The sequence below is a fragment of the Melanostigma gelatinosum genome (genome assembly GCF_949748355.1).
Source record: "Melanostigma gelatinosum genome assembly, chromosome: 15".
NCBI lineage: Eukaryota > Metazoa > Chordata > Actinopteri > Perciformes > Zoarcidae > Melanostigma > Melanostigma gelatinosum.
In genome coordinates, this window is record NC_136648.1 from 10,169,921 (window position 1) to 10,275,761 (window position 105,841).

Below are 105,841 nucleotides of genomic sequence, written 5' to 3' on the forward strand. Positions count from 1 at the left end.
ATTCAAACATCAAAACTGAAGTGACAACGGGACTATCTTTGGCATGTGTGGTATGATATTAAGTAAGCACTGGTATGCGCCAGTAAACACACATCGCAATCCAAAACAAAGTTGCGCTGTGTGCAGGCTGGTCTAGGCCTCGGGTCAACACCATCTCAGCCATCTCGTATGAAGCATAATCATGTATAATATGACAAAAAAACACAAATAGTGCATGATATTTTGAATGTTAGAAGACCTAAATAAACACATCCATAACAGGCGTTTTCTCTTTGAACGTGGGGATACAAATGAGCTTTTCCATCGATATTTTTTTCATGTTTTCTCAAAGATTGTTTTTTTTTTTTTTTTGGAGAAGCAAAATGCTTCAAGGGAAATATATTTTTTTGGGTGAGAGTACAATTATTTAAGAGCAGCAGATTACAGTCCAAACGTGTTATGACGAACGCACGGCATAAAAAAGAGCTAAATCTCAGCGCGTCAGTGAAGATTAATGACTAACACGAGCCAGACTTAATGTAAAATAGCACTAGCCTGTAAGTCTGTAAGAAACGAGGCGCAACTTTAACTCACATGAAATGAAAATTTATTAAACAAACAAACAAATCCTTCAGAATACTTTCCAACAAATGAAGAATCTTTAAAATAGTATACGGCGATATACACGTTCCATTTTCTTACGTTTTATATTGGAACAATGGTTTGGACAATTAAGGCAATTCAATTTCGAAACACTTCTTTGGTGTTTGGTCCATAATATCCGGCTACATTTTTAGAAATAAATTACTATATGCAATTTACACGTCCATGAAAACTGACATATCCTTAACATATGACAGAAAGCCACAAAAGCAAAGAGAGACTTACGTGTTATTTGCAGTAACACTGTTCTTTAGAAAAACCAAGATAGTCTTTTCTGTTTGTTTTCTGTCTCACATTAGTCCATATGGTGTGGGCAGGTGAGAGGGGGGGAGGGGGCACGTTGGATTTTACTGGAAGAGTCCACACACCGTGAGGAAAAATTCGAGCCTATTTTTGGGGGGGGTCAGAACTTGCTGCAGTCATATACGAAAGCTCCCGATGTGCGATAGATGGGTTGGCTCGGTGGGAACGACATCTGACAGCTGTTATTCCCATTCACCGGTGAATTATTCAAGCCAATTCTTTGGGATTCAAACATCTCTCGGACTGAATGAAAGTTCTGCTGCTGCGTTGGGTACGCTGCGCCCAAGTGTCCCAGGTCTCCGGCCTGATTGAGGTACCATGAGGTCAGCCTCCCTTGGTGGGGGTGGTGGCCCTCCTGCACTGAGTTCAGATTACCGTGGGCCATGGAAGATGAGGTGGTAGTGACCGAGTAATCTGGCAACGTTTCGTCCACGGTGGTGCTCGGCGCCAAGTGGCTAGATCTGTCCCCGGCGTACAAACTCATGGCCTGCATGTTACAATGATAGGTTGCGTTGGAGGTAGTGGACATGGAGTTTTGGTTACACGGTGAACTATAGACGGATGTCTGATTTGGAGAATAGTTTAAGGACAAAGACGGTGCTATACCCGTCCTGGTGGACGCGGTCAGGCTGGGGGCGAGCTCAGTGGCACCTTGTGGAGACCCCCGGAGGGACGTCATGATGTTGTCTACGCTGAAGCCCTGCGTCGAGGCCTGGCCGTGGTGCTGGTGGTGCTCGGAGCTGTCCATGCCGATGGACCTATTGGAGGGGATGCTGTGAGGGCTCCCGCTGGACATGCTGCTGCTGTCCGGACTCTCGATTTTGGGCACGGTGCTCAAAGAGGGCGAGTCGGACTGCGGCGGCGTGACAGTCCCGTTCTCAGTCTTAATATCCTGGATCCTCACAGGGTTGGAGCCCTGCACCGGCTGCTCCTGCTCGCGGCCTTGCTGCCTCGGCGGCACGTCCTTCTGCAGCCGATCTTCTTTATCTTTCATCACGTCCTTCTTTTTGAACCGTCGCCTCCGTCTCAAGAAGCTCCCGTTTTCAAACATGTTGTACGAGTCCGGGTCCAGGGTCCAGTAGCTGCCCTTCCCGGGCTTTTTGTCATCACGGGGCACCTTGACGAAGCACTCGTTCAGCGACAGATTGTGCCTGATGCTGTTCTGCCAGCCCTGCTTGTTGTCTCTGTAAAATGGAAACCTCTCCATGATAAACTGGTAAATCCCATTCAGGGTCACCTTCTTGTCAGGCGAGTTTTGAATAGCCATGGTGATGAGCGCGATGTAGCTATAGGGGGGTTTGACCATATCCTTGGGCTGAGGCTGGGGGGTGTACGGTCCATACGCCCGGGCCATGCTGGCAGGGTATTGGTCATGGGCCGCATGAGAGTACATGTTCATAGGCGCTGGCATCCCCGTGTATCCCCCGCCGGCAGCGGCCCGGTAGTAGCTCGGGTCGCTGCTGATGTACGGCACGACGCCCAGGGAGTTGGGACTGGATACGGAGTAGCGAGCCTGCATGTCTTCACTTTGATCCGGCGAAAATAAAGCTCCAAAAATACACAGACGGAGAAGCTCCACTTCTCCCTCCTCTGAATGCTGAAGCGCTCAAATCACAGTTCCGCGCTGCTCACTTGAAAAAGCGCAACAAAAAAAAAAAAAGAGAGGAAAGTCTTCAATGCAACGTGCTGGATCTCAGCCGCGTCTAAGCCGTCCCCATCCCCGTGTCTCTACGAAACTCAAATTGAAAAAGTTCTGAACTTTGCACATCCGTCACCGCACAGGACTTTTTGCGCAGTTTCTTTCCTGCCAGTGGAGCTCCTCCCAGAAGACTGCGCGAGTCGTCCAATGGCAAGCGAGGCCGTGCAGGGAGCGCGAGGAAGCTCCTGGTCACACTCGGGGCTTTTAGAAGGAGAGGAGGTGTCGGTAACTCCCCAGCCCATCTGAATGCAGCCAAGACTTTCAGACGTACTGATGTACACGATCAGATCATGGAGTGCATATTCCCTCACACTTTGTTACAGAAAGACGTCCTCTATCAGACCTCTCGCGGTATTAAGAAAACATAAATCGACGAGTTGTCTTTCATATTAGAAATGTAAGATCTCATGAATCTAAATGTCATAGCATTACATTCATTTATATTTCTCCTCACAAAAAAAAAACACAATATGAAAGGCATGCAGATCATGTATGCTCTCTGATGGCGGTCCTCCCATGACATTACTCATGATTTCCTTTTTTTAAAGAAAATATAGTGACACCAGTAAACCAAATGGCGTCGTTTACGTCCAGTTGTGACGTCTTTAAAAATGCATTGAATTCGTTAAAAGACTCGACACCAGCAGCAGATCACTGGGAGATCAAAGCAGGTCAGAGCCTCGCATCGGTGGCAATGTGCGCTTGAGTGAGATCTCATTACAACGGGAATTAAAGGACGGTTTGGGCTAGAGGTGTGAGAGTTTATTCAAGACAAAAAGAGCAGCAAACCAAATGGGAAGAGCATGACACCTCGCGCGTGGGGCTTTTCATCAAAATGTTTGAATATGTGTTGGGATGTCGCAGGCCTACTGAGAATGTCACCAAATAAACAAAATACCTCTTCATTCTTCACACACATGTAACTCCATTCATTTTCAAAATTCCCTGGAGATTTATTGACGGAATGCTGCGTAATTAATAATAAAGCTGAGGTGTGAAATAAAAGAAGATTGCGATCAAAGATCGACACAAGCCGACCCACGAGGCCTCTGTATCGCCTGCTGTAAAGGCGACTGTGCATGAACTTGTTAATGGTCATTGTGAGGCAAAGTTACGGTCCTAATATCCACGTAATCCTCTGCAGGTCGTCTTAATTAAATGTCCGTGCAGTGGCCTGCTGCTCCGCCGGTTTCTCCTTACATGGACCCGGGCATGAACTTTTTCCACCGCCTCGAGCTGTTGACACAATTCACGACGGGCTTTTTATTTAATACCACGGCCTGCCCACCCAGTCCTCCTGAACGCTTTTTTTATTTCAGGTATCCACGACTGAAGCAGCGAAAAACACGATGGATGTCAGAATAATAAACAAAACAGGCAAAACATTTGATGGGATTTTGTAGCCGAACTGCAATATAACGCCATTATTTTCACAATACATGCTTTGATTTTAAAGTGACTAACGAGCTTGTTTTAATATCATGTGTTCTACAATTGAATTGGATCTAACGCCGTTTTATGTTTTTGTTTTGTTTTGGTGCATTTGTTCCTCTTAATCTTCGCCCATTGTAAAGTGTTTCTCTTCCTAAAACAAACGACAAGATCATAACAAATATCGAGAAAAAGAATACAATATAATTGTGTTATTAAAAGGAAGTCGATAGAGAAGCACAAATAAAATGATGTCGTTTTCTATACTAAAGCAGACGGATGTTGACATAAAAACAATTAACGTGATTAAGTCCAGAGAGAGCGCTGTTATTACTACTAAAGTTACTTCATAACTGTGATGTTGGCTCCCTCTAGTGTTCACAAAGGGGAAGGTAGAAATCGTTCATTGCCATCCATACATTGGCCTGCGCTGATTTGTGTTATTTATTTCAAACCATGATGAAGTCCCTTGTTTTATGGCCACCAACCATTTTACAAGACAATTGTCAAACCTACATTTCTGGAGAGAAATTACAAAGAAAAAAACAACATACTGTCAACTTTGCTCCAATTCAGTTGAAGAGTATCACTGAACCAGACCCATCTGTTTTCATTGATGTTGAAATATGTGCATTCTTCAATACTGCTGAGATTAATTTCACTCGTCAGCGATTACAGTGTGTGTGTGTGTGTGTGTGTGTGTGTGTGTGTGTGTGTGTGTGTGTGTGTGCGTGTGTGTGTGTGTGTGTGTGTGTGTGCGTGTGCGTGTGTGGCGTTACCATATGGAGCCTCTAGCAGGAGAGAGTATTAGAACATTAATAAGACGCTCCTGCCACCTCGTGGTGTATGTTTATATTACAGTCTGGATTCAGTTTAAGGGCCTCGTGACTTGACGGGACACAATGGGTCATTAATTAAGAAGGGAGTTCAGAGAAAACTATGACCTTGAATAGTAAGATGTACTACTCGGAACACTATGAGGTAGATACACACCTCAAACATAATGCTCACATGTGCACTTTAACCTGCTGTCAGTAAGTTGAACTGCGTATAGAGTTGCATTGCTGAAGCATTATTATAAGAACATTTTTATTGCAGACTTTTGTGTGTTTTTTACCCACAGGCCATTTTAGTATTCCTGTAGTTTACTACATGGGCACATATCTCTTCTCGGGTCATGGTGTGCAGATTTTGAAGAATACTTTGTATATGCGCTTTATCTTCCTGTAATGTAACACTTTTTTAACATATAGAACAACATATTCTAAATGGAAAGACAAATATTACTCTCCATGCAACAGTGAAAACAACTAAACAGCAGGTCTGACACGGCCCCGCCAGGATCCCTTTATCATTCTTTACAGAAACATCTGAAATGAAGTGGGTTATTGCACCACACAGGTCATGTGATGCACACATCCCTCAACCCATTTACAGTTGCAAACTTCTCTCCCCATCATCCTCTGGTAATTTTGGCTTATACTTCAAATATCATATCAATCTCATTTGGCTTTTCTCATATTTGTTTCCCCATGTCCATGAAGTTTTCCTTTTTTTTTCCACAAGGACATTATTTACATGAAGAATGGGACATACATTGAGAGCAGTGTTTTCTTAATGGGATGCTTTGTGTGACGGACACTAACTCTTTAGCACTAAACATGTGATATCAGTCCAGTAGTTAGAAGCAGAAGGCTTCATTGGTCACACAACATTGCTATTTGTTTCTTGGTTGAATGCTGACACAAAATATAATTTTTCAATACAAAATAAGAGCAAAACCCACAACTATCACATCTGTCGAAAGGCACTGACAGAGATATTCGAGCTGCAAATGTCTGCATGTGGAGTTTGGATGATAATGGTTATTAAGATGAGTTGTATCTTTCGATATTATGACGATGCATTGAATTACTTCCGTCTGCATGATGCAGTTTCAAAGTTAAAATTATTTTTGACACGTCTTTTGTTTTCTGCCTTTGGATACATTTTCTACAGATTCAGCCTGATCCTTTTTTTCTGCATGGTTGTACATATGTTGAAAATAATTAGTAAGAAGAATATCTCTCATGAACATGAAGATCATGGGGTAAAAATCCGAGCAGGATGGAGAAAGTACAACGCATAACCAGCCATTCGTACAGAGGGGGTTGGGTCAAACAATACAAGCTAGATATTTTGTCATTTTATGTTTTTAAGATAGAAACATTCGTTTGTAGCAGCAGCAATTTACAGAGTAAAATATAACATATGGAATGCACAATATCTACAGTACAATAAAATAACAGAGCAGATATTGAATTGAAGGAATAGATTAATAAAAAAAAAGTAAGCTAGAATAGAATAGAAAATAGAAATGCACAGTATATACCATGAATATAGTGGTATTAATTAAATACAATTAGCAACTAGTAAACTAAACTAAACAACCTGGACAGTAGAGACAGGATCACCAACAACAAGCAACAGCCGTGTAGCGTTGTAGTCATGTGAAGGACGACGATCTGGCCCGAGGTGTTTTATTATAAAGTCTAATGGCAGAGGGCAGGAATGTTTTTCTGAATCTGTCCTTGTGACAGCGGAGCTGGATCCGTCTGTTGGAGAAAGTGCTCCTCTGTCCCTGCAGGAGGTGGTGCAGAGGGTGGTCCGGGTTATCCAACATGGATAATAGTTTCTTCAGTGTCCTCCTCTCCACCACCTCTTCCAGATTGTCTTGTTTGCAGCCAATGATGGAGCCGGCCTTCTTAACTAGTTTGTTAAGTCTGTTGGTGTCTCCGGCTCCAATGCTGCTCCCCCAGCAGACTACGGAGAAGTACAGTGCACTGGCCACAACAGACCGATAGAACATCTCCAGCATCTTGCTGCACACGTTGAAGGACCGAAGTTTCCTCAAGAAGAAGAGTCGACTCATCCCCTTCTTGTACACAGCGTTGATGTTGGTCTTCCAGTTCAGTCTGCTGTCGATGGAGACACCCAGGTACTTGTACTCCTCCACCATGTCCACATCCTCTCCCAGAACTCTCAGCGGTTGTGGAACCGTCGGCCACCATCTCTCTGGTCTTGGCCATGTTCAGACGCAGTGATTTCTACCGGCCCACTCCACAAAGTCCTCCACTACTGCCCTGTACTCCTCCTCCTGTCCATCCCTTATACACCCGACCACTGCAGAGTCATCAGAGAACTTCTGCAGATGGCATGACACAGAGTTGTACTGGAAGTCAGTGGTGTACAAGGTGAACAGGAAGGGAGACAGAACAGTTCCCTGTGGGGCTCCAATATCACTGACCACCGTATCAGACAGCACGCGGCCCAGTTGGACAAACTGTGGTCTGCCTGTGAGGTAGTCAGTGATCCAGGAGACGGTGGATGCGTTCACTCCCACCACCCGCAGCTTCTCACTCAGCAGCACTGGTTGGATGGTGTTGAATGCACTGGAGAAATCAAAGAAAGTGATTCTCACAGAGCCACCGGATCCATCCAGGTGCGACTGAGCTCGCTGCAGCAGGTAGATGATGGCGTCGTCCACCCCCACACGAGGCTGGTATGCAAATTGCAGAGGGTCCAGTGAGGATTTCACCTGCGGCCGGGGGCGGGCCAAGACCAGCCTCTCCAGCACCTTCATCACATGGGATGTGAGGGCAACTGGTCGATAGTCATTGAGGCCAGATGTTGTCGTCTTCTTCGGTACAGGAACCAGGCACGATGTCTTCCACAGCACCGGGACTTCCTCCTGCTTCAGGCTCAGGTTGAAGAGGTGTTGAAGGACATTAGACAGCTGGATGGCGCAGGTCTTCATGACCCTGGGGCTGATGCCATCAGGTCCAGCAGCCTTGCCTTGGTGGAGTCTCTCCAGCTGTCTTCTCACCTGGCCAGTCGTCACAGAGAGGGGGGGGAGGGGGGTCATAGTGTTGGTGGTGGCAGAGCCCTTAGAAGTGGAGGGCTCTGAGTCCAAACCTATTGAAGTGACAGTTTAGCTCGTTGGCCCTCACCAGGGAGCCCCCTGGTTGTCTGCCTCCCACCTTGAAGCCGGTTATCTGCTTCATCCCTGACCACACCTCCTTCACGTTGTTCTGCTGGAGTTTGGCCTCTAGCTTCCTCCTGTAGGTGTCCTTGCACTCCCTGAGCTTCACCCTCAGGTCATGCTGGACTGTCCTGAGCTCCTCCCTGTCCCCAGACCTGAAAGCTGCCTTCTTCTTGTTAAGAAGAACTTCCAGGTCACTGGTAATCCAAGGCTTATTGTTGGGAAAGCAGCGTACAGTCAGGGATGGAATGGCGGTCTGTTCGCAGAATTTAATGTATTCAGTGATACAGTCAGTCATGCTGTTGAGGTTTGTTGGTGGCTCTCCGTTACAAACAGGAAGAAAAGCCACGAGAAAGTTGACAAAAAGTTACAGTCCGTTGTCTGACCGTAAGAACCAAACGTTAAGGAAAAATAAAAAGTAGAGGCGAAAGAGTGAAAAAAGACTAAAAATGAAAACACACAGTGGGGAGCTGCTGCAACAGGCAGCCGCTGACACGGTGCCATCTTAGATCAAGTATCAAGTACAACTCAATGAAGTGTTGTCTCACCATAAAAGCCACATGTTCTACTTCTTACAGTTCCCAGAAGTCTATCACGCAAATGTTAATTTCACGACAGACACTGTATTCAGTGCTTAATTCATGACACATCTGAGATATTCGCTCACTTAAACTAACTTCCAAAGTATTACAAACAAATGCAGCAAGCTAAAAGCTCTGAAAGTTGATCGTAAAAGTGATGCAGTCAGTGTAACAATTTATCAATTTTGATTTACTGTTTTGGTGTATGTATTTCAATAAATATACCATTGAGCTAAAATGTATCATTAATTCTCTTCAGCACCATGGACAGCAGAGACATGAAGCAGCTCTTATTCTTTTAATATCACAACAACTGTGTGTGCATTTGCTCTTAAAAGCTGGTTATGGGAAATGACACATGTCATTCTAATCTGTGCAGCATTGTTCAACATGAATTACATTATTGCTGTGGTTATGTCTCTCAGACCGGGACTCAATATTAGACTTATGAAATTACCAGATTTGGGGTTCAAAACACAGCTTTGCATCTGATGTTTGATGTCATGCTGCCTAATGAAAAGCATGTGATATATTCTGAACAAATAGTGTGTAATGGATTTGCATGTGTGTGTGTGTGTGTGTGTGTGTGTGTGTGTGTGTGTGTGTGTGTGTGTGTGTGTGTGTGTGTGTGTGTTAGCCTAATAACCATTTTCTTTATACTGAAAGCATATTTGTGTGCAAACATTCTTTGACGATGAAATGTCGACTTCTTTGATCAGATTAAGCTGAAGATTTGGCAATCCAGCCAGAACTGGATTCATCAAGTCAAACTGTAAGCTGTCGACTGACTGTTCTGCATAACGCTTTCATTTCGTTAGCAGAATGAAGATATGCAAACGCATTTTTCCATAATGTATGATTGAAATATAATTTGAGCGCTTCAACTTTCTATCACCAGGAGGTGGCGGTAGAGCCACGTGGAAACCAACAGGACGCAACAAGGAGGATGGGGTTTTAGCTCAGTAACCAGGTCAGAGTTGTATATAAAATGTGCCTTTTGCCTTCTTCCTTTCTCTTTAGTAATTCATCTAACAATAATCATTACGTAATGACAACATAGGCAGGCTTCTTGAGACGTACATTACATTTGAATTATTCTCCGCGTGTGAACTGAATCAAAGGATTACTTTCTCATCAATGGTTTCAATCTCGTCTTTTCATTACAAAAATGTATGATGAGTGTTAATAAAAACTACACCTTATCCTGGTTCATATAATGAACTGATGATAACCACGTGATGGTGCTCAATAGGGACAGTGCCTCTGAAGACGACCTGTTGATTTTTCTGAAAGCAAAATTAAATAAAATGACCATGAAGGTAATCAAATAACTAAATCAAGCCCAACCCTGAGGGTCAATTGAAATCGCTCACAACTGCACCCTTTATTTATAAGTTGGTTATATAATAATAACAATACTAATAGACAAGGACAGAACTGCAGTTCCGAGAAAAAAGAAAAACGTATAAAAAAAACTTTTATTGCTAAAAACACTTCCAAATGATCCTTAAAAAATAAATCTCTTGAATGGCCTGCTGCAAAGAAATCAGCAACATTCTCAGCAACTTCAGGAACACAAAATGAAGTGCATGAATAAAGAATAATTCAGGTACGTATACGTATTTTTTCTTCAGTAAAACTGTTGATATTGCTTCTTCATAATGTGTAAAGCTTAGTTACGTGAGTGGCAAAACAAGTCCTCGCATCATAACCATTAAGATATGAAACAGTTAAAAAAAAGTCAAACTTTACTGGCATAAAATTGCCATTTTCAACAAAGGTCGCCAAAATATTCTGTTAAAATAATTCCACCCGGGGGGTTACATTTAACAGAAAGGTTCTAGGCAGTTCTGTCTTATAGTTGTCATGTCACATGACACATGGCTTTACGTCCTGATAGACACTTTGGTGGTGGTGGTGATGGAGCTGGTGATAGTACGATCCGCCGGTGCTCGGGTGGAGGGAAGAGATTCCGTTTAGGTTCAAAACGAAGTCCTTCCTGTCACACACAGGAGCTGAGTGGCTGGAGTATCGAGACAGTCCTACTGAAAAACACAACACGGCACACATGAGGTCAAAGCATTTCCTTTTTCGAAATTGTATAATTTGGAATATTGTTATTCAAACGGCTCTGAGTTTGTATTATGTGCCCTGCTGAAATGTGTTGGTATGCTACCTTTCTATTAGGGTTCCGCTTATATCGTTGTAGGTTCTATAATGGCTTTATTTATGATTACAAATAATTTACTAAGGCTATAGATCATTTATAAGATAATTTATAGGAGCAATAAGCAATATAAGCAATTTTCTTTGGTAGCAAAAAATATTGTGGCTAATGTTTATCCTTATTTCTCAATAATGCAAATGTTTCATTATTAGACGATTGTGAACTTCTTATTTCTAATAATAATGTAGTCTGCGGGTATAGATTTGTTGTTTGTTTTCAGTGATCAAGTCATATTCCGTTTCAAAAGCTGATTGGTGGTTGAAAATAATGTTTTGCACAAAAGGGCAGACCTTCCACATTAACTACAAATATAAAGCGCGTATCATTTTGTGGAAGATCTTTAACAGCCAGATAGATGTCTCACAACATGGCGCCCTAACATTAGTTATTACAGTTATTAGTTATTTGTAGCTTTTGATGGATGACTTTCCCATCTGAAGATCAATAAAGGCTTATCTTATATCAGTTACACACGAACATTTGTAATGGAAAGTGGTTCCACTGTTTGTTGTTGTGTGCATCAAATGACAATGAACATGAACAAAGTAAGACTTGAAGCAAAAATAGGCAATAAAACAACAAGTTCTCTTAATTTAAATATCCTGATTATTATTCTGCTGTGGCTCAGTTTAAATGCCTGAATGTAGCTGCACTGAAATGAATAACAGTTATTATTTTCATATTTATTGATGATAATTAGTTTGTGACAGCGTGTTTGATGTCGTGTTCGTTGTACATCTTCATCATAAACTCGTCCTTTTCATTGCGTTATTCTGCATGTTTGTATTGGCCTTTAGTGAAAGAAAGCCTGAGTGAGAATGCAATGGAATAGTAAAACATTTCAATCGAATAGGCTACATGGGCACAGTCAATTGTGCACATTGAAACTGAAAAAGCAAAGGTATAAATTGTGCAACGTTACAATCTGATGAATTAATTAGTTAAAGCTCGTCAGGGTATTTTTCTAGCTTTACTTCCTGCATTTCCATAACGGTTCGCCTGGGTCACAAACGGAATCGCTATATATATATCGATCACTTTATCCAATACAACTTCATTTAATAAAAAATGCATTTTGAAAGTCAAAGCTCTATAGATTTGTTAATAATTATACTGTTCAATGTATGTGATAGCTGAAAGTCTTGAGACTTTTACGCAAAGTTTAGTTCATAACTCATCACTGTAGTTTAAGGTAACCATGAACTTTGACGCAATTGCTTACGGATCGTCGTGGTGGACATGTCAGGAATCAGAAATCGTTTATAGCTGCAGCGCCATACCTGAGATCTCTGAGGAATCTCGTGCATTGTGGTGCAGATAGCCTTGATCCAGAGAGTAAGATGACATCCCCGTATGCAGAGCAGAAGAAGTGGGACTGCTTGTTGCCAGCGACTGCTGTTTGATGTATGAAGATACACCAGGTGAACTCCAGTGTGAGGCTGCATTTGCATAAGGAGACTGACAGTCCAAAGTGCCTACCATCGCTGGGGAGGACTGCAGGGGGCTGCTGCTGCTGTCTGGGCAATAGTCCGCATTAGAGGCCACCTGACACGCGGCCATGTGCGATGACCCGGAGCCTGATGACATATGTGAGACGTGATGTCCTCCTCCGAGGCCCTCGAAGCCAGCTGGCACTGTGTTTCCCATCAGGTCTATGTTGTAGCTGTTATGGCACGCTAGTGAGCCTGAAGGTGGTTGGAAATCAAAGTTTTGCGGCAGCATGGACGCACCAAACCCGATGCCATTCATCATCCTGTACATCGGCTTCATAGCTTGGCATTTCCTACGGAACCCCCGAGGTCTGCGACGAAATGAGCCCTCCTCGAACATGAACTCACTACTCGGGTCGATGGTCCAGTAGTGCCCTTTGCCAGGTCTGCCGAGACCCTTAGGCAGCTTTATAAAACACTCATTCAGAGACAGGTTGTGTCTGACGGAGTTTTTCCATCCCTGGTATGATCCCCTGAAGAAAGGAAAGTGGGCCTGCAGGAACTGATAGATTTCACTCAAAGTTAGCCTTTTTGTCGGTGAACTTTGAATTGCCATGACGATGAGGGCGATATATGAGTAAGGAGGCTTTTCAGGACGCCTCAAGCCGGAGTTTCCCTTTTTCCATTTGGGTGATGCATTGCGCGCGCTCTCCATCACTGGCTGTGCGCTCAGCAGAGCTGCATTCGGAGCAGCGGCCGCTGGGCTGGAGCGAGGATTAGATGGATCCAAATGTTGCTTTGGGGTCTCGGTCGTCATGGTTGCGCCTCTTTTTTTGAATCTCTTCCCTGTTGGGACTCGAAAACAGTTGAGCAACTAACGTTTCTTATATAAAAAAAAAAGGCTGATGACTAAAAGGTCAGTGTCCCTTGGCGATGCTCTGCGCGTTTATAGCCGTGCCAATCAAGAAACATCATCCGCTGTTCCTCCTTTCTCTCTCTGTCCATGGCTGGCAATAATCCCGCAAGAGAGGGGAAATATATCTCCTCGACTTTCCTTGCGCATATCCAACCGGCCAAACACAACCCGACCACCTATCAATTCTTAAATCTCTCTCTGCCTATCTATCCCCCCAAATCCCTCCAAGAAATCGCCAGGAACTACTCCCTCCCCATCTGGCCAGGATCCAGACTAGGAGCCGGACGCGGCGCAGTGGAGTAAGACAAATCTCCTCCCACGACTCACTTTCCAAAACACCTCTGACTGTATTTGTCAGGCACATATTCGGCACGATAATCTGACAAACCAGCTGATGTATAAGCGAAACTATTTGGACAAATTATTTATTTTGTCCTCGTGTACCTTTGAACAAGTACGATGGCTGATGGTGTTTTATTTTATTTGGGTATATGAGAGAAATAGTCCTGCAGTGTTCATTTGTTTGGGATCTCTTCAAGGTTAGACTCTGACATGAGAGGAATCATGCTTTTTCCATCAGAGCGTGCCAATTTACCACACACAGCGCACAGGTGTCAGTTTACCTCCTTGAGCCTGTTTTACATCCCTGGAGAAATGAATTGATCAGAAACTCTGAAGTTGAAAGGAACAATTCAGATCATTTCCTATTCATGGTTATTGTGAAACCTTTAGAAATGTATTTTTGATACTTAGAGTTGTGGAAATGTATATGCGTCATTACAGAGCAAGTCACCAGTATAATAAGGTCGTTTTATAAATTCACACACCAGCACAACACAATCTACCCAGAATATCAGCATCAAGCCTGCTGCCCCGCTGAGTCCAGGATGCACGCGCTATAGTCTAAAAGGAAATTTACTTTCTAGCCTTAGAAGAATAGGCCTACTTGGAAGACATGTCTTCCTATTGTGGATTCCAGTTGAGGTCGCTCAGGATGCACCATTTGTACAAACCCTTTCCTGCGCATGTGTGGTGACTGAGGCGACAGCTATTTGCAGCGCCAGACAGAAAACATAGATACTGGATGCCCCTTTCCGGCATGCAGCGAACTTCATGAACACTGAAAAAGAAACACTTGTGAAGCAATTTCTTTTTGCATCGGAAATCAGACAAAAAACGATTAGGACACTAATAATAAGATAATAAGATATTACGATTACTTTATTTCATTTCATTTTATTATATTATCATCATCATTATTGTTGTGGTTTGTTTGTTATTATTATTATGCACCGTTACTGGCTGTTCTTCCGAAGCAATTCAGGAGAAATCTCACCTTTTCATACAAAATATTGTATATGTACAACATAATAGGCTGGAAAGGCCAGCACGCTTGAGGCTTTTACATCAGGAGGCCAGTGTATATATCAGGCCCTTAGTACTTACAACCAATCCTTATAGAGCTCTGTAAGAATGTTGCAAGGTGGAGTCACGAGCACATGACCTCAAAACTATTGTAACAGATGTAGATGTCTCATGTGTCTGTCCATTTGTCTCAACAAGAACCAATGACGATACGTTTTAATTTCACAACATCAGAAAACGCAGACCATCGTTAGATTTTTATTTCGTCCGTTTTTGAAAGACAGAGACACAAAAACAGTCAAAGTGCATATTTTTTAACACGTTTTCCAAACAACGTTAATGGTCAGTTCAGGAACATTTTCAACAAATAATTGTGTGTCAAATATCAAATCGTATAATGCTTTAAGAGGTACAAAAATAAGAGTAACACCTTGCCACCACAATAAAGTCCAAAACATGTTAAATTCTCGTCTGTGTCCATCGTCAGTGAACAATGATCGTTTTTAATCATCAAATCAAATGAAATAGGCGTTTGACACAGGCGCAGCATAGGAGTCCACATAGCAGGCTGGCTTGAAGTATGGAAATGAGGCAGGTGCATTTAAATGAGCCATCATTATTTCAGTGTAGCGCGGCCAGGTGAAGGCAGGGTGGAGTGGTACATCTTCTTTGTTTGAGTCCCTCTTGAACGGCTTGCTGAGGATGCTGTCTATCGCAAATGAACTAGTAAACTTGACACATGAAGCCGTGTTGGTGGCGGATGCAGACCGCTGAATGCTCTGCGGCTCCTCTGTGAGTTCGGACACCTTTGGCTCCCTGCTGAACTTTTTATCGATGCGTTTTCTTCTGCGCCTGAACACTCCGTCAGCAAAGGTGTACTCGCTGTGAGGGTTGAGTATCCAGTAATTGTCCTTTCCCCAAGGTCTGGACGGGTCCCGCAGCACTTTGAGAAAGCAGTCATTCAGGGACAAGTTGTGCCGAACCGAGTTCCTCCAGCCGGTGTAGCTGCCTCTGAAGAACGGAAACCTTTTCATCAGGTAGTCGTTTATTTCCGCCAAAGTCAGACGTCCAGAGGTGGAGTCCCGGATAGCCATGGCGATGAGAGCGATGTAGGAAAACGGGGGTTTGGGTCTCCGTGTGTACGGCTTGGACTTGGTGCTGGTGCATGGAGTAACAGGTGGAGGGCTGGACGCCACGCAGTCCCCATCCGACCCCAGCTCCTCCTCAGCAGAAAGAGGAGAGCGCGCACTCCCATCTGCATCACTAGACATCTGTAAATGCTTCATGCCATAGTGGCTTCCACACAACACCTCTAACTTCATGTTATTTGAAGAATTGTCCTCTTTGTATTAAACCTTTCTAATATGCTGTCCGCGTAAAGTCCGGATATTGTGTGCGTCAAGAAGCGCAGTGCTTTGAAGTGAATCCAGTGAAGCCCTGTGTAGCTGTCATACCTGCCACAGCACTGGAGCCAGTCTCACCTTCTGCGCGAGCAGCTGTTTATATGCGGCTCACCTCAGGCCAACCCAAGAGGGCGGAGTTAAATTATTTCAAAACATCTTCACACTGCGAGCATGATAGTCTGTAAGATCATAATACAAGTTTCATCATGAGCCTCTCATATAATATGTAGCAATGATGATGTCCACTGAAAACACGATTCAGCGCTTTATTATTTCTTTCTCAACCTGTGAAATGGGATCCGTCAGACACATTGGGACTATTTCACCTGAGACAACCAGGTGGCGTATGTTGCCTTTGTATTTACAGGTGTGGTGCCTGCAGGTAGAATTTCAGGCAACACTAGTATGATCTGTCCTTTCGATGAAATTCTTTGCATCCTAATTAAACTCAAACCGAGTGATATTTAAACAAATCTGTGAGAAAAGATGCTCCATGTGCCTGAAGGTTGTAGACACATCAAAGAATTCCACTTAAGTGCCCTTCAGATGTTTAACGGGCCACATAGAAACCATTGTTACTGTATTTATCTCTCCTAAAACAAACAGCTGGTCTGGTCCCTCCTGTTGCTCAGTGCCAAGATGGATTAGGGAATTACTTATTGTGATTTATTTTCTTTAGGGATGAACCGCCTTGAGGTCTTGGATGGAACAGGGGCTGTCACTTGTGATGTGATTCCAAGGAGACAACAAGGCCGACAGGTGAACAGACACATTGAATAGATTGTATATCATGCCTCTGATAGCTAATGTCAGTCTTTCATTATCATTCACTGCCGCTCCACACCCCAGATACCTTCTCCTCACACTCACTCCCTCAGTCATGTTGAACTCGACAACCTGTATAATTGGTGATATTAATTACTGTGTCACTGGGTTCATTGGTTGTGCTGCAACACTGTCACCAAATTGTTAAATGGAAAAATAATAACCTCATACATCAACTGGAAACCAATGTTGACATCACACCAACGAATATGGTGTTACTGGGACGAGTGGTTTAGCTTTTGTTGATGCAAACTGTATGTGTCAAGCTGTTATATTTCACAGGCTGCACATGTTTGTGCTGTCTGTGACTCCCAATCCAGGGTGAAGTCACTATTTTGAAACGTGGCATTTGAAAGATGGATTCCTGTAAGCTAACCACACAATGACAAGAGCTCAAATACCTCGTGTTCATTCTGGTCACTGCGTGTAGCAGCCTGTGAGGCCGTAGTGTGTCTGTGTGCTCTTGAATGCATCAGGATCTACTTAATAACAGCTGTGCAGGTGGAACCACAGAGCATTACGTGCAACTCATATGCTGCCAAAGGCCCCCTTTCTAATAAGGCACCTTTTTACAAAAGGAGTTATGGCTATTGGCTTCATGAGAAGTTTTTTTATAATTTACGAATGTAACTTATTTCTAGAAAGGAGACGCAAATATTATAGATCATAAACCTTTTTATTAACATTTTATTAACACTTACAGCTGATGCTTATTAATTATTTCTCTCATTAACATTGTTATCTACTGAATTTATGGTTTATTAGAAAGGGAGAAACCCATTAATTAATGGATCACCAACATTTATAAATGTTAATATAAAAACAAACTATAACAATCATGCAGTTTTGGCAACCAAAAATGGGTTCTTATCTATAACACATTAGTAAATAATGTATTAATCATTAAACAACTTACAAGCCCTTTGTAATACAGTGGTAGTTGTTTCATGATTTTATTTCCCTTTTTGTCACGAGTATCTTTTTACAACAAACACCGTGAATCAGAATCTGGCTTTCCTTACGACAAACATACTATAGAGGCTACACAAGTACTGCATACAAGGATATTTATGGAAGCTCATAAGCTTGTCACGCATATTAATCTGTCACATTTTCCTCAGACAATGACTCACTGCTATTAATCATTTAAACTAGAGGTTCTTTTCGTATTAATCATTCTCTGACTCTTTGTCAAGACCATGTGGTGATTTACGAGTGCATTAGGTAACAGTGTGGTGGCATTCTGCAGACACTGGATCAGATAACGCCTTTCAGTTTTCAATAACTCAGTTTTAAAGCACACACCTGTAAGCCATGACAATTGAAAACTTTCAAAGTACAGTATGAACAACGTCGTAATTAAATAATGACATTAAACTCTGAGCAGCACTCTGTCCATTAACGCTTCATATTTCTTGTCACATTTGAACTGATCGACACATTTCAGATGCCAATGTCAATTAGGGTGCCGTGTCCTGCCGCTGCAGCTCTGACTCTGATGTGTTGATGTGTTGGAATGAGGAACACTGTGAAGCCCGTAGTCAGACATCACATCAGGGACTAACACCCTTATTGTTGCTGATTCATTCGGGGATTCGTTGGCACAGTGCTCAGTTCATAAACATTTAAGAATCACAAACTGATGCCAACAGAATCACTTGCATGGACAGAGTCGTGAATACAAAGCACGACTGCAGACACACATGCAGCAGACAACTCACTTACAGTTCAATGTCTGTAGTGCACAACATATTGGATCCTGCAGTTGTTGATTATTCCACATTTTTGAAAGCTCAACAGGACTTTGATTTCTGGAAGGTGATCGGGCCCAGCCTAGCTCATGTCCATGTGTTCTAATACGTTCCCTCTGTCTCAGATGTTTGTGAAGGGAAATTGTTTTCCAGTCATTTGTTGGCAGGCACGAGAAAGGAGTAAATCTTCTTAGTTGACAACGGGTGGTAAGACTATGATGCACTGTATGAGATGAGACAGTGAAGAGGAAGCCTTCAAAACACACGCAATATATTTAGCTTTCCGTGTGTACAGTCTGTTGAGGATATACAAGTCTCCAATAATAAGTTCATGTAAATAAAACAGAGCTGAGTGACCGATTATGACCCTTTTTCTAGTGTCTGAGAAAAATATCCAAACAGTGATGTAAACTGTTGCAGCAGATTTCACAAAATGTCTAAAAATAACCCTGTAAAGATGTCTCTCTCTCTCTCTCTCTCTCTCTCTCTCTCTCTCTCTCTCTCTCTCTCTCGCTCTCTCTCTCTCTCTCTCTCTCTCTCTCTCTCTCTACAAACACAAAGCTTTTGCGTGCGAGGCAGCAGATCATTTCAGATGTTTTACAAAGGATTATGTTGCTGAGAGCATGAAGACCACTGAGTGGCTTCAGAGTCTGGGAAGTATTCAAAGGTTCAAAACAGAAACTGTATTTCATGTTGATTCCAGGCATTCCTTCATGCTATTTGTGGCTGCTGTGTGTTTATTATCATTGTACAATACATCCCACCTCAAAATATTCCATGAGCCACTAATTACATTATTTTGACAGCTCTCTTTTGAAGCTATGGTCTCAGTATTTGACTGGAGCATGATGGTTTTGCACAAACATGTGCGTGTTCTTTAGTCATCATCAGTTTGTTTCTTGGTGTATACTTGGCTCCACATGTTTCTTCATGTATATCTGGTCCCGCCCTTTAAATGCACACTTTCACCTGTAAGTACCTATTGTATGTAAGACTCTGTCGTAACTTCTTTACACTTTATTACGCTTAAATATAGGTGATGTGTGAGACACAAATTTAAAGATGACAGCTAACAAAGTTCAAGTTCTCTCATGTCTCTTGATGTAAGAAGTAGCAATAGAAAAAGGAATGCAAACAGGCCCCTGCCTGTTGCTGGTTTGGGAAGTTTCTATTTTGGTCTTGTCACTTCGTTAAAACGAATGATCTGCCAAGTTAACGGGATGAACAAGCAAGAGATGTTATCTACAGAAGGATGGAAATGTACTTTATCCTGCATTTTCCTTGTCACTTCCTCATCACTACAGAAACCAGATTCATACTGTCAAAGACTCATGATAAGAAATATGTTTCTCTGGTAGAACACAGTTATATTTTCTGTCTATAGTTGTGCAATTAACTCTCATTTATCAAATAATATGCACACGTTTTCTTTTTCATTCAGTTTCATGCAGCATGTATTTTCCTGCTCTATCGCTCTATACTTTTCATCTCGTCTTACTGTCAATGATTCATCTTTTTCATATGGTCTATATTGCAATCAGCCACGTTACCCAGCTTCTCCATTCTTAAATACACTGCTTTGTGTAAATAAATACACTGTAGTTTTATTTATACCAGCTATATATTAGTGAAATAATGTCATCAGTCAAAAGCAGGGACAAACTGATGTTGAGAGTAAAAAATCAGGCTAACTAGACCGGTACACTTGGGAAAAAAAATAATAAGTAAAGATGAAAAAGTTAGAAAACTGCCTGATGCAGTTCCTATTCTGTTTACATATTTGCATTATTTCAGTTAAAACCGTTACAGGCACCCTGGCAGTAGGTTTGGGAGGCCAGGGTGCTGTTCGTTGTTTGGCGTTCTTCATGCAAGCCATCTGTGTGAATACACCGACTTGCCCCTCTCTCGTGTTTAGACGAAAAAAGGGGGAATGGGAGTAAGCACTGCCGAAGACACGGCAGCGAGGGTGGGGTTGAGATATAGGGATGTGGTTTATGGGGAAGAAATGGGGAAACAGTTTCCACACTGAATGGGCGTATAACGTCAAACAGCGTGAGTGATGACAGTGAATATATGAATAGAAAAGGGGTCGATCTTCTCTATTTATTCTAGGAGTTCTGGGTGCTGAGGTCCGTGTTGAGGCCCAGCGTGTAAGTAAGATCGAGTAAGCTGTTGCCGACAAGCAGCAGGGCTACAAAACTCTTAACATCATCACACTATATAATAGAGAGAAGGGCCGGATAAATATCTTCATCTGAGGTTAGTACTCTTCTCAGAACTTGGGATCAAAACTGAAATGAGAACAATTTGACAGAAATGATTCCCGACTTTTTCCCTAGAATGCATTGTTTTCGTTTAAAAGGCACCAAACTCCAAACATATGCCTAACATTCAACTACATTCAACACTTTTTGCAGTGTCAGTGCAACATTTTGCTGTGGGAATTAGAAATACTACCCACAGCTTTTTTTTTCATTAGCTGTAGCACATTTATTCCCCCATGTCACAGTTTAGAGAGACTGTAACCCAGAGAGAAATATCAAATGAAATCCGTGTGATGATATATATATGTACACATGTACATGTTTGCACCCCTCTCAACAACGGCAAGATTCTTTAACGTCACCATGCAATCACATTGGTAAATTATTTGAATTGTTTTGTTTTGTTTTGTATCCATGAACTGACATACATGTACATAAATCAGTAAACCGAGAACTTCTATATCATTTAATAGCCAGTCAATGATGAGCTATCATGTTTCATTTTAAAGGTGTGCTGTTACATATTATTGTGTGTACTAGAGGTTCATCATCACCTGCAAATAACCCTAGTCTGTCTTCAGTCTCGATATATTTCTGTTGCCATCTCTTTCCGTAACCAAAGCCTCAGAACACGACACCACAAAAATAAAATAAAGCTGTAAACAAGCTAAAGGCAAGTTCTCTCTTTTCTTCCTGTGTATAACTTATGTTGCAATGGCAATGGGCAAATTCCGTCAAATTCAATCACATGAAATAAAGAGGTTCATAAAGGAAGCTTGAGCCATATGCAAGGTAACACGGTGGATCTTTTAACCCCGAGTGAGTGCCTTGTGTAAACTGAAAGAGGATATTATATATTTATGAATTATGTTCATACTAATTAAATTGCATTTCTTTGACATTAGTTTGCTCCACACCCCTGTGTTGTTAAAGACATCACCGGATCTTTTCGGCATTTTCTGGGATCCAGTATAAAGTTGAACCGTTGTTAAACTCTTGAAACTGCTGAACAATTTGCTCTCGCTTCCCTCTCTGATCAGGGTGCCATATATCCAGCTACCCAGAGTAAATAATGTAACAAATCTGAAGCAGACAGTGTAAACATTGTGACATGTTCTCAAGGCTCTCTGGCAAACTACAAAGAGGGGAAAGAGGTTCGCCTGATGTGATGTGATAGAAACTCCATTATCTCTTGAGTGGAGCGAAAGAAAGTCTGGTTTTGAATGTGGACTGTGATCCCAGTAGCTTTAATGTTGCTTTTGAGTGGGTTTCTTTTCCTTGTTACACGCAAGTTCATATTCTAGCACGACTACTTACCAGAAATCACAGTCTCGTGAGGCCATACTCTGCTGCCCTGTGCCTAAACATTTAAGGCTGCTTTCGTAATCGACATGTGGGATCTCGATGGAAGTTCTTATACCATCAACATTTTAATCACACAATTTAAAATCTCTGTTTTTCATGTTTTTCACACTGACCACTTCAGCGGTCTCAGTGTAACATTATCTCAAGCTTATAGTGACACAAAACCTGGATTGGGATATTTTAAAATCATGTTACAGAATTTGTAAATTATTCATTCAATCATTGAATGTGCATACAAACCAAAAGGTCCTGACACTTTGTGTGTATCAGCCAAAATTGCTATTTACACCTTTAAAAACAGAATTGACAAACGTTTTGGCCTCGCCAGCCCCAACTGTGCTCAACTTGTTTGCCTGCCTTCAGGCCTCCGGGCCTCATTCGTGCAGCACGGAAGAATAATCTGTGTGATGAAATCCCCTTCAGGTAAAATATGCTGAGATAATATCACTGTTACTACGGCTGCAGGACCTGTTTGGGTTATTTTCAAATGAGAGAAAAGAAGACGGGGGAAAAAAATGCTCTCAGCGATGACAACAAAGGGCCCTGCGTGCAAATGAAAGGAGGAACTCCCTTTTAGGAGAGCGCCTGTAAAAGGTTGGCTTTGCACGAAAGCAACACAGGTTTACCAGCACACACCTTATTTACACCTACTCAGATCAAAGTCAATCAGAGGGCAAATGCTACCTTGTCAAGAAGATTTAATGTGCTGTGGCACAATAATCATAATGTTTTTCTTCCCATTTATTTTAGTGTTTGGTTGCCATATATTTGTTGCTTTTGTTACAAGGGTTGTCTTTCCTAATTTGATTGCCTTGGTTCTATAAAACATCCCGAGGCAAGGTAGTTGTTAAAAACATTTACTCTCAAAGATTAAGCTACACCAGTAACTCCACTCCAGAATGTGTTCGTTCTCGTGTACAACAGCAGGCCTTTGTCTGTGATCACAGCATGGTTTTGTAATCCATGTTCCACAACGACAAAAGTACATTTTGAATGTAAATGATTGAGGCTGTTTACATCTTTTGTGCTTAAAGCGAAATAAAAGCAACGTCTGTTTCTCGTGTAGTCTTCGCTGGATTCCATAAACAGATCTCCCTGGTGGTCTGAGTGTGTGTGTGTGTGTGTGTGTGTGTGTGTGTGTGTGTGTGTGTGTGTGTGTGTGTGTGTGTGTGTGTGTGTGTGTGTGTGTGTGTGTGTGTGTGTGTGTGTGTGTGTGTGTGTGGATTTGTCCCTGCATGTGTTTGTGTCTTTCTTTGCGAATGGTGGTTGTAGCATGTGTGTGTTTAGGAGGCAAGAAAGACAGAAAACCAGCGTTCGCGTAGAGGAAAGCCAAGCTCTTATGGATGGCGACGCTGCTCAGCAGAGCCAAATGCAGTCTGACAGCTGAGTTTAATGATATTTATTTCCAAGCCACACGCTTCCAGACCTGTTCTGGATCTGTTCTTTCAGCTGGACCTCAGCTCAGCACAATGCCTCAAGCCTGGTGTGAGTTTACTTGTAATGTCCGTGAATGGGGAATGTTTACAGCATGTTTGATGAGTGTGTGTGTATGAAGTAGTGTGTGGGCGTGCGTTGCCATCGGTATGTGTACCAACTGTCTCTGTAAGAGTGTGATTGCACACATGCTGACAACAGTAATGGCTCTTTTATGACAGTTTGGATCCACACAAACTCTCCAAAGGGTGAATAAGCCTGCTCCTATATACCTGCCATGCCAAGATGGTTGACAATCTTGGCTGCAGTCCAAACATCTCTGTTCCTTCAGCGCCACCGCAGAGCTGCATCAGGTCTTCACTCTGTTCGGCATCAGCTCAAGACCAGGTCTCACAGACTCGAGCTGCAACATCGGTCACTGTTTTCTCGTTAGCGACGGTTGTGAGTCTTTATGGCAATGTTGGTCAGTTGGACGGTCTCTCCATCACTGTGGTCCAGATTGAAATATGTCGACATCTACGGAATGAGTTGATGTGAATATTTTATTTATGGTACCCAGAGCATAAATTCTTCTGACTTTGCTTATACCCCTGACTGCCTGACTTTTCATGTAGCATCAGCAATACTTTGGTTTATGACCAAATACCTGCAAACTAAACTTCTCATCAGCGTCAAATCAACTGTTTTTGCATTAATTAGCAAGGTTAGCATGCTAACATGCTAAACTAGCGTGGTGAACATGGAGACAAGCTTTTGCAAGTTATGGGAATACTTTCCAAAGATGACTTACTTCAGTAACTGTAAACCTGCAGATGGTGTGCAATAGCACCATTACCTCATGTCTTATGGCATTTTATGGTCTGATTTGTAAGCACAAGTTTAAATATACTGCGTTAACTATCAGTGGAACAAAGGCAATTATAGTTTGTGCCATTGCATATAAAACAATAAATGTCAGGTGTTTTTAGGTGTTTATTCAGGTTGACGTTTACTTTTGATAAAGTATGTTGTCTTTGGTTATGCTTAACCTTAATATTTTGTTAGTGCGATCTACAAGTTATATCAGAAACACATAATGCAATGTGCTTTTGTTCTTTAACACTTAATCTGTCACCACTTTTCATTTCGAAAAATCTCCACATTCCATGTTGTCTGCGGGATTTCTTTAAGGTACAAGAGAGATTGTTTTATACTTTATTGCTTTTAAGTAAGGTGTAATTGTGTGTCTCACAATTTTGAGAGATGCTACTGCTAGCAATGCCGCCAGTGTGATGTATTCACATTGTCATTTCAACCACTGTGTGATTTGTGATGCTCACAATTACTTTCTTTCATTTAAATATCAGATTATTGTAACGGGCCCTTTTCCACAGCCGACACTTTGACGTATCATAGTAAGAGAAGCACAGGTATCATTAATAACATGAACATGACAGTGTGACAGTGAGCCAGCATCAGGAACCTAATGGTCGGGTTATGCTAGAAAATAGTTTATTTTCAACCGTGCTTTTCTTAATTTGAAGTGTTAAAATGTCTTCTGTTAAAAAGGTGTGTAGCGCACTGCTTGTTGAGTCTCCATACGATTATAGAAGTGTATTATAGAAGCGTGCTAACATTTCTCTGAAACTGAAAAATAGGAGTGAAGATTGAGAATGGAAATAGTTACAGATTAATTACCTCAGAATGATAAGCCTTTGTAAATTCGTATTAGCGACACATTTGTCGAATCAACCAGGTGTCATTCTATGTGAAGACTCAAACACAACAACTAACATTTACAAGAGAGTCATCTATTACACATTAGTGTGACGAAAAGGGAGGGGGGAGGAGAGAAGTGATTATCTTTCAGTTTGATAAAGTTGCCTTTACAGTATGGGCCACCTGAGTAGTCTTTTTAGCATTGTTTAGAGTTGAACATCTATTGTCAGCCGTGCTTTTTTATCAGCTTCGATAACCAAGTTTCAGTTGTTAGTCAGTAAAGGAACTGCCCCACACCTTCTTTATCTTCGTCATAATCTTTGGAAATCTATGTTTGACTTTCAGATGGCAAATGTCATTTGAAAGAATGTCACTAGTCTAGATCTGACAGACAGAGAGAAGTCACGTTACTCATGTTGAGCAATATTCAGAATTTTTAATGCAGCGCCTTCACACCTAATAGTAGCTTGATACAAATAAATAAGTAATGGCTGTATTCCTGCCCACACAGAAATCCTCTCAGTCTGGGTTTTAATACAACACATACAGAAGTTAGTAGTTCTAAAATATAAATGTGAAATTTAAAATGTAAATCAGGATAAAGGATTCATCAAAAAAACAATTCTAAAGAACTGAGGAACAACCCATGAAATGAATGCGGGACACATCTGTAAGAGCCACATGCCTCTGCTTACCAAGATATGAATTCTTTCAATCTCCAGCACAGCAAGTGTGTGTGACTTGGTGTGTGGTATGTTCACAATGAGGAGAATGTAAACTGTGCTTGAAATATGATCTCTGCTGTTGTAATCTTCACAAGTTCAGAGATCTGAGAGAGATTAAAGCCGCATGCACGGTGCTTGAAGTCGTCAGCAGTGGTTGCTGACTTTTAAAAGCTGGTTTCACCATATAGTTGTGAATGCTAATTAATAATTCCCTCAATTTTATGTGAGCTATACCTGAGGCCAAGGCAACAGCTCATGTGTTTTTTATTTCCTGCAGTTTACTAGCAGTTGCCAAGGTCAATTCAATAGGCTGTCTGGGCATGGCTTTCAAGGAATCTTGCAAGGACAATCAGTCCATGCCAGTAAAGGTGCGTGAGAGACTCTGCTCCACCCCTTTTCATAAATCATTCCTCATCTGTCTGATCAGGTACATCAGATAAAGCAACACAAATCAAGATGTGGATGTATAAACATTCAAGATTATGACTGGTGAACATGAGTGATTGAAAAGGAGCCAAGCCTACGCATTATTTCTGTCAGTAAGGCTCAAACCAGATGAGGGAATGGGAATCTGAATTGTATCCAGAATCTGGTGAGCTGGAAGTGGAAATGTCAAGTGTCTTCTGACCTTGTCAGATTTCCTAAATTCAACTTCAGGGAACTTTGGCATGCAAATTTAGCACTAATAGCAAACTTTCTTGACAGTGCTGGACTTTGAGAGAAATGAGAGCTGAGGAGTCCAAAACAGAGAAAGCTCTCCCGTATGTGAGAACGCAAATGGCTCAATCATTCGTACGGCACATTAAACAGACTTCACCTTGCCATCTCCCAAGTACAAAAGTCTGTGTAATGTGCGATTGAGCCCACGTGTGTGTATAGGGAAGGTCATTGTCCAGAGAATTCACATAGAGCGAGTTGGCGTGTTCATGATGTTTCATATATCATACAGTGGCACCAAACCTGAAGAAAACAAACATCCGAGTTTGAAGAAGAAGGGCCATTCACCCAAAGACAGTGTCTCACTGGAGAGACGACGAGCTTCGTGAACGTCCATTGGTAGAGCCAACGCAAAACTCATCGGACAAAGTCAAGGAATGGCATGAGACTCTGTTCTTTATGACCAAATTATGAACCGGCTACGTGACCACGGTGTAACTCGCATCGTCACCTGCCTCCTGCACGCTCTTGTCAAAGTTAGTATTTAGGTTAGAATGCATCTGACACAATCTCCTGCTGCGTGTTACATATGTGAAAGGAAAACTCCATAGCCGCTTTCTCACAACTCCGAACAATGTCCGGACCTGATTCTCAGGACATTGTCCGGAGTTGTGAGAAAAAGGCTATAGTAAGCGAGCTAGAAGGAAGCGCCACTGTGACTGTTGAGCGCTAGCATGTTCCCAGGTGGTTCGATTATTAGAAGTTAAAAACACAGTACATCATAATAGCACATGGATTGTCTTAAAGTGCACATATGATGACCAAAAACATTATCAAACAAACACAGACCACACAGACATCATGGCAGACTAAACTCTTCCTCTGCCTAACAACATAGTGTACGGAAAGTAAATCTGTTTTATAGGCTTCATGCCAAAAAACTGTCATTTTTAGACCAAACCTTTACACTCACTGAATCAGTTCTCTTCAACGAGAATCTCACAGCCCACTGCGATGACTCACCAGCTGTTGTTGCTAAACAGGGAAGTTCAGGTTTCTGCAACACTCTGCAAGAGACTGGGTACATCTTTCTCAGGAAACTGGCAGTGGGACAACTTGTGAAAGGATGTTGTCTTTACTACGCCCCGTGTTTGTCAGGTCTGAGGAGGGAAGGTGGGTTATGATGAGGTCGAAGGAGGTAAATAGTCATTTCTATTTCAGTCTCTTTGAAGGACGGAGTCATCTGCCCTTTGGGGGTCTGCGGACTGACTCTTTCCTTTGACTCAGACTGTGAATCGAGAGATGAAGAGCAAACCGTCAAGGGGGAGAAGAAAACAAATCCTACTTTTGTGATGTTTAATTTCATTGCAATATATATAGATATATATCTTGCGAATATTAATGAAAATAGTCGCGGTAAATCAAGTTTTTTCAAATATTATTTACCTGTCCTTAACATTAAAGTGCTGTTTGTTTGCATCTTTGCCACCACATTTGTCAGTACACCTGTAACCTACTTTAGTGTAGAGCAACATATAAAGATGTCTCTCAAAATAAAGCAGTGCTCTCTTGGTACCTAATGAAGATCTGGGAACCCCATCATGAGGCGTGAACTTGGCCCATAAACACAATGGTGGGCCGGAGTCGCAGAGTCAGGCACGATGAAAGCATTTCCCGTCCATTGACCTCTTGTCATTCCAAGCCCGCCGTGCTGTGGAGCAAGATCAAAACAAAGCCTTTGTAATCTGATCTACATTCAGGATCAAACAACCACTACCAACAAAACAACAAACTATGAGGTAAAAGGGCACAAAAATAGTCTGGGTAAGGGCCGTAACACAATGCCATTGTAACCGCAGAAACAGACATGGGAGACTGGCATACTTTGCCTGCTTTCTAAGTCTATTTTTTTAAGTCATTCAGTCACAGGGTTGATAAATTTGCTGGACGTGAAACTCAACATAAAAATGGCAAGCAACCGTAATGCAGGACAGCTACACAAGAAATGGCAATAAATGATAATAATAAATCTAATACAGTACACATGTTGACTCTTGACACTTGAGAGAGCCAACAATTTACACAGTCTATCAAGTTTCAAGAGAGCTGGAGAATAAGACTCTTGAAATAGCTCAAATTCCTCACAGCACAGCTGCAAACGGTGTCATTAAAGTTATGGTGAGTGAAAAACCTCGAGCGGATTTCTTCCTTAAATCATCCTGCAAATCATCTAAAAGTTAATGTAAGTTCATTATTAGCGTGTTGGGTGTGTTTGTTGATTTATAGCCCTTTTCATGCAACAACTATGAACACTTTGGCCAAATGCTAAATTCAGTGGACAGAATAAAGGAGACACTCCCCGAGTGTAGGAGGCTGTGATGTCCATTCATGAAGCCAAAAACATGGTGTGACTCACACATTAGGGCAACTTTAGAAAAACATTTTTGTAAATCCTCAGTGGCTTCTCTTTGTAAGCGAGCCATTCAGATATAATGGGGACGAAGTTGTGTCTTTGAAGAACAGAACAATGAGAGCGTAATAATGAAAAATGAACGGTGTTGAATAGAAGTTGTTTTTAGCTGCTATCGCATAACAACAGCTCGTATTATGTTCTAGCACATTGTTACTTCTGTTATATTCTGACTCATCGCTGGCACCTTACAACACAGTACCAGTATCCCCAGGGAAATAGGCATCAAATATCCAAACTGATAACAGGCGCACTAGGGTGGTGCCATCTTCCTCTAACATAGCACATAGCTTTCTAACATACACAATGACTGGTTAATTAAAGGAGAGGTTTAGAATTGTTCTAGTCTGTCTTCAAACAAGAGTCCGGCGCTTACATGAACATTAAAACTGGTTTTGCTCGCTGTAATTGTTCCTCTGGTTCAAACAGGCCATGAAGGGATCCCTTCCTGCTTAAAGTGATGGGGGACCAAAGTCAAAGCGAAATGGAGACCGAATGTGAAGTGAGTTTCAGAGGTGTTGCGTTTGCATACGTCCATAGAAATGCATGAGTGGGCGCAAAATTGGCCCAGGGTCCACTTTATGTGAAGAAGGGACAACGCAAGTTGAAGATGTTTCAACTTGAGCGAAACATTTGTGTTCATCCCGGGACTTTATGAAGTCTGAGATTTTATGACTTTATGAAGTCCAACAGGTCAAGAAACACAAGCAGTCAGACGATAAAACAAACAAACAAAAGGGTTAGCCAGAAGAGAATAAAATAAATATGACCTCAGGTGTCTATCACAGCTTCCCGATCAACTTCCTGGTTCATATTTGACCTGTTGGTAGTTCTGCATGCAAACAGATTTCTTGAGCAATGACGGATTTCCTGACATTTCGGGTGCACACACATTCAGCGTTACTTCCAAATAAAATGGTTTAGATAGTCTGACTGATTGTGTTTATTGCTCTATTGGATTTCATTGTTGCAATGGTGTCATTTTCTGAACAAATAGTTTGAGAATAGTGTTACTATAACTGACAGAAATGATGACTGTAAGACACAAGTTGTAACAAAACTACAGAAACATTGTTGTCCAGTAAGTTATTGAATAACTGGTGTTTTATACCACAGGTGTGTAAAGTAAGGCAAGGCAAGGCAAGTTTATTTGTACAGCACATTTCAACAAGGTAATTCAAAGTGCTCATAAAACCATTAAAAGCATCAAAACACAAGGCAAAAGAAAAGGAGATTTAAAAACAATTAAGAACATTGAGTGAAACATTAAAAAGTCATTAAAACACTAAAAAGCTAAAAATAGAATTAAAGTTGCAGTGCAGTGTAAGACTGCAGTGCAGTGTAAGAATGTGGTTCAATTAAAGGCAGCAGCAAACAGAAAAGTCTTCAATCTTGATTTAAATGAGCTGAGGGTCTCAGCAAACCTGCAGCTTTCTGGGACTTTGTTCCAGATATGTGGAGCAGAAAAACTGAACGCTGCTTCTCCATGTTTAGTTCTGACTCTGGGAACAGAAAGTAGACCGGTCCCAGACGACCTGAGGGGTCGGGATGGTTCATAAGGTAGCAGCAGATCAGAGATGTATTTTGGCCCTAAACCATTCAGTGCTTTGTAAACCAACAGCAGGACTTTAAAGTCAATTCTTTGTTGGACAGGAAGCCAGTGCAAAGACCTCAGAACTGGAATAATACTAAATAAACTAAATAATAACTCCTCTTATGAAACTTTAATCACTGCTGTGCATGAGCACTACGTTATGTTTTATAACTGTTTCCTAAGGTGGAAAACATACAAAGATAAACACACGCTGCTAAGCAACCGCCGAAAACATGGTACGTTAGTTTTGAACACCTTCTCATTGTGATTTTGGCAACGGCTGACAGTTAAACACACCCTTGTGGCATGCAAAGCTATTTTTGGTGTGTGATTGTTATGAGTTGTATCTTTCTGTGCAACCTAAGGACGAATAAAATAAATGTAGAATAAAATCCAACGCATTCACATTTTGAAGGAAGTCAAATATCTCTTGCATGAAGTTTGCATGACAGTTAAGAAAAATGGAGCCTACCCAGCACCTAAGCACGGACATGAATTCAGTGGTGAGAGCGAAATAGTTCCACAATAAAGGCAGCATTACTTGAATGGAAGCTGTCAGTTGGGGTGAGGCCCATATCTAAACAATCTGAGGAGAAGCAGCGAGGCACACATTTACAAATAGCCCTGAAATTCCTCAGTGTTATTCTTCTAAGGATTTGAAAGCTTACTTAATCAGCTAAATGATGAGTCAGACACAGTAAACAGTCATGACTAATGTCTCCATGGAAGGGAATTCTATGCTTCGGAATCGGTGTTGACATGGGTGACTCCTGTCTGGCACGCGATGCGGGCTTAAGGACATAAACAAAACCTGCGTCTGGCTCCGCCCGAGGCTCGCGTTCACAACTTTCCTGATACAGGAACACCCCACCAGGTCCAGATAGAGACTGGTCCAATGTGCGATCCAGCTGATGTGAGAAATCATACACTTAACAGACAGAGATTTAATGTTTGTATTACATGCTAAGAACTAGAAACAGACAATTCTGTTAGGTTAACAAGAAAGAGTCTGTTCACATGTTTCACATGTGCATAGAGAGGGTGCAGATGCTTGATGAGCACTTGAAGACAAAAGCTTGTCTATCTCAGTGCATCATACTTGCTCTATAAGTTTATTCATGAACACCAGAGATAACATTTCAAGTTAAAGATACGTGATACATGATTGTTTTTTCCTCTCAGTCTTCGTCCCTCTCTCTCTCTTCATGATCATGCCAGGCAGCCTCACGAAGCTGTTCAAATGGCGTGTTTTATGGGCCGTGCCTCAGTTCAATTTTAAATGTATTTATTTGATACTACCCGAGGATTCATATTACTCTTTGGAACAATGAATGGTGAAACAATATCCTCTTTATAGCCCACGTGACATACCTTTAACAAGTGATATGTCCTGGTTTGACTGTAGTCGTTATATGTGTGTTAATATGTCACCAAGACCGGAGATGACTCTGTATCAGCAAAAACAATGGGAAGTTTTAGATTAGAATATATGCGAGAAATGCCTTGTTGTGTTTGTATATTTAAAGACTATATTTGCATTTCAGCAGCAGCCACCAATTTTGTGTAACTAACCTGTGATCTGGTGCGTCATGTTATGTCTTAATTTAGATCAGCAAATGCAGTACAGCTTCCCGAACGCATTGTGATGAGCTCTCTGACTCAGTAGGCTAATTAGACCCGCTGTTATCAGCTCCGGATGTACTACACTCGGTCGAACTGCACTTTTACAGCAGCAATTTCTCTTTTACAATGCCAAAGAACTTTAGAGAATAGAGACATCTATTACATGATCAGGACTTCATTCATCAACAGATACAAAGTCACAAGGCTTAATATCGCAATATATCTTTCTATGTTTGTGTGTGAGGGTGTGTGTGTGTGTGTGTGTGTGTGTGTGAGGGTGTGTGTGTGTGTGTGAAGGGCTTCTTGTTAACTGTTTTCACAGCTGAGAGCAGCAGAGAGGCCTCTCAGCACCTCCTGACAGCTGTGTTCTGCCCAGTCACGCTAGAGGCACAGCAGTGGTCTCCACCTCTGACTGCAGGGCCCTCTAGCGCTAGAGTTAAAGACTCTGCTTCTTTTCTTCTGATTGGTTGATAATACCCTGACCACAAGCGAACCTAGGCGGCACTAATTGCAGGATAATGTCCAAGTTACAATGGCATCTTAATGGACAACTATATTAACCACATTAAAGGCATTCAACGCAAAAGTGACACTCCTACTTTCTACACACTGCGTTTGATAATGTGATTAATATGATCCATGTTCCGTGGTTAAACCCTAGACTGCATTGTCCTCACTTGGCTGCATTAGTCATATGATAAATGATCAACAATCAGCTATTAATCTTTCTGTTGAGCGACATGTCGTTTATTTAATCAAGTTACAAAGAGCAGTGAGCGAGAGAATAAGGCAAGGCAAGGCAAGTTTATTTGTATAGCACATTTCAACAACAAGGTAATTCAAAGTGCTTCACATAAAACCATTAAAAGCATCAAAACATAAGGCAAAAGAAAATGAGATTTAAAAGCAATTAAGAACAGTGCAAGAAATAAAATGCAGTAGTAAAATGCAGAAATGCAGGAAATTGATTCATATATTAATTGAATGTGGTTCAATTAAAGGTAGCAGCAAACAGAAAAGTCTTCAATCTTGATTTAAATGAGCTGAGGGTCTCAGCAGACCTGCAGCTTTCTGGGACTGTGTTCCAGATATGGGGAGCAGAAAAACTGAACGCTGCTTCTCCATGTTCAGTTCTGACTCTGGGAACAGAAAGTAGACCGGTCCCAGACGACCTGAGGGGTCGGGATGGTTCATAAGGTAGCAGCAGATCAGAGATGTATTTTGGCCCTAAACCATTCAGTGCTTTGTAAACCAACAGCAGGATTTTAAAGTCAATTCTTTGTTGGACAGGAAGCCAGTGCAAAGACCTCAGAACTGGAGTGATGTGGTCCACCCTCCTGGTCTTAGTGAGGACTCGAGCTGCAGCGTTCTGAATCAGCTGCAGCTTTCTGACTGAATAAGGAGGTAGAGTGAGAAGACTGCAAACCTGCATAGAAACCTAAACGTAAAATAGTAAATTCAATTTATATATTAACCAAATCACCATGCTTATCAACCTGATTTATGCACAACACCACACTCTAAATGTGAAGAAATAAAAAAGGACAATATTTCCAATTTAAGAGAGAAATGTTTCCTCCAACAGCATTCATGAAGAGAAGAAATCACAGAGTGAACCTCATATAATCTTGTTAAACACTTGTTGTGATGATGCACTGAACTTACCAAACGAGACATGGCGTGACAGCCTCTCTGAGTTACACTCTGATCCTTTTAGACATATTGATTTAGAAATGCCTGTGATATTACCAACACCACCAGAAAGACGGGAGCCAAAACTGCCAAACTCAATCAGCTCCAGAAGGTTGTAGAGCGGTTTATCCATCACATAATCTATCTTGATGGATTGAAATCAACAGATGAAGACGAAAGGGAGGAGGGTAGTACAGTCAAGTACACTGTTTTACAAACTGTTTACACCTGTATATATTTGTAGTACTTGTCATTATGCATATACCGTACGATTGGCGTTTGCTACATATCTGTTTACACTTGGATTCTCATTTTGCTTTTACTATAGGTATATTTAATGAGCATTCTTGGAGGGAGCCTGAGATCAAAGACTTTGCCAACGACTGTAATAAGGAACGTTAAAGAAAGAAAGCAAATGTCATATTTATTTTGGGCTGCAGTTAAATTCCATCACCATTGTTTCCATTTTGAAGCCAGGTGTGGGTAATTTGCACTTTAACAGTGCTTCTTACATAATGATGATATTATCTTAGCTGACAAAGACCATTTAACAACCAAATAGTTACGTATTTACCCCTGAGGGTGCAGCGTTCACATGCCTTATAATGCATTTATATGCTGTATTTATTCTCTCTGACATAGTGTAAGATACTATTGATAGTATCTTACACTATGGACACACACACACACACACACCTCTACTACCACTATGGAACATTAAGTGGACGGGTTAAAGGTGCACAGTGCTTCAAATCAACGGCTTGAATGATAACATTATGATTTGTATTGGCAGAATAAACATCCCATATTTTGTGAATAATGTTATTTATCAAAGAGTCTGCCATTCTAACCTCCTTGCTTTTAGGCTTGATATTCAAATGATTAAATCCCTATCGTGCACAGTACACTGGAAAGCCTCAGCGAAAAATTGATTCAAAAAGTGAATTAAAAATGGTCGCAGAGGTGGGATCAACCATGCCCCCTGTTGGGCAGAAGAGACAGGTGGTCCAATGTGTCTCAGCTGGAACGAGCCGATGACTTGATGAATTTAAGTGATGTGTAAACTGACATGTTTTGGTCTATAAGACTGTTGTCTGTCAAAAGTTCATAAATTATATAATATAATAATATATAATATGATAATAGCGTGCTGTATTTAAATATTGTCACATTATATTGTCACATTATATGATGGCCTGTATAATTGAATAGTTACAAAACTGACAGCTGGGTAATATGTATTTGGCAAAGTGCAAATAATGTGCTTTATACCGATACATATTTATCAGAGTGGGAAAGATAACAATGAAGATCATCATACACTAAATCAATACATGTTAATTGGTATTAATATGTATTGATAAATGCATGAGAGAAATACTAGGAAAGGTTTTAGAATAGTTAATGTGTGTTTTGCAGAAGCTAGTTGCAAGTTGCAGTGCTATAGAACAGTCACAGTCGAGCTCGGAATTGAGTGTGTGCTGAGTTTGATTTAGTTGGTGATTCTGGTGCATTTTCATTGATGCGAAAGCATCCATTCAGGTTGTGTCACTAGATATAAGAAAAATAATGTATATTTATGGTTTCATAAAATGAAATTAAAAATTAAAAAAATTAATTAAAACACATTTAGTTTTAATTGCTTTGAAATCTTTTTCCTCTTTAAATTATTTTCTGAAAATGAATTTAGGAAATTTACTACAAGTTTCTATCTCAAGAAATGTATCTCCAAAAATGATGTAACACAGAAAAGGGTACTATTAGACTATTTATGTAATTGTTTTGATTGGAGCTAAGTAAAATAAATTGTAAAAAGTAACATTCATTGCAGCACTGGCCTGTTTAAGCCTTTATTTGTCATTCATTTCTAATTTAAACACACACACCATTATTTATTCAGACCCAAAAAAATAGTGTAAAAGTTAATGGATTTGTTAAAAAGAAATCGTGGAAAGGGATCTCAACATTTACACTCGCTGAATTATATTACGCTAAATGATTGCCTTTATGGTCACAACACAAGTACACTGCACATTCTCAATATCCCAAACATTCTGCTTCGAGAACCGTTTTCCAGACAGTATATTTCATAGTACATGCACCCTGTTATGAGACAAAGTCAAACCGTAGACAAGATTAACAACGTTAAAACTATAACCTAGCACACAAGAGCTCCATTCATAGCCTATAGAGACGGACAAGCTTGTCTGCTAATCTTTATTATCACACACCAAATTAACGTTCTCTGGACAAATAGATCTCGAAGTTGTTCCCACTGATGTTCAGCAGGCCATTTAATCCAGCACCGGGGTGTTTCCCCGCTGTACCAGCATGTTGTTCTAACCGAGGTTGTTAAAACCACCACTCTGCTGATAAAAATACATTTCCCCCGGGGCCTTGCAGAGGTATTAACATTGAAGCAGGACAGAAAGCTTCAAGTCTCATTTAATGAAAGGTCAATATTGGTGTAGCGTTTGCAGTGTGTCCTTTTAATTTTTACACCTCAAAGAATGTAATTGCAGTGGTGCACTTAAGAATTAATGCTGCGTTATTGTGTTTCCCCATATTTTCAATCCAGTCTGGCAGAATCCTGAACTGTGGAACGTCAAGTAGCAAACGCGAGACCTAATGGACTGTATATCTCTGGGATTTGACTGTTCTGTGACGCATGAGAGCTTTGACCCGTGGTTTATTTTGTGCAGTCAGACATGATACGCTTTCTGATTCTTAATTATCTTAATGACTTCTAGTAACTTCTAATGTGAACATCTTCTTATATTTTAGTTTTTTAGCCATGTTAGCTGTGTGGCTCTAAAGACAGCAATTTTGGCCTCTCCAACACTTTGGTCCAGACTAAAATATCTCAACAATTTAATAAGAAGGTAATGGTCCCCAGAGGATGAATCTCAATGACTTTGGTGTGAACTTTCCTAGCGACAATAAAAAGTCAAGCTTTTAAGTCATTCAGAAAGATATCTGAACATCTAAATGGTGGATTAGCACCAATGTTAGCAGAGACGTTCATGGTGCCCAGACGATGAATCCTAATGACATGAGTTACCTCCTGACTTTTCCTGTAGCTGCGCCCTGAAGTTGATATTTGTGTAAAAAACCTTCAAAACTAATGACATTCCAATCAGCCTCAGCTGCACTTTTCTTCTCGCGCTAATTAGCAAAATTAGCATGCTAACACACTGAACTACGATAGTGAAAATGGTAAACATTAGCCGGTGTCTCTGTGTGTTGACATTGAGGTTTTGCAGTTCAGAGTCGAGGCAGAGAGGATCTCCTGAGCCCCGTGTTTACACTGTCTGTATCCTGTATGGCTGTTTGGGAGCCTATGAGGGAAGAAACACTGCAGTCAGAGACCACTCAAACATAAACATTGAACAATGGATGATGGACGGGGAAGAATTTTGTCCAAAGACACAGTTTTTCATGGCTATCTGTGCGAGTGGCCTCAACTCAACTCAACCGCCGAGCTTTGCTTCAAACATACAGAGTGAGGAAAAATCATTACCTCAGATTCGTCTCTACGTCTTTATCGAAATGAGCTCTGCGCTTTCCGGGTGAATTAAAGTCATTAAGAACTGTGGTGATATTCCACAGCCATATGTGGAGTGAAAGTGACGTTCATGACACAGCTCTTTGACTCTCTGGGGTAGTTTCACTAAGTTGTATGTTTATGTGAACTAATAGGCCCCATGATGTTTGCCAACTGGCATCAGCTGAAGCACTGATCGACCAACAGGCACATGAGTTCGACCTGAATGCCAGGGGGTCTATCAGACTTTGATCAGGCAGCTATCAGGGGAACCTCGCTACACTATCAAAGCACCATCCCTCCTTAGAGAATGCTTGTCTTTCTTATCTCAACAACGACCCTGCCTCTGCCTCGCACAACTGGACCCAAGCTCCTGGGTGGTCTCGGGGCTTAGCTGCATAATAACGGTGCCTAGCTGTTCCAAGTGGAATACGTGGAATACAGCAAGAATGCTTCATTTCAGCCAGATAGGAATCGCCTGATAACCTTGATGGAACTGATAAGGCAAGCTGGTGTAAAGCTTTGTTTCTCAAAACGAAGTAAATCAAATGCTCGTGAGGTGAAGGCATGTGAACCAAAAAAAATCGTGTGTATTACCAAGATCATAGGTATAAGCATCAAATCCCACACATTCTTTCCATGTCCATATCTGAATTGTGTGAAAGACTGAGAGTCCCTTCCTTGAGAGGTAATGAGGAGGAGCAGTGGAGCTGGAGGGGGATGTGCAAAGACAGCCTTGAGTGGGATGTTGAATGCTATATTCCCCTCTCTTCTGCCTTTGTCCCGTGTCCCCAACCTGGACCTGGACCTGGACCTGGACTCTTTGCAAGAGTGAGAGAAGGGGGTGTGGTCTCTTCTTGTCTACCCCATTTCCTGCCTTCCACACCAGTTCTAATTGGAAATTTGGGTGGCCCTGTTTATTTACATGGTTGAAATGCGGCGAGGTTGTATTTATATTTTCATGGCGCGTTCTCAGCAGTGCTGCATTACATAGCCTTCCCTTGAGATCGCTGTGGGAGAGGGAGAAGAGTGTCGAGTAGCCCAATGGTTGAATGTATGTGTGCAGGAGGGAAGCGTGACAGAGGTTGTATGAGGTCTAATGTCCTTCAATGTGAATATGCACTTTATAATCTTAAAGGTGAGACCTTTAAATATTCTGTGTTGCCTATGTGTTTTTTAATTGGGTCTGTCTGCGGACTTAATAAAAAAGGAATAAGGCACTGTGAAAAAATATAGTAAAATAAAATTGACAAATTTGATTGTGTCATGAACAAGTTGAACATAACACTTTTGTCAAAATATTTACAAACAGGAAAAAAGAGGAAATGATGAAAACCAAAACATAAAACCCAGATTCATCCAATATGGGATAATTATTTTAAAAACTAATCTGAGCTGTACACTTTGAGAGCATCGGAAATCCCATAAAAATGAGAAATACTTATCATTATACTGACACTATGCATAGTGCTGAGTCATAAAACCAACATGTATGCATGTCTTACTTCAGTATGCATGTCTTACTTCAGAGCATAAATGACTGAAAGAATCAGGTCATCAACTAGGACTTAAGGATTCAAAGGTTTATATGTAAGTATTATGTTTTGGGTAAAATGCAATGTGGCATGCTTCTGATGTTTTGCTAAAAGACGATGGATTAGTAAAAAATAAATATAAAGGATAACAAGTAATAAGTATGATGAGAAATCATGACTATGGTTACACCTGTCACAAGTGCAAATATGCTAATATATATCTATGAATACACTCTGAAGGTCGATTATGAAATTGTGTCAATTTCTAATTCAATAATGTTAGGAAGAGGCAGTCGAACAATTACTCTATACAAGGCTATAGTTTCAGAAAATACACACCAGCCTAAGACCCTCTAACCTAAAGGTCTCTCAGGTCTCACATGTATACATGATAAAAATGATCCTGAGATGAGCCATGTCAGAGTAGTGGCAGTATGTGTTTATCCTTCAGACCGGGGCTGCTGAGTGGCGGAAGGCAGAGCTTTTTAGTCAAGCCATGGCTACAGAGAGCCCCAAACCTGACTCTGGATAAAGTAAACACATGAGCGCACACACACACACACTCACACACACACACACACACTCAGAGGGTTCTCCTGTCCTCCTCCCAGCCCGTCAGCTGGAGACCACACACCCAGACCACACAGAGTCTGAGAACAGCTCGAGTCACTCTCACGCAACACAGCCCACGAGCTGTCACTCTGACCACCGCCGTCTCTCCGTCAGCACTGGTTCTGCCCGTCACTTGACGCTCGGAACAAAAGCAACTCTGTTTAGAAAGATGGAAATTGAAAGAAGTGGAGTCACAAACTCTTTATTTTGATTGGAAAATGTTCGGAGGAAATCCAGACAGAGCATGATTTGATAATGTTCATGAATCCAAATCAATTGAGGGAATTCATAATACATTTGAGTGTGTGTGTGTGTGTGTGTGTGCGTGCATGTGTGGATGTATGATTGTATGTTGAGGCATGGGTGTTACAGAGAGTCACCTCCCTGCACCATTAAGCGTGATCAAAGGGTTTTGTGAATGCACTGATTACTGGAGTCCAACCGCCCAAATGTGTGAGCATCATGTCGTTCTTTGCATGTGGAGAGTTCATATTTCCAATCTCTCCAGCTCAAGTACAGCAACCAACCAATGATACATCACTCCCTGCTGGTCATTTATTTCACTGCATACACGTCTGTGCACAGCCCCTTTTGTTTCTGGTTGGTTGGTAACTTTGTATCTCTGTTGTGTGTCTCTGGAGGAAATCTCGATTATGGTGAAAATGCAGCATTTCCTACTTTGTCTAATGACGTTACAGTGTGACATCCTTTATCGCCGAAACCTCTGTGAGTTCCCAGCCAAACTAAACAAGCAGCCCTGCCTTTGCATCAGTGCCAGGTAGACCACCATATTGTTCTGCTTATCACCCTTATCTGTTTACACTGGTGTCCCGAGTCCTCCGATTGTTTTCCATTACTTTGCTGCTCCTTATCCGACAACTGCTATTGCTTTCCCGACATCATAATGTATTTGGTCGAGGACGTTGTTATCTGAAGACTCTCAGATAAACACAGACATCTGAAAACAATTCAAGCTGATTCATTGTGGCGATAACAGTTCTATTTACTGGTGAAGGAGAGCAATTCTCATGCCTTGTAGGTCATATCCTGAGAATTCATAACAATAATAATAACATAATGATAGTGACTGACATTATAATAAGAGGATAATAGAGAGTAATGACATGTACTCAGCCACACTTACACAAGGCAGTTTTATTGTCCTCTGTTCTGCCATTACAAAAGTCTTAACATGATCATCTGTCAGCAGTTTGTCTCAGTATTTCAGTCACTGCTTCATAAGAACTCAGCATCCGCAGTGGGCCTGAGAGTGATGATTGGTGGATTTACAGCATCATTTTCAGGGGTTAGAGTTTGTTTAAAAAAAAGGGAGAATGAGGTCAACACCTTCCTTACCGCAGGGTCAACAAGCAGGAGTTGAGGGTTAAATGGGACTGTCATCAAATCCAGGGCAGAGGTCTGACCCTAAACAAACTGGGGTCATGGACTCTGAGTCTAGTGTAGAATTACCACAGGTATGTTCTCAGTAAGCAGGGAATCTAACCAGCAAGCACACCAACCCGATTTTAATTGTATTTGTTTGTTGTTTTAGTTTTAGTGTTAACCCCTGTACTTCCTTTTTTTTTTATGTCTGACACCATGTGACAGCTAAAGATGGGTATACACAGTATCCTCATGCCCCCAATTTCTCAAGTTCTTTAAAACTACTACCAGCCATGTCATATACTGTATGTAACACACAACCCAGACCGAACAGGGAGATTTGTATTTACTGTAGCTTGGGGGTGGAGTAGTCAACTCTAACTGTGGGGAGGATTTAGCATTGTGTCCCAGTGGTTCCCGACAGTTTTAGATTGAGTCAAATCGTGTCTCCTCATCAAAGATTAAATCATTTTTAGAGACCTGAAGAGGTAAAAGTATCAAGTATTTATGAGAAGAAAGCACAGCAAAAATGTTTTTAGAAACAAACATGCATTTGTTCTTCTCTTTTAACTTGTTGATCATCCCTTTTAATTTCAGAGCTTCTTGTTTAGCTTCAACTACGCTAACCAGCAGATGTCAGCAAAACATTGCTGCAGTTTTATTGTGACGCGCCCAGATGTTTTTTCTTGCTTCAGACCCTTGATGTATTCATCAAGCATTAATAGATCAACAAATCAACAATGGTTTCTGAATCTGTAGCTTTTTAACAGAATCCTTTTAAAATGGACATCAGAGTATAAGTATGAACAACTTCTCCAGTAAGTGTGAACAGTGTCGCTGTAGTGGCAGTGAAACCCCCAAATGATAAGATGATCCATGTGTGAAGGGTACTAAAAGTAGCATTAACATAATAATATCGAGATATTTACACAGCAAATACAATGTTACAGTGAATGTTTTGTTGCTTTCTTTTGAGGTGAAAACAATGAGCATAAAGATTGACACAGGGCACATTAATAATGTTTCAGGATTTGCCCAGATGGATTAATCATCACTGAGTCAAGATGGAACTTTCTTTTGGAGAAAGTGTTGCATTTGAAATGTTCGCGGTCGTTTCATTTCTGTGGTGTTTGCAGGCATCAGAAAACTAAACTGTCCATTTCAAAGCTTCGACTGAAGGAATAAGGCCGTGTCACTTGGAGTAACGGCTCATACAGGCGGAAAAACTGAAGCCCGACTACAAATGATGTGGCTTCCTGCAGAGGGGGAAACACCATGTGTGAGCGTGCTTTTCTTTTTTTCTGTTTGGTCTTTTTTTTTACCAAAAAGTAGTCTCATTCTCCCTCCCTTTGTTTGACAATCAAAAAGAGCTCAAAGACAAAACAGCACATCAGACATGAGAAGTAGAAGATTGGTGTGTTTATTTCAAAATAAATCGTGTATCCATTTATTAATCTCATTAAAATCTCAATTCCTTGTGATTATTCATATATCGTGTACAAAATACAGAACAGCTTTCAGCAACTCGTGCTATTATGTGTATAATAATCATACATACATACTTGTAACAACAAATGAGTGACCATCAATGATAAAGAATTATGATACTTATGATATGCTTTATGATGTGTTATACTTATTTTGATAAAGTATTGTGAATATTTGCAGATTATAACACGTTATAATTATCTTTATAACGCATTGCAGACTTAGACATAGAAAGTGTTTCCTAATTTTCTTCAGTGTACACTTTATTTTGTGATTTCCTGTGAAGCGTGTCTTGACTGTTTCACTGTAACTGTAAAGCACGATGTGAAATGGGTGTGTGTGTCTGTGTTTGAGTCACTGATGTTGTAGGCGGGGGAGTCACATGTTTAATTCTGAGTCCATAAATGTCAATTCCTGATAACAGTAATAGTGCAACTGCGTGACACGCATATGTACCCACCTACACACATGCACGCACACACACACATGGCCCTTTACTACACACATACACACACAGTGTTTACCACAACAGCACACTGTACATGGAGGTAACATTTTCACTGTAAGGGTTTTATTTTGAATGAGTCTGACTGTGACATAATGAGAAACTAAATTTCACCCAGCACAGAATCAGACTGACTAAGATGTTAGAGGGCAATGATTCATGGTTTAGAACACACACACACACACACACACACACACACACGCGCACGCACACACATAAAAAAAAATAAAACATTCCCGCCTGTGATTTTGGTCAGACTTTTAAAGCCATTGTGAAAGTGATGTGGTTTAAGTGAGAGGGAAGTAAATGCAGAGATCGAAACTCTGGACCACAGAGGAAAAACATAACAAAACATGTATCCCTTCTGCTGCAGCATCAGCCTTTATTACTTCAGAAGCTTGAGGAATTGCATTATCCTGACGATTGGATATATACGTCTTATGATGTATACACATTCCTCTGTAGGTTGTTAGGATCTTGGTTTTGTGTGGGCGTTACGTCCAGTATGTGAACCTCTACAGTATCAGCATGGGAACCAGAGGCCTCCGCCATGGCTCAACTTGCACGCTGACCACAAAGGTAGTTTTTCTTCCCATTTGAGAGGCCTGAAGTTTCAGGTAAAGAGGAACAGGAACGGTTTCCTTGCAAGTTACGGGATGATTGTGATTTTTCCAGTGAACCTACTTGAGTCCAGTCGGGTCGAGGCCACCCACTCTTTCTGGTGACACAGACCTTCAGGGCCAAAGCTTCTCTCTGATCATGAGTTGTAAGCCAGTGGTCCCCAACCTTTTTTTGCTTGTGAGCATCGAATATGAAGCCATGTCTATACTTGCGAACCCTCGTCAGAAGTTTCATCTCTATAAGTTCAATCGAAGGTGGTGTTTTCTAATCAGATTGTTTCTGACACCCGAAGAAGTAAAACTATACAGTATTTTACAAGATGAAGCAAAAAAAACAATGATTTACAATCTCTGTAATCATCTCAAAACAATGTTCAGTTTGATGTCATTTAAAGGAATCAGATGTTTTTAAAAGCTGACCAGATTCAATTGATCGATACATTTCCGTAAGTGCATCCTGCAACATACAGCCAAAAGATATATCACAGCTTCCTCTACTACACCACCATAACAGAATTGAGGTCTACAATGGACTTAGATACTGTTGACACTTGCGCACCAAGCTAATTTAGTTATTTTGCTCTTCAATAACTGTATTCAACAAAAGTTTTGGATCACAGAAGGAGCTTTTATTCAGTTTAAAAAGCAGAGTTTGTGATTGTGCCACTTCAGTGTATGAGTGCACCACATTGAAAATACAATAATTATTAATTCATACTCAGTTTTGTCCCTTTGACGTATCAGTGTTTGTGTTAGGGGCCATTCTTCCTGTGCACCTGTGCTAGTACTTCCTGTCTCACTCGCCCTCCGCTCCCCTCATCCCCTCACCCTCAAACCGCATCCTTCACACTGTCACAATAATACTTGTAGAAAAAAAGAACTTAACTCTGCAGTCACAGACACAAAGACTACGACGCATAGGTGTGCAAGTGAAAACAACAGGGTCTTCCCCATCTTTACCCCTCAGTGCCATGACATTCTATCATTTACAGTACACTGCAGTCACAGGGCATGAGAAACAGTCAGTGGTTTACGTTCACATTCATGCCCTCACACGTGTGTGTGTGTGTGTGTGTGTGTGTGTGTGTGTGTGTGTGTGTGTGCTTGTCAGTCCTGAATATGCTGTAGCGGTCTCTGGGAAGGACAGTCGATTGTTGTAGATGTGTTCTGTTCCTGGACGTGATCAAAAGCCCGCAGGTAGTGGCCATTGTTCTGCTGGTAATAGTACACCAGTTTTCTGGCAAACACTGGCTCCACCTAAAATGAAATTAGGTTTATGTATGAAATATGTCTGTGACTGATTCATTGTGTTATCCTATGAAGAAAGAGAGCAGCATTTAAAGAAGCAGTGAACTTGAGAAAAAGAAGTGCTAGAAGTGCATGTTCAGCATACTGCGCCCCAACGACGCCTTCATTTAATGTCTTTTCAGGTTTATTATTTTTTATATGAAGACAGGGTTATTATCATGGAACCTACAGAATACCTAAAATATGCAGATACTGCACTTCTTGCAGCTTTCTTGTAAACTTTATTTAGCTTATTGACGGTCCATGAATATGACTTAAATGCATCTCTGTTGAGGCGTATGTCTGTCTTATGATAAATACTTTTCATATTGCTGTTGCATTCAATGTTATTAATTAATTTAGTGCATTTTATGGCAGCTTAACCAAACTGAATTGCAAGAATTCAACCAGCTAAGCTAATTACCATTATACCCAGCAACTATACTGCCTCATTTATGTGTAATAGCCATAGACTGTATATAAGAAGGGGAACAACTAACTAAATACCGAACATGTCAGGTCATATTAAATGCATATCTTCAATTACAGATAACAACCAGGGAAGGTTGATGAGTGCATTTAACTTTACTTTTAGCTGTGACGAGCTCACCAGCTGGCAACATATAGCTCTCTTGCTCTGGCTGCAGCTTGACTTTATTCTAACTCTGTTTTGCAGTAAGCTCAAATTCAAAAAGGGTTTTTTCCCAGAAATTATACATTTACATAGTATATCGGAAACTAAATGTCGGATTCAGGTGTAAATGTTAACCAAAAAGAAGACTAATTACGGCATATTGAATTTGTAGTACAGTAGTATTTCTAACAACCATATATGAATTTGCCAATATACATAAATGGTTGTTAAGAGTGACAAATAAGTCGAACATATGTTTGGCTACCTGTGCTGTGATCATCTTCCTCGGGCGCTGCGGGTCGGGGTACTCGTCTCCAAAACATAGCACCACCTGGTGTCTCGGTAGATGTCGGCCATTATGGGCAAACTCTTGAAGCTCTGAGAGAAGAGGAGCAAGAACAGAAAGGGGAATGAGCTGCAAAACAAATCCCCTTCGTGCTACTTATCACACACTCCAGCGTACCTATCATTTCTCAAACAACACTTTCCCTTATCATTGTGTTTTTTCTGGAAACCACTGATCTGGAAGATGGAAATGTCAGTGTGAAATGGCTCAGCAAACACCATCTTGTCATACAGCGTGTTGGACCACAGGAGGTGGGTGGGGACTTCACACACTTTAGCCCCCTGATGATTTTGTGACAAGCCTTTTAACACTACACTTCAACACTGTGCGGCATTTACCCAGCTAAAGCAACTGCAGACTGTCCTTCATCGTAATCATTAACATCACAGCCGTCATCAACAGGACCACGACCATCGTCATAATGTAAATAGCTTGAGTAGCATGGTTATTCGTGCGTTAGTTATTCTGATCGCTGAAAGAGTTTAATCCATGACCTCGGTTACCAAAGAGCATCTACACCAACTGGATAAAAAGTATTCACGACTACAATCTCAGCATGACAGAGTCAAGTAGTTTTAATTAGAACTTGACTGAAACATTGTGAAAAGCATGAAAAGAAGGTGGAATACCTTCTGTAAAGTTTATGTTGTTGTTGTTTTACAGTTGTCATAACGTTGAACACCAACCAACTGTACAAACACCAGTGGACAAAATACATACTGAAATACAATGACACCCTAAACTATGGGCTAAACATTACTGTGAAGAAGAATCAACACCTGTGCTGTAAGTATTTTTACTTCATTCGTGTACTTCAGCACCATTTTAAAACACTTGTACTTTATTGGAGTCCACTTCATGCTGTACTTTATACTGAACTACATTGTAGGGGATGTATGATCATCTTATAAAACATGACGCATCGCTTACAATCAAGCTAAATAGATGAAGAAGTTCTAATCCGCTGCTGAACAATTGACCTGACACCCAGTGTAAGCCTACAGTGTGAGCATAAACGAATACATTGTTCATATCACTCTACAATGTAGAGAAGTGTTAATTCATGGGTTTGTCAAGTCCTCCTATGGGCACTCACATGTTGATGCTGGTGCAGATAATGAATGACAAAATAGTAAAACACAAAACTGATCATATTAAATGTGTCCTCAGAGGAGAAGTTATATTTGTTTGGCCATTCTCTGAATCCCACTACTTTCTGACTATATGAACTACATTATGTTGCCGATGTGTTTCCGCCATTGCGTCCAAAGCTGCAGGTGTGAACCGAACACAAAAGAAACATATTTGCTTACCGATCAGGAATTGCTGGGTGTCAAACAGTTTGCATGGCTGCTCCTTCTCCAGCTTGTTGGGTTTATCCACATAAGGAGCCAGAGGTCCTTCCCAGTAAACCCGTCCCTGGCAGAGGCGCTTAGCATATAAGCCATCAGGCGTCATCCACAGAAGCACCCCCCTCTCCAGTACATTAGGAAGCATCTCAGCACCCTGCCTCTGAGACTCAGGGTACGGGAATGGAAAAAGGATGATTTCTGCCCCGCTATGAAGCTTGTCCTCTGGGCATGGGGAAGAGGAGGAAGAAGAGGATGGAGAGGATGAGGAAGGAGAGGTGATCCGGCAACCTTCTGGGCTGGTGGTGGTAACCTCCTTCACCAAAGTCTCTCTATAGTATAGGGACACATGGAGGCTGAAATCTGGAAGAAAGAGACGAGCGTTCAGCAGATGCATCCTTGTAGGAAACAATTTGATCCTCACAGCCGGATATGATGGCAGCCCTGGAATAACAAGCTAAATATTGTTATCAATAATCTTGGCATGCAGAGAATTACTCACTTCTCTCTTAATATCTCAAGCTTCTTTTCAACTCTTTTTTTATAATCTATCATCGGGTGATATATAAAAAAAAACTCCCAATTCACTATCATGGCCTGCTGCTCTTCAAAATAGGGAAGTAAGTAAGTGCTGTACTGTTTTCTGTAGTTTCTTATCTGCAAACGCAAATATTTTCAAAACAGTAAACAGGCATGTGAGAGAACTTCTGTGTGCGTCTGTCTCGAAATGAGCCCCAGATGATTCTTTACCTTGTATGCCATTGTTTTGGTTGATAGAATACACCGGTGGTTGGGACTCTGAAAAGTAGGTGTGGAAGGAGAGCTGAAAACCTGTGCAGAATAAATCAAATGAATAATGGTCATAATTTCAGTACTGAATGTCATAGGGCATTACGCCGCTTTGCAGAGGTGAGTGCCTTTTTTAAATTATCGATGTCTAATCTGTGTATATATATATAAATATATATATATATATATATAAATATATATATATATATATATATATATATATATATATATATATATATATATACACATACAACTTTACAGCGAGCTATAGCTGTTTTCTGTACGTGAGAAGATCAAATGAATATGTAACAAATGTGCAGCTGATGCTCAGTATTATAATTAAATAATGGTTAAATAATAATACTTTCTAGAGCAATTAGGATGGCTGTAATGATTAACACTATTTAAATTGATCGTGAGTCTTCTTCCACTTTTATTGGTGCTTCCCAATGACCTCGCCTGAATGCAACCACAGGCATTCATGGGGTTTATTATACAACCCTTGTTCTTGTTTATGCATAAAAAAGTGAGCGATAAACGTCTTTAAACGTGTGGTTGTGGAGTTTTTTTTACCACCTTAAAGATCGAAGTTGAATTCCACTGTAAACTAAAGAGGATTGTGACAACTGTTGACGTTGTAACAACCTACAAGTCACTGGTACTACCTGATGACCTGTTAACGCTTCAATTCATCGATGGATCAAAGCATAACCATTGATATCCAGCTCTCTTTACATGTTACGTCAGTAAAGTGACAACGTTATTCCAAAAAAAAAGCATAATTCTACACATTAAAGCAATATAGAACATAGACAAGGTGACAGATAAGACATGCATCACATGCTGAGCACGACATCCACACTCACATACAGAGGCATTGATTAAATCCATCTATTTGATAATCCTGGACATATCTTACCATTTTCTGTGTGTGACCCGGGCCAAGCCCGGCTGAACGGTGATGGGTGGTGGAACTGACCGTACTGCAGCTCTGCATGTGGCCCGTGCTGGTGTGAAGGAGGAAGCGGCTGCTGTTCTGAGGGTGAGTAATCCCTCCAGTCCCTTCTCTCCTGAGAAACCATATAGCCAGATACCTGAGAAAGAACCACACGGATGGTCAGTCAGACAAGCTGCCATTTAAACAAGATGTTTGCAATCAGTAATACGACACATTCATGTATGTGCTCATGACCAGCATGCTGACCTGGTCATGTGAAGACGTATATGGAGGAATATAGCCAAGGGCATTTACATGTGATGGAGTCTCCTCCATGCTTGTCTTCATTCCTGTAAACATACAAAATTAGAAATGCATTTGTCAGATAATTAGTCCACTACATTGTCCGTACTTTTTTTTGAAGACATTGTGTCTCCAATCCTCGAAAAAATAAAACTGAACATCTTTGACTATAATCCAGGATGATCAAATAGTTGTATTGTGCAGATGAACAATAAACTGAGAACATATAAGGCAAAAGATTCTATGAACATAACAAACCTAATTCATTTTGGCAGTTTCAAACTTGTGTTTTGTGCACTTGTGAGGTCCTGCTTTTTTTACATTTGAGTGACAGGGTGCTTTGCAAAGTGAGTGCAACAGACGACCGAAGGCTGAATCCTGTCGATTTTCGACTTCTTAGCTCAGAGAGCAAAAACTGCTCTGGTGTGACAAAAACTGTTGTACGATGGCAGACACTTCGTCATGCAAGGCTGGAGGTCGCCTGATTGTGTTGTGTGCACCCTGCGCTTACTAACCGAAGCCCTCTAAAAAAAGCACTACGGCCTTTTTGGTACATGCTTTGGCTTCCTTTGCGCTTCCTGCCTCATCAGAAACAACTGCAGTGGCGCATGCGAAAAATTGCCAATAGCCTGCAAACAATGTGAGATTCTGTGTGAAATGCACCAGTGTTCTGTATATATAAAGTAACCATTTGCAATGAGCTTTAGATTTTACAGTTGTCAAATTTCAACCATAAGCTATTGTACTCACCAAATCACATCTGACACCTCATAGTGTGGCTGAATGTAATTCTCACAAACTACACTGCAGTTTTGATGATGTTGACATACACTTACCTCTTTTGGCTGCTTCTGGAATGATTCTGTAGACTTTATAGGGGTCTGAGATGTCCAGTTGGCTTCTTTCCACTAACTCATCAAAGTCATTGCTTTTATTCAGAGCACAGCGTAGTCTGGTTTTCCATGTGGGGGGATCTGGCTTGTCGACTCCCTCCTTATGTTTTCCCTTAAACAACGCCCATGCCTGAAACAATTATTGATTCGATTAGTTTACACTTCTTCTTTAGTCGTGCCTATATACTAAGAGTTGTACAATTGGCTGTGAAGAATGGATTATTGCATGAACACTTGCAAAGAGAAAAAAAGTAAACAAAATCGAAATCTGCTTTTCAGAGTAACTATATTACAACAGATTTTGGTGATTCATATCCAATAGTGTGTTTGGAAATGGATCTGTTGGAGGTTTCGGGTGCAGCGTGAGAAGGTATAGGTGGGATGGTCGGACCTTGAAGAGCGCTGCATCCTCGTCTCTGTTGTAGTCTTGTTTTCCTGCATGTTTCCACGGAATCCTAAAGATGCTCTTTTCATCATTTTCCCAAACCAGGCCGGAGTATATCCTGCTGTCAATCTGATCGATCAGCCACTGTCTCAGTTTCCCATTGCCGCAGCTGACTGACAGGCCACTGTCCTCATCAAGGTTCATCTCTGCAAACTAGAATAAAACAAAAGCGCAGAACGGAACAGTATAGGCGACACAATGTTTTACTTTTTCTCATGTAAGATTCACTCATTGAAATTAAACTGAGAAAGACTGCAGAATAAGGTTCATCTGTTGAGGTACCATTATTACAAGTTGTTACAATTGCAACTCTTTGAGATGCCAGGGTTAGTTTGTGCTCCACACAACTTCTCCTCAGAAGCCCTATAGTTGTAATATTAGAAATCACTTTGAATACATTTCATCTAGCCATGCTTTTGACACTTTTGGTCTTGCTGATTTATAAAGGAAGGGCATGAGGGTGGAGGTTCAAGTGGTACTTTCTTCATCACGTTTAACACAGTTTTGTCAGTGAAAAGAGATATGACTCATTTGAGGCACGTGCATAAATAGAAACACAAGACAATTACAGAAAGAATCTTATCTTATTACATGACAATAATTCAACTTCAGTAAGATTGAACAATTATGTAAATACCAGAAACTCTAAAATGAATGATGAACCTATTTTCTCCTGACTGAAGCTGTTGGGGTTCATTGTTAAATTACAAGTCTTTATTGAATTCAATGTGGAAAATGGAGCTGCTGCCGCTTACCGTTAATCATGCAAGCTCTCCCCGCTGAAATCTCTTTTGAAGCTTTTCGGTGTGTCCTTTATCACCTCTTGATTTGTTACGGGGAGGAGCTTCTCGTGCTCTGAGAAGTTCACGAGGAGATGCGCTGAATTCTGTGAAACTCATCTCCAGCGCAGCACTTCGGTGGGGAATCCCTCTCGTGACACCCCGAGCAGACACCGCGACGGAATGGAACAGTACGCCTGTGCATGATACCAATACGATAATATTCACACCACATATTTCGTTGTCAAAAAGCCTGGAAGTAGCCTTCGACCTCATTTTCAGTGACACCTGTTCACTATAATTGTATAATGTTGTTATTGGGGAAATATTGAATCGAGGCATGAGGAATGTCAGAAGACACTATGGTTGAATCCAAAATATGTTTCGGCTACTTTAGTATTACTGCCCTCCAGTGGCATTCCACGCGCATGCCCAGCTGCTATTTAATGCGATATCTCGTCGTGCTGAAATGAATGGGTTTTTAATGCTCTAGACTCTTAAGACAATGTTGAAGAGAGCGTGATAAAATAACGTGATCTTGGTGTTTTGGATATCACATGCATGACCTCCCTTGCAAATAAGACAAACAGGAAGACAACCAGGAAACAGTGATGTAAACAGGGCACAGCATGTGTTCTATCACCTTCACTACAACAACAACCTCACAAAACACTTGACTTTACTCCTTTTATTTCGCAGTTTGAAATCATCGTGACACAGTGCAAATAAAAACAGTCATCAATTAGGAAAAAATAAACTGCACCATAAACATCAACCAAACCTAAAACAGTGCCTGTGCTTCACATGTTAATTGACTATTTTAGTGTTTATGTCCGTGAGGATCACTCACAGCTGTGATAAACATCCTGACAGTAGTTCACGGCAAAATTTGACTTCCAGATAGGTCCTGAATACTGTAGCGTTGAGCGGCGGTGTAATCCTCCAGGTTGAGCGGCGAGATATCTTATGAAAAGATCCGATCAGCTGCCTCCAGGTGGGGTAGATGCCTGTTTTTCCACCCCCTCCTCATTGACTTTAGACATGCTGGCAAGCAGGTCTCGTAGATCAGCCTCATCATTGAAGGAGTTGTCCTTATATTCATTCTGTAGCCAGTCTCTAAACTACGGGGGGGGGGAGAAACAGCTCGTCTTTTGATGACAATGTAAACATTTTTACAAAAGGCTTAACACTGATATTCCACACTCTCTCATGCTCCATCTTGCTCAATTCCTAGGACTGACCTGATCAGCTTGAATAGCCTCAAACTCCTGGAGTTGCCGTTGAAAGCCCAGGTTGGGGCCAGCGCAGGGGCGGACCACCCTCACTGCAGCCAGCGCCTCCTGCCAGCCCAGTCCCGTCACCGTCATGATGTAAGCCACCACCAGGGTGACACTGCGAGACACGCCTGCCAAACTGTAAGACGAGAGGGGTGGACAAATAGTGTGACGCATGAAATTAAACTGATCAGCACAATTTCTCCTCAACACTTTAATCAACAAGTGTGTCAGCATGCACATGAGCATCCGGGTTACACACTGTACACACTACATATGTGAAAGAAATATAAATGTGTCTGTCAATAAGTATAGTCACGAAACCTGTAGCAGTGCAGCGCCATATAAATAGCCTCTTGTTCCCCTGTATTTCTGAGAAGACCCTCTGTCTCACCAAATATAACTCTCCCCTGTGAACACAGGTCAGCTACCCAACTACACAAACACAATGCGGGTCAGACTTGTTACTGTACTCTGTTTTAGGAAGTTCAAGAATAGTCTTTTGCTTATCACTTAATCGCCTCTGTGCAGCAGATACACATGAGTTCACTTGTTGACTTGGTTGATCTCAGGGTTTTTTTTTATAGCTGTAGATGAATTGTACACTTCTCTTCAACACATCTAGATTTTATCATAAGATAGACGGAGGAAACCGATCTAGTTCAGCTCCTTGTATTCTCTCTTGTTTGTGTGAGTGAACCTGAAATCTATAGCTTTGCGGTAAAGATACAGCAAGATGTCTGGCACTCACCAATGAACGAGGCAGCCTTCTCCTTTCAGGCGGGACTCGTGCATGAACATTATACTTTGTTTAAAGTGCTTCGTTCTGTGGAGCATAAGAATGTTTGCTATAATTAAACCATTATGAGATCACAGCAAGATCTGTTAGACGAGCTGTGACTGTGTGCTGTTATTCTGTCCTCACTGGCACTTCACAGCGCCTGCATGCTTCTAAAGCTGCATTGGTCGTGTACAAACACTTGTTTGTACATGCCGAGTGTAAGGTTTGACAAGTCTGTCAAACCTTTTTATTTCGTATCCTTGATGGATAAGGATGGGGGTGTGTTCACGTCAAATTTGAGAGAGAGTTGGTGTCATATATCGCATAACAGGTTTCAAACACCTCGCAGTCTGAACCGATGTATATGTCCATGTGCAAATGTGTGTGGGGGGGGGGTGCGTATAAATAGAGGCACAGCCCCAACCACAACGCTAAAACTGCAGAACTGAGCTGCGAGACTTCCTTCCTGCTAAAACGCCACCTGATATGTCAATTTGGCCATAGAGTATTTGTGTGTGTGTGTGTGTGTGTGTGTGTGTGTGTGTCTAAACCAGGGTGTCATTTGGTGATACATGATCAAACCTTGATTTTGCGTCTCCTGTCTCCCGCACGTTACATAAAAACAACTGCATGGGTTTGTGCATCTCGCGTGCTCATGTCAAAAAAAAAACCATGCACCAAGAGCCGAATCCAGCCGTGTTACTGTGATCAAGTGCACAGTTAAATGTTGAGCTCGTGAAAGCATATCATTTACACGTTAGCTTGAAGAAAATGAACCTCAGACGCCCACACAGCGCAGCCTCAAATGGATGTTTTTCTCTCTCTCGCTGTGCCTCAGCCTTTCATTGTTCTGTGCTGTGTTGATGTGTTGCATCTTGGTACTTACAGGTCTTGTGTGGGCAGGTCAGCTGCTGAAATGCAGAGGTAGGTCATCTCCTAAGGGAAAGAGTATACTACTTGTTACCCGTCAGCAGCCACTTGGTCTGATAACACAAATCAATAATCAGCAGCTGGTGAACACCATCATCAACGCTCCTCAGGTTCCATGTGCCTGTTGCTGGTGGTGGACACACGCCGTGCTTTTGTATGTGGAAGAATAAAGGCAATGTTACGCAGGTTTGTAGTCACACCTGTGCATCCCTCCTGAAAAAAAAATTACAAAACTGAGAAAATTGTCTGATTTTGTACCTACAGCTTTAAGAGAAACTTTACATAAAAAAAAAAAAAAAACTTTGAAAAATAAATAATGGAGCGAGACAGCACAGTCCACACTGGCTGAAGCAAGAACAACCGCCTACTCTCAAACCCACGCAGGCACACAACTCGGCACACTGACAGAACCAACTGTGGTTGACTTGCATTTGTCATGATACTCCAACTATCACATGAGGGTAAAAGTCTCCTGCTTGTTGTTTTTTTAGTTGTCGGGAAGAAGAAGTAGCATGGCGCCTCTTCCTGACCGACCTGACAGACCAGTTTATGGTCTGAGAGCTCGAGTCATGTGCACGGTACACATGTAGAGGGCCCAGTCACATCTGTTCAGCCTCATTTGCTTCTCCATTTCGCTTAAAATATCAATAGGAAATTTAAGATGCACACTAGGGCAAAGATGTAGTGTGTATGTGTGTATATATATATATATATATATATATATATATATATATATATATATATTATAACAATAGAGAGCTTCTCACCTGGAGTATGGGAGCTGCACTGTCATGAATGGACAGGATGTGTGTGATGTTGTTTTTGGCTAATTGCTCCCGGTCTCTTGCATCTGACAGGAACAAATGACACCACAAACAAATATAATGGGTTTGTGCTGTCATATGCACGAACCAAATCAAAAAGATTTTAAAAAAAGAACACTTAGACAAACCTCTGAAATTCCCCAAGTACAGGTCAGGCAGGACCTATAAGGGCAGAGATACACATGTACACATAAGGAAGCATTTTTTAGTTATTTGTGTATTTAACAGGGACAGTGCATAGCTTCTTAGCTATAAACTAATTTACATCTGTAGTTAATGGGTTGAAAACAGTGATTTTTAAGAAGAATAGGTTCACGTCTAAACTTTAGATCATGTGATGAGAATTATAACCAACATATAAGGTAAAACAATCCCCAATATGTTAAATATTCATAAGTTTATGTTTGATTATTTTGAAGACACGTCTACTCTCTAACCGAGTCCTGTCAAATACAATCAGCACTTTTCTTTTTAATAAACATCTAAAAGACTCTAGTGAGGATGACGTCTCCTTAATTGGACTCAAAACACCCAAAGACCTCTCGTGAGTGTGAACTCAACGATGGTCGCGTGCGACAGATGGGAAATCCTACCTTATTGATGCCATTCCCCATGCTGAAAGATCCCGTGTGAAAAACACAACGGTGAAAACAAATGCCACACGGTGTTGACTGTTGTTTAAAAACGCTTATCCAGCGGCTTCACGGCTTCCCAAACCCGCTGTAGAGGTGCAAATGCGACTCCGCGTCCGAGCCTGGTCCGGGCGAGCCGAGCACTGCTTCCCAGGATCCCCGCGTTGAATGCTGGGAGTCGTAGTTTGCTGATACAAGGAGCGCGGCTTTTACTGAGAACACAGGTGAGGTCCAAAACCCAACCCTGGATCTTAAATTAGATCTGATGATAATATGAATACCCTGTCCCCAGGCCCGATGACAGCAGATTCTTAACCCTAAAATAAACTTTAAGAATACAACAGACTGTCAGCCTACATGCCAGAGCAAAATTAGACAAACCCCTTGTGGAAATATTATAGGAATACAATAGACCACCAGGAAGTGAGATGGAATATAAACTCATCGTATGTATTGTGTTTAACCACATTATATGATCAGTAGACTAAAGGGTATGTTTAGGGTATGATTTAATTTTTTTCATATTTATTCTTGTTACTATATCCCCAAGATCTTCCTCGTTGCCAGTATTTTGGTCCATTTTGTAAAAATAATAAAACCAGTTTAATGAAATCGTAAGTGAAGCGGTAACAATTAAACACCAAAGCATGGTTTACATTTCGTACCTTGTCATTTGCAAGTGCCGTCATCATTTCAGGTGTTGATTGTAAAAATAAATGTTTTATGCCAGTTATGTGAGATAGCATGTTACAATTGGGCATTATTTGAATAACATATTCTCAGGTAATGGATACCACTCCAGAGATGGTCATTGCCTCATTGTTCAACAAATCACTTTTGTTAAAACCTGTATGAATTAAGTCGTTAGATTTGTGCTTTCCTGCCATCTGCTGGTCATGAATAGACTACAGGCTTTTACTGCAGATATGCAGTTCCTGGTTCAAAACCTCGAAACAAACAAACTAAATGATGTATTTAAACTCCCTGTCATATTAGAGAGTAACTTTTCTTCCTTGTCCCAAATCCCTATACTGGTGCATGAGGGTATTGAGGGAAGGATAAGCACCAAGAACTGCCCATTTGACATGTGTTGGGGGGGGGGGGGGGGGGGATTGGTCACACTGGCCATACACAGGGTCTCTCCCTTCCCTATACTGGTCACCCTTTCCACCATCAGAGCTTCATTTGTGACTTGACACCATTTGGACATAGTTGTCTAGACACCACCCTTACCTGAGGGACATTCCAAACACCAGGGGAAGAGCCATTAGTCATCACCACTACCAGAGAAAAACATCAGGACAATACCTTCATTGAGAAGCTTGTCAAACCTCAGGGTAAGAAACAGACAATGGTGCCTCTGGCCAGTGCAAATAACCATCTGGACACGAAGAAGAGAGCATAACTACGACAGATGAATGCTGTTACATTACCCTCTCCTGGGAAAACAAACAATACTGCAGAGTAAGATTGGATCATCAATCTCCTCTGAGACGTGGCAGGTAATCTAACACCTGTGGATCTGTGGCATCGGGCCAAAAACAATCCTCCTGTGCCAGGTCCTGTGCTAGTTGCCACCAAGGACAAAAAACGGGCACCCAAACCAGCTTATTGCAGCACCACCACCCTTAGAGAGGCACTATTCATCCACCTCTATTCCCAACATTCATAAATTACACATAACAGACATTAAGAAGCCAACTGACAGCATAGGAAGCTTCAGTGGTTCTAAAACAGAGAAAATATGGCACCTGGCAGTTCTATTCTGGTGATCAACACGTTAAAAACGTCAACAGGAAGTACTGCTACCCACTGCCCCTGCACATTGACAGCTCATTTACACCGCAGACACCAGTTGTTTTAACTTTGACCCGCTGTTGTTCTGTGTGGAGCAGTGTGTGACTACCAGACTACAGCTTGAATGAGAGGTGCTGCCAAAGCGGGCTGATACCCTTCATGAAAAACCCGAGACAATACAAGACAAATACAATCACATTCTGCTTTCTTGTGGCTTTAGCGTGCAAAGGAGGAGTTTATAGCGTGGGCGTTCACAGATGGGCTGACCAAAATGTAGGTCTATGTCATGCATCTCCCACGCTGTCAGAGGCTACAATTCAGGTGGTTTCCTGCTCTCGTTTCACATAAATGCTTGTTTTATCAATGAACTTGTTTGTTTTAATTGGAGAAGGGCATGATTCTATCTGCACAGCTTTAATGAATGATTATATGAAAATCTTAAGATGTTATTTTTCTTCCTCTTTCTTTTTTGGTTCTGTTAAAATGTCGACCTCTTAGATGACAGCTATTGTTCAGATATAGTTGACATTTGTCTCGAGGTAAAGACAAGTAGAACATTGTATCAGAGTCACCATCAAACCTCAAATTGACAATCTTAAATCAGACTAGGTGATGCAGGTTGTTTAGTCTGCAATCATTGTTTTCACCAGTAGGTGGCGACATCACCATACCATTAACAATGGTCCCGTTTCAGAAGAATTTGGTATCTCGAAAATGATGTATTATTCCATAAAAATACCATAGTATAGTAAGTCATGAAAAAAGGCATACAAAAGTCATAGTTTAACATGTCATGAAAAGGTCATGGGGAAAGTCAGTGTAGAAAAATAGTATTTCATGTAAAAATGTCATTGTAGAGTATATCATGAAAAAAGGTGAATAATAAGTAATTGTATAGTATGTCACGAAAAAGTCATAGTATGGTATTAAAAACAAAATATGCTATGTAATGCCAAAAAAAGTAAAAATTTAAGAAAATAATTCAAGTGTCATAGTACAGAATCCCAAAAAAATGTTTAACTGTCACAGTATAGTATGTCATAAAAATACAATGAAAAATGTCATAGTATAGTATTAAAAAAAGTAACTAAGAAGTCATAGCATAGTATGTTGTTGTATGTCAAATGTAATAGTGTGGTATGCCATAAAATGTCAGTTTAGTATGCCAAAAAGGAAAAATATAACACCGTGAAAAAATGGTCGTATAAAAAATTAGTAAAATATTATGTCTTTAAAAAATATATAAAAAATGTTACCGAGTATGAAAATGTCACAAAGTCATCGTGTAGCATTTCATAAAATGATAAAATGAATATTTTAAACAGTCTATCAATAGAACAGGCATAAATGTTGACTGAATATCTGAGCTATTTGCTTTACCGATGAGCACGAGCATCCTACATCAGAGCTTCAGCACAGAGAAGATGCCTCAGGTGGTCTGTATGACGTTCCCTCTTCACAGATGTCCTCCATTAAAGACACATTTGTAAAAGTGTGACAAATAAAAGCACCCGTCTTAACTTGCAAAACAACTGACAGTTAAAGTAAAAAATATACAACAATGCACTTCTATGCAATTTAGTGACATTTACAAAGTGATAAAGATATTCCAACATGATCTACCTATGAATATTTGTTACGTTAGCTGACTTGATATAGATTGTTTGAAGTCCTCACTGACCTTTTTATATTAGTTTGATATTAACTGTGAAAGCTGGAGGGGTCCAATAGTCTTCTGGAAAAGGGTGGCGGACATGTCCGCCCCACACATATCTTAATGTGCTCATTCTGGTAACATTGCATAAGCCTCCACAGGATAGCTGAGTCACACCGCATGAATTAAGACCTAAGGGAAGCTTTATTGCATCTGAATACCGTGGCCTAGCGTCTCACACCGCTGCAAGTAGCTTACTAATGTCTGTACTTACATCCACAAGGTTGTCATTAATCATGTGCACTTGATGCTAGCACCTATTTTCTAGAGTTGTTTTGTCAAATAGAAGGGAGAAAACAAATGTTTGACCGAAGGGGAGCGGTTTGTTTTAGGCCTCACTGCACCCAAGTGCCAGACTTGACCTTTTTCATTGCTCTTCATCACTTGCGTTCATTTGGGGGAAGCAAGCCGTAAGCAGGTACTTCCTGTAGTTTAATCTGCCTGTCATGTTTCTGAAACTACATCCTTCTTTGGGTTAATTTGTTCATCAAATGACTCGTACATATTAAAATAAAAACAATTAAAACGAGAGCGAAGCGAGAAGATGAAACACCCACAAGTTGCCGTTAACTGCTCCCGCTTGTCTTTCATCTGACAGACATGCTTCGCACAGAGTCCAGGTTGCCTGTATGTCAGAGGGTTTATAATCTCACAACGTACAGGTGTTTTATTTACAGGACGACAACATTTGGGTATGTCCACTTGCTCTCTAGCTGCAGTAACTCATGCTGCAACACAGCCAACTGGGGAGCGTGCCCACCTCTACTGGCATGAACAGGTGCGATTCATTCCTCACTACACAGCGTTCTGGGACTTTGCTCCATATAATGTGTGTTGGACTTGAAAATAATAAGAAACCCATGTGGACATTGACATCGGTGGCACGAGAATGTGTTGCACACCCCGAATAGCAGTGTGGGGGGACTGTTTCAGAAGAGGCGCTATGGAGACTGTTCCTCTTAACACAGTTCAAGTATGCACATATTCAAGGCAAAAAACATTCACACGTCACAAACTAAAAGCAAAATTTATAGCAGCAAACTGAGAACAGCTTTCAGGAGGAAACACAAATGAACAGAGCAAAGTGAGACACCGGGAAGCAAGGATAAGCCTCGTTATGATGGATTTGCTAGTGAGTAATGTCTCCTGCACGTGAAATGTACATTAGATTCTGAGTACCGAGTCTTTGCAGTACAGTAACAGCTGATCCAGTCGCTCAGTTCAGTCAGGTTGATGAGGACGTCGAGGAAAACATGGAAAACAGTACTGTAATACTTAAGACTCTTACCTGAACAACAAAACATGATTAAGACAGATTCACAGACCTACTTCCCGTAAACCCAGCAGTTGATCTGAATTGCTTTGCAACGAAAGAACAAATGTGAACGGAGGACTTGGCGAGCTCGGGCTGGTTCAGAACCAGCCCGAGCTGTAGTACTTCATGCCAAATGTGCGAGACCAGATCACCACGACCTGGACCGGAAGTGCAAATCAACGCCAGACATTTTATCTGGAACCCTTTTTTTTTTTTTTTTAAGTGGAGTCCCATCAAGGATACATCACTTTTAAGATTATACGGGTAAACTCGATGAGATGTAACCATCATTTTGTGCCTTGTAACAATGGATTGCAGAGTTTACTTGGAGCAGGTAGCCATGTCTGATGCTCAGACACTCACACCTTCTCTGCAACGCACACCTGTCCACCCTTTTTATTCAGTTTCCTGCTGGTCAATGCCTCCCTCAAATCAGCAATAAGAGAACATCTACAACAGCAGCTTTAGGTTAAAGAAATTCTAAGCCATCTTGTGAGATGTACTATGCTGTAGAGCTAAGAGAGGTGGGCTTGGTAACAGCATCTTAGAGCTCCTATAGCTGTTGAAATGTCTCCTACGGGTTTATTCAATAAAGTCCAAACAGAAATCCACTAGATTCATCACTTTCTTTTCTGGCTCCAGACAATGCTGAGCCTCTCTTTCAATTATTGCCCTGCTCTCTCTCTCTCCCTTCTATTTTCCAGTTATGTTCTTTCACCCATCTCTCTCGGGCACAACGTGTGCAAAGGGCGTATCCCTCTTGCACTTCTTCACTCTTTTCCATCTCACGTTCTCCGTTTAATTCTGCTCTGTTGCTTATTCATCCATTTGGAAACAGCTCAGGTAAAAAAAATCCATTATCTTCAGATTCCAACAATCCTGCCTTGAGATTGGCCAGAGGGTCCTGTCAGTCATGCGAGAGAGCCAGTCAGTAGGTGGGGAGGGATGAGGCGGAGGGCTGCAGGGTGCCGGAGGAGTTTGAACGTCTCATGTGAGGGAGGAGGTAGGAGTCAGAGCACAGTTGGTGAACATCAAACCGGTCCTCCTTGCGGTAAGCCAGACAGCGCCGGATAAATGCCTGCAGATCAGAACATCTCGTAAAAAGAGCTGCAGGCTGTGAGCTTCTGTAGACACAATGTATTTACTTTAAACAATTCTACCTTTTGTCTACTTGGAGGTAAACACACAGCTACACCTTATAGATGATGGAGATGTTCCAACATGTTCACACATCATTAAATAGCCAAACATTTCAAAAGTTGTGGTTGACATTAATACTTAAATTACGACACACTAATGTCTCAACTCAGTTAAGATAATGCCTACAAGGGTTGGGCAGAACGGTGATAAATACCCTGAGACAATTCACTTTGCTTTGTTGTTCAGACCGAGGGTAACGTCCCTTTAATATCCCGCTTTATACATTACAGTAGCACTCAGAAGGGCTGCTTTATGGCCGTTTTGAATTTGTTGATATACCTTGATGTTTTGGGTATATAAAGGGATGCCACCCAAAGTGGGGGAAAAAAAAAAAAAATAGGACAGCTTAATGTCATATAACCATGTGACGAAGGCCTGTGCTATGTGCTTCACTAAATAAGAAATTTCACAAGGATACGTAGAAGCCAGCCAGGAGGCATCATAATCACATATCAGATGAAGCATGAAATATGATCAAGAACTAATTGTTCTGATTATTCCGACACCACGGGACTGCAGCTAAATGTCATTATCTTTGGTCAGTGACATTTCTGTAACATGGTATTGAGTGTGTGTGTGTGTGTGTGTGTGTGTGTGTGTGTGTGTGTGTGTGTGTGCTACCTTGGCCTCTGTGCTAGCCTGTGGTTTAGCAGGGAACTGGACCTCTGTGGCTTTGAGGATGGTGTTTTCCTGGAGAATATCCTGCTGTGACTGGTTGTGACCAAACGGCTGGGAAAACAAAACATAAAATCACCACCGAGCCGATGTCTTTTCCATTGCCTTGACTATTGTCACTGGAACCGGAAAAATATATTCACTAAGAAAAAAATACATATAGGTGTGTACGGTCTTCTGAGTTTGTCTGCATTCTCCAGTGTAGCAGGCGATGTTTAGTGTACCTTACGTCCGTAGAGGCACTGGAAGAAGATCACTCCCACAGACCAGACGTCCACCTTGTTGGAGATCTTAGGCGGCTCCTTCCCCACCACAAAACACTCTGGAGGCAGGTACCTGAAACACACAGAATGCAATCAATTGCATACAACTTTAAAGAGAAATCAGACTCCTTGACTTTCCCGTGATTATTTCATAACATAAAAGTATTAGGAATTTAGGTAATATGCTACAAGAAAATGGTCAAAATACAAGACGGATAATGTGTGTTGAACCTTTCAGATTGACCATAAAAGAGGTGTTGACACACGTTACTATGTCAGTCTATGTAAGGTGTGTGTGTGTGTGTGTCTTACCAGTAGGTGCCTGCCCCCTGTGATGTGAGGTCCATCCCGTCCACACCGTAGTTATCATCATCCATAATCTTAGACAGGCCAAAGTCTGTGATTTTGATTTCCCCACATGCAGTACCATCCACCAATAAGATGTTACCTGTTACCACACAAGACCACGCGACTCAGAACAGCATGTGAGACAGAATGATTGGCACAAACAGGGAAGGATTCAGATCAAACACATCTAGCTACACGTATGATTCATCCAGAACAGTTGTGAACACATGACCCACCGGGTTTGAGGTCGTAGTGGATGATGGGGGGTTTGATTTCGTTGAGGTAGCGCAGGGCGCTGACGATCTGCATGACAATGGAGCGGGCCTCCTTCTCCGACATCAGCTTGTTTTGCTTCAGGTAGAAGTCCAGGTCGTTGCCTTCACAGAACTCTAGAACCGTACAGAACCTGCGAGGGCAGAGGACGGAGAGTTTCTTTCAAGAGCTGGAAAGACTGAAGGAAACTTCCCCCTCCTCCGCATGGAGGTCAGGGGTCAGAGTCAGGACTCTCTGCTACTGACTGAAGTTTCCAGTCGGGAGTGTGAGCTGGAAAGCTTTGCTAACATGGTACAATATGAGCCGGGCACACGCTCAACATATAGATGTTTTCATCCGTTTATTTGAGCAAATATACAGTGTCGTAACATTTAACTCTCTTTTGAGAGCAGCTGACTAAAGTTCACATGCTTAGTTAACAATTAAACCTTAAAAAAAAAAAACTTCCATTGTCCGGGCATGTGGATGAGGATAAAGTGCTTTTACTATATACCCTTTCCCGATCTGATAACACCCCTGTGATGTTTGCTCTTATGCGTAGCACTGACACAGAGCCTCGAGGCAGAACACAAACAACTCGTGCATTATTTGAATATATACTGGGTAGGGCCCTTTGGAAGGTTTGAATCTTCCTAATGTGCACCATGTTGTTTTAAAGCCGCTGTAGAAATGCTTATTAACCCAGTGCTGGGTGGTAAAGAACCTCAGAATATGTCAAAGAAGCAGCGCTGCAGCTGGCAGAGGTCGGAGGTGACTCACGTGTCAGTATCCAGGGAGAAGTAGTCATACAGTTTGACTATTCTGGGATGGTCCAGCTGTTTGTGTATCCGGTACTCCCTGCATGCATGCCTGGGAGGAAAGAAATGTCAAAGTAGTGTGCGAGTTGCTGGAGAAACATCTTGTCTTTGTGTATCTTAAGTTGTGTGTGAGTGTGAGTGTGTGTGTGCGTGTATGAGACCTACTTGTGGTAGTTCTCCTTTTTCTCCTCTCTCCAGTTCTTGTTGAGCTGGTGGATTTTAACAGCTGCGTAGCGCTGCTCAAACAGGTCAAAAGCCTGCGTGACAAGAAAACACACACAGATTTGTCTCTTAAAACATTCTTTACAGTGAGACGGAATAGAAAGGAAGATGTAGTCCAACCACACAGACATTACCTTATAGACTTCACTGAAGCCACCCCTGCCCAGCAAGTGCAGCAGCAGGTACCTCTCATTCAAGGTAGGATGGTCTTTAAACCTGTGTGAGGAGGAACAACATGTCATGTTCACTGCTTGTACCAGACTCTTGTGTCACCTTATAAACAAGCGCTTTACAATTGAGATATTCCTGCACTTCCATATTGTAATATTTTGTCTTTTAACTAGAAAAGGCATTCTCCATTAGTTAAATGTTTGTATTGACAGAATAACCTAAATGTTCCAAGTCTTAACCATTGGGCTACTTGGCACTTGGTTGTGGTAGTGCATGTAGACTCACGCTGAGCTGTCCTCGTTGTTTATCCTCTTCAGCTCTCTGATATGGAGGTTCCTCACACGCTCCAACCGCTCCAGCTCTGCCTGGATCTCTGCTTCCTCCTGAATAATTACACCGTGTGAAATTCTTCCATGGACTTAAAACGCATGTATATAATCAAACAATGTAATACTCCAGCTGCCATTTCACTGAAGGAATAACCATCTATGCATTGTTTTAAATTACATTCTCAATGTTTCAATGTACATTTTTGGCCATTTAAATAGACAAACATGTCTAATGGGCACAATACATTGAGTCAATTGATTTATTTATTTTCTTCTACCAACCTTCTTTAGATGTCCGAGGCGAAGCTTGAAGATTTCTTCCTGCTCGTGGTACTCAGCGAGCGTCAGTCTGACAAAATATGTACAAGTCAAAATCTCCGGACAGACAAATCTCAAAAAAAGTCATCTTGCAATGATATTTTTAAGCCTCCAATTGTGAAGACTAAAACTGAGAAGATCTAAAAGAGGCCTATGATGTACGCCCACTAACAGTTCTACAGACAACACAACACAAACAGGGGACAATCATCCCTCATTCTTTATGGTCCAACATCTTCCAGTTGTTCCACTGACAGTACGTAGTGATTTCAGTGTACTCACAGCTGGGGCAAGGAGGGCTTGAGAAACGGGTCCGAGTCGTTGCCGTTGACCACCTTAGCTTTCCGCTGCTTGGCTTCAGAAGAGGAGGCGATCGAGAGGGAGGGAGAAGCAGGGTTTGGAGGCTTCCTCTTGGCCAGCAGCTTCCTCTGTCGCTCTATGTCCTCCCTCTGCTGGTTGATGCCCTCCTGTTGCCTATACAGCGTGGTATAGGGAACGGGGTCATGTGGGAAATACTGTAGCAGACAATAAATAGCCTTTTCATATGCTTGGCCCCTGGCCGTGAAGAGAAGTATGCACAGAAATTCCTCTTATAGCCACTGTGTTTCAGACCTTTAACCATGCTTTAGAGCTGCAACACTCATGCAAAGGATGAGTGTTAAACTTCCAGTAATTCGGTAAAAATATGCACGCGTGTGCCATCATTCACTTGATCAGGTTCTGGAATGCGTATCCGTCCGTCCACTGCTCTGTGTAGGACGCTCCGTGTCTGACGGTGGTGAAGTGACCGAGACGGAGACGGTCCTGCATGCTCTTCTCGCGACACGACTGCTTCTCCTGGGTGCTCTGTTCACACAAACAGGCACGCATTAGACAAACCAAATGTGGCGAGTGACAAAAAGCCCTCACCTGGAACTTCTCTCCACCCAGACTAAATGTGTCTACACCAACGCACAACACACATATGTTGAATGAATTAGTTTGTGTATGAACTACACTGCAGACTGAAGTCTCTACTAACAGAGTGACGGCTGACCAGTGTGACGGCGCAAACACAGGTTGAATGCGCATCGGTAGGTCCGCATTATATTCCTCTGCGATGTCATACGTCTGTCATGTTGTGAGATGGTAGCTTGTACAATAAATCCCCACCGCTGCTGTGCAGCTAATTGCAACTCCAAACCCCAAAATGGTGGAGCCCATGAGGAAAACAGGTAATTGTTGAAGAGATTCAATGATCTACCAACCCACAGACAGAACTTTCCCCTGAAGAGTTGGACCAAAGCAGAGCTAAAACACCAGAGAATATTGAACGTATTATTGGAGAAGCTGTTGCTCTCCGTCAGTAGAAGGTGCAAGTCGGCAGTTATTTTGCAAGCAATACGTTTCAAATCTTCTATATGTTACTCACACATTAACTGTAAGAACATGATAAGACGATAGTGTCTGCTAGGCTTATAAACAGTGGGATGTGTCTCTGTCAGGTTGGTTTTCGTTTTTCCAATCATGTATATGATGAATACACAAAAGGGTGCATGCAGGCAAAGACAGATACCTTCTCTATCAGCAGCTTCTTGCTCATGGTGATGCACTTATTGAGCCTCTCCTTGTATTTCTCCAGGAGTTTCTGCTGTTCATCTATCTGCCTCCGCAGGTCACAGTTAGCCTGTTAAGGGAAAGACAGCAGGGACTGCATTATGTTTGGTTGTGTAGTTATGAACATTAGCCAGTTGTCCTTTCATGCATTCTCTATCAAAACGCAGTGTACGGATGCTGAACTTACTCTGAGCAGGTCATCTATTCGTCCCTCTTTTTTTTCCAGGTCCAGACTCTTGTTGCTCTCCAGAGCGGCAAGTTTCAGCCCCGTTAGCTCCGTCTAAAGGATTCAGACAGAGGTGTATTCATAAATATACAACAAAGTGTGTCGCGTGAGAGTTTAATGCATGCGTCGCATTACCTGGACACACTTGCTGGAGGAGGCTTTAGGATTGTGTTCACCAAAACACAGACTCGTAGGAGAGGAGCTATTCTGTCGGATCTATTAGACAAAGGGGGGTTTTCAAACCTTGCAATGAAACACAGAGAATCACATCTACCTCATGTGCAACTTACTCCATCAATAATGTCTGAGGCATTGTATCGTTTGTGGAAAACTCACGATTGAGCCCGGGGCAGAGTGTGAGTTCTGTGGAGAGCGGCGAGCTGATGGGAGACCTCTGACTGGACTGGAACCATTCCCACCCTGGAACTTTGCAGAGAAAATTAGCAGACTTAAAAACCCATTTAACAAAATAATAAGGATTGTAACTTTTTGGAATGGCGGGAGTTGCTTTAATACTCACATCAAAGTAGTCGCTGATCTTGGGCCCACGTGTGGAGGTCTTCCCTGTATAGAAAAATTGACAAAAGATTTAATGTAAGCCATCGGTAAGGCATGGACATCTACGTCATATCGGTTTGTTGCACGCAGGTGTCAGTCATACCTTGACTGCTCTCTGAATAGGTGTCAGCTTTCCTTTTCCTCCCCCTGGACGACTCAGAGTGCTTTTTCTCTGGGGTCTGTGAATCGATATGTGCATACACACACACACACACACACACACACAGAGCGAGAGAGAACAATAAGGCATAAATCCCTTGTGTTTTACCTAACAAAGCTGGTTCGAGTGGCGGTGTTTAGCAGGAAAGAGCAGCAGGAAGAAAGAGGACATACTGAGTAGGCAGGGGAGCTCCCTCTTTTCAAATCAGAGTTCTAGGAAGAGAAGAGAAGAGGTGGAGGTAGTGGGAGAGACAGAAAGACGAGTGGGCAGAGCAAGGATGTACTGACAACATGCAACTTTGTCTAACCAGACTTCACTGTTGGTATCTGTGTAATAAAGTAAGAAATATTTGATTTCCATTCATTTTGTTCCGTCTATTCAAAATAAATACAGGCATCCACGCCCATTGCAAAAATGACTGTGTGTGTTTTACCTCTGATTCCTTGTCACTAGATGAGCCCAGACTGCCATAGCTGTGGTTAGAAGACTCATTGGCCAGACCCTGCACATAGTGAGGATTCAAACAAATAAGTCAACACATACAATATGAAAATATTGTCCAAAATAAAGTCAAACTAAGACTGAGGCAGGCCCGTACTATGACACATCTAATAGGAATCCAGATCTCCAGTTATTAGGTGTGTCACTTGGCTCTTGTCCACCACATTAATATTGACGAGACGCCTGCATCCTTTTTTAAGAAAACAGGAACTTTTACACCATGTTTTTTTATTTTCTGCCTATTAAAAGGTCCCTGTTGCTGAGGCAGTACTTTCTGATGACCTATGAACTATCATAGTGGAGTTATAGTCAGTGACTAACGCAAGCCTGAAGGCTGCTACAACTTGTCTACAACATTCTTTCTGCTGCAAGCAAGCACTACTTGTCGCTAGTGTTGATAGTAGAAATGAAGGTTGGAGATTTCTTGTTGTTATTGATATCTAAAACGATGCATCCGTTTCTTGAATAGTCTCAAATAAGTGTCGTCTTTTGAACAAAGATTGTGAGTTTTCAATCCTTCACTGGTCAAAGAAAAGGAATTATGAGGGGTCCTGGGTCGACTGTTTGTGTGCGACATATCTCAAAAACAAGGCTTCAGTCTTTCCTGTATCGCGGTTACCTTAGCACCTCCACTGGTGCTCCCAGTGCTGCCTCCTGTGTTGCCACTGACGGCTCCGGTGAACCTGGCCTCCAGCAACTCCTGTCTCCTGGGGTCCAGGCTGTGCAGCTCCTCCATGGGGCCTGGCATAAGGGGATCAACAGCGGAAGGTTAGATGCTTACATTATTGCCATTAGAAGCAAACAGTGGCGACAAGTAAAAAGGCATAAGAGCAATTGAGCCCTGAACATTTTTCTGTGGCCAAATTAGTCGAAAAAAAAATAGGCACTGAGAGAAGAAACAGAGGACAGTTTCTGGGAGAGGATTAGAGAAAATCGAGAGATTAGACGGTAAAAATAGATAAATGGATTCGATTAAATGGGCAGTAGAGGTAGCTCTTTTAAAAGATGCACATTCATGCTATAATGGAAGATACTGCGGATGAGTGACACTGCATTTCTAACATAAGCAGGAAGGTCATTCTACCACTAGGAAGTCAGGAGGGGGAAGAGTTGAGGCCGGGCTGAGCGAGACTCCCAGTTTGTCACCACTTCAGAGGCAATGAGGAGTCGAGTCGGGCCAAATCAAATACTACATATCTGCATCGATGTTCCTTATGCTGGTGAAACAGGACTTTTGCTGACACTATATAGCCAGATATGTAGATGTCCGAGTGGTAGACCTCACCACTGAAAATCTGAACAACAATATTCATATGGCGATGATCACACATTAAACATATATGTTGCCTGACTGGGCCTTGTTCTGTGACAACCAGTTTCCAGGGAGAGACACAGAGGGGTCCTCTGCTCCCTGCTGACTCGACTGCTGCAAGTGTTTGTTTCCTTATTGGATATTTCCTGGCTGTCATCTTTACATAGCTTCTGGCACAGGGGCAAGCCCTAAAAGGCATAATGGACATTATGAAACCCCTGAGCAGTGAGACAGAGAGCACATAACGCCTGTGTGAGGTTACCTAAGGACAGGGGGGCTTAATTCATCTATATCACCCTAGCTAGGGCTTCATATTACAGCATTACTTTGTACAGTACATTAGTATCAACATGTCCCAGGTGTAACATTGATTATCACACGATTACCTCAGTAACGTTACAGTCCATATAACGAGGATTTTCTTTCTTAACTACTTATTTACAACCATCGATGTCTAAACCTTTCCGTTACACATCATGTCATGTAACCGACACTGGAAGAATATAACTAATAGCTCCCACTTGTAATCACTGTTTTGTCACATCACATCCAGCAACTCGTTAAAATCGAGTAAATACAGTCTGAACAACACAATGTGGATGAATAGATGCATCCATAACTGACAAAAAAATGCAAAATCCAGGGCCTGTTCTCAAGTTTATAGCAGTAGGAGCATGCATGTTAATGCTTTAATGGATGCATGCATAGCCATGTTGTTGAATATCCAACTAGATGATACTGATAGGGGGAGGTTACAAACTGCTACAAAAACAGCGGTCGCATCAACAGATACAAGTAACAAGAAATCATGTAAGCTGACACACAGAACAAGCTAGCGCTTCCTTTGTGCAAACAGGATAGCTCGCTGCTACTTAGACTGGCCATCAACTGAACTGACAGCTGACGTTTGGCTTCCAATTCACGGCATCAGTGAACTTGACATCCATTTTTACTTCAACAAACGTTAACTCGACACGGCCATAATAGTCCACTTCGCTTGTTAATGACATACTTTAAGAAGGATACGAGGCAGTTGTGCACTTGGCGAGCTAATATACCTTCCTTGCTCTTTGCGGTCGCCGTTATAGGTTGTTGAGAAATCGTTGGGGACGAGGAGAGCTGCGACCAAGATGGCGTCGCCTCCAAACTTCCACCACCACTTCCACTGTTACTTTGGACACTCATGAAGCCACTTTACCGCTGATAAGAGCCAGCGTACACACTGCCGTTTGCGGAAATCCCAAACTTTCGTCCATCGTTTGACACCTGCTGTTGCCAAACAGGCCTGTAAACGCGAGTCCGAGCGTTGTTGTGTTGCTACACGTCTCGCATTTTGTGCTCTGTGCGGGTCCGGTGGAGGAGCAGCTTCTTCAGAGACTCGCTGAAACGGAGCCAATGTAACCTTTGCATGACGACCGCACCGCGCGCCTGTCAGCATCCAGCTCGCGAACGGAGCTTTGATTCTAGTAGGCGAGGCTATCGCGAGGCTGCCGCGCACCGAGCAGCGCGATAGGGGATGGCATGACACTGACACAGACACTGATCTGGGATCATTTTACCCTCCTCCAAACTAGCCGTAGGTTGACTGGTGGGCATGTCTCAGCGTCGACCTGAGAACAGCCTCTTGTTTGGGTGAAAACAACAGACACCCCGAAAAGAATGGCCGAAAGTTCTTCACTGCTTCTGCTTGAGAACGACAGAAAATATGGACACACACACACATGCGTGCGCACACGCCATATTCTGTGTGTGCGTGCATATGTCTGTGTGTGTGTGTGTGTGCGTGTATATATATATATATATATATATATATATATATATATACACACACACACACACATATTTTTGTGTGTATACTGTATGTGTATATATATATATATATATATATATATATATGTATATATTTACTGTATTTATACATATTTATATATGTATATATCTATATATATATAAATATATACATATTCATATATATATATATAGATATATACATACATATCAATATGTATGTGTATATACTGTATATATATATATACATACATATATATGTACACATATACATATTTATAGATATACATATATATATATACATATATTTATTTATATATAAATATATATATATATATTTATATATATATTTATACATATATATTTATATATATACATATATATGTATACAGGCATAGATGCATATGTTGTTCTTGTTTGTACGAGTGAGATTTTAGGCCTGATCTTGATATGCTGTTTTTCAGTCTTAAAATACAAAAAGGGGGGTGTGGGGGGGGGTTGGATGCAGGTGGGAGGATAGTGATGTGGTCTGGGCAATAAGGTCTTTTGTTTCAAATTTGGTGCAGTGCATCAAAATGCCTTTGCCTTCTTGTAGGGCAGCATACACAAAACATACAGACTTCGACATTCAACTGATTGGCCTCCATCTTATTCCTACATTTCATTCTAATTTATTTTGAATGTAACAGAATACATTTACTTTCAGCCAGACTGTGAGATGAGAGTCGACAAATGTGTCTTTCCTGATACAGAAGAACTGTTTAACCTTTATTGTCTGAATAGTAATGTCTATGGTAATTGTATCGGTTCAGGTGATTTAAAATGATAGTAATTACACTGTTAAAGGGTCTCGTGTCGGTCTACCCCCCCCCCCCCTCCTCCCCCCACTCCACTTGCAGTCAGATTGCATCAGGGATAGACTGTGAGGCACAGACGATAATACTGCACCTCATATGCACCTGCCCATGGTAACCTGATTTTTTTGGTCACATGGTTTCCATAGTAACAGAGCAATAGTCTTGACAGGCAATGAGGAGGGTTGTTTCAGTAGTCTACGACATTACACTACTCGTGCTACACCACACACACACACACAGTTGGTGATGTCGTTTCAGGTATACAAACTTGAGTTGTGTTGTAGTAAACTGAAGGAGCATCAAATGTCTGATGGAAAACTGTGTTGGCTGATTTTGTCTCCAGCTTAACTGTTGCCTAAAACAATGACGGCCCCTCAAATATTAATACAAGTTTGAAAATACAAACAAATTAAAGAGGAAAAGAACAAGTCGTACATTTACAGAAGGTGTGATATTTCATAACTGTCTAAACACAGCTGATTGTAACAATGAACGTTCAGCTAACATCACTCTTCAAGCTTCAGAAATTAAATTAAAAAACAAAACACAAACTGAGACTGTTTTCTGTTGAAATAGTTTGAACTGTATTTCGCATGCATCAGATAATAATCTTGTCATTATGAACATTGTGTACTAAAGTCAGCCGTTCTGGATTTCAAAGAGAAGCTTTTCTCAACATTTATGGATGCTATCTACAGTTTTATAATAGCCCTTTTCCTCTTATATAATTTCAATGGATATCAATTAACGAGGTAATTAAATGTAAAAGTATATGTGTCCATATATCAATGTATGAACATATGTACAGTATTTTGAAATTCTATTTCGTACCACATCATAAACAATATGCATTACTAGATCCTAATATAACCATGTTTGATGGTATGAATTGCAATGTATCTTTCAGTATTGTAGGCTAACTTTCTCAGTGGAAAATGCTAACAATAATAAATTAAGAAATCTCTATTCACATTTGTGTTGAAGAGTTGTAGTTGTGGAGCCGGATGAACAAATGATGACTGAACATGTCTTCATGCAGGATTTGACTTTCAGATAAAATCCTGCATTTGGCATATTTTAATGTGCAGAAAACTCTATCTAAAGTCTATTGAACAAAAAAGTATGTTAAGTATAATGATATATTAAAATGCATTTAAAATTAAAAAAAATGGGGGTCTCATTGTACTGGCAGAGGCAATAATAGGAACATATTCCAGTGTAAAGGGCACTATGGGACTCATGGTGAAAAGGAAACCTCACCATGAATTTATGTTTTGAAAACAATGCAAAATGGTAATAATAAAAAGGCAAGTAATCTTCTCTATCTAATCGTAATCTAATTAATCTACTGTAACTTAATGATGGAGCAGGCAAATGTATTCACTCCTCTGTGACTGCAATAGTTATTGATAATGACACATTAGGAATTGCAGTCAAGACAAAATAAATTACAATAAGACAAATTCGAACGTCACTATCTTGTTTAGTAGAAGCAAATCTATATAATTTTGTCATTGTCATTTGTCATTACTGAAAGATGCAAATCACAGTATCTCAGTCTCTGCTGTTGCTCTTGAAGCCTCAGGTAAACATCTGGTTCTTTGGTCGAAAGTTCTGCCTCTGCCTCTCGTACATGGTGATGTACGATATAAGGAGGTCCACCATTGTGTTGGCCTGATGAAGGAAGAAATGGAAGTATTTGTCAGAAAATGTGTCATTTCAATAAAAGAAAACTCAACAGACTGACTTATAGAACAATGTGTGTTGGCTTGTGCTCTGTGGATTTGGACTTTGTGAAATTCAATTTAAAAGACAGCCACTTACCTTTGAGGTTTCGCAGACAAAGATGTTGCCCAGGGTGCCGATGGTCATCTCGAAGTAGTCGCCTTCACTTTGGTAATCTGTGATGCGGCTGAATGGGTGCATGACAAGCAGCTCCTAAAAGGTTGACAGTATGATTAAGATACATTCAGATGTAATCCTCCACCCCCAATGGGTTATTATGAAATATAATATACTGAGATTAAATGTAACAGACTAGATTTGATTAACAGGGAAATAAAATACGAACAAGAAACATGACAAGACTGTATATATATTACTACTAATAAGGAAGAGGATATATATTAGTAAACTTACCTTTGTACTTGGGTCTATTATGCAAACTCCTTGCTTGCTGATGGCGATCCAAACTGCATTTGGGTAGCTAGGTTCACAAGTTTGCTGCAAAGTCAAATGCAAATGAAATCATAATGAGGCAAAACAGTTTCCTCAAATTGCTGTCTGCCAACTCTGCTGTCATTTCATCCCGAGGACTCACTTTGACTTCAAAGAAGGAACAGCCGAAGGTCGGCCAAGTCGAGATGCCTATCAGGAAGGCGATTTTGGCCTCCTGCACCGTGATGCCACTCTGCTTGTTATAGGCAGCGATGATGTGCTGCAAGTAGAACAAAAAGCCAAGAGAGAACTACTCAGTGGACTTCCCTTAACTTGGACACATTCATGTAAAAGCCAGTTTTCTTCCATTTCCAGATTTTTTAAAAGAGGAATTGTCATAAATGTCTGCCCTGCCTCTGTACATTCCTTCTTTTACCTTCTTCCATTCTTCAGAGGACATCATCTTTAACTGGTCAGCAGGAACAAGCTCCCTCAGCATTCTGGGGATCATGACAAACTGCGACCTGTCTGAATCTACTTCGACTCTGAAGAGCAGCCCACCCAGGGCGGTCATGTCCTCTTTGGTGCAATTGTGGTATCCATGCAGGTACCTAGGCAGCTCCTATGTGGCGGCAAAAAAAAGAGGTTATGTGTCAAGACAATTCTGCCTGTTGAAAAAAGAGTAAAACACAGCAGAACGAAGAGTGTGTTTTGGTTGCACACCTGTGGGAAATGGAAAGTGAGGTCTGCAACCAGGTCTTTCCCCGGGCTCACGTTGAACCAGAGCTTCCTCTTGAAGATCACCCGGTAGGGCACATTGGCCTGGTTGCCTGGGACACAAAACCTCAATTATAAATATGGAAAACCACTGACTATGAAGACCTGAAGGTGTCAGTATATGAAGCATTACCTTCTTTCACTTTTTTTCCTTTCTTAACAGGCTCTGAAGTCTGCCTTAAACTGTCAAAAAAGTATTTCTGCTCCTCCAAGGTTACGAGCTAAGAATTAAAAACAGAATAATATCAGTATGTTAAACGGGTCAGAGGCACATACGGTTATTCCAATCACTAACTGTGAAGAAGACTATTAATTCAGTGTATATAAGATTGAAATTTATGACCTCATTGTGTCAAAGTGAGTCATATTTTCAATGCAAACCAAAGCACAAAATATCCTCTTAGGCTATCTAGAAATCAATACATCTATTTACATCTTCATCTTTTTTTGTCAAACTACAATGTAATGAATGGCTAAAAAGAATCAAACAAACAAACTCCTGCAGGAATATTACCCAACCCCACCTTGTTTGGCGTTTTCAGGTACAGGCCGTATCCGTCAGCTGAGCTCAGTTTGAGCTGAGAGGCGATACTGTAGCACAGGTCTTGGATTGTGGTCGTCGATGTCACCTCATATATCTGCACAAAGAACAGTAAGGATAGAAACTTTCGCTGCTATCCAAATGGACTGTGATATGAGATTTAAATATGGAAATTGGAAGTCATTTTAGAACCTCATGTTAAGAAATAAATGTGGGAGAAAGGTTGATTCCTCACGGATGGATATACCGATAATAATAGAATGACCAAAAATAAAGCTAAGCTCAAAACAGAAGAATCATGCTGTCAATATCACGATCAAGTGCAAGCCAATGGACATCTCATCTAAGTGTTTAGAGGCGAGTGTTGTGTCTTACATCACTTGTGTCAATTGGGAAGTGGACTCTATGGAAGATCTGGGTGCTGTTCTGTTGGATGGCGTCCACTTCTACCAGATGGGGAGGAAGCTTCCTGGGCTCCTTACTGAGGTAACAAAGCACTCCAATACATGTACTGTACACACTATTGGGATTTAAAAACATGCACTGATGATTCCTATTACTTATTATGACTAAATATGGACTGACAGTTTCTCAAATGTAGTTATTCATTCATGACCTATAACTACCAGTAACAAACCCTTTGCACAGGATGTTGCAGTCATCACATTACATTTATTTTTCTTATTTCAGTATCTAACTCCAGGCTGACCTGCACATCCCGTTCAGCCTCTGCAGGCAGCCAGGAGCCAGCTGGTCTCTGGGACGTGACTCCAGGAAGCGCTTTGTGTGTCTCATCAAATTCTGACTGGGCGGGAACAAGCCCAAGCACAGCCACATGAGCTGCCACCCACGCTCCATACTCAACCTGAGAGCCAGAACAGCAGGGGGGGGGGGGGGAAATCATAGGGGATTTTATATGTTGGCTCTTGATCGTGCGTGAATGCTCTAACATACAGAAGTACATGCGGAGGGAGCACCTGCTGCCGTTGCTGGTCATCTGTCTCATAATCTGGCAGTAGACCTCGTCCTGCAGAGCTTCATGCTGCGTGGCAGGACCAAAGATCTGGTCAGTCAGCTCTAAAGGACTGCGAGCATGTTTGATGGGGTAGTCGCCCATGTACTTCAGGATAGGTAGCAGCCATGGTTAAGGATTCACACAGACTAAGTTCTGTAACACGTAGTCCTTTATGTGTTCTAGACCAGGGGTGTCAAAAACGAGGCCCGCTAAAGAAATTAATTGGCAGAAATTATAACTTAATTGAGGTTTGAAGAAACTGTTTTTAGTCGTAGCCGAGAGATCAGCGAGACATCTCAGGTTGTTCATCATCTATTTAGTGAATGGATTGTTCATTAATCGTGTACGTTTTCAGAATATACTTGTACCTCTTCACACTAAAAGAAAGGGACAAAATGGGAGGTGTTGCTATTTATAGGTTATTATGCAATGGTTTTAATGCTCCGGCCCACTTGAGCTCAAATTGGGCTGTATGGCCTATGGGTGGCTAAAAGGAGTTTGACAACCCTGTTAGAGTGACTTATTCCTCTAAAAAAAAAGGTGCAGATTACATGCAGTTAATTAGGTGGAATAAACAATATTGTGAGTGAAAACAACATAATGATCTGATGTTTTCGTTTGAAACTTGAAATTTCTCGTCATTAGTGAAACTGGGAGAAACTCCCTGCAACAGAATACAGTTTGGAAAATCCCCTGAGCCATGTTGAGAATTTGGGGTTTTAAACAAGGTCAAAATTATCAAATCCTGAAACAGGGATGTGAGTGGAACGGCGTCCAAACTTTCCCTCATCTGCAACAGGGAAGCATTAGTTTGAAGGATATCAGTGAAGATGCTGCAGGCCAGGTTGCTGAGATCAGAGTTGCGGGCCAGGCTTCTCATGAGAGGCTGTTTGAGAGGTTCTCTGGAGCTAGCCCACAGCTTCTCCCTGACGACCCCTTTAGACGCACCCTGTCGACCGGCATTACCTGCAGGCCTGCGACAGACAGGGAGCAAACTGTGTGAGCACATCGGTCCTACTTGCTTCCTGAGAGTTTTTTGCTCTTTGCAACACTAAAAAACAACCTGGTATTCATGTAGAGTAAAAGAAATGTCTGACATATTGTTAGACGAATATTCACAATGTAAATTTGAAAAATAATAATACCTGAAGTTCTCAAATGCAAACTCTTTTAAAGAGGTAGGAGCCACTGATTCGTTTCTCTGCGTGGTATTTTGTGTTATTGATAGTTTCCTTTGGCCTGGACTGAGCAGCGCCTGAGGGGTCAGAGGCAGTTCATTAGTTACACCACAAGGGGAGCTCATACGAACCATCACACTCATGGATCCACTGCTGAATTTGGACATTTGGCCTTTACAGTTTTTGATACGTTGTTACATTATGTAAATACAAACAACAATTTCATTTCTAGGCTACATTTATACATGCCACTATTTCTATGAACTGATTTAAACTTCTTCATATTCACTCTCTTCTAATGTCCTCTTTTTATAATAGTGAAGTTGAATGCTGAAATGTAATAATGTTACAATAAAAGATGGATAACTCTACCAGCATAATGTCAGTGGGCTTCTCGAGAGTCGGCAGGAAGTGCACTGTATCCCTGTGGACCGCACCACTGGCACCGGTCCGCTGGTTGGTAACTTCCATCAAGTTCTTATCAGAAGAACTTCCTTCATCTTTCTCTACGATCAGAAGGTCGCCTCGTTTACAAACCATGAACATGGGGTCATCTGTAGAAGGATGGAGAAAGAGGCATATATGTGTTTTTTATGCAAGAATGGGATGAAATAGACTTCATATGTGCCTAATACTATACATGACGTAGACTCTTACCTGGGTGACTGGCATCCTGTTGAGCCAGTGCATACACTGAGCGTTGTCTCAGCCCGTCCAGGTTTTTCTCAATAAGAGCGGCCATGTCCGCAGCGTCCCAAGATTTCAGGACATACTCTCCTTTGACTGTGGCCAAACTCAGTGACTGGGTGCCACTGAAATGACTGTCACTAGAACGGTAATATACATCAAAGTGTTATTTGTTTGATGTTTTTTACTCAGAATGTTTTGCAAGGAAAAAAACTGATTATATCAGCAGAACAACATAAACTGTCCATACCTGATCATGCGTACTTCCTTTACTTCTAGGTAAGGAATCTCAAGGAGGCTCTTGTCTCTGCCATCCATGAAGAAGATGCCACTCCAGTTTAGAGCCACAACAAATCTGCTTTTGGACAAAGGAGGTCCTGTGGACAGATATAGGAATGCAATGTTTCAGAAGCAGCGCTCTGCCATTTCTTAAATTGCAACTAGTAATCTGAGATCAGTGGGGATGCACAGACATACTAATAACATTAAATGGTGACATTCATCTGCAGTAAACCCAGCTGCAGTAAGAAAAATGTTTTTTACCCTTTTTAAATGTCGTTTTTTGATTTTTTTTTTTACATTTTATTAAAACCTCTCTGGGTGTTGAGTAAAACATGTATTGCACGTTAAATACGGTGGGTAATATAAGCTGTATGATGACTGACCTGACATCAATGTAGCTTCATAAAATTTGGAGAAGTGCAGGGGCCATGCGTGTTGGGCGTTGTTGACCAGTTCTCCTTTTACGCTGTCTGTTTTCGGCTTCCCGTTGACATAAGGACCCTGTAGGACCAGGAGGTAAGAATTATCCAGAGGCGACTCAACTTTTTTTGTACCCATGTGATGAAGAAATAAAACTGAAAATTGTATTGAGAACACTACACATGGCAAGACACAAATCAGTTTTAGGCTTATAAAATGCATACGGTATCTCATTTTGGCCTGTTGCTTGATTCCATGCACTATACCTTTAAGTGTTCTGCGCTGATGAGTTGGACCCACTTTGTCATAGATTTGTGCTCAATAAGTGTTGTGGTGATGCACTCATTCACCACCTTCTGGACGTTGTCTTTGTTGTATGCAGACCCAAACTGGATGTAATAGTGCTTTGCTGCCAGCTGGACGTAGTCATCCTCCTGAGAGATGCAACACATTTTTATTTGATACAGTTTACACAAAATCTGAAGAAATTGTTCCTTATTTTGAATTGGTCATTTATATCATGTAACATGCTGCAAACGTCGCTCATTTACACATCTAGGAAATAGGGAGCAACATTATGATGCTAACCTCGTCATTGTTCTTTGTTCCTAGTGTAGCATCACACCAAAGGGCCAATATAATTAGCCTGCTAAAGAACTGCTACTTCTTCATATAAAAAGGTGGAGAGAAGAAGACTTGGGGGTACAAATTCTGTGCTTTTTCGATATAAAATTCACATCTTTCACAGACAAAATCCAACCCGTGACCACACAAATGTTGGGTTCTGTCTTTTAGTTTTACAAGACAAATTAAGTTATAATAAGTATGTAAAAGTAAAGAAAGTCCTCTCACTCCTGAGCCTCACCTTATCACTGGTGTAGTCTCCCGTCTTGATTCCCTTGATAACCTGTCTGTAGATTAGATCTGTGCTGATCGGGTCTACCGAGCAGTCATGCCAGGGTGTGAACAGTTCCTTGCGGATGGAAAGTGTCCAGGGGGCGTCCTTCTCCTCCATGCCCTGCCTCCTCATCTCCTGCTCGCACTGAGACACTGCATCGAATAGATGCTTCCCACTGCTGCCCAGAGACCACATCTGGAGACGAAAGACAGTTTAAGAGCGTGGTTCTCTATAATTATTTGAACTGGAATTCAGCACTGATATTACGAAACTGGAATCACAGTTTATGGCATAACCAAAATGTGCACTTTTGTTTGCAAACAGAGGGGAAGGTCTGACTGAATAAGACGAGGCAAGACATGTGGAAGTGAAGCCCACCTTGTCATAGAGACTGATATACAGGGAGAATCCGTATGTGTCTTGAAGATCAATCTTGTCAGCCACAGCTTGACAGACTTCAGCAGAGGTGGAAGCCGAGTCCACTTGTAGCTTGACAGTGCGGTCGTCCGGTACGGTCACAGACACATCTATGGGCTCCTTGGACTTGGCAGCCTGTCAGTAGAGAAGAAAGATACTTTTTATTCAGGTATACCAGGGTATTTACAAATACTAACGGTAGGATTTTCAACACCGTGATAAATACAGAAGCGCCACGTTCTATGATGCTGTATCGACGGGATTTATTGTAGTGCACCGCACGCGCCACCAGAGGTTAGTCTCTACTTGTGGAACAGGCAACGGAGCCGAAAAACACAGGTGACTTCGAGTGGTGTGGATAAAGTTACAGGACTAGGAAATAAAAGTAAAATTCCTCTGCCGCATTTTGGGGGAATTATGGATTTTTCTTCTTTAAACTAAAGAAGCAGTTTTAAGCTACATGATTGTATTCAACTGCCACCGCCACCTGCAAATCATCTCTGCCCACTGATGTATGTGTAACACCCCCCCCCCCCCCCCCCTCATACCTCATATAGCCATGTGAAATGACAGGAAAGTATGAAAAATATATAACGCTAAATGCTGATAGAAATTCCAGGACAAAATTAAACACTTTAAAGTTGCATAGCTGATTGGTGCGACGTGTGCTGCTCAAGAAAATATTTTTCTTCAACAATAAACTTGGCCAAGAAAATAATGTCAAGAGACGACGCAGACAAAGAAATGCGATTCAGCGTTTCTACCTGCTCCTCTATCCAACAGGGCAACTCTTTTCTTCCTCCGTTGGCTATTATTCGGCACAGCCGCTCACTACAGTACTGTCTGTAACCATTTGGACCTCTGCGGAGAAAAGTCTCCAAACACTGTGGAACAGAGAAGAATAGAACAGTGTCAATAGAATAAACCACCAACTAAAGAATGATGACAATTTTGTAAACTATTTCTTTACTAAATTCATATTTTTTACTGAACGCTTGCTGCAGACTGACCTTTTCGAAGAGGTCTGTTGGGGGGAAGATCCCAAGACAGATGGAAAGAAGGATCCAACCTTGCGTACGGCTCTTCCTGTTCTTATTGTTCACCAGCTGCTTACAGATCTGGCAGTAAATCTCATCCCTGCACAGGCCGAGAAACATGAGAGCAACAGTGATAAACAAGACAGTCGAAGAGTATAAGAAGAACTGATCAACGAACGCAACAAGATGCAAGAGAACCATCAATAGTTCAGACGGGGGTTAAAACGTCATTGATGGAAAAAAAGGAACAAATTTGATTGATATGAATCTTATGTTATAAGGCTGCACAATGCTGCTCCACTGTACACAAACGTTATATCTGCATGTTTGTTCCTCCCTATAGTGTCAACAATCATTCCATCTCTACCTTATGTCTGGTCTCGATAGAGCGTATCCGATGATAATGTGTAGTTTTTCCAAAGATGAAAGTGGCCGATCCAGTGTCGGGCCCTCTCCGATCAAAATGTCGCCGTCCTCCGTAATGTTCTCTGGCTGGTAAAGATGACCAAAAAAAAAAGGAAGAATTAGCATAAGATGCTCATAATGAAGCAACACAGAAATAAAGATTGATTGATTCATATTCGAGCGACATTAGCGCTGACCTCCTCCAGAATGACGGAAGCTTTTCTGTTTCCACCTCCGAGCTTTTTCTTGTTCTTCCTCAGCATTTTCTATTCAGAAAAGACATGACAATTAGAGGCTGTTGTTTGACATTCAAGGTGATCTTCTGTATTGTGCAGCAGCAGAAAAGAAAATTTTTTGGAATATGTTACCTGGTCCAGTCCCACCAGGGTGCTCAGCCTCCTGCCTTGCCTATGAGGTATATGATGGGAGATGGTGCTGGATGCTTGAGACATTGCGTCCACAGATTTTGGTTCTGGCAAGTCCCCCATGAAACGCAATATAATCCACCATACAGTCAGACACGCCTGAAGGAAAAATGAGCAAAAGATGAGGCGAAACTGGGGGTGAGCTTTGGCCAAAGCTGGAAATCTTTGCAGCTGACGGTAAGACAGCTGCCTCTTTGTTCCTCTTTGTTCCTCTCGGTCCACTCACCAGTGCATCGCCCTCGTCATCGTGGGGCAGAAGTGGCTGCTTGAGTCTCTGGTTGAAGTGCGTGTGGCCGGTGTTGCTCTCGAAGTGAAGGATGCTGAACTTGAAGAAGGAAAACTCATCACTGGCGTCATCAAACTCGTCCTCGTCCTCTTCCAGCGACGGGGTAGGGGTTGGTGAGAGTGAGGCCGGAGCGATGATTTCCAACTCTGATGTCTCAACTGAGGTTTCCTCCACCGGCTCTGGCATGTTCCTCGTCTTCTAAACAGTCAAAATGTAATTGGATTCAGTAAATGAATTGTATATGATAAAAAGGCTAACCATGTATTAATGTGACATTACCAGATTACACAACTGAAATATTGTCTAACCTCAAATTCATCTGAACGGTGTGCTTCCTTTTTCACCACTTCCACAGGAGGCGTGGGCTGGAGATCAGGCTCAGGCTCCTCTTCAGCTGGTTGGGATTGAGCGATAACTTTCAGCCGCTGCTGAAGCTCCAAAGCGATCTTCTGTTGGCTCTCTTTCGCCAGGTGCAAAAGATAGGCCTGTGAGGAACGCTTGGGTCGAGAGAAGATATAGAAACAAGAGGTGAAAAGGTTTGTTAATACAACACGCCTATTTCTTCACAGTGATTATGTTATCTCTAGTTTCTAGACTTTCAGTTCTTACGTCATCTCTCATGTTTTGAGCTGTTCTCCTGGCCAGGAGTCCTCTTCTATGAGCTTGCAGCAGTATGACTGCCTCCCTCTTCTGCTTCCAGCCTTTCCTCACCTGGTAGCCTCGCACCTGCAGTTTAACAGAGATGATTCATTTTTTTAAATGTTTGTGTCGCAAAAGAACCGACAATAAGTCGTTTTTTACTTCACTGTAATAATAATAATAATAATAAAAGTGAAATTCATACATTTAACATATAAAAATAGTAGTCAAATTGATTTCAATCAAAAATTAATTTTAAACACGTTAACTTATGTGTATATATCTACACACAAAAATAGTTAAACTTTCAACCTCAGAGACTGAAAATGTAGTAACGCTACACTGTAAATACCATGTACAGTATGGATAGTACATGCCTGGCTTTGTATGACGAGTGCTGCTGCTCGCTGTCTTTGGTACTGTAACCACAGCTTACGACTGCGGATCTTTGATGCCAGCCGCTCAAAGCCGTGCCGGAGCTGGTTGAAGCAAGAGTGGAAACAAAGGACAAGGCCACTGGACTTTAGATACGTTACAGCAAACATCAAAGAGAGAGCATGGCGTCAACTACGAGCTCTGAGTTCTATAAAAGGTGATTAAGCATCAGACCTTTCTTCTCATCTGCTTGTGTCTGTAAGCTCTCCAGTGATTCTGCAACACCACAGCTGCCCGACGCTTCTTCAGGAAAGACTTTCTGTCAAATAAGCAAAAAAAGAAACCTCCATCACACATCTTTTTCTGTGACACCACATTTCATCTGGAAGTATATGTATCTCAATAAAAATACCAAATCTGTCGCTAAAGTTTAGTAATACCCAGACCTTTAGAGATAAACAAAGAAATGCACCCATGGCCTCATTCAGTCCTGAGTACATTATATCTAATTTCCCCTTTTAGTCTTCTTAGAAGCTGCACCTGTCTTTGTGTCCCAGCATGACCCTCTGGATCACCAGAACGCTCTTGCTGAGCTTGTGTTCCCTCAGTCGTTCCAGGACCGCGTCATGAGCATCCTGAAATAAAGTGAGAAAAGACACAATTCTACTTTCTGATTTATCCAGAAAAACATCGTTGCGATCAGATGCCATAATGTTCCAAGATTAAATCATCCAAATCTTACAAAAAATGAATCAAGTAAACTGCAGTGTACGACTTAAATATGAATCAAATCACCGAAGAGAGAAAGTACCGGTAATGTCAACAGTTTAGCTGCTAGTTCGTAACACTGTTACTACTTTACCAGTTAATACTGTTAATCTGCAGTGATGTTCTACTGTGTCGAAACAGTAAAGCTGTGTTACAGCATGGTTTGAATGAAACGTTTTCCTCACCCTCAGGAAGATCTTGGTCCTGCCTATTTTCCACTCGTCGGCTCCTTCAAACACTGTCTGGCAGATGGCTTCACAACAGGCAGCAGATGTCTTCTGCAGACAATAAAGACAGTGAAGAGACACTCATGACAGCACAAATTCCTCCAGGGGAAAGACGATAAAGAAGGACACTGTCATGTGGCTATCATAATCGCATGAACAGTATTATCTTAACATTTTAGATTCCACAAAGATTTTATGAAATCATTGTAACGTATGATCATCACGACTAACAGTTCTGGGGTCACAGACGGTCGTCTGCAGGAGCACCCTGTAGCGCTTCAGGAAATCCTCAAAGGTGTGGCGAATTGGGTATCCCAGCTTCCGGATGCGAATGGTGTCCATCATGCCGGAGTATCTCAGCTGATGCATACACAGTTCTCTGTCAAACACCTACAGGAGAGCACAGTAAAGGGGGTTTGTATATTCTTTCTATACGGGCCAGAGTATAGCATTGTTGTTTTCTTCGACAGCACCAGCAAAATCACCTCTGCAAGTCCACTGTTATATATATATATATATATATATGCATTCAACCTGAGGGGGACATCAACGTGTGTATCACAATCCATCCAAAATTTCAATTTAAATGTCAAATGTCATGCTCATTGTGGCGCTAGAGGAAGAGTCAGAGGATCACCAAATGTATTATCATCCATTGTCTGGGAGCCATGAATGCCTGTTCATCATGTAAGTTGAGATATTTCAAAGGATAGATTTAAACTTTGGCTTGCTAATGGCACAATAAGAAAACTCAGGGGATTGCAACGCAGTAGTAACAAGAAAGGGCATCCTCTGGGGACCATGAATGCCTGTATAAAAGTGGCTGGACACTAACATGGCAGGAAAAAAAAATGGTGGATGGATGAAGATACATTTTAATTTAAAAGGGTGAGGAAAGCTTCCCGGTTACTATCCCAACATGGTATGTTATATTGTTTTATTTTTCCGGAAATTTGGTCAATTACTTTATGGCACAAATCAGGAAGAGTTGGTTGTTTATCCACTGCAAGGACAGATGGTAGCGGGGCTGAATGGCAGATGCGGAAATTAATTGTATCTTCTTCAGTTGAGGCAAAGGAGAAACAAACAAATGCAGACAGCGACGGTTGACTCACAACAACAAGATTTCGGAGAAGTGTCTTGATTTTTATAAACAGTACTGCAACTTTTCTCAACCCTCGTGTCATTTGTTTCTCGAACATAATTCCTCAATTATACGGTTATGTTTAAAAGCTCTGGTGTCACTCACCTTAGACTGCTTTTCATTGTTGGGCTTGAAGCAGCGGATGAAGAAAGGCTGGCAGGCGGACAGAGCCTTCATGAGGGAGTCCAGAGACTGACGGAACTGACCGCTCAGCGTCGCCACCTGTTTACGGTTGTCAGTCTGAGCCTGCACGGATGACAGAGAGGACACTAAAATGTGTGCGAACTGTAAATTGTCACACAATGTCACTATCGGTGCTTGTCCGCTGTATCCCAATATGCACCACGAACAAATGTCCATCAAAAAGAAGTGGATTATATTTGTAGGAAAATGAAAGTAACTGGCTGGTGAGGTCATAGTTCCATACCCGTAGGGAGGTCTTAGGTGTCATGATGACCTTTTTGTTCTTACTAATCTTCACACCATTGGTTGAAAGCTCAGTCAAAAAAACCTGACGAAGCAGCTTGTTGGTGGTCATTTCAACCATCATGATTATGTCGAAACTGACGGCATCTCTGTTCTTCTCCAGGAACCCTAAACAGAAGAAAGAAATCATTGCTCAGCTCACATTACGCTTTTAGTTGGACTTTTTTTGCATTTTGCCTTTGCACCTTTGGAGTCGTAATAAACTCTGCCTGCAAAGTGGCGAATCCCAAAGTCTGTGTCGTGTTCACTTTTGGAGGCGATGTAGGTTTTGTTCCCTCTGTGTTGCTGGTTCATCTTGTTCAGCAAAGTGAAGTCTGAGCCCTGTGACACGTCAAAACATATTTTGAATTAAAGACAAATGGAAATATTTGACTGAACTGGCAGGTTTTACAGTAAAAGCTGAACTAATGTTCGGTTTGTGAATCAAAAAGCAATACACTATAGCACCACCACCTTTGGAAATTGGCTTTCTTCATCTATAAGAGCCAGCAGGTTACAGGGTTTCACAGCCAGAATGTCCAGGATGCTTTGATTGTCACTAAATTTGATGTTATTCCACACAATGTCCTCTTTCCGGTACTCCTTCTGCTCCAGCTTGAAGATGTGGCCCACGAAGAACTGCTGCAGCTTTTCATTGGCAAAGTTAATGCACAGCTGCTCAAAGCTGTGAAGCGACAGGATGACGTTAACTTTCAAGTTACCACAGAGTTGTGCTACGCTCAGCTTTAAGGGAGTGTGAAGAAATGCCCTGACCTGTTTGTGTTGAAGTTCTCAAAGCCAAAGATGTCGAGCAGGCCGATGGACAGGAAGGAGGATTTGGGGTTGCTGGTCAACCTCTTACAGATGACACCGTTGATTTTCCCAACGATCCATATGAACAACTTATTGTAGATTGCCTGAGAGATCGGCCACAAATAACCAAGGAATGTTAACCACTCAAATGTATTCGTGACTGTTGTTTGTTTAATATTCGCTGTGCAATCAAAGGTCAAAATTGCCTCATGCAGCTGAATTGGCATACTTCCTTATAAATTACAGTATCCAGCATTCATAGGGCAATGTTCATTAATTTCACCTCGAGTCAGGAATCAGGATCCAATAAGGAAGTAATGCAACACTCTGATTTACTGCCACCGGCTTCATTACCTTGACAAAGGCGTCTCTGCAGTCAGAGGCCTGTTCGGCGCTGAGGGGTTTGGTCACCCTCTCTCTGTTGGTCATGAAGGAACGATGGGTCAAACTCGTCGCCAGGGAAGACTTGTGGACCTGAAAAGAACAGATAAGAACGTCATCATTTAATGCGGAAGAATGAAGATCCGTTGATGGTGCAAATCATACAGAAAAACATACAGAGTCTCGTTTTCAATCACTCACTAAATAATATGAGCGTAGAGAAGAAAGTGCCCACCTCCAGTGTTGACGCTGCGATGCTGAAGTGTTCTGACTTGCTGACGTCACTGGTTTCCAAGTTATTTTGCGTGTTTGCTGGTGGGAACACGAGATCAAATGTCACAACAGCAACACCGAAAGTATTTGACAGAAGACGGTGTAGAGGCAGACTGGGAGTGGGGGAAAGAGAACTGTATGGAATCTAAAATGCATGCACTCACCCTGGAAGCAGATGTTTCCCAGGTGTAATATGGCTGCCAGCAGCTTGAGGATTTCCTGACACTCGCTCTCTGAGAAGGTCAGGATTTTCATCGCGGAACGAATTATATTGTAGTCCTTAGCATCGTCCCTGCCTCCACACGCGATACTGCTGCCCTGCAGCACATGTGAGCAAAGGTTTCGATTATTTTGCTGTCTGTAGATGTTTGTTTTGGCTAAGGTGACAGAATGAGCTGCAGGTAGATATTGTAATACCTTAGAGAGGAATTTGTACTCCTTAGCATCTCCAAGGCTCAAGGTTTTCTTCTCCTCTGCCGTGACTCCTGCCAGCATGCAGTAAAACATGTGGTAGTTTCTCTCCTCCAGGGCCTGAGGTTGTGGAGCAAAAATGCGCTATTATTGCTACAAAAAGATGAACTAAAGTGTCACTTTTCTGTCAAGTGGGTGTAAATGAACACAGTCAAATGAGCTAGTCATGTTTCATATGGCTTTGTGTATTTTCACTCCTCTGTACAGTGAACAAGAGGGATGACAAGCAACATGGAATGATTTACTTGCTCTCCAGGACATAGATCGCTTGTTGACCATGATAACAGCATGTTTATCTAACATAGCCCTGCCGTTATAGGTCGACAGCATAAATCCGCCCAGATAAGAGGAGCTAGGTGTTTGGAAAGAGCTAACTCACCTGATGGCAGACACGAGATTTCTCCAGAAGATACTGTTCCACACGAGCACCCTCAATCACTCCGTCCTTATTGAAGAAGATCTCCAAATATTTCCCAAAGCGACTGGAGTTGTCGTTGCGGATTGTTTTTGCATTTCCAAACGCTGCACGAGACAGAACAGGGATATTTGAGCACCGATTGTTTTGTTTTTTCCCTTATTCTGTGTATGCATGTGTTGCCTGTCTGTTGAAAACAACCGCATGTCTCGGTATCATTGAAGAACAGTTGTGTTGATGTGGTACCTTCTAGTATTGGGTTAGACTCCAGGATCTGCTGTTCAATCTGCTTCTCAGAGAGCTCACCACTGACTGCTGCCAAGTACTGCAGGATCAGCTTAGTGCTCTCTGTCTTCCCTGCTCCTGATTCCCCACTGAGGAAAAGTCAGAAAAAATGAATGAGTGATCAGAAAGTTAAAAACCTGAACACTAACTCTATTTCGGACTGCCTTTCGGCAACAGTTGACAGCGGAGTGATTCATTCTGACCTGATTATGCAGCACTGGTTCCTGAGATGACGCATCATGTTACAGTAGCAGGATTCAGCGATGGCGAAGATGTGCGGGGGGAGTTCCCCCAGCTTTCGACCATGGTACAACTGCACCTGAAGGACAACAGGATACACACATGAATCACCACTGTCATCTATGATGACGAGATTCAAAGTCAGACGATAAAGGCAAAATGATCTGAAACTGTTGCACTATTGGTGGTTCTAGTCGTTACTACCAGCCTTACCTGGTCACCTGAATACAAAGGGAAATCCTGATATGGATTGACTGCCACCAGCACAGAGCCTGTGTAGGTCTACAATCAGAGGAAAATAGGACAGTTCAATTACCCAGATTATGGGATACCAGCATTTTGTTTGAAATGCTCATTGAAAAATGTCAAATTTGGTTTTGTTGGTCTTGACTCTTGTCACGAAACATTTCAGGTGAAACTGCACTTTCAAACGTCAAATTCATTCACCCCAGTGGCAGGTTGCTCACTTTCAAATGTATACTACAGTGTGCGTGTTGCATGTGTGCCTTACATAGATGATGTCTCGTTTGTGTCGTAGAAGGAGGTTCCTGAGGAGGCCGGCCTCGGACATGTCTCCAAGTTTGATCATGTCATCCACACCCTCCACTGACGTAGGGTGCATGATCCTGACAGAGGCCTCCTGCTCCTGGGAAAGACTCTGCTCCTGGGAGGTCAAAGTAAGAAACTACAATTACCGCCTCCTGGTTGTATGCCGCCGCCAAACAGTCAAGGTGCAGTTTATGTTCATGTCTGTCCAAAATTACATGACTTCATCATTTTATCCAATTACACATTTAAGTGAAAATGACGCTTACTAAGCCCCGCCGCTACTTCCTCAAGCTGTCAGAGCTAACGTTATTATGGAGCTCACACTGTCACTAACTGCACTCACTCAATACATATCTAATATTTTGGAAAAAATAAAAAATTTCAGAAAGAAGCAGAGAGAAGGATCTACAATTTGCATTTGAAGGATGTATCCTGGATGTCAAGCTGATTGATCAGCGAAAACTGGTTAAAAAGATAAAGATAGAAGCTAAAGCCAACAGATCACAGTGTAAACGTGAGTGAAATTAAGGAGCAGCACTGTGCCTGTAAAGCTATTTTATTCACTGTTACAATCATTAAAACACAAAAAGCAGCATGTGGATACATTCGGGTAACCTTCAGTAGCTTGTTTAGCATGGACGTGCTAACGCTAGGAAATGATGTGCTAACGTTCTGTGCTAATGTTAGCTCCACAATTTTACAAACGTATATCTCCTTCCAACCTCTCCGGGTAACGAGTATATTCATTACACAACGTTTCACCATGATGAGCTCGAAATCCACAAAACCAGCCTGAAAATGAAGAACATCTGGAACGATTGATGAGAGTCTGTGGAGCACAGCCGGTTTCTTGGCCAGTCTGCATTTGATTAAGGGTCAGTTGGCATGACTAGCATATCAATTCTTGAGCTTTGGCCAACAAATGTGTTTTGTGGTGAGGTCACAGGGACCTTGACCTTTCACCTTTGACCACAAAACAACAACAAATGAATTCTTCTCAAATCCAAGTGGACATTTGAGGGAATTTTTAGCGAGTCCTTCCAGGCGTTCTTGAGATATCGCCTTCACGAGAACGATCCGGACATATGGACAACCTGAACTGAACAACTTAATGCCATCGCAGAGGCATAATAAAAGGTGGATCCCGACTGAAAATGGTTTTATGATGCTTCAACATATATCAACTAGCCAGTAAATAGTGTTTACCTTTCCCTCATCGTCCACCAGTAACCGTTGACCAGATGGGGTTACTTTGACCCTCGCTCCAATGGGTACCCCGATGTCAGAGTCCACCCAGACCCACTCCCCCTGAAAATACAGAGCACAATAAATACATTAACAAATCCACCTTTGTGTTTTAATGTCCCTCAGAATACAGAATGTATGATGTGACTACCTTTTATCAGTTTACAGTATTTCCTTGAATGAATGACTTGAATTGAATGAATGAAGTGTTTTCTGGGAAGCAGTAATCTCATAAATAAAATTTATACTCATGACTCGTTTTTTCAGCTTACCTTTCCCAGCATCACCAATTTTCAGCGTCCCTACTCCCTACATAAAGAAATCCATATGATGAGTTGTGAAGTTTCAAAGAAAAGGCAAAAATGATTCCAAAAAATCATATTCAGCTAAAATTTTAGCTCATCGGCATTATAGAAAACGTAACTTGTGTTATACAGTATTTATTTTAAAGCCCACTGTTGTGCTCAATGCCAATGGTTACAGTGTACATGGGTAACAGAACAACAAAGCATGTAATGTAACATATAACAAAAAAGAGATCTACCTATCAGTCCTTTTATCAGTGATCTTCATTAATTCCCACACTTTGAGCCGGCTGTAGAGCTGCTGTTTGTCCCGATGAGCTCTTGAATCCGTCTCAATATGAAGGAGGAAGAGACGCAGCTCTCCTTTGACTGACACATTCATTTTATGGCACTTTGACTTTGAACCCGCTGTAGCAGAAATGAGGAGGAAGAGAAACTGATCTTACACAGAGGTTATGTCATATCAGTCTTGTCTTCAGCTGCCACGCTGGTCAGATTTCTTTTTTTTTTTCTGATGGGGAAATTTGCAATCCAGTCTGATCCAAAAAATCAATGGCAGTCATGTAAAAATACAAATCGGATGCTATTTTAGAACAATGAGCTCATTCATATATTGTTATTGAACAACTTTATTTTATATATAACTTCACGTCGACTGACCATAGTCTTCGTAATGAATTGATGTGCAGCCTTTGGACCCTTGTTGTGGAAATCAGAGGAGCCATCTCATAGAATGTCGTGGCAATATAGATGTAAATATAAGATTAAACAAACTATCTTTCGAATCGAAGGGAGAGCAGCTTTAGGCTTATTATTTGTGTGGTGGTACAATTGTAATGAAATTCTATCAGTTATCTGCTGTGTCAGGTTAAAAGTTGGACTTCATACCTTAAGGGAAACCTCCCTCTTAAAGGACAATGTGAGTTATCTGCACTACTATACAATTAGTCATATGGTTGTGGGTTTAAAGTCAAACAGTGCATTGTGCTGAGATGGCAGTCACTGCGGGTATAGACTGGCGTCAATGTGTTCAGCTCTGATAATGAATTCTCCTCAAGGTATAGAGAGGAAAATGAAAAACCGTAAACACGTCGCAGCAAGTTGCCCGTGCTACTGTTCCAAAGGTGAGTCACTTCAACGCTGCCTGTTAACTTGGGTGTGGTGATGGTAAAATGCCCTTACGACACCGATTAGCTTCCCGTCTCAACTCATCGGCCTGATCTTTAAGTTCATTTTTATTCTTTCTTTTTTTACAAATGAAAAAGTTTGATTTGTAGCCAATAAAAAAACCTTGTTGATTCAATACACTAAAGGGTTTTACTCATGGTTGTATGAAAAGAGCTGGATCGATTTGCACATTCAGCAGAGCACCATTAGCGTTTATATCAAGTTGTTTGTGTGTGTCTACCTAACAAATGCAAGAGCAACATTCACTCTGTTTTGATCTCTATCCTGCTGGAAAAGCTCTTCATCTGTTAGCTAAATGCTCCATTTCTTCACTCGCTAGTGGTCATTAACTTTGTTTGCTGCTTGATTTTCCTGCAGTGTACGGTGGGTTTATCAGAGTTATCAGTAACAAAAACTACGAGAGCCTTAATGGGGAATGAAAGCAGTTGAGTTGCCGGCCGACCAAAACCATGACTAAAAAGATGCTGTCAGAGTTCAGGATTAAATCAGTTCTCTTTGTGTTTCTCACTACAAATGGCTCTTTTATATATAAAAAGTCTTGGATCCATTGTTAAGATGGAGTAGCTATTATAGCAGCTAGAAGCAGACCTGGAGTTTCAGGATGTGGCACACTGAAAAGTCATCTGGTCATGATGGTCATCATCTTTTCTGTAAATAAGTAGGGGAGAAAATATATTGACACACTTTTCTTTCAACAAGTAATTCGTGGAGTGTTGATGTATACAATACCTGTATCTTAAAAAGGCGCGGCCATTAACTGTGACGACTCTCTTCCTCATTATCTTCTACATGACTGCAGTGGGTTTATGGTGGATTAATTACAAACACTCCCTGGCAATAAAGAACACAGAGACTATCTGTTTATTCATAATATAAACTAAACAGAAGAGAGCGGTGCCACATTGTTTATCAGGTTCATCAGTGTGTCACTGGCAGCTGAGTGACTCGCTGCTTGGTGTTTCTCCCTCTTCAGTGACTCATCAAAACGTAGTTATCTTTACACTGGTATTCAAAAAACACAGTTTGAGTCATTCACGTATGTTTTTATTTTCATAGTGACAAGGACAACTATGTATTGCGCCTTATGGTGGTTTAGCAGCGTACAACTGAACTGTCAATACAGACAAGAACCAAAGTTACATGTCAGTATAGTATAGTATAGCATAACTTTTTTCAAAAAGACAGAAATTGTACTTTTGACTGCATTCTCAGGTTATTGAACTTAAGAACATATTCTGTTGCTTTGCAAACACAAATATATTGATGTTAAAAAACAAATTAGCTTTCACGCTGTGTACAACAGTTATAATAAAATCAATACCGTCCTCATAAAGGTCAATAAATCAACAGCACATACAACTAATGCTGACTCGGTTCTTTTCCTGTTAGACCTGGGTCACAAATCAATTTAAAATCCATCTACTGAATTACATAAAACAGTGTGCCCACCAGTGAAACCATCAAGGCTTAACTTAAAACAGAGTTTACATGTTTTAAAACACTAGAAATCATAAATGTCACTGAAACTCAGTGAGAACTTCAATGAAATGTCACTGACCTGATCAGTGATGCGCCCTGCTTACCAAAGCAATACTGCTTCTAAGCTACGACTATTTTGTTTTACCCAATCAACAAAAGAAAATGTGCAATTAAAAATTTCCGTTCGAGTGCTGTGCAGCACGTCTAAGTGTTTGACTCGTTCTCCTCGGGCCTCTTGAGCACTGCGCTGTATTTCATGGGTGCACCGTCAGCTTTGAGCTGCACCTCCACCAACGTGAAGATTGAAATGACCTGCAAGTGGAAAGAAGAAATGATGATTATTGCAAATTTAAAAATCGACAATTCCTTAAGAGAGAGCTGCATAAAGGAGCTTTATAATAACTGAGGACATTGTACTCAACATATTGGTAGCTTCTCTGTGTGAAACCTGAGATTAATTTCTCCCTGTTTATATTGAATAACATTTCTATTTCCTATTGACAGGCTATACATTACCGTCAGTTAGCAGACGCTTTTATCCAAAGCGACTTACAATTCAGAGTCTGTCACATTTCTACACCGTAGGCACAGCTACGGGAGCAATTTTGGGGTTAATTTTGCTATCCACTTCGCCACAGTCGCCCACACTGTGTATATACCACGACACAAGCGTTTTCCGTGTCTGCCGTTCTCACCTGCTCTACTGGAGCTTTCTCGTGGTCCTCTGCTGTCCAGATAAGAGTCAGCTCAGATTTCTTCCCCACCTTATGATGGCGGAACGAGTCCAGGCCCGTAACAGACTGAAGGCGGAAACAAACAGCAATACACGGTTCTCAAGATATGTGAAGGACACACACACATACATACATACATCCTCGCTTATATAGTGAGATGATATAGCTGAATTGAAAACCATCTACAGAGTCAAAAGAATCTCTAAAAATGTAAGTTATGTCAACAATAATTAAAGACTAGAGGTTTTAAAGTGGCAATCTTTAGTCGTGGCTGATTTACAATTTATATTTGAGTGAAATTAACGGGATTGTGGGAGCAACATCTGAAAACACAAAACAATATAATTATACTACAAATGTATATAAAGCTGAAACTGAAAAGTCTGCCCGTGCCTTTTCAGTCATATTGTACATGTTGTTCAAACTTATTGTTTTGTGTGTTATGACTAAACTACTACAATATTGCTCTCTTGAAGTCGAGTGTATTGGAGCTCACCTTGCAGTAGACGCGTTTCTGCACTCCGTACCGGAGAACGAGCACATCAAAGGACTGATCCAGCACCCCCATCACCATGGCCTCAGAGTCCAGAGGGCCACAGTCCTGTGGCGCACAGACCCAAAAAGTACATTGATGGAATGCTTTGACCCGATATTAATAAACTGGTTCAAACCGTGGCTTTGTCATCCAGTTGAAAGGCTGAACCCTTTTTATTTTGAGGAGAAAACCAAATAAGCTCCAACTCAACTCCCTTCATTCAGCATCAAAGCCATAGTCCCCGAAAATATGACTAACCACTGAATAATATGAAGTGTACAACTAAATGTATGTATTTAATATGTATCTAATGTCATAGAAAAGATCTATAACATCTGAAAAGGGAGTCATTCAATTTATGTAAAACCACATTTCCCAAACAATTAATTTATGTTTATATTCATAAACACTTAGCTTAATGAGAGAGAAAAGTACGTGTCCCACCTTTACAAACACTCCAAAGAAGAGCTCAGAGCTGAGCTCCTGGACTCTCTTGGACACAGTCTTCCTGTCGTTACAGCGCGAGGACTGCTTTTGGACTTCTTCTGTCGACAGCCCCAAACTAGGCCCACAATCTGCATGTAAACATTCAATGGACAGACAGAGACAGAGTATTAGAATTTTATAAAAACAGGCACAGTAGGAACAGACAGAAGCAGGAAGGGCAGAGACAACAGCAGAGGCACGAGCACAAACAATGCATCAACTCAACGTGAGCTCTGAGGCTGCTTTGTTCTCTTCTGCATTTCAAATTCTACATCATCAACCAGACATCTCCGGCAGTACAACCGCAGCACTGTATGAAGCAAACAGGACCTCCTGTCATACATTTAAATGTGTGCGTTTGTGTGTCTAAAAGAGACTTTAGTGGAGAAGGTACACACTCAGTGAGGAAGCCAGCAGCCGGTGGACTACGAGGTCAGCGTAGCGTCTGATGGGCGATGTGAAATGCGTGTAGAGAGGAACGTTGAGGGCGTAGTGCTTAAACAACTGCTTATCCTTCAGTTCACCTGTACAGAAGTACAACGCCATCTGTGAAATAACAACAACACACATTAAACAGAAATATCACTGGGAAGGTTTCGTGTTCAAATAGTACATATTCAGTTTGAATCTGACAAAACTAAATGTTTCTGTATTGTGTGAAGTAGGGATGGGTCATGAGGTTTTAAATTTCTAATAATCATTAACTTATTCTTTAAGAAAATCAAATAGTTCATGCAACTTATACCTTTAAAGAATGACAGAATAGTGCCAAACAATAATCAAATATAATGTTTGTTTGAAATGCCCATCCTTGCATGTTTGTCATTAATGGAAACAACTATGACATGATGGAAAGGAAATGAGATGCCCACTGCATCTCATTTTCCTCATTAAATGGTTTACAAAGGCAAGGCAAGTTTATTTGTATAGCACATTTCAACAAGGTAATTCAAAGTGCTTCACATAAAACCATTAAAAGCATCAGAACATAAGGCAAAAGGAAAGGAGATGTAAGAACATTCATTAAAACATAAAAAAACAGTGTAAGAAATAAAATACAGTAGTAAAATGCAGAAATGCAGGAAATTGATTAATATATGAATTGAATGTGGTTCAATTAAAGGCAGCAGCAAACAGAAAGGTCTTCAATCTTGATTTAAATGAGCTGAGGGTCTCAGCAGACCTGCAGCTTTCTGGGACTTTGTTCCAGATATGTGGAGCAGAAAAACTGAACGCTGCTTCTCCATGTTTAGTTCTGACTCTGGGAACAGAAAGTAGACCGGTCCCAGACGACCTGAGGGGTCGGGATGGTTCATAAGGTAGCAGCAGATCAGAGATGTATTTTGGCCCTAAACCATTCAGTGCTTTGTAAACCAACAGCAGGATTTTAAAGTCAATTCTTTGTTGGACAGGAAGCCAGTGCAAAGACCTCAGAACTGGAGTGATGTGATCCACCCTCCTGGTCTTAGTGAGGACTCGAGCTGCAGCGTTCTGAATCAGCTGCAGCTTTCTGACGGACTTTTTACAGAGACCTGTAAACACACCATAATACTTTCTTAATATCTTCATGGCCGGTGGGAGGGTTTGTTAGCCTGTCGACGGTAGCAAATAAGGCGCGTGTATTGTTCTTGTTTTTGGTTATGATGTCAGAGAAGAATGACTGCCTTGCATTTCTAAGTTCCAAATTATAATTGAGAAGTCTCTCTTTATAGATGTCGGCTCTAACCTGCATGGGTCTGGAGCACATGTGGGTGAGGACTTCTTTTCTGGCAGTGGTGTACTCATCATCCCCAAGAGTAGTGTTGAGGCTCTTCTGCATGTCAGAAACACAGAATAAAACTTTCAATCATTAATACAGACAAAATATAACTTCTATTTTTTCTGAGGTATTGGAAACTGGGCTGGATTGTGAGTACTGACATGCAAGGCTCCTGCAGAGGAGAGATCTATGTTGATTCCCAACTGGTCACAAAGCTCCTGCAGCTCGTCCACCATTTTGGTCTTTGGTGGAGGGTGGCGTCTGAGCAGGGCCAGCTGGGGGAATCTGGAGTGGATGTGGTGGGCTGTAGCAATGTTCGCCAGTAACATGAACTCCTCCACCAACCTACAAAACACAGGTTTGAACGATACAGCGGTTAAATGACCAGAGCGGCAGAAAAAAAAGAAACGCCAACAAACGTGGACTGATATGCAAGCACTCCAGAATGACTGAGAGGTGAAGTACATATCACGTCAAATAAAGTTTCATTGGAAGATGTATCGGAGGAGGGTTTGTTACTCACTTGTTACTGTCTCTGTACTGGTAAACGTAGCAGCCTTGAGGCATCATGGTCTCTTTGTCCAGGGTGAAGGACAGTTTCAACTGAAACAAAAAACACAAGACATGCATGTGAAAATAATGTCAATAATGTCTACCAACAAAATGTTCAATTATCTTTGATGAACTCTTATTTTGAGATAAAAAGGGAACATGAGTAGAGTGCTGAAGCCATGATCACCAGCTACATTATGAAAGGAAACCATAGAGGGAGCGAGGGCTGACCTGGTCCAGCCTGAGGGCTCCCCCTGAGAAGCGTTGAGCCCGGAGGTTCTTTGCAATGGAGTGCAGGTTGAGCACAGCCCGATGGATCTCATCAATGGGGTGCTCGGGGTCCGCAGGTGGAAGTTCCTCGGCAGCGAACATCTTGTCAGGGGCCTCGATCATGGACTGAGCATGGTCGTAACTCAGCTTCACGCAGGAGCGGATAACTGAGCGGCCGAACCACTCACTCAGGATCTGTGGAGTTAGGCGAAGTGGAACCAGTGAGGAAAACAGCAAATGGCATCCCGACTTCAGCTTCAATCAATCAACCTGTGAACTAAACCTTTCATTGTTTAAGAGCAGTTCAAACAGGTCCATTACGTTTTAAATGGCCATACCTTCCCCTCCGGTGTGATTGTCCAAATGACAGAGAAAGTGAGTCTGTCGGTGAGAGGATTGAGACTGCACAGTTCCTCACACAGCAACCTGGGCAGCATGGGGATCACCTGGACAAAACATGACAGGTATGTATATTATCATTCATCACTGCTTTATTTGACTGGGGTAAGATCAAGTAGTAGTTTTAACTATAACACTGATGAAGGAACATTCACCTTCTGAACCATGTACACACTAGTTGCTCTTTGGCTGGCGATGGCATCCAGAGCGTTGTCCTCCCCCACAAAATAACTCACATCAGCAATGTGAACTCCCAGCTCAAAGTTACCTGTGTTTAAAAAGGACAGTCTATGACAAAGTCTCACATCCCACAGGAAAAACAGCATCTAGATCTATAATGACAATTCATCATCATTACAGAGCTCCTCAGTTAGGACAGTTTACCATCAGGGAGTTGTTTACAGGACAGAGCATCATCCAGGTCTCTGGCTGTAGCCGGGTCGATGGTGAAGATACACTCCTTCCTACACATGATAAAACAGTGTTTTTTTTAATCATATAAATCCTAAATTAAAAGTAGATGCGCGTTTGCTGTCATCGGACAGCAAATCTTGAAATTCTCAGTAGCCCAATTATTAGCTAAATAAATACATACAGTAGTCATGTATTGGCTTCAGAGCGCTACCTCAGGTCTCTCCTCTTTGCCATCTCCTCAGCAGGGATGGTCCAGGGCAGGTTCTTGGGCAGACAGTTCAACACCTCATCGGAGAACTCGGAGAAATCCACTTCGTACTCTATCAGGATGCCCTCCGTCTCTGGCTCGATTTCTCCAGCCTGACCCAGAGTCCTAGCAAGTTGACTGGAGAAAAACACGAGCAGAGTCAGCTTGGTCGTTAAAATGGTTTCCCGCATCAAGCTTTGAATGCAACACTCACCCTTCTGCAAAGTTGCTGTCAGCTGCCCAGTTGGTGATCCGACATATGAACAAGGTTTTGGCGTAGTCGCCCGGGCGGGAACTGAAGTCTCCAGGACAGTCGGCAAGGAAAACGTTAATCCGTGGCACACGGTGGTCCACAGGAGAGAACATGGCAAAAGGCTTGTCTGGCAGGAATTTCAGGAAGCCCGTCACAGCTCTCGAGTGTTTCTTTTCAACAATGTACACCACCTGGAAGACAAATAGGTGTTTTAAAAAAATATTTTATACTTTGATTGTCTTTGGATATCGTTAATGTTAGTTTATTTTTATAGTTAGCTTGTATTGTAACATAGCCAAATGAGTTGTAAAGTTTTTGGGGCAACTTGGTGAAGGGTGAGGCAATCAAAATCACATAGAACCTTCTCGTCATGCCCCTACCGTTGCTTCATGAGCTGGGCACAAACCCTGCTTCTTGTGGTCATTTTTATCTGGAAAATTCTTGGGGGGAAAAACAGGAAGGGTTGAGTAAGAAATACATCAGAGCTGATGGGCGAGACGCTCACTTTAGCAGTCTTTTGGAGTATTTCCCCATTGGGCCGTAGGGTTGAGGGGTCTCCCAGATGTTCCCCTATTTCCATCATATGAAAGGAAAGATTTAGATCACCTGAACTACTGCTTTTATTTGTGTTTGCTTCTGTGCATTGATACTCTCGTCAGACCAACAAATAAACACTCAAACACACAGTTCACTGACCATTACCAAATACCAACTGAACTATTGTAATTTGATACCCATGTTAATTGTGATTGGCAACAGCTGTTATAATCACAACTCCATCCCAGTACCTGTGTCAGTGAGGGGCGTATTCTGCACTTTGCGGGAGAGTTCATCCTGGTCGCTACACTGGTCTTCCGAAACACCATCAGGCCTGGGCATGCGCTCCGTCGTCTTCTTCTGCGATGGCCGCACCGTGTTTTCTTTCTGGGTGTCTGACTCACTGGCGCCCTCACACTCAGTGTCTGACCTCACAACCTAAACAGACAAACAGTCATCATCCTCTGCTCTGACACACTGCTGTCCTGTGGAGCTAAAAATGGCGCCTGTTACAATTATCAAACGTTAAAAAAACTGATGTCTTACAAATTTTGTACATCGATAAATAAGTGAGTGAAGTCTACCTTCCACAGCTCCCGAGGGAGGATTCGCACCACCACTATGTCTCCATTTAGTGCTCTGTTGCGAGCTACAATCCCATCCAGAAATATATCTCGTGAGTCATCCTGCAAAAATAAAAAGAGATTGTGTGACGTCTCCTGCCTGCCTTGAACTTTGTAAACCTTTCAAGACAGATGTTAATGTACTAGCTGATACAATGAAATCACATGCCAAGTTATATCCTTCATAGAGTGTACTGTAGACAATAGCTATAATGGGCCTTAATAGAATCCAGTTGTTGAGGCAGAAAAACATTAATTGTGAAATGAATTTGTGTTGAACTTACAGGTGATGGGAAGAAAGCGTCATGGAATTTCTTTGGGTTGATTCTCAACTGTCCCTGCAGAGGAAGCATGAAGAATTTAGAAATGAATCAACCAGTATATTGTGATATTAACTGGTTTAATAGTTTGACCACCTTGAGTAAAACTATCCATACTCAATAGATTTTAATACAGTCTCAGGTCAGGAACAGTAACTCTGGGTTTCTACCTGAAGGAGTTCTCCTCTTTTAAGGCCATGGGAAACCTCCTCACATGTCATGTAGGACTCAAAAACTTGTTTCTTTGATCCTCTGGGTCCTCTGTTCTTACTCTTGTCAGCAGGAGAATTGGCACTTGAAGCTGAAACATATTTAACTAGTTGATTTCATCCCTCATAAACCATCAAATGTATACAACTACAATACCATTATCTCAAAAACATAATATGCAATTTACCTCTGGGCTGCTGCAGTTTTTTCTCTTTGCCATAAGGGGACTTGGGCCTTGAATTCTGAGCGTCAACCCCAGACTGTAATGTCTCTTCTCCACTTTTCTCCTCTTCTGGCTGCCTTGAATTTTTCTTCTTCTTTGACTTCTTCATCTTCTCTTGCTCCTGTCCACTTGTACCGGCTGTATTTGGGGACTGGGGACATCCAACAAAGGCGTGAGTCTCTTTTGAGGTAACATCTTTGTGAGAGTCCTTGGTTTTCTTTTGCTGCTTCTGGTGTTTCTTTGGTTCATTGGGTTTTAAAGAGCTAAGTTCCTCACCAGACTCGACGTCTCCATCTTGGCTGGTGGCTGTGTCTCTTCTCTGTCCCCATCGCTGTCTGTCAGACACACCCTGCTTCCTTTCAAAGTCCTGCTGAGCACTGCGGGTGCTTAGCTTCTCCATGTACAATGACAGTGAACTCTCCTCTCCTCTACTTTTCATGGAAGAGGGGGAGAAGTCACTCGAATCAGAGAAATCATTGGGCACCTGATCCCTTTGTCGCTGTGGTATGTTCTGCCTGTCACTCTGGGCTTTGAACAGGGTGCTTGGCAATTTTCCTTCCCTTTGAAATGCTGTGTCCTTTGCATATTGCTCTAGATACAGACTGAACTTGCTGCTGCTGTGCTGGTTGAGGAGCCTGGCGTAGGCATCTTTCTGAGGAGGATTGCTTGACCGATTCTGACTGCGCTTTGGCTCTAGATTCAGGTTCTTCGCCTGCCGAGGAGAATCCATATGGAAATCCTTAATGAGGCTGTCACTGAAAAGGCAAATGGCATAAATGATGAGTGCTCCCCTTCAATCACACAGTATGCATACCTTTCATTCAGGGAGCTTAACTTAGGAAACAAATGATTACAATTCAGAGCACTCAAAAAGTATGTTTAGAATAGGAGATAGTCATCTTAAATTAATTTGAAGAAAATCAAAGCTCTTGCCATAATGCTACATCAGTAGCTTATGTGTTGCTCCGTAACGCAGTCCTCTCATTTCACATTAAGCATAAATTAGTTGTGCATTATTTATAACAACTAACGTACACGTGACTGACATTTAATCAACTTAATCGTACATAAAGTTAACGTACATTTGGATGATGACAATACGAGACAACAAACTCTGTATCATCCCATTGTCTTTTGTCCTACGTAACGGCTAACAGTATCACTAACGTGAGCTAACAGTTATTAGCGGCTAACAGTTCACTAACGTGAGCTAACAGTTATTAGCGGCTAACGTGAGCTAACAGCTATTAGCGGCGAACAGACCACTAACATAGCCAACAGTTATTAGCTGTGCATGACTAGCACCAGCTATGCTAACTACAACGGCAGGTTTTTGGTTCAACGTTATCTAACTGACTAACGTTAATTATATGTCAGTCAGACCGCAACCCTTACCACGACTAACGGCTTGAAAATGGATGAAAATATTGTCAAACTTAACATTTTAAACATTACCTTATTCACTGTGTAAGTTCTGTAACGTTAGCTGTCGTACGGAGCAGAATGCTAACTGATACGTCCACTTCCTCCGTCGTCATTAACGGTTACAGTCGTGCTACCTTTGGGTGCTATCGGAAAAATCAGAATTTGTCGCACGCACAGAAACGCCGTCAAGATTTCTCGGCAAGAAAAATTGTGGGAATATAACTACACTAATATTCTGCAGTATACATTTGGTGTGTCCTCTTATCAAATATTAGTCAGGGACAATTCTGTTGCTACGTAGATTGTACATTTGAATATGAAACCCGGAAAAAATTAGGCTACTTAATTAATAAAGCGGTATTTTTTGAAAATGTGCCCAATGACACTGAATTAATGGGTGACTCTGTGGGCCCATATATTTGTTGTGTAAAACATAACTCCAAAATGAGACCACTGGAAACATAAGGACACAAGCAACCTCTAGATGGCAGCAAAGACTAAATATTTAATTGATTTGACTATACTGTGACACTTTGCTGTGTGCCAGTTGTGCAAACAACTTATCCTGTCAGACTAAAACGATAGGAAGAAAGTAAACTTAACAATCAGTCAGGCAGAGAAGTTTGTGTGATGTCTGGGTGTTTGAAAGCATGTGTTATTCTACAGGATGAATATAGTTCTTAGTTATCCTCTATTTTAGCTGGAGATTCACTCCTGTCTCCTGACAAGCTGATTTCACACCTGTCTGTTCACGCTTGCATAGAACAAGACAAATTATGAAGCCCACTTCAAGAACACACAGACACACACTCATACACACACACACACACACACACACACACACACACACACACACACACACACACACACACACACACACACACTCTCTCACACATTCCACAGTATAATTCCCGGGGATAATGTGGAGGTGATTTTTGGCGAGGTGCATGTGTGCAGTCAGATGGGGCTTTCAGACACCTGAGGGTGTAATGTAGATGAGGTTGTCGTGTCTCACCTTGATAAAGGCCCAGAATGTCTTGCAAATCTTATGCAGAGCCACTGATGCACACCTTCAGTCGTGGTTGTGATTACATTCGTGGGAGTAAGAGCTTTGCGTGATTGAGGAGAATATAATATTTTATCTTACCTGCTGCTCATAACTGTCATATGTCTTTGACGTTCTTAACAACATGAGTTTTGCAAAGGCTAAATGTACTCAACTCCCCTACACATGGTGTCCTGTGACCCCACTTCCTCACTGACAATATCATAATGCACATATTTTCCGACACTTCCACAAAAGCCCATCAGACTGTCTGTGGAAACATCTGGTTTCTAATTATAACAACCCCCCTGTTCATCAAACAGAGCTGACGTGATATGGCTGTAATTGGATTAATTATATGATTTAATTAAGTCTCAGCTGCTGTTGAATTATAATAAATAGACTTTCTGGTTTAACAATACTTACAGCTGGGAGTTGTCAGTATAATTGTTGTTGGAAACAGTATTGAACTAATACTAGACTAAACCAATATGACCAAGGGGGATCATATACTGTCCTGGTACTGAGGCCAGGTGAGTACCGAGGGACCCTTATGACTTATAGACAGGAGAAGGGACATTATCACTAATCGCAACACTGGACATTTGTCTTTGACAAATTTGAGAAAGACCAATTACAGCTCTATTAATCTGCTTGTGTTTGGTTTGGAGGAAGCTGGAGAAAACCCACAAATCAATATGTCTTCCATATGTTCCCAGACATTATGTCTGATGTGTTTTTGTCTCTGCAGGTGACAGAGTGTTTAAGTGATTACACTGTTGCTGCAGAGTAAACAGGACCAGTGATGGGTCCTTTCTGTGAATGGCTTTTCCTTACAACAGTTACACAACTTCAACATGGTGACATAAATGCACTAAGTTGTCCATTTGAGTGGATTTCAGGTGAATGTGTTTGTCTATCTTGTCTGGCTTGTGATACAAACTATCCAACATTTACACAGGCTTAGTGTGCTGGAATAGGTATTTTTGTATTTTACTCACCAATAACAAGGGGGACACGTGTCTATAGATAAAGAACACAACATTTTGCAAACATTTAATAAGATACTGTAACAATACACTGTCAGACCATTTATTTTGGAACATTGTGTTAATATTTGCAGATGAAATACATTTTATTTTCACCAGCGTTAGTTGATTAAACTGTCTTTCCTTTGGCAGACTGTACAGGGAAATTAGCATAGTTACAGTTTTCAGCATCCTTTTTCATCTTCATTAGACAACTGCAGGTAACCTGGCAGCCAGAGCATTAGCATTTAACAAAATCATTACTTTGAAACTCATACTATTTTCCTACGAAAGAAGGAGACTTCAAACTGAAGCTCAACCAAGTCAGCAATCATAGGTTCCAACAGTCTTGCTATACGTACAGAAGCTGCCTAGCAACCGAAGATTAAACATATTTCCCACTTTCATGTTGTTGACAGCTTCTGCATTAGCTCAGAAAAGAAACCTTTTACATCAGAAGATGCTGTTATGACAGTAAACTGCTTCAGTGAAAGGAGCAAAAACACCATAATTCACACATATTCAAATTGCATGGGAGTGTGAAGAAAGAGCCCTGTGTTGGATAATG

At 41.6% G+C, this 105,841-nt stretch overlaps 8 protein-coding genes across 13 annotated transcripts; all 8 read right to left on the reverse strand.

Moving 5' to 3' along the window:
• Nucleotides 1-659: 659 nt before the first annotated feature.
• On the reverse strand, nt 660-2,574 carry LOC306789602 (forkhead box C1-A). Its single transcript, XM_079285620.1, has one exon. It carries the CDS (start codon nt 2,462-2,464, stop codon nt 1,046-1,048), a length of 1,419 nt encoding a protein of 472 aa, XP_079141746.1. The 5' UTR covers nt 2,465-2,574; the 3' UTR covers nt 660-1,045.
• A 7,972-nt stretch (nt 2,575-10,546) lies between these two features.
• Nucleotides 10,547-13,151, reverse strand: LOC306789182 (forkhead box protein F2-like; the record flags this gene model as incomplete). The annotated part of the gene is made up of 2 exons (XM_079285002.1): nt 10,547-10,722; nt 12,185-13,151. 2 exons carry the CDS (start codon nt 13,149-13,151, stop codon nt 10,547-10,549), a joined length of 1,143 nt encoding a protein of 380 aa, XP_079141128.1.
• Nucleotides 13,152-14,963: 1,812 nt separating this feature from the next.
• Nucleotides 14,964-16,057, reverse strand: LOC306788697 (forkhead box protein Q1-like). Its single transcript, XM_079284302.1, has one exon. It carries the CDS (start codon nt 15,935-15,937, stop codon nt 15,131-15,133), a length of 807 nt encoding a protein of 268 aa, XP_079140428.1. The 5' UTR covers nt 15,938-16,057; the 3' UTR covers nt 14,964-15,130.
• Nucleotides 16,058-44,657: 28,600 nt separating this feature from the next.
• On the reverse strand, nt 44,658-51,566 carry irf4a (interferon regulatory factor 4a). Its single transcript, XM_079285308.1, has 9 exons — nt 51,542-51,566; nt 50,733-50,939; nt 50,285-50,471; nt 49,413-49,495; nt 49,128-49,302; nt 48,170-48,250; nt 47,384-47,782; nt 45,990-46,102; nt 44,658-45,060 (listed from the first exon to the last, which is right to left on the reverse strand). The coding sequence occupies exons 2-9, from the start codon at nt 50,928-50,930 to the stop codon at nt 44,911-44,913; spliced, it is 1,386 nt and encodes a 461-aa protein (XP_079141434.1). The 5' UTR covers nt 50,931-50,939; nt 51,542-51,566; the 3' UTR covers nt 44,658-44,910.
• A 678-nt stretch (nt 51,567-52,244) lies between these two features.
• Nucleotides 52,245-56,151, reverse strand: dusp22b (dual specificity phosphatase 22b). Of its 2 annotated transcripts, XM_079285506.1 has the most exons (7): nt 55,968-56,151; nt 55,503-55,536; nt 55,318-55,400; nt 54,507-54,556; nt 53,591-53,665; nt 52,807-52,978; nt 52,245-52,686 (listed from the first exon to the last, which is right to left on the reverse strand). In XM_079285506.1, exons 1-7 carry the CDS (start codon nt 55,986-55,988, stop codon nt 52,546-52,548), a joined length of 576 nt encoding a protein of 191 aa, XP_079141632.1. In that variant the 5' UTR covers nt 55,989-56,151; the 3' UTR covers nt 52,245-52,545. The 2 variants fall into 2 exon arrangements, with proteins under 2 accessions (XP_079141632.1, XP_079141633.1); XM_079285507.1 differs by lacking the exon at nt 53,591-53,665.
• Nucleotides 56,152-60,521: 4,370 nt separating this feature from the next.
• LOC306789062 (serine/threonine-protein kinase tousled-like 1-B) lies at nt 60,522-71,307 on the reverse strand. Of its 4 annotated transcripts, none has more exons than XM_079284829.1 (22): nt 70,840-71,307; nt 69,089-69,210; nt 68,402-68,470; nt 68,142-68,180; nt 67,912-67,987; nt 67,771-67,814; nt 67,587-67,670; nt 67,386-67,466; nt 67,212-67,304; nt 66,984-67,094; nt 66,138-66,274; nt 65,711-65,902; nt 65,393-65,459; nt 65,067-65,164; nt 64,745-64,826; nt 64,554-64,645; nt 64,351-64,440; nt 63,555-63,724; nt 63,283-63,418; nt 62,932-63,043; nt 62,654-62,761; nt 60,522-61,910 (listed from the first exon to the last, which is right to left on the reverse strand). In XM_079284829.1, the coding sequence occupies exons 1-22, from the start codon at nt 70,964-70,966 to the stop codon at nt 61,761-61,763; spliced, it is 2,280 nt and encodes a 759-aa protein (XP_079140955.1). In that variant the 5' UTR covers nt 70,967-71,307; the 3' UTR covers nt 60,522-61,760. The 4 variants fall into 4 exon arrangements, with proteins under 4 accessions (XP_079140955.1, XP_079140954.1, XP_079140957.1 ...); XM_079284828.1 differs by having other exon boundaries at nt 67,587-67,676; XM_079284831.1 differs by lacking the exon at nt 68,142-68,180.
• A 2,680-nt stretch (nt 71,308-73,987) lies between these two features.
• LOC306789777 (unconventional myosin-VIIb-like) lies at nt 73,988-90,084 on the reverse strand. The gene is made up of 47 exons (XM_079285848.1): nt 89,959-90,084; nt 89,661-89,729; nt 89,411-89,526; nt 89,169-89,296; nt 88,887-89,029; nt 88,454-88,567; nt 88,201-88,354; nt 87,999-88,075; nt 87,737-87,856; nt 87,344-87,486; nt 87,044-87,254; nt 86,776-86,911; nt 86,532-86,698; nt 86,210-86,350; nt 85,192-85,350; nt 84,919-85,011; nt 84,506-84,600; nt 84,200-84,284; nt 83,968-84,069; nt 83,561-83,677; nt 83,260-83,448; nt 82,892-83,149; nt 82,609-82,764; nt 82,438-82,506; nt 82,203-82,327; nt 81,809-81,935; nt 81,563-81,682; nt 80,760-80,933; nt 80,349-80,576; nt 79,750-79,917; nt 79,447-79,564; nt 79,032-79,158; nt 78,752-78,921; nt 78,467-78,648; nt 78,062-78,171; nt 77,739-77,890; nt 76,879-77,032; nt 76,611-76,766; nt 76,277-76,382; nt 75,885-75,998; nt 75,494-75,581; nt 75,307-75,413; nt 75,020-75,205; nt 74,747-74,863; nt 74,566-74,649; nt 74,251-74,364; nt 73,988-74,100 (listed from the first exon to the last, which is right to left on the reverse strand). The coding sequence occupies exons 1-47, from the start codon at nt 90,067-90,069 to the stop codon at nt 74,008-74,010; spliced, it is 6,273 nt and encodes a 2,090-aa protein (XP_079141974.1). The 5' UTR covers nt 90,070-90,084; the 3' UTR covers nt 73,988-74,007.
• A 3,728-nt stretch (nt 90,085-93,812) lies between these two features.
• dis3l2 (DIS3 like 3'-5' exoribonuclease 2) lies at nt 93,813-103,312 on the reverse strand. 2 transcript variants are annotated; one of them, XM_079285745.1, is made up of 21 exons: nt 103,231-103,312; nt 101,740-102,530; nt 101,513-101,643; nt 101,307-101,360; nt 100,984-101,085; nt 100,651-100,837; nt 100,368-100,432; nt 99,824-100,053; nt 99,574-99,747; nt 99,333-99,412; nt 99,104-99,216; nt 98,888-98,995; nt 98,511-98,744; nt 98,251-98,330; nt 97,889-98,072; nt 97,695-97,781; nt 96,367-96,514; nt 95,927-96,057; nt 95,444-95,548; nt 94,909-95,013; nt 93,813-94,525 (listed from the first exon to the last, which is right to left on the reverse strand). In XM_079285745.1, exons 2-21 carry the CDS (start codon nt 102,503-102,505, stop codon nt 94,418-94,420), a joined length of 3,192 nt encoding a protein of 1,063 aa, XP_079141871.1. In that variant the 5' UTR covers nt 102,506-102,530; nt 103,231-103,312; the 3' UTR covers nt 93,813-94,417. The 2 variants fall into 2 exon arrangements, with proteins under 2 accessions (XP_079141871.1, XP_079141870.1); XM_079285744.1 differs by having other exon boundaries at nt 101,513-101,658.
• Between the last annotated feature and the right edge of the window lie 2,529 nt (nt 103,313-105,841).

Excerpts from the sequence above, each read along its gene's own strand:
- irf4a (XM_079285308.1), bottom strand. The coding sequence starts at position 50,930 with ATGAACCTTGATGAGGACAGTGGCCTGTCAGTCAGCTGCGGCAATGGG. Across the intron at positions 50,472-50,732 it reads AGGATGCAGCGCTCTTCAAG|GCATGGGCGTTGTTTAAGGG; the intron begins GTCCGACCATCC and ends TAATTGTTTCAG. Across the intron at positions 49,496-50,284 it reads TCCAGAAGCAGCCAAAAGAG|GAATGAAGACAAGCATGGAG; the intron begins GTAAGTGTATGT and ends GTATGTTTACAG.
- LOC306789062 (XM_079284828.1), bottom strand. The coding sequence starts at position 70,966 with ATGAGTGTCCAAAGTAACAGTGGAAGTGGTGGTGGAAGTTTGGAGGCG. Across the intron at positions 63,419-63,554 it reads CCACTACGACCTCAAACCCG|GTAACATCTTATTGGTGGAT; the intron begins GTGGGTCATGTG and ends GTGTGGTAACAG. Across the intron at positions 62,762-62,931 it reads AGTGCCTCTACGGACGTAAG|CCGTTTGGTCACAACCAGTC; the intron begins GTACACTAAACA and ends TTGTTTTCCCAG.
- LOC306788697 (XM_079284302.1), bottom strand. The coding sequence starts at position 15,937 with ATGAAGTTAGAGGTGTTGTGTGGAAGCCACTATGGCATGAAGCATTTA.
- LOC306789777 (XM_079285848.1), bottom strand. The coding sequence starts at position 90,069 with ATGCACCCTACGTCAGTGGAGGGTGTGGATGACATGATCAAACTTGGA. Across the intron at positions 82,765-82,891 it reads ATGACGAGGGCGATGCACTG|GCGTGTCTGACTGTATGGTG; the intron begins GTGAGTGGACCG and ends TTTTTCCTTCAG. Across the intron at positions 82,328-82,437 it reads CTTCCGTCATTCTGGAGGAG|CCAGAGAACATTACGGAGGA; the intron begins GTCAGCGCTAAT and ends CATCTTTACCAG.
- dis3l2 (XM_079285744.1), bottom strand. The coding sequence starts at position 102,505 with ATGGATTCTCCTCGGCAGGCGAAGAACCTGAATCTAGAGCCAAAGCGC. Across the intron at positions 98,331-98,510 it reads GAGCCCTCAGGCTGGACCAG|TTGAAACTGTCCTTCACCCT; the intron begins GTCAGCCCTCGC and ends TTTTTGTTTCAG. Across the intron at positions 98,073-98,250 it reads CAGTACAGAGACAGTAACAA|GTTGGTGGAGGAGTTCATGT; the intron begins GTGAGTAACAAA and ends TGTGTTTTGTAG.
- dusp22b (XM_079285506.1), bottom strand. The coding sequence starts at position 55,988 with ATGGGGAATGGCATCAATAAG. Across the intron at positions 55,537-55,967 it reads TGGGGAATGGCATCAATAAG|GTCCTGCCTGACCTGTACTT; the intron begins GTAGGATTTCCC and ends CTGCCCTTATAG. Across the intron at positions 52,687-52,806 it reads AGGCTATTCAAGCTGATCAG|TTTAGAGACTGGCTACAGAA; the intron begins GTCAGTCCTAGG and ends CCCCCCCCGTAG.
- LOC306789602 (XM_079285620.1), bottom strand. The coding sequence starts at position 2,464 with ATGCAGGCTCGCTACTCCGTATCCAGTCCCAACTCCCTGGGCGTCGTG.